Raw genomic sequence first — 143,211 nt, 5'->3', positions numbered from 1 at the left:
CACAACTGAGATATTTTTCTGAATTCTCATTTTCTCCTAATTTTGGGTTTAAAGATACAAATTCAAACTTTTTAAATTCTGCAAGAATGTCTCCATAAACAAATGAGTAGTTCTAGAAGGCCACTCCCAGCAAGGAAAATGCCTGAAAAGAAAGATGTGGATATGTTGAAAGAAGCAAGCCAGTTTGAAAGCTCCTTGGCTTGCTCAAAACACTACTGTGTTTTGCAAGGGTGCCAGTCACTCCCCAAAATATGATGTAATGCCCAGAACATTAAGGCCAATGCCTCTGGAAGAGAAAGTGTCCAAGAAAATGGACTGCATGCCTTGTAATCTTCACATTTAATTCAAATATTCAGAAATCTCCAGCCTGGAGCTGGCATCCCAAAGTTCCACTTACAGCTAATCTTTCTCTGCTAGAGAAAAGACCCTGCCTGTAAACTGCCCTGAGGCTAAGAGTTCTCCTAGATTAGAGGCTTTTCCTCTGATAATTTATTTTTTTGCTTTACCTTTTGAGTCTGAAAATATTTTTCTAGTGGCTGTTATCATTTTCCCTTGTACTTAGATTTTGTAGCTTTAATTTTAAGGGGAACACTTTTAAAATATTCAGCTTGTGATCTCCTTTGTTTTAAAGAAATGGTGCACCTAACAGATCCTTTGTTGAGTTTTTTTTCAATCTGAGACAATGGGTTAAAAGTTTATATTTGCAATGTTGGGTTTATATGGAACATCTTTTTCTGCTAAAGCGACACAGTATCAAACCTTTTGAAAATTTTATTTCTGGTGATTTTTGTTAAGTACATCTCATACCAGAAGCATGTGATCTTCAAGTGTTACATCTAACGCAGTTTTCTATCTTACTTCGAACTGTTTCCCAATTTTTTATTCATTTAAATCTGAAAATTTCTTTTGTTGTTGGTACTGAATTTTTATTTTCTGAAAAGAACAGTGTTTTAAAATTCTACCTCACAAATTTTGGTTTCTACAAGACCTCTTTTCATTTGAAGTTATAGCATGCGTTATAGAAGAACATCTGTACCCTTCCTTGGGTAAAACTATCCTTTCACTGTGCATCTTCTCTCTTAAGTCTTGAGAAACTAATACTTTGTTTTACCAGTGATCCAGTTATTCTCAGTGTCTTCCCATAGAAATACCTTTTTCTAGATTTGTTGGTAATTCACTAGGCAGAATTCCTGAAAACTCTTGGTCTTCATTAGAAATCTGGATTGTAATAATGTTCTGCATTCCTCAAATGTATATCTTCATTTGCTCTCTTAATGTCATTTAATGTCATAGAATGTTCCATCTATGAACTGTGCATATCAATCTTCCTATTCGGCTATTTAGTGAACCTTTTACCTGTGGAAAGAGGCATCTATATGCTTATCTATCATTTTATGCCTCCATTTATAGTATCTTGTTAGAGCTTGACCTTTTCTGAGTGTTTTGTTTAGAAAATCCTTTCTATGTTTCATGTTCTTACCATGGTAGGACTCCAATTCTGCTTGATTTTGTGTTTCAATCCAGTCTCCAGTCCTGGCCAGGCTTGCTATTGGATAACACATTTCAATTTGCTTGTTTTAAGTTTCTGCCTCTCCATTATTTCAATCTTCTTTGTCAAGGTGTATTAACTAGAATTTGCTTTCCAGGATTGTTTTGTTATATATAAAAGTAACCCGGATCTGCAATTCAAGTTTAGTGCATACTCATTGTTATATAGAAGTTTTAAGAATTGCTGGTATGTCTATTAAGAATTGTTTGTTTGAGGATTAACTATTATTTGCTTTTAGGATTTTTGTTGTTAAAAGTTTGTTTGTTTATATTTCGATTTGTATCCCGCCCTTCCCACCGGAGTGGCTCAAGGCGGCTTACAGCATATAAAAACTAACATAGGTTTGGCTTTAAAACATCAATTAGCAGCAGTTTAAAACAGTAAGTTAATAAAACATAAAACATAAAAACCAGCGGTCTGTCAGAATGCACACTACCACCATCCAAAATTCCCAGTGTCGGTTAGTTGTAAGCCAGCCGGAAGAGGACTGTCTTGCAGGCCCTGCGGAACTGCCCAAAGTCCCGCAGGGCCCTCACCTCTTCTGGCAGCTGGTTCTACCAGCAAGGCACCGTTACTGAGAAGGCCCGATCCCTGGTAGATTTCAAACGGGCCTCCTTTGGCCCGGGGATTACAAGCAGGTTTTGAGAACCCGATCTCAGTACTCTCTGGGGAACATGTGGGGAGAGACGGTCCCTAAGGTAGGCAGGTCCTAGGCCATATAGGGCTTTAAAGGTAATGATCAGCACCTTGTACCGGACTCGGTATATTATTGGCAGCCAGTGCAGATCCCGAAGCCCCGGCCGAATGTGCTCCCATCTTGGGAGCCCTAATAACAGCCGGGCAGCGGCATTCTGCACTAACTGCAACTTCCGGGTTCGGCACAAGGGCAGCCCCATGTAGAGGGCATTACAGTAGTCCAACCTCAAGGTGACTGTGGCATGAATCACCGTTGCTAGATCGTTGTGCTCCAGGAAAGGAGCCAACTGCCTCGCCCGCCTAAGATGAAAAAATGCAGACTTGGCAGTGGCTGCTATCTGAGCCTCCATTGTCAGTGAAGGCTCCAATAGTACCCCCAAACTCTTGACCCTGTGCGCCGCTGTCAACGGCGCCCCGTCAAAGACTGGCAGGGGGATTTCCCTTCCCGGGCCACGACGACCCAAGCAAAGGACTTCTGTCTTCGCTGGATTCAGCTTCAGTCCACTCAGCCTAAGCCACCTAGCCACTGCCTGTAACACCCGGTCCAAGTTTTCTGGGGCACAGGCAGGCCATCCGTCCATAAGTAGATAGAGCTGGGTGTCGTCAGCATACTGATGACAGCCCAACCCATACCTTCGGGCAATCTGGGCAAGGGGGCGCATATAGATGTTAAACAACATTGGGGAAAGTACCGCCCCTTGAGGCACTCCGCAATCAAGCGAGTGTCTCTGGGACAGTTTGTCCCCAATCGCCACCCTTTGTTTCCGACCATCAAGGAAAGAGGAAAGCCATTGTAAGGCCAGCCCCTGAATCCCCACGTCAGCAAGGCGGCAAGCCAGCAACCGATGGTCGACCGTATCGAACGCTGCCGATAGGTCTAACAACATCAGCACCGCCGAGCCGCCTTGATCCAGATGCCGTTGAAGGTCATCGACCAGGGCAACCAGCACTGTCTCCATCCCATGGCCTGGGCGGAAACCAGACTGACGGGGATCAAGGACAGAAGCGTCCTCCAGGAAGCCCTGTAGCTGCGACGCCACTGCCCTCTTGATAAGTTTGCCCAGGAAGGGCAAATTCGAGACCGGCCGGTAATGTGCCAATTCGGCCGGGTCTAATGTTTTTTTCAAGAGGGGATGGACCACCGCCTCTTTAAGTGCTGATGGAAAATGCCCTTCCATTAGGGATCTATTTATGATATCCCGTAGAGGATATCTAAGCTCCCTCTGACAGGTCTTAATAAGTCAGGAGGGGCACGGGTCCAGATTACAAGTTGTTGGGCGTGCAGATAAGAGGATCCTGTCAACTTCCTCCAGGCTGAGAGCACCGAAACCGCCCAGAACACGATCCAAAGACAGGCATGGAGCCTCGGGTTCGCTAGCTGTATCTAATATGGCAGGGAAGTCGCAGCGGAGCGACACAATTTTATCCGCAAAAAAATTCGCAAAAGCCTCACAGCCAATCTCCAATTCATTAGAATTTGGTCTGCCTTGTGGCAGCATTGTAAGAGTCCGAATTATGTTAAACAATTGGGCCGGGCGCGAAGTTGCAGACGCAATCTCAGCTGCAAAGTATGTTTTCTTTGCGGCCTTGACTGCCATCTCATAGGACTTCATAAACTCTCTATAAGATGTTCTAGTCGCTTGGTCTCGAGTATGCCGCCATTGCCTCTCTAGTCGTCTGAGTCCCCGTTTAAATTGCCACAACTCCTGCTTATACCAAGGTGTCGGCTTTAAACGAGGGCGCAGAGGACACCTAGGTGCGATCTCATCGATAGCTCTGGAGAGCCTGTCATTCCAGGACTCCACCAGGTCATCTAAGGAATCGCCAGGGATTCCGCAGGGCCATCAGGAACCGTTCCAGGTCCATCAGGCTCCGCGGGCGAGCTAAAATACACTCGCTGCCTAAACGGGCTTGAGGTGGGACATCCACACGAGCCTTGAGGGCATAGTGATCCAACCATGGCACTGCTATAGGAGCAAGATAGTTCACTAAAACTCCCGCCGTGAAGACCAAGTCTAACTTGAGCCCCGCCTGGTGGGTGGGCATTGTAACTATTTGGGAGAGTCCAAGTGTCGCCATGGAAGACATCAGGTCCATTGCCCAATTGGAGGTCGCGTCATCGGCATGAACATTCAGGTCACCCAGGATCAAAAGCCTCGGGTGCTCCAATGCCCAGCCTGCTGTGGCCCCCATCAGGGATGGTAAGGCGCTAGCCGGTGCGTTAGGCGGTCGGTACACCAGCCAGATCGCCAACCCCTCCCCAACGTCCCACGCCAGACCGGCACATTCAATGCCCTTGATCTCCGGGGCTGGGAGAGCCCAGAAGGAGTAAGCCTCTCGTATGAACAATGCCTCGTATGAACCTCGTATAAGCCTCTCGTATGAACCCCTCCCCCCGCCCGCTAGTCTGTGACTGGTGAAAGACCGAGTATCCTGGGGGGGCCATCTGGGAGAGAACTATGGTCTCCCCATCGCACACCCAGGTCTCGGTCATGCATGCCAGGTCCATGTCCTGCTCAAGCAGGAATTCCCGAAGGATGGAGGTCTTATTATTAATGGACCTGGCATTACATAACACCAGTGACAGAACCAAGTAATTTCACCTGGCCCGACTACCTGTCACCATCAGGATGGGACACAGACTGGAGGGTGGTCGAGCACTATCTTGTCTCAGCCTCCTTCCCTTACATTTCCGCCTGTTCCCACATCATACCTTCCCCTCCCCGGGAGTACTGGGATCCCCAGGCCAGTCATCTCTTACTGGTATCCACCAGCCCTTCAACCGACAGAATGTTTAAGCCTATCCCTTCTCAACCCTCCCAACTCCAATCGACCTATCAATAAATTACCCGCCAATATTCTAAGTTATTTAATTTAAATCCCTCCTCAGCATGAATCCTAATTCATTAGCTAACAATAATTAAATTATTAAATCCATTGGCTCCTTAAATATAAAAACCTTCCCCAATCAATATCTCTCTTCTAATTAATTTGCCATAAATAAGATTCTTCAATTAGCTAATCAGTGAACAGTCAATTTAAATAACCAATAAATAATCATCCAGTCCTAATAGTTTGGCAGTTAAGGTCCAGTGGGTGAGAGGGTTAAAAGAGTTTAAACTAAATAAAGTGTTGTTGTTTTTAGGTAGCAATTGTTTCCAAAGTGACGATGACCATAAAGTGCAAGTGATCTTAATATTAAAGTGCGTCAGTGTCCGTAGAGTGCGAATGTCTTAGTCTTGGGCGTTAACCATGTTCCAGGCATGATCTTACTCAGGGGTACAGCGTGCCGTCTGGGCGACCCAGAGCAACCACACAACCCAGGGGACCCAGGAAGGTACCAGCCCCCCCTGTGTCCCCCCCAGCCACGATGCCGTCGCCCCCAGGGACCCAGACGTTGTGCAATAGCCTACTGATATCACAGCCCCCTTCAAATGTTCCTCCGGAGTGGATCTTCCTGATCTATTCCAGCTCTGTCTATTCCTAGTCCACAGCCTCCGATCACAACAATGGAGGGGGGGGTGGAGAAGATAGGGCCGTCGTCCCACCGGCAGCCAAGCTGCCTCAGTACCTCGCCCCGTCCCGCAGCTCGCCAAATGCCGCCGCTGCCACCTCCGGCCTCCCGCCGGCATCCTCCGGCTACCCAACTTCCACCTCACACACTCCACGCCCTCGTTCGGCTCCGCTTTTCCAACTCCTCCAAGCTCCGTTCTCATCTCAGCACTCCGCACTCCACGCCCAGAAAGGTTTCATGGGTTGCTGAGTGCCTGCGCGAGCATGAAGGTGGTCCTTCACTCTTAGGAGAGTCTGGAGGTTATGTTCTAAGGCAGCAGCTTCTCTCTTGTTGAAAACCACTCTCACATCTATGTGAGACCCACAGAACAAATTTTGGATGAGCTGGCACAGAGGAAAATGGGGTTCAGTGGGACTTGAATATCCCACTGATTTCCAATGGTTTAAATTCTCTAATCCAGTTCTCTAATCATTATGGGTCTGATCCCTCACATACATGTATGTTAAAGCTGGCATTGTTCTATTGAGGCCTCAGTTTTGTTTTGTGTGTTTGTTTTTAAAGTTTTTCTTTCCTTTTCGTGACCATTTTCATAATCCAGGGATAACCCCAACTCTGGTAATCTCTTTTTGGAGCTCCCAGTCTTGCGCACAATTTCATGTTTCTTTTTTAAAGATTCATATCTGTTGAAACAAAGTAAAACCTCTAGGTGCTTGCTTTCTATATGGATGTGCACTAGCCTGAATCATGAGAAGTGATGCATAGGTTTATATTGTGGATTTGTGTTCTGGATAATGTATGGTGTATGAAATCTGCCTTTTACATTGGAAGGGTAGAGACCTTGTCAAACTGAAACTCCATGTGAGGAGGAGGAAGTCTCCAGTCTAAAGCAGGTGTGGTAATTTAGCTAATGTGTGTAACCCTGTTTCAACAGGGTTGGGCTCAAATTATGGCAATTTGTGGACAGCCAAGGAAAGCTTTAAAGGGAAAAAAGCACCTATTATTGTTGTTTTGTTTGTTTGTTTCTCCAAGTATGTTTTCCAGGCTCTTCCATATCTACCCAGAGGTTCTGAATTTTGCCTGGTCATGCCTCACTGATGTTGGAAGGAAGGCCTCCCCGAGAACCCCATCCAAACTGAGTTGTGGAGAAAACTAATTTCCAGGGAAATTCCTTTGCCTAGCAAAAGGCTAGTTGCCCCAGCTGATCACAATAGCAGCCCCACTGCCACTTCCAAGTTGTGTTTCCAGAAAAATAATTCCTTTTGACTGCAATAGAAACAGATTTCCCTGTGAAAAGATTGTCATGTATAGAGCACGCAAACCCTCCATGGACTCAAGAAAGAAGACCTTTTGTTAGACTAAGGGAGGAGGAGAACAAGGAATCAGTCAGGAAATGGTTTTTCTATTGTAAATAATGTGGCCAAATGTGGACTGCCCACAACTGGCAATGTTTTCAAGTATGTCTGAATGTGTGTATCTTAATCACCCAGGCTACAACCAGGTGTTTGCCATAAAGGCACATGAGTTGATCCAGTTTATAGCATGTCACTTGCATATGTCCCCTGTTATTTGCTTATGTGTCTTAGAAACTTAGATGAGTTCTTGTATTCTTGCATCATAACTAGTAGTGTTTTATTGATAAAGAAATAAGTTCTCTAGGATCCTTCCAAGATTTATGTTCACAAATTTAGACTGGACATATGTAATTATTCAATGCATATACTATGAATGGATTTCCCTGTTCAAGTGATTGATTATCTCAAAAATGAAATGTATCTCTAGCTTCCTCTTTCCTCTACCTCCTCCTCAAGATCGTCCCAAATTTCAGTGATGGTTAGTCTTTAGTACCAAAACACATAGTCCCCTTTTTCCTGATTGGATTGTTTTTTTTTATATTTTTAACGCATCTATAGCCTATTTTTTGTAGTTGACATTCCTAAGCCCTTCTCCTTTGACCCAACTGTGTCTCAACCCTGGTTGTTTGAAGTCTGATCGGCAGTGCACCATGAAATATGGCACACACCCTCCAAGGACTGGGCGGTGCCAAAGGAAGGGAAATTGATACCAGAGTGCTGCCAAATAGAGGGTAGCCTTAAAATACATGGGGGGGGGGCCCTCTCAAGCTAGCCTGTGTGCCCAGAAAGGCCTCATGATGGAGACCAGGAAAACTCCATATTGGAAAGCTGGGCTGCATAGCCAAGGCATACCTCTGAGTGATCTTCCCCCACACATACATCTTCTCTAAATGGAAAAATACTGGGATGTGCCAGTATGAATGGATAATCCCATCACTGTCTCTCCTCCTCCGGTGACCCATCTTTACTCCATCTCTGTCAATATACTATTTCGTAACCCCATTGTAGTGTCATTTCAGTCTTTCCTGGGAATGTCGAAACCAAATTGTCACCTAGCTGCTCTTCCTGAGTGGTCATACAAACTTAATTTGTTTGATTATGATGATGCTCAGTCTCCTTCAGACTTAAATAAGCTTTCAGAAGACTGAAAGGGGGGGATCCCTGAATAATTAATGAATACCCCTATGATAATGAATGAAAGCTTGCTTCTGCCTTCAAAAAGAGGGTGCCTGATGCAATGTTCGTTAGAAGCACAGAAAGCCTTCAGTGGGTGTGTGAAAAACAGATGTGTATTAGGATAACACAAAGGGACTTCCTTGAGAAGCTTCTTGCTGGAGCTAATAAGAAATGGAGAAGTACAAGAAGAAGAGCAAGGGGGTGGGGAATGTTGAATCAGATAAGCCTGGGGCCTGCCTGCTTGTTTTGGGTGTGAATAAAACTGGCTGTGTGTAGGATGATTTTAACTCAGTCATTTTGGAGGCCCATGCCCAACTGCGTTCTGCTTATGGTGCCATAAAGTAAAAACCTCGCTTCAACCCAGTAAGTCTGTGCGAACCTCGTTATTTCTCTGCTTCAGCTGCAGGTGGTGGGGTGGGTGCTCCAACTCTGAGATAATTTGTGAAGGGGCCCCCGAGATTGTTACTACCTAGGGGCATCCACAGGGTTTAATCCAGCATTATCCCTCCCCAATGGGCAGAACTAGAGGAAAAAGTCGAAGGAAGGAGAAGGAGAAGATGACAGTGGATTTATACCTCACCCTCCAGTCTGAATCTCAGAGTGTTCACCATCTCCTTTACCTTCCCTGCCCCCCACAACAGACATCCTGTGAAGTGGGTGGGGCTGAGAGAGCTCTTACAGCAGCTGCCCTTTCAAGGACAACCTCTGCCAGAGCTATGGCTGACCCAAGGCCATTCCAGCAGGTGCAAGTGGAGGAGTGGGGAATCAAACCCGGTTCTCCCAGATAAGAGTATGCACACTTAACCATTACACCAAACTGGCTTTTGTGCATATGTGTATGCTAAGTGTTGTCAGGTTGCTTCTAACATGGCAACCCTATGGAATGACCTCCAAAACATCCTGTCTAGCAGTATTGTCCTTTCCTGTTTCTCTTGTCTTCTCAGGATGTGACCGAATGAGTGATGCTTACTGGACGTTAAATACCTGGTGATGTTAACATAAGAACATAAGAGAAGCCATGTTGGATCAGGCCAATGGCCCATCCAGTCCAACACTCTGTGTCACACAGTGGCCAAAAAATTTACACACACACACACACACTCTGTGGCTAATAGCCACTGATGGACCTTTGCTCCGTATTTTTATCTAACCCCCTCTTGAAGATGGCTATGCTTGTAGCTGCCACCACCTCCTGTGGCAGTGAATTCCACATGTTAATCACCCTTTGGGTGAAGAAGTACCTCCTTTTATCCATTCTAACCCGACTGCTCAGCAATTTCATTGAATGCCCACGAGTTCTTGTATTGTGAGAAAGGGAGAAAAGTATTTCTTTCTCTACCTTCTCCATCCCATGCATAATCTTGTAAACCTCTACCATGTCACCCTGCAGTCGACGTTTCTCCAAGCTAAAGACCCCCAAGCGTTTTAACCTTTCTTCATAGGGAAAGTGTTCCAAACCTTTAATCATTCTAGTTGCCCTTTTCTGCACTTTTTCCAATGCTATAATATCCTTTTTGAGGTGCGGTGATCAGAATTGCACACAGTATTCCAAATGAGACCGCACCATCAATTTATACAGGGGCATTATGATACTGGCTGATTTGTTTTCAATTCCCTTCCTAATAATTCCCAGCATGGCGTTGGCCTTTTTTATTGCAATCGCACACTGTCTTGACATTTTCAGTGAGTTATCTACCATGACCCCAAGATCTCTCTCTTGGTCAGTTTCTGCCAGTTCACACCCCATCAATTTGCATTTGTAGCTGGGATTCTTGGCCCCAATGTGCATTACTTTGCACTTGGCCACATTGAACCGCATCTGCCACGTTGACGCCCACTCACCCAGCCTCAACAGATCCCTTTGGAGTGCCTCACAATCCTCTCTGGTTCTCACTACCCTGAACAATTTAGTGTCATCTGCAAACTTGGCCACTTCACTGCCTACTCTCAACTCTAAATCATTTATGAACAAGTTAAAGAGCATGGGACCCAGTACTGAGCCCTGCGGCACTCCACTGCTTATCATCCTCCACTGCGAAGACTGCCCATTTATACTCACTCTCTGCTTTGATCCACAAGAGGACCTGCTTTGATCCACAAGAGGACCTGCTTTGATCCACAAGAGGACCTTTGATCCACTCTCCTCTTTGATCCACAAGAGGACCTGTCCTTTTACTCCATGACTCTCAAGCTTACTAAGGAGCCTTTGATGCGGAACTTTATCAAAAGCTTTCTGGAAGTCAAGGTAAACAATATCTATCGGGTCTCCTTTGTCCACATGTTTGTTCACCCCCTCAATGAAATGTAACAGGTTAGTGAAGCAAGATCTTCCCTTACACAACCCATGCTGAGTCTTCCTCAATAACTCGTGTTCATCAATGTGCCTACTCATTCTGTCCTTGATAATGGTTTCTACCAACTTTCCCAGTATTGAAGTCAGACTGACTGGCCTGTAGTTTCCTGGATCTCCTCTGGAACCCTTTTTAAAGATGGGGGTGACATTTGCTACCTTCCAGTCCTCAGGAACGGAGTCAGATTTCAATGAAAGATTACAGATTTTTGTCAGAAGATCCACAAGTTCAACTTTGAGTTCTTTCAGAACTCTTGGATGTATGCCATCTGGACCTGGTGACTTATCAGTTTTTAATTCTTCTGTCAGTTGTAGGACCTCCTCTCTTGTCACCTCAATCTGACTCAGGTCTTTCAACACCCCTTCCAATATAAGTGGTTCTGGAGCAGGCAAACACTTCTCATCTTCCACAGTGAAGATGGAGGCAAAAAATGCATTCAGCTTCTCAGCCATTTCCCTATCCTCCTTCAGTAATCCTTTGACCCCTTGGTCATCCAAGGGCCCCACTGCCTCCCTGGCTGGTTTCCTGCTTCTAATATATTTGAAGAAATTTTTATTGTTGGTCTTTATATTTTTTGCAAAATACTCCTCATAGTCCCTTTTTGCCTGCCTCATCACAGTCTTGCATTTGATTTGCCACTGCCTCCATGCCATAAAAAGGTTTACTCACCTCCATGCCATAAAAAGTTTCACCTGCCCATTTCCACACATTTAACCTATATTAAAGGGACAGGACACCCCACCCCCAATTAGCAATTCTATTCACTCCCATAGGCCATTTTGTGGAAAAATAGGTGGTGGAGCTCATTAGCATAACTCATTAGCATAACCTATTAGCATATGTCACCCCCCAGCATCCAAAAGCAACCAGACACAAAGGAGAGCCCCAGGTGAGCAAGGCCTACTTGGGCTGGCTAGAGATCCAGCCAGCCCAAGCAGGCCTCGCTCACCTGGGGCTCTCCTTGGCCACCTCCCCCCCACCCAGTCAAAAAGCCAGCAAGCTACCCACTGCCCAAACTCACATAAGAAGTGGAGAAAGGGTAGCATGGGCTTCTACAGGGGTAAATCAGGGCTGCTGGGGGCATGGCAAAATTTCTGGTGGCTGGTTGACTGCCTACCCTCCTAATCCAGGGATTGTTATGCAGCTGCACCTACTATTCAATGGACAAGGTAGGGGGGGAAGAGAAGGAGGGGGAACCCTTAGAAAGGTTCAGGAGCTGTGCTCCTGCTGAATTCAAGGCCTTCCCATAGGTGTGTACTTTTCTGACCCCCATAGACAGGGCCGGATCTAGGGGGGGGGGGCAGAGGGGGGCGCTTGCCCCGGGCGCTGACAGAGGGGGGGGGCGCCAAATTGGTATGGAGTCCATTGTATTCTATGGGACCATAACATAGAATGGCCCATAAGGGGGCTCCATTTTTTGATTTTGCCCTCCTCAAAAAACATGTCGATAGAGCAAAATGGTTTGCACCCCATAGTATGATGAAAAGTTTCACTATAAGCCTTGAACAGCAGCAATGAGGACGTATACCTGTAGGTGTTTGCAGAACTGTCTGACATTTAGACAGGAGCATAACAATAAGGCTTTTGTCAGCTGCTCCATTGAATCAGATCTAGTTGCATCTAGAGTTACAAAGAAATGCAAGCCATGATTGGATGGGAGATAAAAAGTATCTTCAGAATCAGGCCAACAGCTTCCTAGTTCTCTTCCGATACCGTGTGAGGTGGCCTCAAGTTTGGTTCCTGTATTTCAAAGAATACTGGGCTTGACCTCCACAAGACCTTCTGCATTTTTAAGAATTGCAGAATGTAGGGAAGTTTTGCCCAGCAGACAGGATGACACAGGAACAATTGAAACAGGAGTTCGGTGCAGCCTTGAAGACAAAGAGAATGTATTCCAGCATCAGCTTTGAGAGCTCTCTTTATCAGATGAAGTGACATGTATGTCCACAATAGTTACAGACATCTGTATTCCAGTGCATGTGCTATACTCTTGACTCTTGAAAACTGGCATAAATATTGCTAGCCTATAAGGTGCCAATGGACTTCCGTTCTGCTTTGCTGCAAGGGGGTAGGAGTGTTAGCGTTTTTTTATAGTTGAATAAAACAAAAAATCTGGTAGCATCCTCTTGTTAGTTCTTACGGTGCTGCTAGATTTTCGTTTTACCTTGCTGCAATAGGCTAACATGGCTAGCCCCCTACAATTGAAATCATTATTAGTTTAGGGTTTGTAGAATCTTTCGGGATCAAGTGCCGTGTTCTACTGAAGAAAGTTTTCCTTCCAGACGTTTCGTTCTCAGCTGTGGAGAACATCCTCAGTGGCGTTGCAGCCAGGCGCTCTGACCATTATTAGTTTAATAATGCACATGTGGATAGTTTTACATTTTAAAAAAATGTGATTTCATTTTTTTTTAAAGCAGGGCCCTTTTTATTTTTAGCAGGAACGCACAGGAGCACAGTTCCAGCTGGCTTGGCATAAGGGGGTGTGGCCTAATATGCAAATGATTCCTGCTGCTTAAAATAATTGCTGAAGCTGCTTTGTTTTAGGTTCAGGTGGGTAGCTGTGTTGGACTGAATCAATAAAGCAAAACTTTGAGTCCAGCAGCACCTTTAAGACCAATGAAGTTTAACTCTGGGTATAAAGTTGAACAAAGCAGGAGTCAAGTTTCACCTTTAAGACCAACCAAGTTTTATTTAGAACGTAAGCTTTCATGTGCTCTCTAAGAACAATTCATCATGAAAGCTTACGTTCTATATAAAACTTGGTTGGTCTTAAAGGTGAAACTTGACTCCTGCTTTGTTCAGCTGCTTCAGACCAACACGGCTGCCCACTTGGATCTATTTGGGTATAAAATTTCGTGTGCTTCATATCTGAAGAAGTCTGTACTCGAAAGCATATACCCAGGGGTCATTTAGTAGAAACAGAGGTGCCGGAGCTCATTAGCACAACTCATTTGCATATGCCACGCACCCCTGACATCACCGGAAGGTGTACTAAATTATATCAGCTCAGCATCTACCTTAAATGCTTCTTGAATTTTAATTGTCATCATAAAACCTTACTCCCAGCATACTTTTAAAATGACTTTCTCCTATGCGGCCACAGTGGCATGATAAAGATTTCCATCTGTCTGCTTTAGATGTTTTGGTTATTTCCCCGTTTTTTGTCGGGAAAAATGTTAGAGATTTTGACAACTCAGAGTTCAGCAAAATTTTCACAGGGGGTTTGAACAATGGAGCCCAGAAGCAAGGTTTTTTTTGGGCGGGGGGTGGTAAGAAAGAAAGGGCGCAATAAAATGTAGAGATTCTGGAGCTCCACTCCTGTGAACTCCTGCCCAAAATGAGGCCTGGATATTTCCAAAGATATCTAGAAATGATTAAAGTTTCAAAATGTGAATGATCAAAGGCAGAATTTTAAAGAGGGGATTCTCTTTGGATTCACACCTAAACCATAACTACATACAGCTTTAAAGCTTAATCCCCGAGCGTACATCCCTCAAAGATGGCAGTTCTATGTTTCTAATACTTAGCTGCTCCATCATATTAAAAGGTATCAAAGCTCCATCCACCAGCAAACTCCCTAAGAACATCTGCAGTGTTCGCAGCCCGCCCGCCTCCTCTTGCATCAGCCCACCTGAGTCTCCCTGGTGGTTTAATTATAATTGTTGTGTATTAGAGTCCCCATATATCAAGGGCTGTGATAGTTCGGCTGTTTTGTCTGGGGCCTCTGCTGAGATGGGACGCTGCCTGTTCAGATTGCTATTAGTAACCAGTTGCTACTAGAAGGTGGCATTATATTGCCTTGGCTGGCTGTCTTGTTGAATTATAGAGCAGATGGAGCTGAATTATAGAGCAGAATGTAAGTTTGCAACCAAATACGGAGTCTTCGGGTAATTGTTCCAAAGATTTCTAACGCTGAGCCGTAGGAGGAGAGAAACCATAGAAGTTACTCATGAGCCAGGCAATTAACTTCCCAGGTGGCTTCATTATAAATGTTATGCAATGCTGCAGGTAAAGAGGTGTTGGTGGCGTCTTTGAAATTGTGTTGGGCGAATCGAACTGCCCTCTCCTGTGCAGAATTAGGTGCCTCCGAGCTGGGGTTGCCAACTTGGAAACTGGTCCCTCAGACTGTCCCTTTAATATAATAAAGAGCCAGTTTGGTGTAGTGGTTAAGTGCACGGACTCTTATCTGGGAGAACCAGGTTTGATTCCCCACTCCTCCACTTGCAGCTGCTGGAATGGCCTTGGGTCAGCCATAGCTCTCTTCTCTGGGAGAACTAGGTTTGATTCCCCACTCCTCCACCTGCACCTGTTGGAATGGCCTTGGGTTAGCCATAGCTCTTGCAGAGTTGTCCTTGGAAAGGCAACTTCTGTAGAGAGCTCTCTCAGCCCCACCCACCTCACAGGGTGTCTGTTGGGAGGGGAAATAAAGGAGATTGTAAGACGCTCTGAGACTCTGATTCAGAGAGAAGAGAGGGGTATAAATCTGTGGTCTTCTTCTTCTAATATCAGTTTGATCTGCAGGAATTATCAGGTGATGTTATTTCGCTCCATGCCATGAAAAGCTTCAATTTCCTTTTTTCTGTATATTTTATATTTCTGTATATTTATTTATGCACTTATTTCATATATGCTCCCACCTTTCTTCCCTGTTGAGGCCCAAAGCGGCTTATATTGTTCTCCTCTGCTCCATTTTATCCTCCCAATGACTCTGGGAGGTAGGCTAGGCTGTGAGTGTATGGCTGGCCCAAGGTCAACCAGCAAGCTTCCATGGCAGAGCAGAGATCTCAGCTTGGGTCTCCCAGAGCCTCCTGTGATGTGCGAACTACTAGGCCTCAGGCAGAGGTCTTTCACATCACCTCCTACCTGGTCCTGTTTTAACTGCAGAAGCCCAGGGTTAAAACCTGGGAGTTTCTGCATCCAAAACAGATGCTCTGTCATTGAGTCACCGCCCCTTGCTTGGAACATAAAAGCAAAATTATATCCAGTGACAAACTGAAGTATATGGTGAAAATCTTATTGGTCTCTAGCAATGCTCCCTCTAAGCTGTGGAGTCTTGTGAGCAAAAATTCTACTTCCTGAGTTACTGGCATGAAAGTTGCGAGCTACTGCATAAATTAGTTTGCTCTGGGGATATCCTTCCTGAGCTAAGATAAAAATGTGTGAGCCAGAGGCTAAAAAACTGTGTACTAGCTCACGCAAACTCAGCTTAAAGGGAATATTGGTCTCTAGATGTGAATCAACTCGAATCTATGGCACCAAGAAGACAAATGTTGCATTGAGAATAATGTTAAAGCAAAACTGTATGCAGTACAAAAGTTAAGTTCAAGTAGAATGCATGAAGCAGCCTTAGCATCTTCAGTTAAAAAGAGCAGGCAGTAGGGGAAGTAAAAGACCTCTACCTGAGACCCTGAAAAGCTGCTGCCAGTCTTAATACACCGTAGTGATCTTCAGGGCGCTTTTTTCCCCCAGAAAAAGCCCAGCAGGAACTCATTTGCATGTTAGGCCACACCCCCTGACACCACCATTGTTTCACACATAATTTTTTTGCAGAAAAAGCCCAACAGGAACTCATTTACATGTTAGGCCACACCTCCTGATGCCAAGTCAGCTGGAACTGCGTTCCTACTCAAAGAAAGCTCTGTTGACCTTGAAGGACCAAGGGTCTGATTCAGTGTAAGCAGGGCCAGCTCTAGGGCCTGAAGCATCCCAGGCAGCCTTGCTGCCCCCCACCCCCCCACTCTCCCTGCTGCCCCTTTGGGGTGGGGCGGGAGGGGAAGGAGGGCGGGAGATGTGGCGGCAAAGGGGGAAGAAGGGAATAGCGATTTGGGGCAGGGAGGGAGGGGAAGGAGGCAGGGAGAAGCGGTGGCAAAGGGAAGAAGTGATTCAGTGCGGGAGGCAACCGGCTAGTTTGCCTGGAAGAGCCACTCCTGAGTGTAAGGCAGCTCCACATGTGTATTCAGACTGGCAGCAATAGGATTGTCAGCTCTGGACTGGAAAATACCTGAAGGGGGTTTGAGTCCTGGGGAGAGATGGGTTTGGGGTGCGGGGGCTTCTACAGGGTGCAATGCCTTAGAGTCCACCTTCCAAAGCAGCCATTTTCTCCAAGGAAACGTATCTGTTGTCTGGAGATAGGGCTGTCAGGTCTGTGTTGGAAAATACCTGGAGACTTTGGGGATGGACCTGGAAAGGGTGAGGTTTGGAAAGGGACCTGCCAGTAGGCAAACTAGGTGATTCCTAGGGTGCCTGCCTTCTTGAGGTACTGAATTAGGCACCCTCATTTGACTTGGTGACCTTATCAGTGCGGGGTGTGTGTGTGCCAGAAGTTAGGCTTGCCCGGGGTGCCAGACAGTCTAGGGCCGGCCCTGGGTACAATGCCAAAGAATCCACTTTTCAAAGCAGCCATTTTCTCCAGGGGAGCTGATCTCCAGGTTCTCTGACAGCGCTTTCTCACATCCCCTACTATCTAATGCTGGGGATTGAGCCTGCCAAGCAGAGGCTCTTCCACTGAGCCACAACCCCTCCCTTGAGAAGGATATATTTGTACCACAACAGCTCCAAGCTTCCTTGTATATGTATTACCAGGGCTTTTTTTGAGCAGGAACACACAGGAACACAGTTCCAGCTGCCTTGGTGTCAAGGGTGTGTGTCCTAATATGCAAATAAGTTCCTGCTGGGCTTTTTCTTTAAAAAAAGGTCTGTGTGAAACAATGGTGATGTCGGGGTGTGTGGCCTAACATGCAAATGAGTTCTTGCTGGGCTTCTCCCGCAGAAAAGCCCTGTGTGAAACAATGGTGACGACAGTGGGTGTGGCCTAATATGCAAATGAGTTCCTGCTGGGCTTTTCCTACCCTGCATATTACACTAGAAGTGCGGGAACAAACTTTGTTCGGCTGCTTCAGACCAACACGGCTACCTAACTGAATCCATATTACACTACAGGAAGTCATGGATTATTGCAGTGTTTAGAACCCCACAATATTTAGAGAGCGTGGAACGGTTGAGCAAGCCTTGAGATGTCTGCCCTAATCCTACTTCCCCTCCTTCCCACTGTGTCCTTTCGATGACCCGTACAGTCCAAATCCTTTCAGACAAGCAATTGCCTGCTGCTTACATGCAGGGGAGAAAAAACCACACTTAGGGAAGGCTTGTTTTCCTGAAGGTGGTGATTTCTAGAACACTCCAGGCTTTCAAAAAATTAATCACAGGCCACTTGGCTGCTTGCGTTTCCTAACGGAGAGGATCCTGCTTAAGTCTGAGGGGAAAAGATTGTTGTCTTGGCACGGGAATGATAAGAAGTTGGCAAGATGGGACTGCTGCTTCTTAGTAGATTAATTTATACTTCGGGGGGGGGGGCATTGGAAAATGCTGCACTGGAGGGAGCACACACCATAATGGAAATTGATTGCTTGCATTGCAGCATTTCCCTCTTCTCAAACGCCGAACGGTTCTCTCACCAGCCTTGTGGACTTCCAATAGGATTAGCATGCCTTCTGAGGTATGACTGTGCCAAAGTGGTACCGTTCCTACGTGGCCCCACACAGAGGATGGAGCTGCTGGAGTCTTGCCAGGCATGGAACAAAAAGCTTCCCCTGATTGATTTGTGTACAGTGAGCCGCTGCTAAAAAAGGCAAACGAAGGTGGCCGGTTTTCCACCAGTCTCCAAAGATGGACTTCAAACAGGGTCTTGCCATGTAGAAACAGGGCTGAACCTAGACTGTCTGGCACCCTAGGCAAGGCTAACTTCTGATGTCCCCCCCCCCAAGATAACATCACCAAGTCACACAGAGGACACCCAATTTAGCAGCCCCAGAAGGCTGGCTCCCTAGACAATCACCTAGTTTGCCTAGTGGGAGGGCAGGCCCTGTGCAGAAATCAGTCAATGTTTCCTGCAGCACAGAGACCCACGCAACTACTTCCTTTGTGCCTGCAGAGGCCAGTGGGAATAGATGGCAACCCACAGTGGCGGGGAAGGAAAGTGCTCTCCAGTCACAGCCAATTTATGATCACCTCAAAGGGGTTTCAAGGCAAGAGACATTCAGAGCCGCCTGCCTCTGGCACAGCAACACTGGACTTCCTCGGTGGTCTCCCATCAAAGTAGCAACACCAGTGATGACCCTGCTTAGCTTCCAAGAGCTGACAAGAGTGGAATAGCCCAGGCCAGGGGTGTGCAAACTGCAGCTTCGGAGTCACATGTGGCTCTTGCACACATATTGTGCGGCTCTTGAAGCCCCCACCACCCTGTTGGCCAACTTGGAAAAGGCATTTCTGTCTTTAAATCACTTCTCAAAGCCCTTCTCTGTGGCCCCGTGGCGCAGAGTGGTAAAGCAGCAGTACTGCAGTACTGTGGTCTGAACTCTCACGACCTGAGTTCTATCCCAGCGAAAGCTGGTTCAGGTAGCCGGCCCAAGGTTGACTCAGCCTTCCATCCTTCCGAGGTCAGTAAAATGAGTACCCAGCTTGCTGGAGGGAAAGTGTAAAAGACTGGGGAAGGCAATGGCAAACCACCCCATAAAAAAGTCTGCCGTGAAAACAACGTCACCCCAGAGTCGGAAACGACTGGTGCTTGCACAGGGGACCTTTCCTTTTCTTTTCAAAGCCATCTGGTGGCTTAGAGGATGCATTTAAAGTTGCTTTCTTTCCACCTCTTCCCTCCCCCATCTATCTATCTTCCTTCTTTCCTGTCTCGCAGCTCTCAAACATCTGCCATTTATTCTATGTGGCTCTTACATTAAGCAAGTTTGGCCACCTCTGGCCTAGGCCATCCAAGCTGGTGTTCACAATCTCAAACCAGCACTAAACTAACCTCCGAACCAAGATGCTAGCCCCTTACCCGATAGAGTTTCTGTGCGTTCAACTGGCCAAGCTGCTAATTCTGTTGACTTATGACAGGACTCATACCTATCTTTTTTTGAAAACATCAACTCTTCCTAGGGCTGCCAAGCCCCTGGTCCAGACAGGGGTTCCCGCACCCGGGAGGTTCCCAACTCGCTGGTGCACATTGGGTTGGCTGAGGCAACCTCCCCCGACATCATCAGTGTGATGACATCACCCAAAGTGGTGTCATTGTGCCAGCGACTTCGCATGGCAACCACTCTAGGCGTTTCCAGGAAAACTCTTATGGTTTTCCTGGATGCTCTAATCATTTGGGAGGGAAAACTCTATGGTATAATAGGTGTGTGCCAGGAGTTAGCCTTGCTTAGGTTGCTATGCAGTCTAGGGCAGGGGTGTCAAACATGCGGCTCAGGGGTTGAATCAAGCCCACGGAGGGCTCCTATCAGGCCCGCGAGCAACTCACTGTTGTCTGCTTTCTTCTCCCTCTCTTGCTTCCTTCTGCTTTGCCAGAATTGCTCAATCGCACAGGAGCTACGTAGCAAAGCTCCTCCCTTGGGAAGGAAGTGGGGGAAGGAGAGCTAACTTTGTCAGGCTCTCTCAGTGCGCAGCAGAACTACTGAGCCAAGACTCTCTTCCTTCTGTTGGCTGAGGCTCAATAAGCCAGTGAGGTGGATTAAACTGAGCGTGTGTGTTTGTCTGTGTTCTTTATAAAGTTTATATCTTCCCTACCCAGCATTACGTTTTATGACACACATGGCCCAGCCCGACAAGGTAAAGATCCAGCCCTCAAAACAAATGAATTTGCAGCCCTAGGCATGGTAGTAAGCCCTGTGAAGGTAGTTGGAGATCTCCCACTGTTACAGCTGAGCTCCCGGCAACAGAGATCAGTTCACCTGGAGAAAATGGCCATTTCAGACGACAACGCTCTTATGGAATTATACCCTCCCCAAACCCCACTGTCTTCAGGCTTCACCCCCAAAATCTTCAGGTGTTTCCCAGCCTGGAGGTGGCAACCCTATTTCTCATCCTTTCTGATGAAGTGGGCTGTGACATTCTTGGAAGCACATCCTGAAATCATGGCTGCCGTTCTTTTTAAGGTGCTCCTGGGTTTTTGTTTCCAAAACATTTCAACAGCTGATCCTTTTATCAGCCCATGAGCTCTACCAGGGGAAAAAAAACCTGGCAACCTTTCTCCTGCCCAAAACAAACCAGAAGAAGGTGGCCTGATGCCTCTAAAGTCAGAGTTGTCTGCCAGCTCGCCCTACCGAAGGACTTCAAGTTACACGGAAGAGTTACTTATCACGCTGGACTCTGAGAAACCTAATCGCATCTGCAGGTGAATCTAGGCCACAGGCTGGAGGGCAGGCCCTTTTATTTTTGCTTCGTCACCTGACTGGATGTGAATGCTCAGGTCACGGCATTGTGTGCCTTGGGATATAGAAGGATGTTGCAGAAAAGCCTGGGAGCTGGTGGGCTTCCTTGAGTCCATCCATCCCATACTTTTTATTTAACTTCCCAGAAGAAGAGGAAGGGGTGGAGTAGAGTTGCCAGTCTGACTCAGGAAATATCTGGGGACTTTGGGGGTGGAGCCAGGAGCAAGGTTGTGACAAGCACGATTGAATTCCGAAGGGAGTTCTTTCCATTACATTTAAAAGGACTGTGCTCCTTTTAATATATGCCTTCCATTCATTGGAAATAATGGAGGATGGAGGCAACTTCTCTTGGGGCTCACAGAATTGGACCGCCTGGTCCAATCTTTTTGAAACTTGGAGAGCTTTTTGAGGAGAGGCATCAGATGCTATGCTGGAAATTTAGTGCCTCTACCTCAAAAAACAGCTCCCCCCGCCCCCCGGAGCCTCAGATACCCACAGATTGATTCTCCATTATACCATATGGGGATCAATCTCCATAGGACATAATGGAATGGCCAGCAGACATTCAATCTGCCCCCCTTTCTGCTAACCCTGAAGCAGGGGTAGGGCCTTTAAACCAAGGAACCCCCTGCCCTCAACTGGGATTGGCAACCCTGAGGGGGGCGGGGCTTTGAGCTCTGTGCTCCCAGTTATTCAAGTGCTGCAGCACTAGTTGGGAAAGAATGTTGTGTTTTGAGCATGTGAGAGTCCAGTATAGATTTGTGCTCTCTGCTCCATCCAAGCTTTGAGTTAGATGATCTTTCTCAGCCTAACCATGTGAAAGACACAGAATGTGAAAAATACAAGGTTGCTGCTTACTCTAAATCAGGGGTGGCCAACGGTAGCTCTCCCGACGTTTTTTGCCTACAACTCCCATCAGCCCCAGCCATTGGCCATGCTGACTGGGGCTGGTGGGAGTTGTAGGCAAAAACATCTGGAGAGCTACTGTCAGCCACCCCTGCTCTAAATCTTTGGGACTGTCAAACAAAAATGTCAGTAAGTATGTGGCCTCGGTTTTACCATCAGTAAAATGGGATAGCTGGGAAGATGGAGATTACAGTTTCTTGCTGTGCTTAGTGCTTAAGTAACTACAACTCAGCAGGGCCTTTTTTGTGAGAAAAATTTTCAGAAGGTAGCCCTGTTGGTCTATAGATTTGAGTCAGAAGCACTGGCTCTCAAAAGCTTATAACCTGAAACTTTTCTTGGTTCCTAATACACTACTGGACTAAAAAAGAAAAGAGTCACCACATTCAGTAGGACCTGCCTTCCAATCTCATAGATCAGGGGTGTCAGACATGTGGCCTGAGGGCCGAATCAGGCCCCGGGGGGCTTCTATCAGGCCCGCAAGCAATTCACTGTCAACTGCTTCCTTCTCTCCCTCTTGCTTCCTTCTGCATCACAGCTTGCTTTGCCAGGCTTGCTCAATCACATGGGAACTACAGAGCAAAGCCTCTATTTTCTCCATTGCTTCACCAGCTCATGAAGCAACTTATGTACAAAAGCTCACAATGCCCAGCCATTTCATGTTTTCCCCTGGGTTTTAGGCTCAAAGCATTGCCCATGAGATTTCTGTAATGAATGTCAATAAACTGAAAGTAGGTTTGCAACTTACACACACACACCTGAACAGCATACTCAAGATTGCTACAGCACAGACATTGCCTCCAGATTTTGATGCAATAATTCAGAAAGAGAATGTTAAATAAACAAAATATTGCAAGAGTGCTAATCTTTTATGCATTAAGATTTTTTTTAAAAAAAGATTGTCTCTTTTATAAAGTTTATATCTCCACTTCCTGGTATTAAATTTTATGACACACATGGCTTGGCCCAACAAGGTTTCATTTATGTCAGATCTGGCCCTCATAACAAATGAGTTCGACATCCATGTTAAAGATATTTCCTAAATGCCATGGGCTTAAGAATATAAGAAGAACCCCTCCGGATCAGACCAGTGATCTATCTAGTCCAGCATCCTTTCTCACACAGTGGCCAACCAGTTCCTCCGGAGGGCCAACAACAGGGCATAGAGGCCAAGGTCTTCTGATGTTGCTTCCTGGCTCTGAGATTCAGAGGTTCAGTATCTCTAAATGTGGAGGTTCCGCTCAATCATCATAAAAGCCAGATTTAGGGGGGAACCAGAGGGGGCACTTGCCCCAGGCGCCACCAGAGAGCGGGGGTGCCAAATTGGGTATGGAGTCAATTCTATTCTATAGATCCATAAGACAGAATGGGCCCATAAAGGGGCATCATTTTTAAATTTTGCCTCCCCCCCCCTCAAAAAACATGTATATCCAGTCCTGGTCATCATGGCTAGTAGCCATTGAAAGAATTTTCTTCCATGAATCTAAATTCTAATCCCCTTTAAAACTGTCTACACCTTAGCCATCAGTACATCCTCTGGCAGCGCATGCCACATCTGAATCACTCTGCATTGCGGCCACTGCTCAGCTTCCACCACGAAAGCCTGTACTGGACTGCAGCCATCAACTATTGACATGTCAAGGAAGCGCGGCTGAACGTAGCATCAGAATGAATGCATGTTGGTTTGACAAAAACCGGACACCCCCGGCCTCTAACAATAAAGCAGTCCGTTTGCAAGTCAGAAAATAGTCAGAATCTAATGGCTCGAGAGACACGTGTCCCTTTGGGTCGTCCAAAGCGGCCTTCATTTGATCCAGAGAACCATCTGTCTCCGGGCTGCAAGAACCCTGTAATGCAGAGGTTCCCAACCCGGTGCTGGTCCATGGCCTGTTAGCAACTGGGTCATGAGTTGTATAATTATTTCATTATATATTACAATGTAAGACGAAGATGATGATACTGGATTTATATCCCGCCTCTGCTCCAAATCTCACAGTCTCAGAGCAGTTTACAATCTCCTTTACCTTCTTCCCCCACAACAGATACCCTGTGAAGTGGGTGGGGCTGAGAGAGCTCTCCCAGAAGCTGCCCTTTCAATGACAACTCTTGCCAGACTGACCCAAGGCCATTGCAGCAGCTGCAAGTGGATGAGTGGGGAATCAAACCTGGTTCTCCCAGATAAGAGTCCACACACTTAACCACTACACACCAAGCTAATAGAAATAAAGTGCATGATTGTATCATCCCAAAACCATCGGCCCCCCCCCCCCCCCATCCACAATTGTCTTCCACAAAACGGGTCCCTGGTGCCAAAAAAGTCGGGGACCACTGCTGTAACGCACTTAAGAGCCGAGCAACCACACGCGACTGTGTAATTGCGATGGCAGCGCCGCCAAGGAAAGATAAAGAGGGCGAGGGGGAAAGCTCCGCACTGACGCTATGGAGAAGCCCCAGCCGCCGGCTCCGAGCCGGGAGTTGGGCGGGGAGAGGAAGCGGAGCGTCAGCAGCCTGCGACCGCCAGAAGGCAGCGGGGAAAGCACGTGGGGGACCGGGCGAGAGCGCTTCTCGGCTTCCTGGATGCAGCTGCAGGCGCGCAGAGAGGTAAGGACACGAGAGCGGGGAGCTTTCGGGGCCAGAGGGGAGGCGCGCGATGCTGCCTTGCATGGAATCAAGTAGGAATCAAGTGGCACCTTTAAGACCAACAAAGTTTTATACAGACGCCTTTGGGCCGTCAGGAGGGTCTCCTCTACCTGGCAGTGGCTCTGCAGGGGCTGGAGACCTTCACATCCTCCAAGTGTGGCCTGGATGCCCCCCGCTATTGCAACTGATCTCCAGGTGGGCCCTGGGGATCCCCTGGAATTACAGCTCATCTCCAGACTACAGAGATCAGTTCCCTTGGAGAAAATGGCTGCTTTGGAGGGTGGACTCTGTGGTCTTACACCCCTCTGAGGTCCCTGCCCTCCCCAGGCTCCATCCCCAACTCTCTGGGAATTTCCCAACCTGGATTTAGAAACCCTACCCCCCCCCCCCTCCCCAATCTCCTGCTGGTGGCTAGGAGGGATCTGGTAACCCACTCTCCAGAGCCAGTTTGGTGTAGTGGTTAAGTGTGCGGACTCTTATCTGGGAGGACTGGGTTTGATTCCCCACTCCTCCACTTGCAGCTGCTGGAATGGAATGGCCTTGGGTTAGCCATAGCTCTCGCAGGAGTTGTCCTTGAAAGGGCAGCTGCTGTGAGAGCTCTCTCAGCCCCACCTACCTCACAGGGTGTCTGTGGTGGGGGGAGAAGATATAGGAGATTGTCAACCGTTCTGAGTCTCTGATTCAGAGAGAAGGATGGGGTATAAAAATGCAGTCGTTTTTTCTTTCTCCTAGGCAACAAAGATCATAGAGTTGAAAGGAACCCCCAGGGTCATTTAGTCCAACCCCCTGCACAATGCAGGAAATCCACAAACTCCTCCTTTTAAATTCACAGTTCCCTTGGACAAAATGGCTGCTTTGAAGAGTGGGCTTTGTACACAACTAAGCCCCCCTCTGAACCCTGCCCTTCCTACACTCCATCTCCCAGACTCCACACAGGCCACTATCTAGGCGTTTTTTTTTTTCTTGAGTGGTGTCAGGGGATGCTAATTTAATTCATGAAGCACAAACAAGAGGAGAGGGGGTTGGGGGACCAGGAGAGGCTGTGTCTGGCCGATCTGGGAGGGAGCACAGCCCCCACCTGGTTACAGCCCTGTTTCCAGGTATTGCCCCACCTTCATGCCTGGTCCTTCTAACTGGTGCTGCCTGGGTTTGAACCTGAAACTTTCTGCATGCCAGACAGATGTTCTCCCACTCTGCTAGAAACTTCCACAAAGACAGTTTCAAGAGGTTACCTGCCCTGACTTGGATGGCCCAGGCCAGCCCAATCTTGTCATATCCCAAAAGTATTTGGATGAAAGACCTGCAAGGAATACCAGGGTCACTCCATAGAGGTAGGCAATGCCAAACCACATCTCTTGCCTTGAAAACCTTACAGGTTGGCCATCAGTCAGCTGTGAGTGGACAGTACTTTCCACCATCACCAAAGTGCCACTGGGCTGTGATCTGGCTGTTCTTCTGCAGACCAGTGAACCTACCCTCTGCAACAAACTTCTGACAGAGGGAGCTTTGATTCTCACAATCTGATACTCCCCAAAGAGAGCCAGTTTGGTGTAGTGGTTAAGAGTGCGGACTCTTCTCTGGGAGAATGGGGTTTGATTCCCCACTCCTCCACTTGCAGCTGCTGGAATGGCCTTGGGTCAGCCATAGCTCTCACAGGAGTTGTCCTTGAAAGGGCAGCTGCTTTAAGAGCTCTCTCAGCCCCACCCACTTCACAGGGTATCTACTGTGGGGGTACAATATATAGGAGATTGGAAACCTCTGATTCAGAGAGAAGGGTGGGGTATAAATCTGCGGTCTTCTTTGTTGGAGAGCCAGTTTGGTGTAGTGGTTAAGTGTACGGACTCTTATCTGGGAGAACCGGGTTTGATTCCCCACTCCTCCACTTGCACCTGCTGGAATGGCCTTGGGTCAGCCATATCTCTGGCAGAGGTTGTCCTTGAAAGGGCAGCTGCTGTGAGAGCCCTCTCAGCCCCACCCACCTCACAGGGTGTCTGTTGTGGGGGAGGAAGGGAAAGGAGATTGTGAGCCGCTCTGAGACTCTTCGGAGTGGAGGGTGGGATATAAATCCAATATCTTCTTCATCATCTTCATCTTGGTCGCTGAGGTGTCACTGGGCTCAAGTCTAGCTCTTGCATGTAATCGAGTGCCCCTTTTGGAAAGAAAAACTGAACAAAGTCATGCAAGGAGTGGACGTGGCTGTTGGGTCACAGTGAATCGCCTTTCTTGGCAAGGGGGTGAGATTGCTTTTCAAAACTTTTAGAATAGCGTCTGTGTTTGTCTATTGCAGCAAAAAAGCAAGCTCCCGTCTAAAGACCCTCTAAACATGAATACCTCTTTATACACCCATTCTTTGAAGGGGCTTATTTTCTAGGGCAGGGGTGGTCAAACTGTGGCTCGGGAGCCACATGTGGCTCTTTCACACATGTGAAACGCTTATAATGTTTAATGTAATTTTATCCATTTGTATAATCAACCCTGAACTATGTTGTTAGCCGCCCTGAGCCTGCTCCGGCGGGGAGGGCGGTATACAAATAAAATTTGTTGTTGTTGTTGTTGTTGTTGTTGTTGTTGATTGTGTGGCTCTTGAAGCCCCCACCAGCCAGTCAGCCAGCTTCGAGAAGGCATTTCTCTCTTTAAATCACTTCTCCAAGCTAAGCCAACCAGCAGCTTGGTGAATACATTTAAAGTTAAAATTGATTTCTTTGCACCTCTCCCTCCCTCCATCTATTTTCCTTCCTGCCTTGTGACCATCAAACATCTGGTGCTTATTCTATGTGGCTCTTATGTTAAGCAAGTTTGGCCACCCCTGCTCTAGAGGGGGGGAAATTCCATTTGGATGCTGAGCAAGGTCAGCCCAGCTTAGTACTGGGATGGGAGACCACCAAGAAAGTCCAGGGCTGCTAAGCAGAAGAAGGTATTGGCAGTCCACCTCTGTTTGTCCATTGCCTGGAACGCCCCATAGCTGGGGTCTCTATAAGTTGAACAAAAGAACATAAGAGAAGCCATGTTGGATCAGGCCAGTGGCCCATCCAGTCCAACACTCTTTGTCACACACTGGCCAAAAAACCCAGGTGCCATCAGGAGGTCCTCTAGTGGGGCCAGGACACTGGAAGCCCTCCCACTGTTGCCCCTCCCAGCACCAAGAATACAGAGCATCACTTGCCCCAGACAGAGAGTTCCATCTATACCTTGTGGCTAATAGCCACTGATGGACCTCTGCTCCATATGTTTATCCCGTCTTGAAGCCGTCTATGCTTGTCCTGTACTTGGTTGCAACATGACGGTGCTTTCTTCTTCTTGTCCACCGTTGCCTGGAGGCCTGCTGCCTTCACAGTGCACTCCAGCGGCAGAAGTCCAGAACTAGTATAAAAGGGTTGCGATCTTGCTGCAAAACAGACTCACCCCCCTGCTTGCCCTTTTGGTTCATCTGTATTTTCCCATCTCCCTCGTCTTTTGTTTTTTTTTAATTCCTATAGCCCTGTAAACAGATAATGGAAGTTAATTAACTTGAAGTGAATGCTCACAATGGTTATTAGCTGCTTGGAAATTAACTGCACTTGGCTCTTAATTGCTTTCTAATAGAACATGTGTCGGACATTTGCGGGAGCTTTCCCCTCCTGTGGCTACTGAAGCAAAGATGGGCTTTCCAGTGTCTAAGAACAGCTTGGATCCTTAGGATCATTTTGGTTTGCAGAGCTGCTGTTTCGGTTCTGGGCTTCAGCTTTGAAATACTGTGAGGATGAGTAATAGAATCATGGATTTGGAAGGGGCCATCCAGCCCAACCCCCTGCTCAATGCAGGATCAGCCTGCAGCATCTCTGACAAGGCTATGTCCAGCCGCTGCCAGTGAAGGGGAGCTCACCAGCTCCCTAGGCAGCTGATTCCACTGCTGAACTACTCTTACTATAAAAAAGTTTTCCCTAATATCTAGCCAGTACCTTCCTACCCTTGAGAGCCAGTTTGGTGTAGTGCTTAAGTGCACAGATTCTTACCTGAGAGAACCAGGTTTGATTCCCCACTCCTCCACTTGGAGCTGCTGGAATGGCCTTGGGTCAGCCTTAGCTCTCACAAGAGTTGTCCTTGAAAGGGCAGCTGCTGTGAGAACTCTCTCAGCCCCACCTACCGCACAGGGTCTCTGTTGTGGGGAAGAAAGATAAAGGAGATTGTGAGCCACTCTGAGATTCAGAGTGAAGGGCAGGATTTAAATCCAATATCATCATCTTCTTAATAATTCAAACCCATTCTTGTGAGTTCTCTTCTGTTGCCAACAGCAACAGGTCCCTGCCCTCCTGTAAGTGATAGTCCTTTAGATACTCAAAGAGAACAGTCCTGTCCCTCCTCAATCTCCTCTTCTACAGACTGAACCTTCCTGAGTCCCTCAGCCTTTCCTCACAGGGCTTGGTCTCCAGGCCCCTGATCATCCTCCTCGCTCTCTGCGCATGTTCCATTCTGTCCACATCCTTTTTGAAGTGAGGCCTTCAGAACTGCAAGCTGTTCCTTTAAGTACAATGCGAAGTGTTTTCTCTTGTGCTGAATGACTAAGCTTTTAGCTTCACAGCAGCCTTGTAGGGGTGTATCTGGCTGAAAGAGGGCAACTGGCTTACTGAGTTCTGTGCCTGAGCAGGGATTTGAACCTTCAATTGCCTGTGTATCAGTCTAACCTTCCAATCAGGGATTGGCAACCTTTTTAAATGAAAGGGCCAAACTAAGTCAAATTTCCGAGCCAGGAATCAACAAGAAGCCAATATTAGAGAGCTCATTCACATCACTGAAAATATTCAGCTTCACATTTCTAATTATCATCTTGTAAATTAATTATCCATAACGTTTCTGCAGCCCAAACACTGGTTGTGGCGGGTATTTTATTAAGGAGCGGTGCGCACAAGATCACTCAATAAGGAATAAATGTGCACAGGAGAACCCTGCACGGTTGTTTTATGGCACTGGCATAAATCTGTGTGTGGTTTGCATTTGGAATTATGTACAACTCTTCACCTCTTATGATTTTCCTTTCAGTAAAACATCTCCAAGAAGCTGTTTAGTTCCATTTAAAAACTTTGCCATTTCATTACTGTACTACTTACTTTAGTACTACACATATGCAGGGCTTTTTTGTAGCAGGAGCTCCTTTGCATATTAGGCCACCCCCTCTGATGTAGCCAATCCTCCAAGAGCTCACAGGGCTCTTCTTACAGGGCCTACTGTAAGCTCTTGGAGGATTGGCTACATCAAGGTTGTGTGGCCTAATATGCAAAGATGTTCCTGCTACAAAAAAAGCCCTGCACATATGTGTGTCTGTGTTATACGCTATCAAGTTGCTTCTAACTTAAAGCGACCCTATGATAAAGCGACAAGATGTCCTGTCGTTACAAGCCTTGCTCAGGTCTTGCAAACAGAGGGCCAAACTTTGAGTCTATCAATCTCAGGTTAGGTTTTCCTCTTTTCCTGCTGTTCCACTTACCCCTACAGTATAGCCCAGCATAAAGATTTCATTTTCTTTTTAAAAGAGCCGCATTTGATTCTAGAGCCGCAGGCTGCAGACCTCATCCACTGCACCAACCTGGCTGTTGATGGAGAAGGTGGGCTTATAAATTCCATCGGGGTGGAATTCTAGCAGGAGCTCCTTTGCATGATAGGCCACACTCCTGATGTAGCCAATCCTCCAAGAGCTTACAAAAAAGAGCCTTGTAAGCTCCAGGAGGATTGGCTACATCAGGGGTGTGTGGCCTAATATGCAAAGGAGCTCCTGCTAGAATTCCACTCCTGAGTTCCATTTTTAGTGAAGGAGGTGAACCTCTAAGTTACAGCCTGTGCAGGGAAAAGTTCCCTTTTGAAACCTGGATTTGATGGAAGAGGAAGAGAGGAGTGGTGCCACATAGGTATTGGCAGCCAGTGGAGATTGGCTTTATACCCCACCTTTCACTTGGAGTTCCAAAGTGGTTTACAATCTCCGTCCCTTCCTCTCCCCACAACAGACACCCTGTGAGGTAGGTGGGGTTGAGAGAGCTCTGAGAGAGCTGCGGCTGACCCAAGGTCACCCAGCAGCTGCATGTAGAGGAGGAGTGGGGAATCAAACCCAGTTCTCCAGATTAGAGTCTGCCGCTCTTAATCATCACACCATCTTTCTGTCTGCTGTGATCTCAGTGTGCTATAATGGTTGGACTAGGATCTGGGAGACCTGGGTTCAAATCCCCACTCTACAATAGAAAATTTCTGGATGACTTGGGATCAGTCCCACACTCTCAGCCCGACCTACCTCACAGGGTTGTTGTGAGGATAAAATGGAGGAGCGAAGACTGTAAGCTGCTTTGGGGGTCCCCATTGGGGATAATTATGGGATATGAATGAAATAAAATAAAAAATCAAGTATTCTAGGAAGGAATCAGGGGGGAAGCAAAAGTCAGGTTCTCAGGTGTATTTCCTTCTTCCTTAGCTGCAGTTAATTGGCCAGCTGGAAGACCATCGCCATGAGTTTTATTGAATATGGAGAAATAATAAAAGAAGGAGACACAGCGATTGTATTCTTGGGCCACGAGTCAATGTTCCCAGTGAAAGTGGAACATGGCAGTAAAACTCAGACCAAATACGGCGTGATCAGACACTCCACCGATCTGATAGGGAAGCGGTATGGCTCAAAGGTGACCTGTAGCAAAGGCGGCTGGGTGTATATTCTTCATCCCACCCCAGAGCTCTGGACTCTGAATCTCCCCCACCGAACTCAAATTCTGTATTCGACTGACATCTCTTTAATCACCATGATGCTGGAGCTGAAGCCGGGATCTGTGGTGTGCGAATCAGGTAAACGTTTTCTCCTTGTGAAGCTTTTGTGACCATAAACAGAAAGATTGTGCTTGTAATATTGCTGTTATCCAGATTGTGGTGTTCATAATGATTGGTTGCTATCATGGGGTAGCCAACTCTGGGTTGGGGAAATTCCTGGAGATTTGGGGGTGGAGCCTGGGGAGGGACCTCAGTGAAGTATTATTGATTTATTTATGAGATTTATAGTTCACCTTTCTCACTTGGACTCCAAGTGGATTACACACAAGTGAGTCAAAGTAGTCAACAGATGAGACATTCAGTAAACAGTGCAATAGGTTGTAGAATGAACTGGAAGACTGAAAACAGAACTGAAGCAAAGCAGAAATATTATATGGCACATTCAGTGATGCAGAATTCCATGGAAGGATCGTATTTTCAACAAGTTATACTCAGTAGCTGGGCTTTTTTTTTTGTAGCAGGAACCAATAACGCCCTCTAAGCTGTGGAGTCTTGTTAGCAAAAATTCTACTTTGTGAGCTACTGACATTAAAGTTGTGAGCTGCTGCATAAATTAGCTTGCTCTGGAGCCATTTTTTCCTGAGCTAAGACAAAAACGTGTGAGCCGGAGGCTAAAAAAACTGTGAGCTAGCTCACACTAACTCAACTTAGAGGGAACACTGGCAGGAACTCCTTTGCATATTAGGCCACACACCCCTGATGTAGCCAATCCTCCTGAAGCTTACAGTAGGCCCTGTAAACTCTTGGAGGATTGGCTACCTCAGGGATGTGTGGCCTAATATACAAAGGAGTTCCTGATACAAAAAAAAGCCCTTCAGTCCAGCATTTGGTTTATAAACAGAGAGCCCAAGACCCTCCCCAACATTGCTTCCCAGCCACTGCTATTCAGCGGCTGAATGTTCCTTTTGGTTACTATGCCTCATAGCCATTGATGGACTACTTCTTTAGGAAAGTATCTAATAGTTTCTTAAAGCCGTTTATGCTTGTGGTTGTTGCTATGTCCACTGAAAGCGAATCCCACAATGTAATGACTTATTAAGTGAAAGAGAATTTTCATTTTGTCCACCTGGAATCTACTGCCCATTAACCTAATTGGGTGACTCTGAGTTTTAGTATTATGGGAGAGGGAGAAAATGTTCTTTCTTTTTTCTCTAACTCATGCATAATTTTATAAACGTCTGTCATGTCTCCCTTTCGTTGTCCTTTTTCTAAACTGTAAAGCACCAAACTCTCCTGCCTTCTCATAGGAAAGGTGTCCCGACACCCTAATCGCCTTTGTTGCCCTTTGTACTTTTTCTGACCCGGCAATGTATTTTTTGATATACAAAAAACTATAACTGCACACAGAATTCCAAATGAGACTGGACCTTAAATATATGTTACAATGTTGACAGTTTTATTTTCAATTTCCTAATAATCCCTGGCATGGAGCTTTTGCATAAATGTGTTGTGGTGGTGGTTTTTTGAACTCGGAGCACAGCCACAGGACCAGCTTAGACTGCCCCCACCCCTGATATGTTCTTCCAGTGTTGTGGTACATAGATGCAAGGGTTTTTTTGAGCAGGAATGCACAGGAATGCAGTTCCAGCTGGCTTGGCATTGGGGTGTGGCCTAATATGCAAATGAGTTCCTGCTGGGCTTTTTCTACAAAAAGCCCTGGGTGAAGCAGTGGTGATGTCAAGGGGTGTGGGCTAATATGCAAACGAGTTCCTGCTGTGCGTCTTGTGGAAACAGTGGTTGGGTCGGGGTGTGTGGCCTAATATGCAAATAAGTTCCAGCTGGGCTTTTTCTACAGATAAGCTCTGTGCGAAACAGTGGTGATGCCAGGGGGTGTTTTCTAATATGCAGATGTGTTTCTGCTGGGCTTTTTGCGGAACCAGTGGTGGTGTAAGGGTTTTGGCCTAATATGCAAATGAGTTCCTGCTGGGCTCTTTCTACAAAAAAGAGCCCTGCAGAGAAGCAGCTCTGGGATGCGTCCTGTAGGAATGAATGCTCCCCTCCCCCTCTGCCGGTAATCTTCATGCCACAATCTCATTTAAACAAGGTGGCTTGCAGCAGGTATTAAATACATAGGCTTGGACACTCAGCTGTCTTTCCACTCCCAGAAGACCGGGAGGTGAATTTTTGCTGATTCCCGCCTCTCACTGTAGCTGTCTCCTTCAATCTCTGTGATTTCCGGGCGGGTCTGTTGACTCTCAGGGGGAATAATTGGGCTAGGGGGCATAGACAACGGAGAGGGGAGGCCTGCAAAGGTATTGCTTATTCAGCTTAGCTCCACTTTGTCAAATCCAAACCCAAAGAAATAAATTGGTTAGAAAAACAGCCCACAGTTCTAGTAAGAAGAATCGGTCGCTGAAAGCTAGGGTTGCCAGCTCTGGGTTGGGAAATACCTGGAGATTTTGGGGGTGGAGCTTGAGGAGGTTCCTTGAGAACCAAAGCTGGCATTTTCTCCAGGGGAATTGATCTCTGTCCCCTAGAGATCAGTTGTAAAAGCGGGAGATCTCCAGTCACCACCTGGAGGTTGGCAGCCCTTCTTGTAGCACTCCCCAAAGGTGTTTGGACTGCTTAGAAGTAGTGGTAGTTTCACAAAGAGGAGCAGCCAGTTTGTAGTGGTTAAGTGTGTGGACTCTTATCTGGGAGAACTTGCAGCTGCTGGAATGGCCTTGGGTCAGCCATAGCTCTTGCAGGAGTTGTCCTTGAAAGGGCAGCTGCTGTGAGAGCCCTCTCAGCCCCACCCACTTCACATGGTGTCTGTTGTGGGGGTGGGGGGAAGATACAAGAGATTGTAAGCCACTCTTGAGTCTCTGATTCAGAGAGAAGGGCAGGGTATAAATCTGCAGTCTTCTTCTTTTCCAAACCTGTGGTATTTGGTCGAATACTTTGTCGAATCCAAACCCAAAGAAATAAATTGGTTAGAAAAACAGCCCACAGTTCTAGTAAGAATTGGTCATTGAAAGCTAGGGTTGCCAGCTCTGAGTTGGGAAATACCTGGAGTGAGCACATATATGGTCAATGGCTGCCTTGCCGGTGGAAGATGATGATATTGGATTTATATTCCGCCCTATATTCTGAATCAGTGTCTCAGAGCAATCACAATCTCCTTTACCTCCCCCCTGCCGCCACAACAGACATCCTGTGAGGTAGGTGGGGCTGAGAGAGCTCTTACAGCAGCTGCCCTTTCAAGCACAACTCCTACGAGAGCTATGGCTGACCCAAGGCCATTCCAGCAGCTGCAGGTGGAGGAGTGGGGAGTCAAGCCCGGTTCTCCCAGATTAGAGTCCGCACACTTAACCACTATACCAAACTGGCTCTCTGGAGAGGTCTGCATGTGCTCATGGACACAGCACCCAAGGAAAAGAGACCTCTTTCCTGTTGCAATGAGATTTTACAGTCTCTGTGTCTCTGCCCACTGACCTGGCAAGGTCAAGGAAGCATTTCCTACTGCTTCTTCCTGGAGATTCGGCTCTGCTAGTCCAGAGTCCTCTAAACCTTTGTCCCCTGCTAGGAGGAAGGGGGAGAGCTGGACTCACCCATTATCTCTCCTGCCAGATCTATTAGCATTGAAATGAAGATGACCTGGAAAGCAATTGCACATTCTTCCCCTTCCCATTCTGTTCTCTGCCCAGAGGGGGAGAAAAACCGCACAGTGGAGGCTTTGCTCATCTCAAACCTCCCAGGAGAAAAACTGCCTTTCTTCACAGGGGCTAAGAAACTTGAGAACTTGAAGGATGCCACCTAAGTGATATGGTCTGATTCCACGTGAGCCCAGCTTCCTACATTCCTGAGTTCATGTTCTCAAGCGAAGCAGCATTGTTTTGATTCCTTTCCTCCCGATCTGTTTTGTGTAAGTCTTGGCAAGCTTCAGGAGCGTGACCGTGTCTTTCTTGGACTGCTCAAGTGCCATCTGTCATCCTGTTTCCTTATTCGTAGATCAGAAGTGTTTTCCTGCATGTGTGTGGGAAAAATTACACTGCTGATAAACAGTTAAGGGGCTGATTTACCCCTGAGGGAGTGCTGATCTTCTGATTTGGCTTGTTATTAAGCATTTAGAGCCAACCTTCCCATCGAAAACTGCATCCCTCAAGGCGGGCTACAGTAATTTGACAATCCCTGGAGAACTGCTTCCAGGGATCCCCAGTGTGGTGCCCCCTAATGCCTTTTCTGGCACCCACCAAGTGTTTTTTAGAAAGTGGGCAGGGCCAATTGGGGGTTTTGCCCAGCAAAGCTTCTTACTGGCCATTGGAGAGTTAATTGTCCATTCAGCTTCTTTAAAATGTTTTGGAAGCAGCTTCCACCACATCACTAGGGTCTTCGTTGTGTGATTGAAAAGCTGCGGCAGCCATTTTGTGGCTGGCTTCGCCTGCTTCAGCAGTCATTTTGTGGTGATTATGCATGGGATGGAGAAAGTAGAGAAAGAAGTACTTTTCTCCCTTTCTCACAATACAGGAACTCGTGGGCATTCGATGAAATTGCTGAGCAGTCGGGTTAAAACGGATTAAAGGAAGTACTTCTTCACCCAAAAGGTGATTAACATGTGGAATTCACTGCCACAGGAGGTGGTGGCGGCTACAAGCATAGCCAGCTTTAAGAGGGGATTGGATAAAAATATGGAGCAGAGGTCCATCAGTGGCTATTAGCCACAGTGTGTGTGTGTGTGTGTGTGTGTGTATATATATATATGTGTGTGTGTGTGTATGTATAGGGTTGCCAATCCCCAGGTGGGGGCAGGGGATCCCCCGGTTTGGAGACCCTCCCCCCACTTCAGGGTCATCAGAAAGTGGGGGCAGGGGAGGGAAATGTCTGCTGGGAACTTTGTTATTCCCTATGGAGATTTATTCCCATAGAAAATCATGGAGAATTGATCTGCGGATATCTGGAGTTCTGGGGGGGCTGCTTTTTTTGGGGGGGGGTCCAATTCTATGAGCCCCAAAAGAAGGTGCCCCTATCCTTCATTATTTCCTGTGGAAGGAAGGAATTGAAAAGGTATGCTGTCCCTTTAAATTTGATGGCCAGAACGCCCTTTGGAGTTCAATTATGCTTGTCACAGCCTTGATCTTGGCTCCACCGCCAAAGTCCCCAGATATTTCTTGAATTGGACTTGGCAACCCTAGTATATGTATGTGTGGGTGGGTGGGTGGATGGATGGATAGATAAAAAAAATTTTGGCCACTGTGTGACAGAGTGTTGGACTGGATGGGCTATTGGCCTGATCCAACATGGCTTCTCTTATGGCCATTTTATGGCTGTGTCCACCATGCTGTGTCAGAATTCCAGATATGCCCACAGGCTCAAAATGGTTAGGGACCCCTGAAGTAGACAAAAGTGAGCTTTATAGTCCAAGCATCTGACTCGGGGTACAGCAGCATAATGTGTGTGAGTTCAAGTTACTACAAGATGCTCATCCTACCACAGTAAAGGTTCCATAGCACAGTTTTTCCAAACCAACAGTTTCATAACTAATAACGCTCTCAAAGAGAACAAGTGTTATTTATATGTTCTAATCTGCCCTGAGCCTGCTTGCAGGGAGGGCGGAATATAAATCACCTAAATGAATAAAGATTCCAGCAAGGAGGGAGTGAAAGTTAACCTCCTGAGGGAGATCCCATGTTCAGCAGAAAGGCGGGTAATGACCAGAGGCAGGGTTTTTTCAGTGATGACACTTGCCTTTGGAATTGCATCCCAAGGCCTATTTGTTGCCTGCCTTACTGGCATTTTGTCATGTGGGATAAATCAATATTGTAAATGAATTATTGTGTTCTTGTGGCAGGGAATCAGGACACTGAATCTGGCCTAATACTGATTTCCTGGAAAATGCCATATCACATTACCAACATAATGGCCAGGACTTCTAATCTCACATTCCTGGGCCTTAATAGTGTTTGCTTTATTTGGGAATGGTTTCACTGGCAGACAAGCTGAACATGTTGCTCCAACTTGGTTTACGTGACTGCTTTTATGTTTTAAATCACTCAGAGGTACATATTGTCAAGCGGAGGCTGTTGGTTTGCTCCGTGAAAAGAACCACATTGGAAATACACACAAGCCCTGTGGGAAGGAACTCATTTGCACATTTTCAGTAGGCTGCAATATAATACGCATAACATTTTTTTCTGTGTACTACATGCCAAGTAGCAGCTGACGGACCTGCTACTATTAGGCTGTGCTGGCAGAAATCATTAACCCCTGAAGTACCAGGCTTTAAGTAAACCCCCCCTTTCCCCCCCCCCAAAAAAAATATTGAGAAGGTAGTAGACATTGTGTGCTTCGAATCTGTGTATCAGCTAAAATTAATCTCTGGCATTGTTAACACAAGGCTTGCTACATCCTTCCTCTGTTCTCCGCCTTCTAAGGGACCGGTACCTTCTGCCAGGTATTAAAGACACTTGGCCGTCTTTTATCTTATTTACAAAATGCATATACTGCCTTTCTGCCAAGGCAGCTTAACCTTTAAAGCAAAACATCATAAAATATAATAAAACTAACGTGTGTATTGAAAGCACATGAAACAGTAATTAAAACGTAGGGCATGAAGGAAGGGTTCTTGAGGTAATGTCGAAAAAAGTAAAACTAATCTTCACTTGCTGGCAAAGGGGACAGATGAATATCTTGGGGGGAAAAGAGTTCCATAGTTCCAGTGCTGCAGCTGAAAAAGCCCTCTCTTGAGATTGGGTTTATATATATATATATATATATATATATATATATATATATATATATATATAAAAATCTTTTGTATTTTCAGTGGCATGCTTCCATTTTTTTTTGTTTCTTCTTCCCAGCATAATGATGGTGCAGTCTGTTATCACCTAGCCACAATATGTGCACAATAAAATCATCTAAGTATGCTGTAGTGTAGATATTTTGGAGAATGCACAGAGAGACCTTAACACCACAGCCTGCCCCCCACGTATACCCTCTTTTATGGTTTTTAAACATCCAGACTACAGACATCAGTTCCACTGGAGAAAATGGCTGCTTCAGAGCTTCTAGGTAGAGATGTAAAATTTCTGACAATTTTGGAGCAGGGAATTCCTCCCCTCCCCCAGGAAATCTTGGGGAAAATTGAACTATATGCAGTACTTACTGTCCTTTCAAAGCTAAATTAATGTTATCATTTTAACAACATAAAATGCACAATTTATAACATAGAATATAAAGGTTAAAAAGGTAAAGGTAGTCCCCTGTGCAAGCACCAGTCGTTTCTGACTCTGGGGTGACGTCACATTGCGACATTTTCACTGCAGACTTTTTATAAGGTGGTTTGCCATTGCCTTCCTCAGTCATTTACCGTCAACAAGCTGGGTACTCATTTTACCAACCTCGGAAGGATGGAAGGCTGAGTCAACCTTGAGCTGGCTACCTGAACCTAGCTTCCTCCAGGATTAAACTCAGGTCGTGAGCAGAGCTTGGACTGCAATACTGCAGCTTTACCACTCTGCACCACAGGGCTCTTCAACATAGGATATACAGTTGCAATATTTGACATACTTATGGAATTTAGTCGTTAGAAATGCTTTAGTTTTCTACATGCAAAATTGCAGATATACCCAATAGTTGATAGGAAACGTCAAGCTGATGCCCCTTGTGCTGCCTTAGAATATGTACCTTAATTTTTAAAATTAATATTGTATTGTTTTCACGCAAAAAAGTTAACACACCAAACAAGTCTCATACAGTGCACCTCCCTCCCTCTTCCCTAATTTATCCTCTGACGCAGAGAAGGAGAGAGGGAAAAAAGGAGGGCAGGAGTATAAGTTAGGAAAGTAATGTGCAACATAAGAACATAAGAGAAGCCATGTTGGATCAGGCCAACGGCCCATCCAGTCCAACACTCTGTGTCACACGGTGGCAAAAAATTTTATGTATACACACACACTGTGGCTAATAGCCACTGATGGACCTGTGCTCCATATTTTTATCTAAACCCCTCTTGAAGGTGGCTATACTTGTGGCCGCCACCACCTCCTGTGGCAGTGAATTCCTTAGAAATCCTTCCTAGGCAGCCCATCCTTATATATAGCTTTCTAGGATACCAAACTAAATCTAATTTGGATTATATCTGCTCCCAGTGGAACCTAGAGCTGAGTCCTCCAGTTAAACTGACCCAATGGCAAACTGCACTAAAAGCCATTAAATAAAGACGTATGACTAAGATTTAGCCATCAAAAAAACTCTCTTGAGAATGTACTGCTTCCCTCTAAACTGAGTTCACATGAGCTAGCTCAGTTTTTTAGCCTCTGTTTCACACATTCTTGTCTTAACTCAGCCTGCTAAGGAAGGATGGCCCTTGAGCACACTCATTTATGCAAATAGCTCACAAAGTAGAATTTTCGCTCACAAGACTTCACAGCTTAGAGGGAACTAAATTTTATCATGTCGGGCTGTGATCACACACTAAATAATGCACTTTCCAAGTGGATTTTTCCAGTTCACACAATAAAAAAAAATACAATTGGAAAGTGTATTGAAAGTGGAAAGTGCATTGTTTAGTGTGTGTGATCACAGCCTTAGTCTCACTGAGAATGATTCCTGTTGGTGCTTCCAAAAGCCTGGTGTTAACCTCATTCACATGTTACAGAATGCTCCAAAATGACACATTTCTGGCAGGGGATTATATCCAGGATCAGTCTCACATCAGATGCTAATTTAGACTTCACGGCTAAATATCTAATCCTAGGATATTTAACAACTCTATGGGCACTCTTGAAATACCACATATTTTGGATCCAAAGGGCAGCTTTATTTGCTAAGCAAATCATTTTACACTTCTGGAAGTGTCAAGTAACTCCCTCTATAGATCTCTTGAGTCAATAATATGCTAGGCCTTTGAACAAAAGTGAGTACCTTAATTTTTGCTACCCGTTTAGAGAGAGCTCAAAGAGCCCCGTGGCGCAGAGTGTTAGAACTTCAGTCCTAAGCTCTGCTTACGACCTGAGTTCAATCCCTGGTAGAAGCTGGGTTTTCAGGTAGCTGGCTGGAGGTTGACTCAGCCTTCCATCCTTCTGAGGTCGGTAAAATGAGTACCCAGCTTGCTGGGGGGAAAGTGTAGATGACTGGGGAAGGCAATGGCAAACCACCCCGTAAAAAGTCTGCTGTGAAAACGTTGTGAAAGCAACTTCACCCCAGAGGCGGAAATGACTGGTGCTTTCACAGGGCCTTTTCCTAGAGAGAATTCAGCTCTCAATGAAACGTTGAAAGTTTTCCTTTGAGGTTTTGGTGGTTTCTGTCCCACCTTCTTTTGGTCTTTTTTTCTCCCTCCAACAAAGTGGGGCTTTAAGCTACTTGTTACTAAGTTGGTGGGTATATGAGATTGATTCAGGTCCAGTACCGCTTGAAAGACCAACAAGGTTTCCAGGCCATAAACTTTCCAGCGTCAAAACTCCCTTTGTCAGATTCAAGTAGGAGGGCTATATTGGCTTGGTTTGAGGGAAAGGTGAAAAGGTCAACCATAGGAGAAGAGTTGGGTCAAAAGGACAATAGAAGGCATGCAATTGCTGAGAAGCAATGAAAGTTCTGCATGTTCCTCTAATAAAGTTTTGGTTTCCTTCCAGGTGGAAAAATGAATCTTGAGTTGCAGAGCTGTATATGTCTACATGGCCTGTCTTGTCTTTTTTGTTGTTGACATTGAGATCCTTCTTGTATAATTCTTCTGTGTATTCTTGCCACCTCTTCCTGATCTCTTCTGCTCTGTTAGGTTCCTACCATTTTTGTCCTTTATCATGGCCATCTTTGCACAAAACGTTCCCTTGATTTCTCCAGTTTTCTTGAAGCGATTTCTTATCCTTCCCATTCTATTATTTTCCTCTATTGCTTTGCATTGTTCCTTCAGGAAGGCCTCCTTATCTCTCCTTGCTGTTCTCTGAAAATCTGCATTCAGTTGGGTGAATTTTTCCTTTTCACCTTTGCCTTTCGCTTTCCTTCTTTCCTCAGCTATTTGTAAAGCCTCATCAGTGTCACGACTCGAGCCTCGGGTAGGAGACGGCTGCTGGCGTCCCGGCAGTCAGCCAGAACTCTTGCAGCCGGCTGAGGTTTTCAGGGAGCAGCACAGGCGTTATCTTAAACAGTCCAATTAGTCACAACCATAAATCAGTCCGAGCCAAGGGATGAGACAGAGAGTGGAAACACAGGAATGCTGAGGGTCGGGTAGCCAGAGAGAGCAAAGCCGAATGAAGTCAAATTACCAAAGCAAGTCCACAGAGCAAAGTCACAGTCCAGAGTTCCGAGGTCCAAGGTTCAAGCCGGGTCAGAAATATGCGGGTTCTCATAGGAGTCAAGAGGGTGCAGAGCGTGGTCACGTCCCAGGAGGATCGTTCGTTGCCAGCACAGTTTGCCAAAGGGCCAGGATTGCAGATATACTGTGCTGGCTTGTTAACCCATTACTATGCCGGGCTTAGATCTCTTCTCCCCCGCATGCGTGCTTCACTCCTTCTGTTTGTAATCTCCTGCCGTCTCCTTTCACGGAGCCGGCTAACAGGTGGTGGAGATTCAGGAGGGGATGAGCTGGGGCCCGGCGTGGCCTGATCAGTTCCAGGTGGCTCCTGCTGCCGGCTTGCCTCCTCAGGACTTACGTCCAGGGCTGATAAAGGCGCCTGCTCTGAGCTAGCAGGTGCTGGGTCAGGGGCAGGCATGACAATCAGACAGCCAGTTTGCTTTCTTGCATTTCTTTTTCTTTGGGATGGTGCTGATTGCTGCCTTTTAGAATGAGGGAAGTGTTTTCAAAAAGAAAATATTTAATGGGAGGTTTTTTCCCAGTACTTCTCAAAATTTCTAATTTTTCCATCAGAAAAATTGAAGGGATAAAAAAATCTCCAGGAATTTTCCAGGCTACAGTTGGCAGCCCAAACATCTAGCCCAAGGTGTCGAACTCATTTGTTAGGAGGGCTGAATCTGACATAAATGAGAGCTTGTCAGGCTGGGCCACGTGTATCGTAAAATGTAATGCCAGGTAGTAAAGATATAAACATTATTAAAGGCACAGACAAACAGAATTAAATATTTTTTTTTTAAAAAAAAAACTCCCTTAAAATAAAATGTGCATGAAACATTAGCACTTGTTGGTCTTAAAGGTGCTTTCTCTGCATCTCTCCCATGGGATTCAGGGAACTGGGCAAAGGAAGCTCTGGCTCTTTCCTTCCTTCCCCAGGGAACCAGGAGGGGGAGGAGCCTCAGCCAATGGACGGAAGAGAGGCTTGGCTCAATAGCTCTGCTGTGCATTTGAGAGAGCCTGGCAAAGCAAGCAAGCCCTCCCCCTCTTCCTCTCCAAGGCAGGAGCCCAGCCAATGAAGAAAATAGAGGTTTTGCTCTGTGGCTCCTGTGTGATTGAGCAAGCCTTGCAAAGCAAGCTGTGATGCAGAAGGAAGCAAGAGAGAGGGAAGAGGAGCTCTCTAGGAGCCTGGTTCCAGCCCTGGGCTGCGTGTTTGACACCCCTGCTCTACCCTGATGAAGAGTTCTGGAGGACTTGAAAACTTCCACCCTTTTTTTGGTGTAATTTCAGAGGGTCTTAATAAAAGGTTTCACGGGGCTCTTACATTTGGATTTCAGTTTGCACCGATGCAGCAACCTCTTTCCCTTCCCTTCCCTTCCCCCCAAAAAGATCCTGCTGCTTTTGAAGCTTGAACCTGCCTTGCACAGGGGACTAAATAGTGTTGTTGGAGCGAGTGGCAGCTCCCAGCCAGTTCGTGTGTGTATTTCGAGAGGCTGAAGGAGGTGGTCGCACTGCTGACCCCGAGAGTACATCTGTCAAATTTGATTATAACAGCGGATTATAGATTAAGGGATGTGGCGCTGTATGTGAATTGTGAAAAGCTTGCGGTACTGGAAAGGGCACAGCAAAGCCGCTAAAAGAGAACAGTTGTTTACTATCCGGGAGAGGATTTTAGTTAGTCACACAAACCTGCAGAATTTGAAAAGGCACTGTTTGGAAGGCAAACCTAGAGTCCGGTTGTGAAAGATGTGGTGGCAGAATATTTTGAAGTGAAAAGGTGGCCTTTTGGAAAGATCCACAGGAAATGGGCAAACCTGTGTGTTCTCCCTTGATCCTTTTTCTAGCATTTTGTTTTTACTTATTTGTAATTCCATTTATAAGAGTGGGTGAGTACTTACCATGTTTTGTAGAAAAATCTGGATTAAGTCACGGTTGGCATTCGTGGGATGTGGCACTGGCTGTTTCTTTGGCATTTACATTTTGTAATGTCCTACTCAGAGAATCACGGAGTTGGAAGGGGCCATACAGGCCACCTAGTCCAACCCCTGCTCAGTGCAGGATCCCTAAAGCAGGGGTGTCAAACATGCGGCCCAGGGGCCAAATCATGCCCCCAGAAGGCTCCTATCAGGCCCCCGAGCAATTGACTGTCATCTGCTTCCTTCTCCCTCTATCTTGCTCCCTTCTGCATCACAACTTGCTTTGCCAAGCTTGCTCAGTTGCACAGGAGCTACAGAGCAAAACCTCTATTTTCTCCATTGGCAGAGGCTCCTCCCTTGGGGAGGAAGGGGAGGAGGCAGAGCTTGCTTTGCCAGGCTCTCTCAATCGCACAGCAGAGCTTCTGAGCTCCTACTCTTGGCTGAAGCTCCTCCCCCTCCTGGTACCCTGGGGAAGGAAGGAAAGAGCCAGAGAGCTTCCTTTGCCCAGTTCCCTGGATCCCATGGGAGAAATACAAAGAAAGCACTTTTAAGACTGAGTGCTAATGTTTGAAGCATGTTTTAAGTTTTTTTTAAAAAATCTTTAATTGCGTTTGTGTCCTTTATAAAGTTTATATCTCTGCTATCTAATCTTAAATAGGAACACACACAGCCCAGCCCAACAACATCTCTTTTATGTCTGATCTGGCCCTCATAACAAATGAGTTTGACACCCCTGGACTGAAGCATCCCTGAGAAGTGTTGGTCCAGCCGCTCCTTGAAGGCTGCCAGTGACGGTTTCATTTCTTCTTCTCTCCCTGTCTTGAGTCTTACTTACAGGGTTCTTTTCAGTGATTTCTACATGAAGCCGGCTCCCATGAATTGAGAGCATAGGCAAATTTCCCCCACCGTCCTGTTACCTCAGCAGTCCTATCAGACCCCTCATAAGGTGATATCAGGGGATCCTTCTGGCCTAAAAAATCAGTGACCAGTCAAACAGGGGAGGCTGAAAGTAGGGTAACTGTTAGAGGAAATTATCTGGGTCTTAGTAAGAACACATGAAGCTGTCTTATAGTGGGTCAAATGCTTAATCTATTTACTAGAGAGCCAGTTTAGTGTTGTGGTTAAGTGTGCAGACTCTTATCTGGGAGAACCAGGTTTGATTCCCCACTCCTCCACTTGCAGCTGCTGGAATTGCCTTGGGTCAGCCATAGCTATTGCAGGAGTTGTCCTTGAAAGAGCAGCTTTTGGGGAGAGCTCTCTCAGCCCCAGCTCACAGGGTGTCTGTTGTGGGGGAGGAAGGTAAAGGAGATTTTGAGCTGCTCTGAGACTCAGAGTGAAAGGCGGGATATAAATCCAATTTCTCTTTCTCCTCCTCCTCCCCCCCCCCATCCATTTCCCCAGTTGGGGACCCAAAGTGACTTGTAGCATTATCTTTGCCTCCATTTTCTCCTCACAATAACCCTGTGAAGTAGGTAAGGGTGAGAGAGTGTGACTGGCCCAAGGTCACCCAGCAAGCTTCCACAACAGAGTAGGGGTTCAAACCCAGGTCTCTCAGATGCTAGTCTGATGCTCTAACCACTGTATCACACTGACTATCAAAGCCAGACTTGTCTGCTCGGATTGGCAGTAGCGATCCAGGGTCTGGTTTTTCCCATCATCTACTCTCTGGTTTTTTAAACTGGGGAAGCTGGGGATTGAACTTGGGAACTTCAGCATGCCAAAAAGATGCTCTACCACTGAGCCACACCCTAAGAGTTAACCAAGAGAATCCAGCAGTGCAGAGAGCTGGAATGCAGTTGAGGTGTTGAAGGAAAACTGCAGAAGCCAGCACAGAGGAGAATATTCCAAGCTGCCAATGATAGAATTAGAAATGGAATTAGAAAGCAAAAGGAAGAAGGGGGTGAAAAAATATTGAAAAATATATGGGAGAGTGAATATGTTCATCAAACTGAACTGGCACGATGCAAATAAATGGAATAGAAATGCTGTGCTAATGAGAGATGGCACTAGAAGGAAAGAAAGAAACGGAAGCAACAAAAGCCGTGGCTTTGGACAGGTATTTTTCAGCTGTGAGAGGTAGTGTATCTCTGAAGCAGGGCAGCGTGGGTGATCCGAGCTGGATGCAGTAGCTCCAGAACCGTCTCTGACCTTTAGACATGGGAATGCAAACTTCATGTACCAAACTTCCTCGCAAAGAGGGAGGAGAAAAAAAATCATCCGCTTCGCTGCGAGGCAGTGGCTTGTTAACAGCGAAGGCTGCTTTTAGGCTTTGAGGCTGTGCCGTTCACAGATGGCATTTGTATGCGTAGCTGACTCTCGAAGCCGCAGTGGAGGCAGCTGAGAATGTGTCTTAATAATAACAGTGTAAAGTAACCTAGATTTCCCCCTCTTGTTCCGCGCAAGGAACACATCCATGATTAATGTGTTCCAGTTAAGCTGTCGAGCGGGTTTACTTTTTAAAGGGATTTTAAAACAAGCCAAGCCACTGGATTTTCTTCTCTCTGTCTCTATCTCCCTCTCTGTCTCTGGCTCCCTCTTTGTCTCTGTCTTTCTTTAAGAAGGGCAACTGGCACACAGTTGCTAGGATGAAAGAACTCTGGTTGGGGCTGGCTTGCGCAAAATTGGCAGCATCTACCCTTTATTTTTGTCTTTAGTGAATACACACGCCCTGGACATATCCAGGGTTATAAACCCACATAGTCCTGTGAACATGGAACGGGGTTGACGCATCACATTGTTTTGCTCAGTTTCTGCAACATGCGTCGCCCTTCGATTCTGCGTTGAATTTGCACGCGTTTTACCGGGATGGATGATGACTCTCATGAGGCCTTGCTGTATGTGATTTCTCAAGAAACGAGGGCCGATGGAAGTTGTTGTTGTTGGTGGACATTTTGGCAGACGGTGGGAGGCTTAGGCCCTTAGGTAAAAGACCTTTCTCGGCCTGCCTCCCTGCAAAAACCATGGCAGTGGGAGGGTAGCTGTCCCCTGTCTGGCCACTAGGGATTAGGGCAGGCATAATGCAAATTTGTGGTCTGCTTCATTTGTGGGCAAATTTGTGGTCTGCTTCATCCTGAACCTCTGGCTGTTTTGGAGAGCTGCAAGCTGGATACCAGCTTTAAGGAGCAAAGAACCGGAGCCCTCAAAAACAGGCGGAGACCCAGATGGCTCCCACTTGGCAGCTGGCTGGCAGGAAGCAAGGAAGATCTCTCTGGATTCTTGCCAGCAGCGGCAGCTGAGTTCCATCTGGGCCGGGCTTGTCTTCCTCTTCCTTGGGCAGCTTGGTATAGCCGGAGGCAGAAGGCCCCTGGGTGCGAGCTGAAGGGCAAGAGCCAAACCCCGATGGCTTGCAGACGGTACCTACCGGTGAACCAGCCACTGACTCCTGAGCTGCTTGAAGCTTATCACGGCTGTTGTTTGGGTTCTGTATATTGTAACCTGCTTTGGGTCCCCTTAAGCAGGCTGTAAATTCCCAGATTTATTATTTATTTATTTATTACTTTAATTTACAAATAAATCAATTGATGGCTTTCAAGCTGTCAGATTATTTTTGCAGCATCAGTCCATTCACTGATTCTGCAGTCTGGTAGGCGAGTTCTCCCAGCAAATTGGAAAGCTCTGCTTGAGACCCAAGACCACCAGGGTTGAAACAGGCCAGCCGAAAGTCCTTCTCCTTGGTCCTGTTAGCCCCCCGCTTGGTTCCAAATTCAAGCTCAGGCCAGTTCCCCTTCTGAGCTAGGCCACAAGGGGTGGGAGAGGCTGGGGGAAGAGGACAGACTGCCCCAAGGTCACCCAGCGAGTTTCCATGGTGGAGTGGGGATTTGATTCAAGTCTGATTCTCTGATGTCTATAGAATGCTGGCTCTTTCTCCATGATCTCCTGATACAATCGCTGTTCCCCGCATGATGCCGAATCTGGGTCCTTTGCCCTCCAAATGCACAGCAATGTACTTTGTGTTGATTAGTTGTAATGACAGATTGAGTTTTCTACGGTTTTGTAATGAACATATACCTCAGTGTTGACAAGGTGAAAGCAGAATGGTCACGGCTTCATCAGTGCCTATTAGCCGGAAGGAATAGATGGAACATTGAGTCTGGGGCAGCGATGCTTTGCATCCTTGGTGCTCGGTGTTGGCGGTGGGGGGGAGTGTGGGAGGGCTTCTGGAGTTATGGCCCCGCTGGTGGACCTCCTGATGGCACCTGGGTTTTGGCCACTATGTGATGGAGTGTTGGGCTGGATGGGCCATTGGCCTGATCCAACATGGCTTCTCTGACTGTGCCAATCACTTAGCAGGAGACTTGTTTATGTAATCCAGAGGTTGCCCTTCTCCCCAGATTGTGCACCTGCCTGCACAGCGAAAGCGTTGTGGAGGTCTTGGGTTGCTGACTGTGATCGCAATCTGTTCTGCATTCATGAAGTAACAGAGCCAGTTTGGTATAGTGGTTAAGTGCATGGACTCCTAACTGGGGGAACCGGGTTTGATTCCCCACTCCTCCACTTGCGCCTGCTGGAGTGGCCTTGGGTTAGCCATAGCTTTCGTAGGAGTTGTCTTTGAAAGGGAAAAAAGCTCTCTCAGCCCCACCTACCTCACAGGGTGTCTGTTGTAAGGGGGGAGGTAGAGGAGATTATGACCGCTCTGAGACTTTTGAGATTCAGAGTATAATGTGGGATATAAATCCAATATCATCATCTTCTTCTTCCCTGCTGTTGCTAGTCTGATGGCCCGTCTTTTTGGAAACAGGCCAAAATCAGACCTAGTTAGTGTCCTTTGAGCCACAGGCCTGTTTGAATCCCAGCTCCTGTATCTGCACCGGATTAGAAACTTGGAATCAGCGTCTGTCTTATGTAACCTGGGTTGAAGCTGGGCTGAGTGAAGAATTCCTGGCTTCAGGGCTGGCTGAATTCCAAAGCCAGGAGGCAACATCTTGCAAAGGCCCCAGCCTCTCTGCCCTGTTGGCCCTCTGGAAGAACTGGTTGGCCCCTGAGTGAGACAGGATGCTAGACTGGATGGACCATTGGTCTGATCCAGCAGGGCTCTTCTTTTGTCAGCATATGCCAAGTTAGGGCAACTGCTGGGCCCAGGGTTTCTGACGGGGGCCACTGCAACAGAGCTCCCCAGCTGCACACTGCTAGGGGGTGGGCACAGTGGCGGTGCTGCCGTACGCACATACCACCCCGTGCTATTAGGCAAAGGATGTACAGTTGGTGTAAAGGCTCACAAATTGGTGGGGGAAGAAAGGACACACGGGCAGGTGGGTGTTCGGGTAGGCTGGAAGGTAGGAATGAGTGGGTGTTCTGGTGGTGGTCAGAGGAAGAGTGGGGGTCCCCAGACGCACCCTGGTTGGGGCTTTCCTAAACCTGGAACAAGAAGAAGAAGAATCATAGAGTTGGAAGGGACCTCTAGGGTCATCTAGTCCAACCCCCTGCACAATGCAGGAAACTCACAAACACCTCCCCCTAAATTCACAGGATCTTCATTGCTGTCAGATGGCCATCTAGCCTGTGTTTAAAAACCTCCAAGGAAGGAGAGCCCACCACCTCCACTGAGGAATCGCTCTAACGGTCAAGAAGAAAAAGACTGTAGATTTATACCCTGCCCTTCTCTCTGAATCAGAGACTCAGAGTGGCTTACAATCTCCTTTACTTGCCTCCCCCATAACAGACACCCTGTGAGCAATGTTCCCTCTAAGCTGTAGAGTCTTGTGAGCAAAAATTCTGCTTTGTGAGCTATTGGCATTAAAGTTGTGAGCTACTGGCATTAAAGTTGTGAGCTACTGCATGAATTAGTGTGCTCTGGGGCCACCCTTCCTTAGCTAAGACAACAAATGTGTGAGCTGGAGGCTAAAAAACTGTGAGCTAGCGCACACTAACTCAGCTTAGAGGGAGCACTGCCTGTGAGGTAGGTGGGGCTGAGAAAGCTCTCACAGCAGCTGCCCTTCCAAAGACAACTCCTGTGAGAGCTATGGCTGACCCAAGGCCTTTCTAGCAGGTGCAAGTGGAGAAGTGGGGAATCAAACACGGTTCTCCCAAGAGTCTGCACACTTAACAACTACACCAAACAGTCCTTCCCCCTGCGCAGGAGCGGATTGGCCATTTAACTTACAGGGAAATTTCCCAGTGGGCCAAGAGCAAACAGAGCCAAACCCCAGGGACTTTGCGCCTGAGCCTCAGGGAGCAATTGGTCCAGCCCGCTCATCAGCAGTGGCAGTTGATGTTGGCTCATGAATTGCCTCCTCTCCATGACTTCCAATTTGGGGGTTGAGGCAGTGGGTGAGCTAATGCCCACTGTCTGCCACACTGAGCGATATGGCCCTGCAGCGCTGGTTGGTAGCACTATGGGGACCACTCAGCTTGGCTTGCTAAAGAACCATTTTCCCTTCCCAGTCAGCCTATTTCTAGCCCCTGTTTTGGCACCCTGAGCACATAAAATCAGTAAGGCCCAAAGTTGAGGGATTGCAAACGAGCGGAATTGTATAAAGCGCTGTGCTACAACTGCATATGGAGCAGAGGTCCATCAGTGGCTATTAGCCACAGCTTATGTTGGAACTCTGTCTGGCTCTGTATTCTTGTGCTTGTGGGGGGGGCATAGTGGAAGGGCTTCTAGCCCCACTGGTGGACCTCTGGCTAGCACTTGGTTTTTTTGGCCACTGTGTGACACGGTGTTGGACTGGATGGGCCATTGGCCTGATCCAACATGGCTTCTCTTATGTGCTTATGCATGCACAGGAAAAATACTGTTAGCTGATAGTTAGCCTCTGGGTATGTGTATGTGTGTCTCAGAGAGAGGCCAACTGTATAACACTCAGACGCTCCCCCATTATCTCCAGAGTCTTGGAGGAATACTAATTCATATGGGGTTGTGCAGTTCAAACGTTTTGTTCTCATAACAACAGGAACATCGGCAAGAACAGCGACAGCACTTGAAGGAAGGGCTGCCTCCAGATGTCTGCTGAGAAGAAAGCATGTTACTGATCTAGGCAGAATTTGCAGGGGAGTCAGATATGCTATCCTGGGGCCAAATCAGGCCCCCGGAGGGCTTATATCAGGCCCCTGGGCAACTGGCGGTTGTCTGCTTCCTTCTCCCTATCTCTTGCTTCCTTCTGCAAAATATCTTGCTCTGCCAGGCTCTCTCAATTGCACAGTAGAGCTACTGGGCCAAGCCTCTCTTCCGTCTATTGGCTGAGGCTCCTCCCCCTCCTGGTCCCCTGTGGAAGGAAGGAAAGAGCCAGAGCTTCCTTTGCCAAGTTCCCTGTATCCCATGGGAGAAATACAAAGAAAGACTGAGTGTTAATATTTTAAAAATGTTTTAAGGTTTTGTTTTTTAAAAAATCTTTGTGTTTGTCTGTGTCCTTTATAAAGTTTATATCTCTGCTACCTAATCATAAATAGGTACACACATGGCCTGGCCCAACCCGACATGGCTTGGCCCGACAAGGTCTCATTTATGTCAGATTCGGCCCTCATGACACCCCTGTTCTACAGGGTATTCTCTGTACAACCATTTTGCACATAGTACTACAGGTGGGAACTCTGTGGCTGGAAGGCTGGTCACAGGTTCTTTCATCACCACATGAATCTTGAGAATTTCAGCTGGTGGTAGAAAGAGTGGTGAAGGCACAGCAAGAGACAACCAGAGGTGGTTTTCTATGGTTGCCAGTCTCCAGGTGGGGCCTGGAAATCTCCTGGAATTTTGATTGAGAAAATGGATTCTCTAGGGAGGGTGGAGTCTATGGCACTATATCCTGCTGAGGCCTTCTACTGCCCAAACCCTGCCCTTCACAGGCTCCACCCCCAAAAATAGGAATTTCCCAACCCAGAGCCAGTTCGGAGTAGTGGTTAAGTGTGCAGACTCTTCCACATACACCTTTCTATGTGATCTTGAGTCAGTCACAGGTTCTCTCAGAGCTGTTCCTCTCGAGCAGTTTCTGTCAGAGCTCTCTCAGTTTCACCTACCTCACAGGGTGTCTGTTGTGAGGAGGGGAAGGGGAAGGAGACTGTAAACTGCTCTGAGACTCCTTTAGGTAGTGAAGGATGGGGCATAAATCCAATATCCTCCTCTTCCTCCTTCAATGACACACACCTGGTGAATTCTAGCAAACTGAAGACTAAAGCACCACAGTATTGGGCAGATTTGCAGAGGGCTAGTTCTGTCAGTGACTTTTTGCCACCATAGCTGTTCAACTTGAATATTAGAGATGGCTAGTTGACTGTTATTGGAAACAGGATGCTAGACTTGAAAGACCAGGCGTTCCCAACATGGTGCCTATAGGCCTTTTGCCCAGGAGGGCTTCTGATCAGCCATTGGAAAGCTGGTTGGGTGTGCAGAGTTTCAAAGAGCTACTTCAGTGACAGCTGCCACTACAACACAAGGATCTTCGCCACGTAACTGAGTTCATTTTAAGAGCCGTCCTGTTAAACAGAGCTTCTGCCTGAAACGTTGAAGAGTTCCCGTTCGAGTTCCACATAAGCTTACTCCCTGACATTTTGTAATTGGTTACACGTCCTGTGGCAGCCATTTTGTAGTTGTGCCTATCACCTGTGTCAGAATCCCAAAGGTGCCCACAGGCTTGAAAAGGTTGGGGGGCACTGCGATAGACCAGAAAGACTCTCTTTGGCAAAAGTTCACCATTTTTTTTTATTTCTTTTTTGAGGCAGGGTTTTGTGTGTGTGGATTTAGCCAGTTGCCTTCTGCTGACAAAGGGGATTGTCCTGTTCCAAAGAACTGCAAGTGCCTGCTATTGGAACAAAAAACCCAGTTCCTAACACTTGATTCTGGACTTGGCATCCACAGAATGTTTGATTAATTCCCAGAGCTAGGCAGCGAGCCAAAGTCTGTCTTAATGGGGGGTTCCTCGAAAGGGAAGAAGAACAGTATCTTCCCTGGTGGTTTAGGAGCAGATTTTCAAAAGGAAGACTATTAAATATGTACAAGAATATCGAGTGGGAAACTAGATCCGTGTGTCAGGCTGTTGCCTTTAGTTTTTCTCTCCGCTCCTGCTGTTTTGACATCCCTTCTGTTTGCTGCTGGGGATGGCTGGGAAGGGAACCAAAGCGGATGTAACGTTAACCCCTCCGGGAAGCAAAACCATGACGCTTTCCAGGATGGTGGAAGTCCCCAGCCGTGCATTTGTGCTTTCTGGGGAGAGACTTTTTAGCGCAGTCTGCTGGTCTCGTGAGCTGCTGGCACCATGCTGCTATTGGCACGGATGGCAGTTGATAGGTAAGAGGGGGCAGTGTGGCAGCAAAATTACAAAGGCCTCATTGTTGCCTCAGCAGAGCAGGGAAGGAGAGGTGAGAATTCAGATGTGTGAATTCAGCATTCCTAGCAGTATCCTCACCCAAAGCTGCCTTATACTGAATCAGACTATTGACCCGTCAAGGTCAGTATTGTCTACTCAGACTGGCAACAGTTCTCCAGAGTCTCACCTAGAGGTCTTTCGCATCACCCACTACCTAATCCTTTAAATGGAGATGCCAGGAATCAAACCTGGGACCTTCTGCACACCAAGCAGAGGCTCTTCCACTGAGCCACAGCCCCTCCTACTGGGAGAACTACGAAGAAATTAGTGAAAATGCTCAGGGGGCATGGAAGTGTTTTTTAGATATGTGGCATGGAGTGCAAAAAACAAATTACGGTAGTTTCAATTTATAGAGAAGCCCTATCCCTGAATACACACTGTTCGACAGGGCTTAGGAAAAGTATCCTTTTTGTTTCGTCGTATTTCAGGCTTCTGAGTAGAGAGAGATCATATTTTTAAAATTTCATTTATATCCTGCCTTTCTCCCCAATGCAGACTCATATAGGTTTACATCATTCTCCTTTCCTCCACGTTACCCTTCCAGCTATTCTGTGAGGTTGGTTAGGCCACAAACGTTTGACAGGACCAAGGTCACCCAGGCCGGCTTGACACTGTAACCGCCACATCACACTGGCCCTGTGTGAAAAACGTTATTTGATGTGAGGAGGGAAAAACCTGAGGGCAGGTGTGTTTTTGTGAAGAATGTTTTTCCTTCTTCAAGCGCAGTGGAGAATTGGAAATTTTTGGAGTGCTAGGGTTGGGGGGAAGCTTCCACCAAGACATTCTCTCTTTTGGAATAAATGGCAGTGCTTTTTAAGACAAGCTTTTACTCACTCAAAATGAATAATTGAACTTTTTTGTGTAAGACTGTGACGTTAGACAGGGCAGCCATAAAGGAACTGGAAAAGATCCTGAAGGGTAAGGATGTGTCTGCTGACCAAGTTTATGACAATTTATTTACACCATAGTATTCCCCATTGCAGCTCCTTGGCGCAGAGTGGTAAAGCTGCAGTACTGCAGTCCTAAGCTCTGCTCATGACCTGAGTTCAATCTTGGCGGAAGCTGGGTTCAGGTAGCCGGCTCAAGGTTGACTCAACCTTCTATTCTTCTGAGGTCGGTAAAATGAGTACCCAGCTTGCTGCGGGGGAACTGTAGATGATGGGGGAAGGCAATGGCAAACCACCCCGTAAAAGGTCTGCTGTGAAAACATTGTGATGTGACGTCACCCCAGAGTTGGAAACTACTTTTACTATTTGCCATTACTGTGAATGGGTGTGAAAGTTGGACAGTTAAACTCTTCTTCCGTTGCCCAACTAAGTCAGGATTGTAGCTCCAACTAGTACTTTGTGGCTCTGTTTATACATAACACAACGTTTTTTGGTTTGTTCCTTCTGTGCTGGTTTGTCATTGAGCTGGATCCTGGGTTTCCAGTTGCTCTAATCTGGGTTGGCTTCCCAGATGGTGGTTCCATCACGTTTCTTGTGCTGTACTTCCCTTTATCTAGGTTGTATGCAGGAGCTATGGTAAGGAGGAAAGAAAAGAAACAGGATTAAACTTGGTGACCTGTATTTGGTGCCCTGCTCTGGATGGCCCAGGCTAGCCTGATCTTGTCAGATCTCAGAAGCTGAGTAGGATCGGCCCCAGTTAGTGCTTGGGTGGGATTTTATTGGCCAGTTTTATTGGCAGGGGTTGACCCAAGAACTGCTGTAAATATTAAGTTTTTGTTCTTTGAAATAAAAATAGGGGCTGAGAGAACATCCTGTTTAATTTACTCAGATTCTTACCCTTAAACTGTTAAGATTTACTAGGATGAATGAGGTACACAGAGAGCTGATGTGGGCAAAAGTCAGTCACCATGGGCACTTCCACACACACTACATAATGAACTTTCTGTCCACTACAACTGGATTTTGCTGTGCGAAATGGCAAAAATCCACTTGCAAACGGTCACAGAAATGGATCGAAACTGCTTTATTTACATGTGTGAAAGCAGTGTTTCTTCTTCCTGCTTCTGTATGGCTTATGGGCCATAATAAAGCCCAACTAGTTGAATGGGAGACCACAAAGGAAACTGCGGTTGCTATGCAGAGGCAGGCAATGGCAGACCACCTCTGCTCATCTTGTACCTTGAAGACCCTATGGCAAAGGTCACCATGGTGCCTGGCGACCTTTTCTGGCACCCGCTAAGTGTTTTTAGAAAGTGGGCGAGGCCAGATGGGGCTTTTGCCCAGAAAGAGATTTGATTGGCTGTGCAGATTTAAAAAAAAAATCACCACAGCACAGGGACCTTTTGTAGCTGGCTCCAACTCCTGAAGCAGCCATTTTGTGGCAGCCATTTTGTATCTGCCCTCACCAACCTGTGTCAGCATCCCAGAAGTGCCTGTAGGCTCAAAATTTGGAGACCCCTCCCCTACAGACTTGCCAGAAGTTGGCTGAATTAACAGTGCTGTACATGCACGCCCATCTGCATTGGAATATCACTAACTGTGGCTAACACACCAGACTGTAGTTTCATATCCTAGTTTGACTTCCCCTCATGCTTTGCTTTCAGACAACCGCACAGATGGTTTCATGTGTCTGGTATAAACAGAGCACGCAAAAGAGCTGTGCAGATGTGTTTATACGTTTTGTTTAATTGTTTTAAATAATATGTTTGTGTGTATTTAAACTCTGTTTGTAATGTCTGAAAAGTGTTTTTCATCTTGTGATGTTCGCCACCTTGGAGACTCTGTACTGGGTGGAAAAGCAGAATAGAAATGTTTTAAATAAATAGCCAGTTTGCAAGAAAGACTGTCCGCTACTTAAAGGTGTTTTAATTGATTAATTGTCTTGCTTTTAATCAGGGCCTGTTGGCGGTACCAGTTTAAATATGGATAAATCAGTTCAAAAAGGAGTTTACTCTTTCCATTTAAACCATGCAGCTCCGGTTTTAGAAACCCCTCAATAATGTTAAACATTTCTATAGTCTTTCAAAGTGTTTCACATGCTTATAATTTTTTTTGAGCCCCCACAACATCTCTGTAAGGTAGGCCCCTCATAATTACCTCCTCCCACAATGCAAGTGAGGCTGAAAGACTGAAGCCAGCCTTATGAACTTCGCAGCAGAAGCAAGATTTGAACAGGGATCCCTAGGACTGTAACCTGTTCCCTTTGCTGTAATGCTCAGCTTTGCAGTTAATGGCCAGGTAAACGTTCCCTGACTGGTACATTGTTTCAAATCCAAAGTTTAGAAATAGGGTAGTTCTGATCTGGATGGCTCAGGCTAGCCCCATCTCATCAGATCTTGAAACTAAGCAGGGTTGGTCTGGTCAGGATTTGGATGGAAAACCAGCAAGGAAGTCCAGGGGTTCCTACACAGAGACTGGTTCCTCCCTAGCAGTTGCTCTGCTTCTGGGCTTCTGCTTTCCCTGGCTCAAGTGATCAGTTCCCCACCAGTTGCTGCACAGGCACATTTTGATCCACAGCTCCCTCCAGTTTCCCTTGCGGCTTCCGGAACTCTAAAAAGCAAGAGCAAGAAGCCGTGAGGGAAATTAGATGGATCAAAATGTGCCTGTGCAGCAACTAGTGGGGCATTGATCATTTGAGCTGGGGAACGCAGAAGTCTGGGGGCAGAGCAACTGCTAGTGAGGAATTGGTCAGAGTCAGGCAATGGCAAACCATTCTGAACATCACTCACTTTGGAAACCCTACCCAGTTGCCTTTCCACCACTGCCAGAATTTAGAAAAACCTAGATGTTAGGTGTGTGTTGTTTCCTTTTCCCGTATGCAGTACAAATTACACAATCTGTGCTTGTTTTTATTTCGTTTTTATTTGTAAAAAACATTTACAGGACCCAGGGCAGCCTACAATGCAAATAATAACAAAATACATAAAAGCACAGGTCAAAATTAATAATTTAAAACTGCTGGTAGGCAGAAGTGAAAATCCAATGCTTTCATGAATAAAACTATCTTCAGCTGCTTTCTAAAGCTCGAGAGTGAGGGGGCTGGGCACACCCGTGGAGGTTGTGCCATAATCATGGGGCTGCCACTGAAAAGGCCCTATCAGCCAGGGTTCTTTAACTGACTGGTCCATTAAGAGGGCCTCTCCTTGCGTTCATTGTTCTTGGGCAGGAACATATGGGAGAAGACAGTGCTTCAGATATCCTAGTTCCCAAGCCACTGTTTTGTTGTCAGCCTGTCTGTAGCAGGGATGAGCTGCAGTAGGCAGAGAGCAAGCATGCTTGTTGACGCTCCCAGGAAGTCGCACGGTTCAGATGTCCACTCTTCCCGTTTCAGATGTTGCCCTTATATATGCCCCCTTTTGTTTTAAGAAGCACTTCTTCTCAAGGACTGCACTCTTCTTCTTTTCAGGTACAGGAAGTGGTTCCCTCTCTCATGCTATAATCCGGACCATCTCTCCAACGGGGCATCTGTACACAGTGGAGTTTCATCAGCAGAGAGCGGAGAAAGCCATTGAGGAGTTCAGAGAGCACCGGGTGGACCACTTGGTGACCGTGAAGAACCAAGATGTCTGCAAAATGGGGTTTGGAGTCTCTGATGTTGCCGATGCAGTGTTTCTGGATATTCCGTCGCCGTGGGAAGCGATTGGGCATGCCAAATCGGCTCTGAAACAGGAAGGTAAGTTTTTTGTTGTGGCTCTTTAGGCAAAATCAGAGAGGCTGTGTTACCAAATAAACCAGTGATGGTGAACCTTTTAGAGACCGAGTGCCCAAACTGCAACCCAAAACCCACTTATTTATCGCAAAGTGCCAATTTAACCTGAACACTGAGGTTTTAGTTTAGAAAAAAAACAACTCATAGTGAAATTAACAAACGGAAAGAACATTTGGTTTGGATAGTATTTGCTTAGGAAACCAACAAAATAGTAACATGTCAGAATGGGAGAATGATGGTGAGAGTGTCATAAGGCAATAAATGGAGGCTGTTCATTGCTCTGTTGCTTGCAGGTCTGGGTTAAACTGAGAACATGCCTTTCCCAGAGGTGTTCCTGTCCACCTAATTTGCTTTTGAACATGTAACATACATTATAAACATCATTCAAGTTTGCCATTAGGAAAAAAGAATACATTAAAATATAGTGTGTTTAGTAGGAACTGGTGGTTAGGGTGTCCAAATCAGATCTGGGAGGTCCTGATTAATATGCGCACTCTGCCCCGGCAGCTTACTGGGAAACCTTGAACCAGTAATATACTCTGAGTTAACCCACCTCATAGGTTCATTGTGAGGATAAAAGAGAAGGGGAGAGTGTGTCAAACCACTTCAGTGTCCTTTTGGGGAGGAAGGCAGGGGATACATGATCTTAGTTCTTAAATTCAGTTGATGAAAGGGGTCAACTGATTTATATGGCTAAATCTGAGTCCAGCAGCACCTTAGAGAACAAGGTTTTTGAGAGTCAAAGCTCCTTTTATCTAACTGAGGGAGCTCTAATGCTGGAAAGCTTGTGCCCCCTCCCCCCAAATCTTGTTGGTCTCTTAAGGTGCTCCTCGGCTTGAATCTAGTTGTTCTACTATAGACCAGCACGGCTACCCTTGGAAACTTCAGGGATAGCCGGAATTGTATTAATGATTTGAAATGTATTAATGATTATCAATGATTTGGTTGAAGGACTAGAGGGATGCTTATTAAATTTGCAGATGATGCTAAATGGGAGGGGCTGCAAACACAGAAGACGACAGAAACAGGATACAGGATGACCTTGACAAGCTGGAAAACTGGGCTAAAATCAATAAAATTAATTTTAACAGGGATAAATGTGAAGTTCTGTGTTTAGGTAGGGAAAAAAATCCAATGCATGGTTATAGGAGGGGGGAGACTTCTTAGCAGTAGTATGTGCGAAAAGGATCTCAGGGTCTTAGTGGATCATATGCTGAATATGAGTCAACAGTGTGATGCGGTGGCTAAAAAGGCAAATACAATTTTGGGCTGTATCAACAGAAGTATAGTGTCCAGATCACGTGATGTGTTGGTATCGCTTTACTCTGCACTGGTAAGACCTCACCTGGAGTATTGTGTTCAGTTTTGGGCACCACATTTTAAGAAGGATATAGACAAACTGGAATGGGTCCAGAGGAGGGCGACGAAGATGGTGAGGGGTCTGGAGACCAAGTCCTATGAGGAAAGGTTGAAGGAGCTGGGGATGTTTGGCCTGGAGAGGCAGTGGCTGAGAGGTGATATGATCACTATCTTCAAGTACTTGAAGGGCTGTCTTCTAAAGGATGGTGTGGAATTGTTTTCTGTGGCCCCAGAAGATAGGACCAGAACCAATGGGTTGAAATTAAATCAAAAGAGTTTCCGGCTCACATTAGGAAGAACTCCGAGGGCCTGATTCAGCCCCTGGGCCTCAGGTTCGACACTCCTGGTCTAGGGTCAGCCTTGCATGCATTTTCCAGTGAATATTGTAACAATCAAGAATACTACAGACTTAGCTGTTTTAGATAAAACAAAGCTGCAGTTAAAAAGAAAATATTGCCAGGTTGTGCATTGGGCAGAAAATATGGAACTTAGGGAAAAGGAAGAAAGAAAAGAAATGTAAAACCTCCTGGTTTCCTCTGCATGCAGTGCTGCTGTTACTTGTACTGGGCTGTTATCTTCTTTGAGTCATGTCATTCTTGTACTAAAATGCTAGGCCTGTTGTTGCTAAGATCCCTTAAGACTTTTTTTAAAAGGCAGGTGGGGGTGGGGAAGGGATGAGAGCTTCAGGTTTGCAGTAAGAGAATGGCAGCAGGAAAACATCTCTCTCCCACAGGTTTTTCCTTTGATGGCCACAGTTGTTGGCATGTGCAGAATATTAAAAAAAAGCTTAGTGAACTTCTGTCAGGCGTATTCTAGCTGAGCTGCAAGTGTGGGGGAAGGCATAGTAACATAACTGGGGGGAGGGGAGAGGAGAATAAGCGCTCCCTGACATTTTGTCAAGAGAGGACGTGTGCGTAGAGAGTTACAGTTTTGAGAAATCTTTCATGCTGATGGCTGAAGCTGGAATGGAACGCTGGCTAAACTGTTACTCAGCTTTAGGGAACGTGGGTTTTGCAAGATAAATGTTTGGGGTCGGCATTGCACCATCAGGAGCAGACTGGCCATTTAACTTACAGGGAAATTTTCCAGGCGGGCCATCAGTAGCCAAGAGAAAGCAAACAGAGCCAAGCCCCCAGTACTTGCCACGCAGGGCTTTTTTTTGTAGCAGGAACTCCTTTGCATATTAGGCCACACACCCCTGATGTAGCCAATTCTCCAAGAGCTTACAGGGCTCTTAGTATAGGGCCTGCTATAAGCTCCAGGAGGATTGGCTACATCAGAGGGGTGTGGCCTAATATGCAAAGGAGTCCCTGCTACACAAAAAAGCCCTGCTTACCAGATGGATGAAATTCCTATAAGAGAATTGGCCATGGCAAGATAGATAGAATTTTTCATCTTCTATGAATCATGAACATAGGATGTTGCCTTATACCAGTCATACCATTAGTCAGTTGTTCATCTTCTGTGAACCTTGGATGGCTCACAGAAAGTTGCCTTATGCTAGCTGTCCCAAAAGTGGTCCCCACAGGCACCATGGTGCCCACCAACACTCTTTTCTGGCTCCTGCTAAGTGTGGGGATTTGATAAGCAACGCTTCTGATTGACTATTGGAGATTTGATTGGCTGTGCAGATTTTTTAAATGTTGCTTTGGCGGCAGCTGCCACCCAAGCACAAGGATCTACTCTGTGTTATTGAAATGTAGCTGTGGCAGCCATTTTGTAGCTGGCTCTACCTCCTGAAGCAGCCATCTTGTGGCAAGCATGTTGTTATTGCACCTTCTGTCCCATGTCAGAATTCCAAATGTGCCCATAGGCTCAAAACGTTTGGGGGCTCTTATCTGATATCAATCAGACCATTGGTCTGTGAAGGTCAGTTTTGTCTGCTCTGAGCAGCAGCTGCTCTCCGGGTGCTCCAACGGGAAGCTTTTCACATCACCTCCTGCCTGACCCTTACGAGAATATCATCATAATCGTCGTCGTCATCATCTGGCGTTGTGTGTAGAATAGTCAGGAGATCCTAAGATTGTCTGGTAGCCAGAATTTCTAGCTCTTTTAGCGTTATGCACCATTATGTGGCAAGTTAGAGAGCCAGTTTGGTGTAGTGGTTAAATGTGTGGACTCTTATCTGGGAGAACCGAGTTTGATTCCCCACTCCTCCACTTGCACCTGCTGGAATTGTCAGACGCAGAGTCAAGAAAAGACAATTGAAGTTCAAGATCTTTATTCCAGCTTCATGGGCATACACACGTGTTGTCGGAACTGACCTCTCTGTCAGTTCCCCCAACTTATAAACCTTTGCCCTGACCATTATAATTTAAGCCAAAGCGCACCAAGCAAAAGCGAGGGTTTTGTGCGGGGTTTTTGCAAAGCTCTCATCATTGCAAGTGCTCGCTATCAGTTCATGGTTCACATCTCCTCCAGCTCTTAGCCTTGGTTACCTAGCTACTAGCCCATTCCCAGACATGCCATCCTCCCTCCAGATAAGCAACAAGTTACGCTTATATCAAAGGCATAGCAAGCACAGCATAGCATTGTATAATTGGATACACATGACAAGAGGAACAAGATGCAGTGACTCTTGACAGGAATGGCCTTGGGTCAGCTATAGCTCTGGCAAAGGTTGTCCTTGAGAGCTCTCTTAACCTCACCCACCTTACAGGGTGTCTGTTGTGGGGGGAGAAGACAAAGGAGATTGTAAGCCTCTCTGAGTCAGAGAGAAGGGCAGGGTATAAATCTGCAGTTTTGAAGACAAGAGACATTTCAGAGGCAAGAAACATTTTGAAGGCAAGAGGTTTGCCTCTGCGTCATGACCCTGGTATTCCTTGGAAGCCACCCTTCCAAATACTAGCTAAGGCTGCCGCTTCTTACCGTCCAAGATCTGACAGGATCTGGCTAGCTTGGGCTATCCAGGTCAGAGCCTCACAACCAGAGAGGGCAGGAATTGAACCCAATGCCTAATGCATGCAAAGCAGCTGTTCCGCCACTGAGCCATGGTCCCTTCCCTGACAAGCGATGATGCAGTGTCGAGATAACTTTAATGCTGCAGGGAGCAAAAGTACAGAATGTCCTACTGGTAGCTTTGTGTGCCATTTCTTTCTTCATGGGGGCAGTGCAAATCACTAATGCACATGGCGCAGCACCCTTCTCTTATTCATATGCTCCATAATGCTCTTGTCGCTTTTCCACACGGTGTTGAATTATTAGGGGCTAAATAATTTAGTAGACCTAGCTGAACATTTCCATGACGAGACGCGTCTGGTGGTTCTCTTGAAAACCACTGTCGGTAGGGTACTTGAGACACCCAGCAGGGACTCTGCAACGTGTTCCGCCAGGAGGGCTGCACTGAAAATACATCTTGGGCTAGAAGGCAGAAGGTTTTACATATTTGATTTGCATAATAGGCAAACTGTCTTCTTTTCTAATCGCACAAGATGCCAGAGTTGCCGTTGGTGAACATTCTGTGTTTGTTTTTCTGAACTGTGAGAAATCTGAATTGGTCCTCGAACCGACTTGACACCTTTACGCCTGGATCCCCACATTCAGAGTTGGTTTCCCCTGTACTGCCCCCCCCATCTCGTGTGAAGGCAGATGGGAAACCCAGATTCGAACCCCTGCTCTATTATGGAAGCTCGCTGGGTGATCTTGGGCCAGTCACAGACTTGCTGCCTAATCTACCTAACAGGGTGGTTGTGAGGATTAAACGGAGAAGAGGAGAATGATGTAAGCTGGTTTGGGTTCCCATTGGGGAGGAAGGCAGAATTTAAATACAGTAAATAAATAAAAGAGATCGTTTGCCAATTAAATACTACAAATGGTATGCCATTGGCTGCCTCTGTGTAGCAGCCCTGGACTTCCTGCGTGGTCTCCCATCCAAGTAATAACCAGAGTCGACTCTCCTTAGCTTCCAAGATCTGATGAGATCATGCTAGCCTGGGCTTGCTTTAATTCCTCCTTGCAAGATACCAGGTTTGTTTAGGGTAACTAGCAGTCTTGCTGTGCATTGCATCCCCAACAGAAAAGATCAGTTGCAAACTTCAGCTTTATGGCTTTGACTTGCAGAGCATATTTTCTCTCTCCCCGCCCCCCCTCCATCTCAAGGGGTCCAACTTTGCATGGCTTAGATGTGCCAGTATAAAATCACTAGACGTTCTGCATTTTGATCTAGGATTCTTGTATGTAGTTCATGGAAGCGAAATATGCTAGGAACATAAATTAGAACTTTGGCGTGCCCACCTGTTCTCTTCTGCCGTTCTCTCTTATGCACACAAACACACTGCTCTTTCCCTTCAGGAACGGGCTGAAATTCTTCTGTCAAAACCAAGAGCCCCTTTTCCTCCACCTAAACTGCAGTAAAAATTCTCACTCAGACAGAGCTGCAGGCAGCTCCAATGGTCCAAAGAAGAATGTTTTTTCAAAGTCACACCCTATTTTTTTTTTTAAATGAGGACCAACCAAAATAAACAGCAAACATCATGCAATCTTGTGTGTGTAGTGCCATCAAGTTGCTCCTATTTTATGACAAGAAATTCAGGTGGGTAGTCGTGTTGGTCTGTAGCAACAGGACAAAGCCTGGCACCTTTAAGACCAGCAAAATTTTATTCCAGGTATAAGCCTTCATGTGCATGCATACGCCTTTAGATACTTCTGTTTCATTGTATCTGAAGAAGCGTGCATGCGGACAAAAGCTTATACCTGGAATAAAACTTTTTTGGTGATAAAGGTGTCACTGGAATCCAACTTTGTCCCTGTGAATTAAAAAGGTAAAGGTAGTCCCCTGTGTAAGCACCAGTCGTTTCCAACTCTGGGGTGACTTTGCATCATGACATTTTCACAGCAGACTTTTGACGAGGTGGTTTGCCATTGTCTTCCCCAGTCATCTACTCTTTGAGACACCCAGCCTGTGAATTAATATCCTCTAAAACACCCTATCATCATCAGCCATTCTCAGGTCTTGTCGATGTCTTTAATGCGGTGTCGTCTACATATCTCAAATTGTTATATTTATGTTTGCGGTAATGGAAAAAATTAATTTAGGGGAACAATTTATAAAAATGACAAGAGCAATATATACAGATCAGCATGCAAAACTGTGTATAAATGCAGACCTTACCAAAGAATTGAAAGTGAGTAAAGGAACAAGGCAAGGATGCCCGCTATCACCATTGTTGTTTATAATGACCCTTGAAATTCTGTTACAACAAATTCAAAAAGATGAAGAAATAGAAGGTCTAAAAATCAGAAGATTCTCTTATAAATACAAAGCTTTTGCAGATGATATAGTGTTCATAATAGAGAATCCGATTCAAGTGTCACCATTGCTGTTAGCTAAGATAAAAGAGTACGGAGAACTAGCAGGATTATACATAAATAAGGAGAAATCGAAATTCCTTTGTAAAAACATGCAACTAAATAAAATAAAAGAACTACAAAAGGTGACGGGTTGTGAAGTCACAACCAAAGTTAGGTACCTTGGAATAGAGATAACAATGAAGAACATTGATTTATTTAAAAACAATTATGAAAAACTGTGGTGTAAGATGGACAAAGATTTGATGAAATGGAATAAGCTCAACTTGTCTTTACTGGGCAGGATAGCTGCAATTAAAATGAATATTTTGCCAAGGATAATGTATTTGTTTCAAACCATCCCGATTGTAAAAGATGCAAAACAATTTAACAAATGGCAAAGGAAAATTTCTGATTTCATTTGGGCCGGAAAGAAACCAAGGATAAAGATGAAGATCTTAACGGATGCCAAAGAGAGAGGAGGTTTCCAACTTCCTGATCTAAGATTGTATCACGATGCAGTTTGTTTGACATGGATAAAAGATTGGATAATGCTGTTAGACAAAAAACCTTTATGGTTAGAAGCTCACGGAAATAGATTCGGCTGGCATGCGTACATGTACTATGGGAAGAATAAAATGGATGGTTTTTTCTCTCACCATTATGTCAGAAATACTTTATTAAGTACTTGGATAAAATACAAGAAATACGGGGACGAGAGAAAACCGCTATGGATAGTGCCAGCAGAAGTAATAAAAATAACAGCTGAATCTGAAGAAAAAAGAGAAATGTCATATAATCAACTGCTTAAGATTCAAGGAGACAAAATTGAATTAAAAACCTCAGAAGAGTTAAATAACAATTATAATTGGTTTCAAATGCAACAAATTAAAAGCTTGATGGAAAATGACATAAAATCAGAGGGAATTAGACGAGAACAAACAGAACTGGAAAGGGTCTTGCTAGGTGACAATGAAAAATTGATATCAAAAGTATATAAGTTATTATTGAAATGGTCTACAGAAGAAGAAGTAGTAAAGTCTCAAATGGTCAAATGGGCAATCAATGTGAACAGAGAAATACAAATGGATGCATGGGAGCACCTTTGGAAGAACTCAATGAAGATATCAACTTGTCAAAGTATCAAAGAGAACTGTTTTAAGATGATGTATAGGTGGTATATGACTCCGAAAAAATTGGCTAAGATAAGTAAGAAAATGTCGGATAGATGTTGGAAATGTAAAAAACATGAAGGTTCTTTCTTCCATATGTGGTGGACATGTGAAAAAGCGAAAGAATTCTGGAAGATGATACAACAAGAAATCTCCAAAATTTTGGGCTACGATTTTAAGAAAATTGCAGAGACGTTTTTACTTGGATTACAATTAGAAAAATTTCCAAAAGAAGATAGGACTCTAATTTGGTACCTGTTATCAGCTGCTAGGACTTTATACGCGCAGCTTTAGAAGCAAGAAAAAATACCAGAGAAATGGGATTGGACCATGAAAGTTTTATCGTGGTGTGAAATGGACAAATTAACTAGAACACTAAGAGACTATGATTTAGAGATATTCAAAAGGGAGTGGAGAAAATTTAAAGGATATATGGAGAAAACTTGGAAAGTAAAGAAACATTGGACAATTTTTTAGTTGTAAGAATATATATATTGAACTTTGAGCAGTTAGAAGTGCCTTTAGTATTGGTTTGAATTTATAACCTCGGGGAAGTTAACATTGGCGGGAGGGGGGATGGAAATGTCATATGGGTTAATGCAAAAAAAAAAATTAAGAAATAGTTAAGTTTTGTAACCATATGCTACCAATAAATTGTTAAAACACTCAAATTGTTATATTCCTTCCACCAGTTTTCACTCCCTTTTCATCTAAATCGAATCCACTTTTCCTTATATGTTCTGCATACAGATTGAAGAGGTAGGGAGATAAAATGCATTCTTGTCTGTCACTTTTGCCAAGTGGAAACTCTGAGAGCCAGTTTGGTGTAGTGGTTAAGTGTGCGGACTCTTATCTGGGAGAACTTCCTGGCAGTTAGAGCGGTTCCTCACTGGAATAGGCTTCCTCAGGAGGTGGTGGGCTCTCCTTCCTTGGAGGTTTTTAATCAGAGGCTAGATGGCCATCTGACAGCAATGCTGATCCTGTGAACTTAGGGGGAGGTATTTGTGAGTTTCCTGCATTGTGCAGGGGGTTGGACTAATGTCCCTGTGGGACCCTTCCAACTCCATGATTCTATGACATCAATTTATATCCTACAAAAATCATTCATATGGTCAGTTGAAAGGCTCTAATAAGGTGCAACTCTTAATTCACTTCTAGATATTGGATTTATATCCCGCCCTCCACTCCGAAGAGTCTCAGAGCGGCTCACAATCTCCTTTACCTTCCTCCCCCACAACAGACACCCTGTGAAGTGGGTGGGGCTGGAGAGGGCTCTCACAGCAGCTGCCCTTTCAAGGACAACCTCTGCCAGAGCTATGGCTGACCCAAGGCCATTCCAGCAGCTGCAAGTGGAGGAGTGGGGAATCAAACCCGGTTCTTCCTAGTGTTGAGCTGGAAACTCTTCTGATTTAATTTCAACCCATTGGTTCTGGTCCTACCTTCTGGAGCAACAGAAAACAATTCCGCACCATCCTGTATATGACAGCCCTTCAAGTCCTTGAAGATGGTGATCATATCACCTCTCAGCCACCTCCTCTCCAGGCTAAACATGCCCAGCTCCTTCAACCTTTCTTCATAGGACTTGGTCTCAATATAGGACTTGGTCTCAGTATAGTTGTTTGGCTTAGTTATTGGTTCACTGTTAATCTTTATCTTTGTTTCTACTTCTTTCTGTGATGCTCTCTGTTGTCCTACCCACCTGGAGGGCGGCAACTCTAAAAGCGAGACAAGAGGGCAAAAAAGATGTAGAGGAGTAATGATATGAAAGCTTCTGTTTGGAATCCTGATCTAGGTGACCTGTAGGCAGGGGTGGAATTCTAGCAGGAGCTTCTTTGCATATTAGGCCACACCTCCCTGGTGTAGCCAATCCTCCAAGAGCTTACAAGGCTCTTTTTTGTAAGCTCTTGGAGGATTGGCTACATAAGGAGTGTGTGACTTAATATGCAAAGGAGCTCCTGCTAGAATTCCATCCCTGCCTGTAGGTGTGTTAAGATTCGGAGCGGTGCTCCTCCTAAAAGACTGAAGGCACCATCTGATCAGTGCTCCACATCATCTCCTTGTTAATCTGTCACCACCCCACCCCTGGGAGATCACATAACAATTATTTGAAAGTGGGTGTTAATTTCTAATTTACACATTCCATAAATCCTTAACAAGACCAGAGAGGGTTTCTCCCCCCCCCCCCGCCCCGTAAGTGATTCAGAAATAGCTGTGCTTCATTATTTGAACAGGCGGAGGGTTAATGGTCTGTTCTGTTGCCACTGGCGTGCCCCAGATTGCTTTGACCTCCCTCTCCCCATTCTTTTTAACAACCTGTCATGTTACCGCAGGGCTTTGAGGTTTGCGGTTGGAGTAGAAAGGCCTGTTTTGTTGCTCTTGGCGGGCAGGAGGGGTATGGACAGCCGTGTGGCTTTGGAGGGCGGCTGGGCTTCCTTGCCGGCCAGGCTGTTTCCTCTGACAGCAGCCACGCTGTCTTGCCCGTGGAAGATCTGCTGCAGTGCAGATCTTGCTTCATCTCCGAAACCTGCACTGACTCCCCGCCCCCCCTCCCCAGCTTCTCTTTTCAGCATCTGCTGATAAATACATTCTGATGCAGAGGTAGCTGTACCCAGCGTCTGACCTTGGGTGGTTGTTGTTGTTTTTGACTGGATATCTTATTAAAGTCCTTTAGGCTGTTTTTTTTCCCCCAAAGAGGAGGAGAGCAAGAGGCTCCCTACGGCTGGGCTCAGCTGTATATATATATAGATATATTTTTAAAGATGGAAATACAAATTGCTTGCTGCCTCGGCTGTAGGGTCTGTTCCATTAGCCTTAGGAGACAACTTCCTGAATTTAATTCGTCTCCCCGACCCCCCCCCCCCCCCCGACCCAAAGTGAACAAAACTGAAAGTTTAGGACACTCTCAGAGGTCGCAATGACCTCTTGATCTGTGGCTGGCAGGAATACATGCTCACAATCACCCCTTGTCTCTCTCCTCTTGCACATGAGGTCCAAAGTAGGGCTTTTTTTGTAGCAGGAACTCCTTTGCATGTTAAGCCACACACCCCTGATGTAGCCAATCCTGCTGGAACTTACAGTAGGCCCTGTGCGAAGAGCCCTGTAAGCTCTTGGAGGATTGGCTCCATCAGGGGTGTGTGTGGCTTAATATGCAAAGGAGTTCCTGCTACAAAAAAAGCCCTGGGTGCAAGTGAATGCTTCCTCTTGAATTGAGATCCAGTTTGCCACAGGGGCAGTTTGTGGGTGCCTGGGATAATATGGCTATCATCAAATGGTGAAGGGGAGGATGTGGCAAGCCATTTTTGGGTTCCCCCTTGGGGAAGAAAGTGGAGGTGTCTAAATGAAGTAGGTAAATAAATAAAGTGGCACAGTTGGAGTTGGGTGAGCCCCATGGCGCAGAGTGGTCAGCTGCAGTACTGCAGTCCAAGCTCTGCTCATGACCCGAGTTCGATCCCAGCAGAAGCTGGGTTCAGGTAGCCGGCTCAAGATTGACTCAGCCGCCTATCCTTCCGAGGTCGGTAAAATGAGTACCCAACTTGCTGGGAGGAAAGCGTAGATGACTGGGGAAGGCAATGGCAAACCGCCCCGTAAAAAGTCTGTCAGGAAAACGTCATGATGTGACGTCACCCCGTGGGCCGGTAATGACTCGGTGCTTGCACATGGGACTACCTTTTTCCTTGCTCCCTGAAAATCAGGATTCTAATGTGGGTTCAAAACCTGTTCCAAATTGCCCAGACATCTGCGTGGCCGCACCACGGCACAGGAGAGTTCAATTCAAGGTTTTGGAAACCAGGAAGTTTTCAGTTGCACCCAGTACACGAAGTGAGAGTGGGGGACAGGTTCACGCTCTTCACAAACAAACCGAGGTTTGTCTTGACATCTTTATGTGATCATAAGTGGCGTTCATGAAGTTGCCATCCTCCTAATGGGAACTAGGGACCTCCTGGAATGACAATGAATTTCCATGCAGCAAAAATCAGTTCCCCTGGAGAAAATGGCTGCTTTGGACGGTGGACTCTATGGTAGGGGTGGCCAACGGTAGCTCTCCAGATGTTTTTTGCCTACAACTCCCATCAGCTCCAGCCAGCATGGCCAATGGCTGGGGCTGATGGGAGTTGTAGGCAAAAAAACATCTGGAGAGCTACCGTTAGCCACCCCTGCTCTATGGCATTATATCCTGTTGAAGTCTCTTCCCTAGCTCCACTCCTAAATCTCTAGGCATTTCCCAATCCAAAGTTGGGAGTCCTAGACAGTCCACTGTGAGATCATGAATTTGTTTTGTGTCCCACCTTTTCTCCAAGGACGTCAGGGGAGTAAAAAGAATCCTGCCTTCTTCCATTTTATCCTCACAATCAAGTTAGGGTGGTTAGGTAGGTTAGGCTGAGAGAACACGACTGGCCCAAGATCACCCTGCAAGCATTGTGGCAGAGTGTAGAGTTGAACCAGGGGCTCCTAGACCGACACTTTAACCACTACTTCAAGCTGGCTGAAGGTCTCTTTCACTCCATGATGCAACAGAGGATTTGTATTGCAAGCACTGTAAACTTTCGGTCCATATGTGTGTTCTGTTACACTTAAGATCTACGTAGCTATTTTGGTCATAGCCCTTCATGTGCATTTACTCTGGTAATCTTTACAGCAGTCCAGTAGAGTAGATCGGCATTATTATCCCCTTTGGAATTCCATTGGCTGCAGGTGGATGACTGGTTGAAGGGCGAGATGCCTTCAGGGAAGGAGAGGGTGCATGATTGAATGTTTCCCTTTAAAAAGAAAAAGACCTCCCTTATCTGGAAAGCTAATATGTCAGGGTTTCTGGCCCAGTCTATACCAGGGGTGGCCAAACTGTGGCTCGGGAGCCACATATGGCTCTTTCACACATATTGTGTGATTCTCAAAGCCCCACCACCCTGTCGGAGAAAGCATTTCTCTCATTAAATAACTTCTCCAAGCCAAGCCAGCCAGCATTTGAAGTTAAAGTTGCTTTCTTTCCACTTCTTGCTCCCGATCTCTCCTTCCTTCCTTCCTTCCTTCCTTCCTTCCTTCCTTCCTTCCTTCCTTCCTTCCTTCCTTCCTTCCTTCCTTCCTTCCTTCCTTCCTTCCTTCCTTCCTTCCTTCCTTCCTTCCTTCCTTCCTTCCTCCCTCCCTCCCTCCCTCCCTCCCTCCCTCCCTCCACATCTTGCTTGCGGCTCTCAAACATCTGATGTTCATTCTATGTGGCTTTTATGCTAAGCGGGTTTGGCCACCTCTGGTCTATACTCTGAAATGCTAGGTTTCTATTGCAGGGAGAGTGGGGGAACACTCCTCTGTTGCTGCAATCTGAATTAGACAGTGGAGAGGAATATTTTGTGTGTTTTTTCTGACTGCGTCTTGCGTTGGTGTCCTCCAGGCAGGGGTGGAATTCTAGCAGGAGCTCCTTTACATATTAGGCCACACACCCCTGATGTAGCCAATCCTCCAAGAGCTTACAAAAAAGAGCCTTGTAAACTCTTGGAGGATTGGCTACATCAGGGGTGTGTGGCCTAATACGCAAAGGAGCTCCTGCTAGAATTCCACCTCTGCCTCCAGGTGACCGAAGATGTTGTTAAGCATGAGAGAGAGGCAACATTAGTTCATGCAGGCTTGGGGTGGCTGTCAGGTAGCAGCCCTGAGTGGATAAGCCATGGACTGTTTTAAAAGAAACCACCTGAGTGCCTCTTTTGGAGCAGATTTCTGGTGTTCAGTTCATCCACGTACTCCCTTTGCGGTTAAAGTCCTCTACAGCAGGGGTCCCCAACTCCTGGGCCGGGGACCAGGACCGGGCCGCAGTCTGTTTGCCACGGGCCGTGCAGCCTCACCACCGCACCCTGTGGTGCGTCCTCCTCCCCCCGTTTTCACCATTTTAAGGCCGGGGAAGGGAAGGAGGCAAGGGCAGCATTGCTTGCCGCTGCTGCGGTTTTCCCACCGATCAGCTGATCGGCTGGGGGGAGTCATCCTGGGAGGTGCTTCACAGTCCCTTCCCCAGCTTTAAAATGGTGAAAATGGGGAGAGGAGGAGGCAGCAAGGCTGCCCAGGGGGGTGGCGAAGGAGGGAGGAGGAGGAGGCAGAGAGGCTGCCCAGGGGGGCAGCAAAGGAGGGAGGAGGAAATGGGGTAGGAGGCGGCAAGGCTGTGCTGGGGGCAGCAAAGGAGGGAAGAGGAAACGGGGTAGGCGGCAGCGAGGCTGTGTGGGGGGCAGCAAAGGAGGGAGGAGGCGCCGTGGGGGGGGGGCGAGGAGAGACTGAATTGGGTGCCTCCACTCTGCCGGCCCTGGGGCCGTGGTTGGTGGGCTGGCCCTGGGGCCGGTTGCTTGGGCCAAATAGGTTGGGGACCACTGCTCTACAGCGCTTGATGCTAGGCAGAAGCCTGCTGTTTATAATTGCATTGGTGAAAGGTTTTAAATTTTCATGGTGGGAGATGAGGAAACGAATGGTAGAGATGACTTCCCCCCCCCCATTTAGGCTTCTTGCATTATGAATCAAGCCTTACCACTGCTCAGAGCAGGAAGCCGTGGGAGTCTTAGCTGGCAAAAGCAACCTGCTTCCCCCTCGGCCTTCTTTGAGGGATAGTACGACTAGGGGGGAAATGAGCACTTTTGTCATTGAGCCCGTGGTTCGTTGCCTTCCTTCTGGGAGACACTTTCCCGCATGAATTTCCCTACTGAGGAACCTCGGTCTGTCTGCCATAGGAATCCTGAACGTAGCATGGCCTTGTAGAAAGTAAAAAGAAGAGTTCCTGCTGGATCGCACCAATAATCTGGACCAGGCCTCAGATTCAGTGGGCGCTCACAGGAGCACAGCTCCTGAACCTTTCTGAGAGTTCTTCCTCCTCCTTCTGAGAGTTTTACCTCTTTGTCCACTGAATAATATTGCAGCTGCATAACAATCCCTGGATGAGCTCCACCACCTATTTTTTTACAGAATGACCCCTGGTCTGGACATCCTGTTTAACACAGCAGCCCCCCAGTTGCTCTGGAAGGCTGACAAACGGGGCAGAGAGGCCAAGGTGTCTCCCCAGTGATTCTTCCTAGTACTGGTATTGACGGGTGGATATGTAGCCACTGATGGACCTCTCCTCCATGAATCTTGTCTAATCCCCCTTCAAAACCATCCATTTTCGACAAGGTCTGAGGGAGCATTTTATAATGGCTAAAATTGCTAATACAATGGTTATTTCTTCTGTGGACAAATATGAACAACAATTTGTACCTACTTGGTTTCTTAGCATCACGTGGCACAATTCCAAAAAAAATCCTCTTTATGCCAAAATGTTATATTTATAATTTAAGCAATAATAAGCTACTTTATATTTTTATTTATTTCTGATATGGGTAAATTGCTGTATGTATACTTACCTGATGTATATCCTTTCTTTTATACTGCGCTTATGTTTTTAGAAGATAGAAGAAGATATTGGATTTATATCCCGCCCTCCACTCCGAAGAGTCTCAGAGCAGCTCACAATCTCCTTTACCTTCCTCCCCCACAACAGACACCCTGTGAGGTGGGTGGGGCTGGAGAGGGCTCTCACACCAGCTGCCCTTTCAAGGACAACCTCTGCCAGAGCTGTGGCTGACCCAAAGCCATGCTAGCAGGTGCAAGTGGAGGAGTGGGGAATCAAACCCGGTTCTCCCAGATAAGAGTCCGCACACTTAACCACTACACCAAACTGGCTACACCAAACTGGCTCTTGTTTTATTAATAAAGTTAAAAAATGGGGGGGGGGTGGAGAAGAAACCATCCATTTTGGTGCACATTACTGTGTATTCTTGCGTGCACTATAGAGACAGCAAAAGACTAGGCGGGGTGGCCAAACTGTGGCTCAGGAGCCACATGTGGCCCTTTCACACATATTGTGTGGCTCTCAAAGTTCTCATCACCCTGTCAGCCAACTTGGAGAGGGCATTTGTCTCTTCAAATTGCTTTGCCAAGCCATTGGAGAATGCATTTAAAGTTGCTTTCTTTCAACCTCCACCTTCTATTTTCCTCGCTCCCTCTTTCTCTCCTGTCTTGCAGCTCTCAAACATCTGATGTTCATGTCTCATGGCTCTTACGTTAAGCAGCTTTGCCCACCCAGACTAGAGCAAGGATCCCCAACATCTTGCCTGTGGGCACCATGGCACCTTCCCCTGGGGTCCACCAGATGTCTTTAAAAAGTGGGCGGGGCTTCCAGTTTGCCACTGGGGATTGGATTGGCTGTGAATTAAAATAACTTTGTTTTGGTGGCCGCTTTCTTCACAGTGCTGGTTTTATTCTCACTGCTCTTTCCCATTGTATGTTTTTAATTACTCCTCTTATCCCCTGTTTCAGCCGAATATAGATTGCATAATCTGCATTCGGCTGAATAAATACCACCCAAAATACTGAAAACCCTAATGCAGAGTAGTGTTGCCTTATTCCTCAGCATCCCTGTAGCAAAAATCCCTTGAGATAGATTGAGACTCTCTTGTGGAACCTATTTTGTTTAAAATATTCCTAAGCTCACCTTAACAGCCCCGTGGCGCAGAGTGGTAAAGCTGCAGTACTGCAGTCCAAGCTCTCTGCTCATGGCCTGAGTTCGATCCCGGCAGAAGCTGGGTTCAGGTAGCCGGCTCAAGGTTGACTCAGCCTTCCAGCCCTCTGAGGTTGGTAAAATGAGTACCCAGATTGCTGGGGGGGAAGTGTAGATGATGAAGGAAGGCAATGGCAAACCACCCCGTAAAAAGTCTTCCAAGAAAACGTCATGATGCGATGTCACCCCAGAGTTAGAAACAACTGTGCTTGCACAGGGGACTGCCTTTACCTTTAAGCTCATCTTTCTCCTGGAGCATCAATGATGGGTAACAACCAACAGTATGCATTGAAATAAATATCAAGTTACCTTTTTAAAAAAAATCACTTCGAAACAGAACAAAAGCAGACAGGTAACTTACTAAACAGACTCTTTTTTTAAACCACAAAGACTCTCAAGGTCTTCCAAAATAACTCCGTTTTGCAGCTTCGGCAGAAGGCTGAGAAGGTGGAATCCCTCTTCCGGGAGGCTGTTCGATAGCTTGACAAGAATATTCGCTTCAGAGGCGTAGCCGTGTAAGACTTTTGGAGCAAGACGTAAACAGGGGGCACCTTAAAGACCAACAAAATTTCATTCCAGATAAAACTTTTGTGGACTCGAGTCCACAAGGCAGTTTGGCACATTGGGTTCTTACGGAATTCTACACGATCGTGCAGGCTGCATGCCATCTGTCTTCCGCGGTAGGTCACAGGCATGCTTTGCTAATCCCTTCCACCACCCCGAGGTTTTCTCACCAGCGGTGAGCCACCTTCTGCTGCAGTGAAGACCCAGAACTCTCTTCACCACCCCACCTCCCCTTCAGAATGAATCTGCTCAACCCTGGAAGCTGACAGAGTGTTGCGGAGAGGTTCTTTAAAGAAAAGAAAAGCCATGAACAACATCAGGCATCTAATATAACCTTTCTTAAATTCAGGGCAGGAAAAGCCCAGCTGCTGTGCCCGAGAATGAATTATGCAAACTTTAATTTGCATAACAGGCAGACTGGAGTCTTGAAACTCATGAATAATTAGGAATAGCTTTGCAGGGTGGCAAGGTATGGAATAAAGTGGGAGAAGACAGGGAAGAGACCGTTTTCCAGAGCCAGGCTGGGGAGGAGGAAAAGGCTCAGCAAGGCTGAAAAGCCTGGTCTTCTGAACTTGGAATATATCTATGCTGTAGACTTAAATTTGGTTTAGCAGTGATTCCCTCTCCTAGGAAACTGCAGTCTTGCAAGCAGCAGCCAGCGTGGGGCTAGAAACAGGGCACTGTTAGCAGCAGCACCAAGATTCTTTAGAGCAGGGGTCTGCAACCATTTTGAGCCCATGGGGCACCTTTGGAATTCTGACATAGCATGGTAGGCGCAGCCACAAAATGGCTGCCGCAGCTTCCCTTCACTCACACAGTGAAGATCCTTGTGCTGTGGTGGCAGCTGCTGTCAAACCAAAGTTTTAAAAATCTGCACAGCCAATCAAATCAGCAGTGGCCAGTCAGAGGCCTTGCTGGACAAAAGCCCCACCTGGCTCTGCCTACTTTCTGTCAGTCAGTTTATTACAATCCAGGATCAGGGCCCACTTTCTAAAAACCCTATGTGGACCCTGGGAGAAGTGTTGAGGGCACCATGGTGCCTATAGGTATCGCATTGGCAACCCCTACTTTAGAGATAGCCATGATAGGCCAGAAGAAAACCAATATGCTTCGGCAATGTACATATACTCTTAGAAAATCAGCCCAGTCCCCTCTTTGTTCTTCCAAATCTTGATTTTCTTCTTCTTCTGAATAATGAGCACTAGAAACTTGATTATTGGTTTTGCTTCATTTATTTATTTATTTAGTTTGATGTAGTGGTTAAGTGCATGAACTCTTATCTGTAAGAACCAGGTTTGATTCCCCACTCCTTCACATGCATTTGCTGATGTGACCTTGAGTGAGTCACAAGTTCTTGCAGAGCTGTTCCTCTCAAGAGCAGTTTCCGTCAGAAATCTCTCAGCTCCACCTACCTCACAGGATGCCTGTTGTGGGGAGGGGAAGGGAAAGGAGATTGTAAGCTGCTCTGAGACTCTTTCAGATAGTGAAGGGCGGGGTAAAAATCCAATTTCCTCCCCCTCCCCCCAATAGAGACCAAAAGCTAGTTTACATCCTTTTTGCTTCATATATAATATTCACTCTATTTATGGTCTCCTTGGACCTCAAGGAAGATTATATAGCATAAGTCAAAACAATCAGCAGGATTTGACATCTAATAAACAACATGGGACAGGGCCCGTGGCTCAGTAGTAGAGCCACTGCTTAGCATGCAGACGGCTCCTGGTTCAATCCTCAGAATCCCAAGTTAAGAGGATGATGTGATGAGAAGACCTCTGCCTGGAGAGCCACTGCTGGTCTGAGTAGACAATACTGTCTTTGATGGACCAAGGGTCTGATTCAGTATGAGGCAGTTTCATGTGTCCATGTGTGGGAAAAGGACAGCAATAAAAGGCTTCAGGGTAGCTGTTGGAAGAAATGATCTGGGTGTCATGATCCCAGGCCTAGTGTGGCCAACAGGCTCCAGGGAAGTCTGTATTAGAGTAGCAACCAGGCCTACATCTCCCAGGATCCCTTCTGTCCCTCTGACTGGGTGGGCAGAAGTTTTGGAGGGAAAACTTCCCTAGAGGGGTGGGACCTGGGAGGAAGGAAATAAAAGGCCAAGCTGGAGAGGGAGGTGTGTTCTCTCTGGAAAGGCTGAGCTGGGAAGAGGCTGCAACAGGAGAGTTCCCTCATCCAGGGAAGGGGTGAGTGAGTTGAAAGTAGAAGGGAACGTGTAGCTAGTCATGCCAGGGCTTTCATAGTCTTTATACCACCGTTACTGTTTTTCACTTTCACTGGGTCCTCACATTTCTTCAGTCACGGATAGAAGGTGTTTTAAGAAGGAAGTGGTGGGTGCTCTGGGACCTCCTAGACTGACCCATACCAGAGTAGTGGCTGCCAGTAGAGGCCCTCCGTGGTCCCCTGCTTGTGACCGTGCCAATAAGAATTCAAGAATCCATCTTCTGCTGGGTCAGACACTTTATTTATTGACTTCATTTATGCCCCACCTTTCTTCTCAGTAGGGGGATTCAAAGCACCTTATATCATTCTCCCTTCCTCCATTTTTATCATAACAACCCTGTGAAGTAGATTAGGCTAACAGCAGGCGACTGGCCCACAGCTTCCATGGCAGAGTGGGGATTTGCACCTGAGTCTCCCAGATCCTACTCTGAAAGTCTTAACCACTATGCCACTGGCTCTCCAAAGCAGCCATTACTGGAAAGGCAGATTCTGTACCCATTAGGTTCTACCACTGACTTGCACAGAATTCTGTGTCCTTTCCTTTTGACCAAGCCACCCTGCTGCGGAAGGAGCAACAAGCTTTCTGCTCTCCGTGGTGGCGCAATGCAAGCAGTTGTCTGTCACCGCAACCTGACGGTAGTGAATCAAGAGCCTTTTTTTTTTTTTCCTGGCTTCCTCTGAGAGCCAAACCCTCCCGTTTTCGTTGTCAGCAAAATGACAGTGTGCCCACGTGTTCCCTGGCTTGAAGGACATTCTGTTCTCCCCCCCCCCCCCTTTTCCCCTGGCAATATTTTTAGCATGCTAGTAAGCAAAGAGTATATGCCAGGGAGGATGCTGTTCTCGGATGTTGTTGCCTCGCCCACACAAATCAAGGGGTGTCCCCCCCGCCCCCAGTCAAGATCCTGGTAATTTTCTGCTGCTGTTGAGATGCTGCCATGGCGCTGGAGCACGCAGGGAGGGGCCCTGACTCAGCGGCTGAGCATCTGCTCAGAATGCAGAGGGTCTCAGGCTCAGTCCTGAGATTGGGTGGGCGATGGCTCAGTGGTAGAGCATCTGCTTGGTAAGCAGAAGATCCCAGGTTCAATCCCTGGCATCTCCAACTAAAAAGGGTCCGGGCGAGAAGGCGTGAAAAACTTCAGCTTGAGACCCTGGAGAGCCGCTGCCAGTCTGAGCAGACAATACTGACTTTGATGGACCGAGGGTCTGATTCAGTATAAGGCAGCTTTGTATGCTCACATCCTCAGCTCTTCCAGTTAAAGAATTTGCAGTAGGTGATGTGAAAGATCTCTGCCCAGAACCCAGAGAGCTGCCAGTCTGAGTAGGCAATACTGACATTGATGGTTTGGTCAGTATAAGATGAGTTTATATGTGTGTTTACAGAGGACTGCACACATGCACACACCCCAAGCAATAGATGAAATCACATAGAATGTTTTGTTTCTGAAACGTAGGGTTGATTTCTTGCTAGGAAAACCAGGGAAAATTTATAGTATTTCCTTTGTGCCAAATCCAGCTAGTGGTCCATTAGCTCTTTATTTTGTCTGCTCTGGCTGGCGGCCACTCTGTAAGGGGGAGAGGGAGAATATCTTACCAACTTCTCTCTGAGATCCTTTTGTCTAGAGGTGCTGGGGATTGAACCTGGGAGCTTCTGCATGCTGAGCAGGTGCTCTGTTGCTGAGCCACAGCCCCCCTACTCAGCAAAGCTGTAAAGGATAAATAAGGTGGTTCACGAAAGGTCTGCTTGGGATGGGAGGGTGAATCTGAGCTCCCCCACCCACCCAAGGACATGTCCATTTAGGCAGGTTGAAATTAAATCAAAAATGTTTTTTGACTAAACATTAAGAAGAACTTTCTGACAGAGCAGTTCCTCAGTGGAACAGGCTTCCTCAGGAGGTGGTGGGCTCTCCTTCTTTGGAAGTTTCTAAGCAGAAGCTTGATGGTCATCTGACACCAATGCCGATTCTGTGAACTTAGGCAGATCATGGAGAGGGAGGGCAGGAAGGGTTGTATCAGTGCTTAGTTCTTGTGACCCTTTCTTACAAGTCGAGGGAAATGCTGATCACTACTTTGGGATCAGGCAGCAATTTTTCTCCAGGCTTGTTTGACCAGGGATCCTGGAGGGTTTTTTCCTTCTCTTCATCTTCTGGGTGTGGAGCAGGGGTCATTGGGGATGTATATTTGTGGGGGAGGGATTTGTGAATTTCCTGCATTGTGTAGGGATTGGACTAGATCAGGGGTCCCCAATCCCCAGGCTGCGGACCAGTAGTGGTCCATGACCTGTTAGCAACAGTGGCCCTTTTAGCTCCAAACTGAGAGCCCATTTGGTGTAGTGTTTAAGTGTGCAGACTCTTATCTGGGAGAACCAGGTTTGATTCCCCACTCCTCCACTTGCAGCTGCTGGAATGGCCTTGGTTCACCCATAACTCTTGTAGGAGTTGTCCTTGAAAGGGCAGCTTCTGGGAGAGCTCTCTCAGCCCCACCCACCTCACAGGGTGTCTGTTGTGGGGGAAGGAGATATAGGAGATTGTTAGCTGCTCTGAGACTCTGATTCAGAAAGAAAAGCGGGGTATAAATCTGTGGCCTTCTCCTCCTGAGAGATTTCACTGTACAGTGAGTCCCCTATCTCACCTCCAAAAACACTAACCTCAACAAAGTGCTCAAAAAGTTCTGCGTTTTTGTTCTTTCCCTCCCTCTCTTTTCCTCCCCAACCCCTCGGTGTTTCACTTTTTCAAAAATCGACCTTAGCCACGCTCTGACCTGAATAAACTCCTGATCCTCTGGCTGCTTAGAGAGAATCCAGCCAAACTTCCCCACCTCCTATGGAGCCGGGAGAGCTGACATCTTTGGTTATGACAACCCCTTTTGCCCCCTGCCTTGAGTGGATGTGGGGTTAGGAGAGTTCCTGCTGCCCCCCCCTTTTGTTCTTCTGCCTTTTCCCCTCCTCCTCCGCCATTTCAGATGAATTATACATGCATGCGTTAATTTTTTGAGACAGCTTCCCTGATCAAAAAAAGCTCGCTCGGCTTCCCCAGTGTGAGCAAGATTAATCTGGGATAATTACTGTATCCACTCTGAGCAGCACACAGCCCTCATTAAACAAATTGCACTGCTGTAGCTTTTTGGGAAAAGCACTTGGAAGGAGCCACCTGGGGTGTGTGGGGGTGGTTTTATTCAGGCAACAATTCTTTTCTCCTGGGGGGGGGGTGGCATTGTTCCTGTGCTAGGCTTCTCTTAGGGGAAATATTTTTGTGGAAATCATATGTTCCAGGGGCCCAAGAAGAACACTTAGCATTTACAGAGCAGGTTTGGGGCTGTCCTCGCAATCAGTACTCCCTCTAAGCTGTGGAGCCTTGTGAGCGAAAATTCTACTTTGTGAGCTACCAGCATTAAAGCCGTGAGCAAGCGATTTGGCTACTGCAGAAATGAGTTTGCTCTGGGGCCATCCTTCCTGAGCTAAGACAAAAATGTGTGAGCTAAAATGGCTAAAAGTCTGTGAGCTAGGTGACACTAACTCAGAGAGAATACTGCTCACAATACCTCTGTAAGGTTAAAAAAGAAAAGGTATAGGTAGTCCCCTGTGCAAGCACCAGTCATTTCCGACTCTGGGGTGACGTCGCATCATGACATTTCACGGCAGACTTTTTACAGGGTAGTTTGCCATTGCCTTCCCCAGTCATCTACACTTTTCCCCCAGCAAGCTGAGTACTCATTTTACCAACCTCGGAAGGATGGAAGGCTGAAACAATCTTGAGCCAGCTACCAAACCCAGCTTCCGCCGGGATCGAGTTCAGGTCATGAGCAGAGCTTGGGCTGCAGTACTGCAGCTTTACCACACTGCACCCACGGGGCTGCTTACCTCTGTAAGGTAGGCCAATACAAATAACTCATCACCTACCGGTCCACTCGGCCAATAGTGGCTTGAGTCCCTGCACTGAAGGAAGGTGATACACATGTAGCTGCCTTCTGCTGAATCAGGCCCTTTACCCATCAAGGTCAGTTTGTCTGCTCAGGCTGGCAGCAGCTCTGTGGGGTCTCACGCTGAGGTGTCTTACATCACCTGTTGCCTGGACCCAAGCAGCTTACAACATTTTTCCCTTCTCCAGTTTGCCCTCCCAGCACACTCCCCAGTGCTTTCTTGAGCACGGGTTAGACTTGAGAGTGTGCGGGACTGGTCCAAGGTTACTCCAGCCAACTTCCATGAGAGAGTGGGGATTGGAATGTTGGTCTCCCAGATCCTTGTCTAACATAAGAGGCACATAGAATAAATATCAGATGTTTGAGAGCCGCAAAACAAAAACATCGAGGGAAGGAAGGAAGGAATATAGGTAGAGGGGAGGAGGGAGAGAGGAGTGGGAAGAAAGCAACTTTTAACTTCAAATGCATTCTCTGAGCCGCCGGCTGGCTTGACTTGGGGAAGTGATTTAAAGAGAGAGATGCCTTCCCCAAGGGTGGTGAGGGCTTCAACAGTATATGTGAAAAGAGCCACATGTGCCTCCCAAGCCGCAGTTTAGCCACCCTTGCACCTTCATAGTAAAAGCTTTTCAGGTCCATAGCCTTGATTTATGCCCAAACAGGTACAAAACCTCAGTGTTTTTGAGAAATTTCTTCTCGAACCAGCCTTGGGCGAGTCTTTCTGTGATGTGTATGCATGTGTTTCACCCACGGTTTTTCTTCACGTTCACAAGGGCATGGTTTTGGCCACCTTGGGACTTTGTTTTTATATAGCCAGACCTCCGTTCTTGCCCCAGTTCACTGTCAGCACAACACTTTCATCACGTTTTAACATTCCAGTATAAAAACCTGTCAAACAAAGGCTCTTAAAAGGCTGACAGCGAACAATAGCAAGTTACTCTCCATGTCTGTCAGCCTCCCTCTCTGAACACAAAGCAATTATTGTGAGGTGACCTTTCACTGAGACCGAGATGCGCGTTTTCCTCCCTGAACACTTAGAATTAAAATGTCTCCAATTTTTTTTAACAGCCTCTGGTTTTCTTTCTTTTTTTTTTAAAGTCTTCCCATTGGTGGCAAAGGTCTGGAATCCATTTTGTGTGAGCTGTGATTTACTAATTGGGTTGCCCTCCGGGTTTTTCTTCTGTGCCTTTTTTAGAAAATGTATTCGTCATGGCAGAAATGCAAACTGTTTGAGGCTGGGAAGAAACCTCTGGTCCAGATCTTCTGTGATCCTGGTTACTGCTGAGTGTACACAGCATCTCTCTCTCTCTTTCTCTCTCCCCCCAGATGTTCAGATTTTAAACAGGGGCTTCGTGCAAAGTATCAGAACAACAGTTGCAGGTGACAGATATTTGTCCTCTTTTTTTAAAAAATGCTTGCAGAAAAAGACATTTTTTTGTTTCAGTCTTTGGAAAGATTGATCAGGAGCGAGGCCACTGTGATTTATATTTTCTGGTTGAGCTAAGGCTCTAAGCTGTGGAGTCTTGTGAGCAAAAATTCCGCTTCGTGAGCTACTGGCATTAACGTCGTGAGCTACTGCATAAATTAGTTTGCTCTGGGGCCATTTTTCCTGAGCTAAGACAAAAACGTATGAGCCGGAGGCTAAAAAACTGTGAGCTAGCTCACACGAACTCAGCTTAGAGGGGAATGCTGCTTGTAACAGGATTAGCAGACATGAAATTAATTATTTGGTGACTGTTGTTTTGAGTGTATCTACAGAGGCTGCAAATTCTTGGAATCCTTGGTATGTCCCAATGGTCCCTATTTATCTTTTTTCCCCTGGCACCGATGATGTATGTATATATGTACGTGCAGTCAAGTCACAAGTAAATTATGGCGACCCCAGCAAAGGGGCTTTCTAGGCAAGTGAGAGGCAGAGGTAGTTTCATGGTAGTTTCACAAGTAGACGGCAGGCAGCAGAGGAGAGGAGAAGCAGCAGCGATCGGGGCTGGGAGGGTGGGAGAGGAAAGGAGGCAGGGAGAAGCGGCGGCAATCGGGCTAGGAGGGAGGGGAAGAGGTGAGGAGAAGCGGCAGCGATTGGGGCTGGGAGGGAGGGGAAGAGGCCAGGAGAAGCGGCGGCGATCGGGGCTTGGAGGGCAGGAAAGGAGGCGGGGAGAAGCAGCAGCAAGGCAGTGAAGGAAGACAGCAGCGATCAGGAAGGGGAGGGGAAGGAATTTGGAGCCCCTGCAGAGCCAGCACCCTAGGCAAGCACCTAGTTTGCCTAGTGGAAGAGCCAGCCCTGCATAGATCTCCCTCTCCATTTTACATGTCCGACAGCACTGTGTGGTTGGTTATGGAGAGAGGGGGAGAGAGAGAGAGACAGAGACTGCCTCCATCAGCAGGTTTCTTGGCTAAGTAGGGATCTAAACCCAAGTTATCCTAATCCTAGGCTTTAACCATGCTGTTGTTTTGCCTTTGGAGGTTATTTGGAGGATACCTTTTCAAAAGTGCAAATTCTAGTAATCAGTTCTAGTGCAAGTTCCTAGCAATTAAATTTCTGTTAGTTGGGGGCATGGATCTACCTTTGCTGTAGTGCACGTGTGTGTATTCCACTTGCACCTGCTGGAATGGCCTTGGGTCAGCCATAGCTCTGGCAGAGGTTGTCCTTGAAAGGGCAGCTGCTGTGAGAGCCCTCTCAGCCCCACCCACCTCACAGGGGGGAGAAGATATAGGAGATTGTAAGCCGCTCTGAGTCTCTGATTCAGAGAGAAGAGCGGGATATAAATCTGCAATTCTTTTCTTCTTCTTCTATGTGCATGCACATAGACAGTAAAATAAAATGTGTTGAACAGCTTATTCTTTTGCATGCTACACCTGCTGAGATTCATTTTGAACTGTGGATTCATGTATTATAGGGCAATTCTGGTTTTTGGAATGTACATTTAACCAGAGCTGAATTAAACCCTATGGGAGCCCCTAGGCAGTTAAAATCTCGGGGGCCCCTTGCAAATTATCTCAGAGTCCAAGCACCTGCCCCACTGCTCACAGCCCCCATTGAAGCCTGCAGGCCCCTTCTCAAAAGCCCCTTTGACAAAGCTGCAGGGGAGAGGCAGAGAGAGGCAAACTTGGCGCCGACACCAGCAGCAGCCGCACCAGGTAAGTCAGGCAAAGAGCATGGGGGCCCATAGGCAGGTGCCTACTTGGCCTAATTGTTAATCCAGCCCTGCATTTAACAACTCCCATAGAGATAGATCAAGATGGGTAGCTGTGCTAGTCTGTAGCAGTTAGAAGTCCAAGTCAGAATTTCCACACGACACTCCGTTCTGCCCAGCTCATGGAATGGCTTAAGCTTGACAATCCTCTTTCCTTGGTTTAAAGAAAGAAAGAAAGAAAATCTTTTGTCTTAATGGAATTTGCCATGAAGCAGGCCTCTCTTTTGTCCCCATTGCTTTCTACTTCCACCAGGCAGGTTGTCTCATTGTCAGTTGCATAAGAGACTTTTGTAGCCTCAACAGCACACTAGAGAGAGGCAGATTTTTTTTTTTTTTTGGGGGGGGGGGGGAATGTGGATCAGACCAGCAAAAATGTTTGGGTCCCCTCCAGTTAACTAACATCATGGCAGTAGTGGACACCATACACATCTTTCGCTACTTTCGCCCCATTTTTGTGCCTGGCAACATCCCTTGTGGGGGACATTTCGGGGCTTTTTTGTAGCAGGAACTCCTCTTTGCATATTAGGCCACATACCCCTGATGTAGCCAATCCTTCAAGAGCTTACAGGATTCTTATTCCAGGGCCTACTGTAAGCTCCAGGAGGATTTGCTACATCAGGGGTGGCCTAATATGCAAAGGAATTCCTGCAAAAAAAAAAAAAAAAGCCCTGGACATTACATCATGAACTTGGCCACATGATCTCTGGATTTCTAGCAGTCAGGCAATGTCCTTTTCTGTTCTTTTTAATGTTAGTTGATCTGATTTGACCGCATGTCTCATTGGAACCCATCTGAACCCTTCATTCCGTTCCCAGCAAAAGACATGACACTGTCACGAACAGAGAGATGGGACACCCCAGATGCCGGTTGGCTCTTTGAAAAGCCATGAGCTGTTTTTCAGCAGTGTGGAAGAGAGAGTTTAATCTTTATCGGCTCAAAGATTTTTGGTGTCTGCGCCGTGGAACGGTTTTGTTAATCAGTTCCCCTTCAGGGGATTTTCCTTTCCCTGTTTCTCTTGTCAAGTTGATGCATTCAGGAGACTTGAGCCTTCTTGGCTCGAAGGATGAGGCCTTCAGAGCTCTCCATCTACGGGCTGAAGATTATTCTGTGTACACATACCATCCCTTTTAAATAAATACTGCCCATTCTTTTTTTTCTCTCTGTTTAATGCAGGCAGTTCAAACACAGAAGCTTGCAGTCAGGCTGCAACCCAGCAAGGTTTTTTTGGTACATGGTAAAGATTCAGCACGTGGTTACTTCAGACATTTTCAATTTAAATTGCACTGCCCAAAAGAATCCTGGGAGTTGTAGTTTTTGGTGAGGTGCTGAGAATTCTCTGCAAGAGATCGCTAGCCCCTTCCTCCAAATTCCAGCTCTCAAGATTCCTCAACAATCACTAAACCCATTTAAATCTGTGGTGAAGATGTGAACATGCCTTAGATTGAATTAGACCTCTAATCTGTCTAGTTCAGGGGTGGCCTAACTTGCTTATACAGCACACTGCAGATGCTATAATATCTCTGCAGTCCATGAGGCACGCCAGCCCCGTTCCATGTTTCCGTTCAGTCCTTGTTGCCCAAAAAACATTATTTTTAGATTTCTTGTAAAAAATGTGCTTCCTTCTCTTGGGACTGTGGGCGCTTGTTTAGGTTTGATAATTGCAACTGAAAGCCCCAGACGCGAAGAAAAGTCAGCTCTGAGGCATCCGTCTGATAAAATTTTGTTTTAGTTTAGTTTATTTATAACCTACTTTGCTCCCCGGTGGAGACTGAAAACAGCTTGCATCATTCTCTTGCCCTCTGTTTTATCTTCACAACAACCCTGTGAGGCAAGTGGACTTCTTTTTATTGCCAAAAATTAATTAATTAATCATTGACAGCTAAAATACTAATAAAAGAAGCAAATTACGATTGTCCCCTGTGCAAGCACCAGTCGTTTCCGACTCTGGAGTGACGTTTCCATTACCTTCCCCAGTCCTACACTTTCCCCCCAGCGAGCTGGGTACTCATTTTACTGACCTCGGAAAGATGGAAGGCTGAGACAACCTGGAGCCGGCTACCTGAACCAGCTTCCGCTGGGATCGAACTTAGGTCGTGAGCAGAGGGCTCCGACTGCAGTACTGCAGCTTTACCACTCTGTGCCACGGGGCTCCCTAACTCTGGGGTGACATCGCATCACAACATTTTCACTGCAGACTTTTTACGGGGTGGTTTGCCATTGCCTTCCCCAGTCATCTACACTTTCCCCCCAGCAAGCTAGGTACTCATTTTACCGACCTCGGAAGGATGGAAGGCTGAGTCAACCTCGAGCCGGCTACCTGAACCCAGCTTCTGCTGGGATCGAACTCAGGTTGTGAGCAGAGCTTAGGACTGCAGTACCGCAGCTTTACCACTCTGCGCCACGGGACTGCAAGTAAATTAAATACCCTACTAAAACAGTTACCGTAAAATTCTATAATTAATTGATTAAAATATGATTCCACACAACAATCCCAGGAACATATATATTTAACAAAAAACAGTATACTGTCCACAGAAGTCTAATGAAATTATTTAGACTTACAGCAGAAATATGGAAATAAATAAGTTATTAAAATAGCAGGTATCCCCCCAGTCACTATCAAAAATGGATTAGATTTAATATAATCAATGTTTAACTTAAATGAATTAGAAATACAATTTATGAAACCTAAAGAGAATAACTATTACTATTGTAAGAATAGATTTTAAATCCTATATGCTATATTATATATTATAAATATTAAAACAATTTGGAGTGGGTGGGTAGGTGGGCTTTAAGGCATGATGGCCCCAAGCTGTACAGGGCTTTCAAGGTCAATTCCAGCACATTGAATTAAGCCCGGAAGCAAACTGGGAGCCTGTGCATTTGGAACAGAACAGATGTAGTTGGAACAAGAAACAGATGAGATTGTGCGTACCTCTGCTCCATCACTGACTGCTCCCAGTTAACACCCTGCTTCTTAATTCCTTTCTGTAGAAGTTAGTGCCTCGTGAATAAGGTACTAACTTCCCCACAATGCTGTTTGTTCACTATTTTTTCTGGGCAAACCTAGCTCTTAATACTAGGCAAACTCTCAATGCTGTTTTGGTATTATAATGTTTTGACGTTCACTGCCTTGGGAACCCTATTTGAGTGGAAAGGCAGCATGGAAATGTTTTAAATAAATAATAAAATATGAATAGAAGAAGATTTATAGCCCACCCTTCTCCCTGGATCAGAGACTCAGAGCGGCTTACAATCTCCCATGTCTTCTTCCCCTACAACAGACACCCTGTGAGATGAGTGGGGCTGAGAGGGCTCTCACAGCAGCTGCCCTTTCAAGGTCAACTTCTAGGAGAGCTATGGCTAACCCAAGGCTATTCCAGCAGGTGCAAGTGGAGGAGTGGGGAATCAAACTCGGTTCTCCCAGATAAGAGTCCGCACACTTAACCACTACACCAAACTGGCTCCCTAATAGTATGTGCAGTGGTGAAGTACATGGATGAAGAATGCAATGTTTCCTGTTTATATTCTGAATATTTGAGGTTCCGTACAGAATTTTTATCTCTTAGAATAGTGCTGTAGAGATGTCCCCATCTGTAATCTCTGTCCTAGTGGTATGTTTGAAGCAGATAAAGACGGTTCTACTTTGTCCTGTTTTGGGAAGTTATCCCTTTGGTGTGCTTATAGGCTTTTATTTCAGGCATTCTTAGCATGTCTTTGTTTTTTATGATGCTCTGTATAATTTTATTGTATGCTGCTCTGGGACCAGTAGCTGAAAAGTGGTTTTAAAAAATCTTGTAAATCACTTGTTGGATTAGTCCCCCCTCCCCCGGTATAAACCTGGCATTAAAACTAAAATGCTCACCGAAATTTACTTTTAAAGAAGCCATCCCTTTGACTGCAGCAAAGCTGATTCACAGACGTTGAATTGCAGCGTAAGCTTTCATTTAAAATAAGCCTCCCATCCCACACGCTTCATGTCCACTTCCCTGAGCCATCCATCAATAAAACCATCTGTGAATGCATAAAAAAAAAATTGCACGATTTATCGTAAAGCCACACCAATAAAACAAAAGGAGAACATACGAACATAAGAGAAGCCATGTTGGATCAGGCCCATGGCCATCCAGTCCAACACTCTGTGTCACACAGTGGCCAAAAAGCCCCAAGTGGCATCAGGCCAGGACACTAGAAGCCCTCCCACTGTGCCCCCCCAAGCACCAAGAATACAGAGCATCACTGCCCCAGACCGAGAGTTCCAATAATACACTGTGGCTAATAGCCACTGATGGACCTGTGCTCCATATGCTTATCCAGTCTCCTCTTGAAGCTGTCTGTGCTTGTAGATACCAACTCACTGCCCACTTTCTCTATGTTTAAGGATGGCTTGCCATTCCAATTTTGTCTGATGAAGTCTGCTTAGAGCATACGAAAGCTTACATTCTGAATAAAACTTAGTTGGTCTTAAAGGTGTACTTGTCGACTGCCTTGTTCTACCACCTCCATGTGTTCATCACCCTTTGGATGAAGGAGGCTGTAGATAAGAATCGAACTTGGGACAAGAGAAACTGAAGATGTTGGGATGGGAGGGCAGGGAGCAGGAGAATCAACAGTCCAGAAGAATAAAAATCTTTTCATTGAGCTTAGGCAGGATTACCGAGGCTACTGGAGTCTCATTTTCTCCCTCTGTCTCTCTTTTTAGGTGGGCGCATCTGTTCCTTTTCCCCTTGCATCGAACAAGTTCAGAGGACCTGCCTGACTCTGGAAGAACACGACTTCACTGAAATTAATACTTTGGAGATCCTGCTCAGAGTCTACAACGTCCGGACAATTAGCTTGCAAATCCCTGACCTTGGTCAAGCAGCCGGGGATAACGTGGTAGCAGACGGGGGCGGAGGCGACCCATCGAACCCAGATGCCTCCCCCGCTAATCTCCAGCAGGGAGCCGTGCAGTTTAAAAGTGGTGTCCCTCCCCGGGAAATGGTGGCTCACACGGGATATTTAACCTTTGCCACCAAAAGCCTGTTTTAGTCACAGACGTAAAAGGAGGCCTCTGCATCCCTCCCTCCCTTCTCCATCACCCCCCCGCCCAGTCCATCCAGCATCCAATCTTTTCCAGCCGGCAGGCAATTCCATATATAGTCAGGCTGAGTAAAGATTATGCTTTGTTTAAATAGAACACACGGGAGCACTAACCAGATCGGCCTTGGCAAGAGGCTGTCACTTTGGAACAGGGCTTGGCTTGCTGTGCGCCGGGAAGATGGATTACCAGCTAATAGCAGTAGGATGGAATTAAAAGATGTGGAAGCCACTGGCCGAGGTGGTCTTTTTTTAATGGAATGCCCAGGGCTTTTTTTTGTAGTAGGAGCTCCTTTGCATATTAAGCCACACACCTCTGATGTAGCCAATCCTCCCGGAGCTTACAGTAGAGCCTGTACTAAGAGCCCTGTAAGCTCTTGGAGGATTGGCTACATCAGAGGGGTGCGGCCTAATATGCAAAGGAGTTCCTGCTACAAAAAAAGCCCCAGTAATGCCAGTGGTTTTCCTTCATTTAATGGAATCCTGTTTTGATTCTTTCCCTCTGAGGGGGTGTGCCAAGGGTTGAGAGCTGGCCGTGTCTGTGTGCATTTCAATCAGGCATTTATTTAATATGTGCCTTTCCAGTGTTGTAAGGAGGCCCGAGGAGTGAACTTTGTTGTAATGAACAAGATTCGAGTCCAGTGGCACCTCAAAGACCAACAAGATTTTGCCTTGACCTGGTTAGCGCAGGCAAGCCTGATCTTGTCAGATCTCAGAAGCTAATCAGGGCTGACCTTGGCAAGTACTGGGATAGGAGACCTCCAAGGAATACCCAGGCTGGGACACAAAGGCAGGCATATCAAACCATCTCTCTGAAAATGCCCAAGCCCCAGTAGGGGTCGCAAGAAGTCATCATGACTTCCAGGCACGCAAGCACATATATGCGTGCACACACACACACACAAATACTTTAAAAACCCCAAAATACAACCAACAGGATTTCCAAAGTATAAGTTTTTGAGAAGCAAATTTCCCTTTGTCAGATATGAGTAGGAATGGCGATCTCTGAGTCCTTTTATCCAGAGCTTTTTTTGTAGCAGGAACTCCTTTACATATTAGGCCACACACCCCTGATGTAGCCAATCCTCCTGGAGCTTGCAGTAGGCCCTGTAAGAAGAGCTCTGTAAGCTCTTGGAGGATTGGCAACATCACGGGGGTGGGGCCTAATATGCAAAGGAGCTCCTGCTACAAAAAAAGCCCTCCTTTTTATCCTAGGCCAAAGATGGGAGGGGGTGTTGTGAAGGATACAAAAATATACTGCATATTATAATCAGCTTCAAGTAGAATAGGGGGAGCTTTGACTTGTGAAAGCCTGTACACACTGGAAATCTTGTGTTTGTTCTCTGTTCCTCTCCCCTTGGACATTTCAAAAGCTTGTACCCTGGAAATCTTGTTAGCTTTTAAGGTGCCACTGGATTCGAATCTTGCTCTTCTATTGCAGACCAATACAGGTATCCAGGGCTTTTTTTTTTTTTGTAGCAGGGACTCCTTTGCATATTAGGCCACACACCTCTGATGTAGCCAGTCCTCGTGGAGCTTACAGTAGACCCTGTAAGAAGAGCCCTATAAGCTCTTAGAGGATTGGCTACATCGTGGGGGTGTGGCCCAATATGCAAAGGAGTTCCTGCTACAAAAAAGAAAGCCCTGCAGGTACCCATCTTCAACTATTATTATAAGGACCAGCCTCAGACGCATTTCTCATGAAATAATTGCTCTGACTCCAAGAAGACTCCGTTGGCTGAGTGATGACTCAGCAGGAAGGCTCTTGAGCGTTCAGGCTGGCCCTGTTTTTATTTCGCTTGGTCACACCAGATTCCCAGGCAGGTTTGGTTTCCCCTGGTTCCTATAATGTTATAAGCAGCAGGCCAAAACTGGCCGCATTCATGCCATCCATCACATGCCTCTGCTCCCTGCTAGGAAAGGCTGGAAGTTTAACCCACTGTGGCTAATCAATAAAATATTTCTCTCGAAGAGATGCGTAGCTTAATAACAGAATGCACCAGATAGCAAACAGCTTCATGTGTCATTCAAGTGATGGCAAACTTCTAAACTCCCTCCTGCAAATGGGATTTAGAGTTCCATTGTATTGCATTCTGGTGTGTGCGGAATTTCTTGTACATGCAGCTATCCCTGTTTGTTTATGGTTGCATATTGGAGTCCCTCCGTTGGAATGAATGGAGGGGCACTTTTGGGGCAAGGAATAACATGCCATTGGGGGGAGGGTGCACGGGGGCAGTTCCTCTTATAGAATCTGCAGCACCTCCACCCAGTCTTCTCTTTCAGAGAGAAAGAGAAGACTGGTTGGGGGTGCTGCAGATATAAATCCAATATCTTCTTCTGCCTCCCCTGCTGGTTACGGCCCTGCTGGATTCAGTCCCCACATCTATAAGCACTTGCTGTATTAAGTCATTGATCTGCAGTTCTCAGAGGAATCCTGTTCAGTTCCATTTATCCTCAGAGGCAAGTGGTTTTGAGCGCTGTGACCTTCAAGTAGCAATTCTCCAGCTACGCAGCCCTGAGTAATCTCATTGAGTTCCAAGCAATTGTTCCAAAATAAATTGAGGTGAAGATTAGAATTTATCGCCTCATGTCTTAAGCAGCCAAACTGAACTCAGTGGAGTGATGTTTTGAGTGAGGCATTTGAGGACTGCAGCTTCAGACACGACGCGACTCGTGGACAGAAGAACTGCAGCTGGGATTTTCTCAGTTTTTAGGGGAAATGGGCAAACAGACTCAAATAGTTGACGGACAGTTTCATTTGTGGCTTTAACTGCAAGACTGTGTGACTGAATGGACCTTTTCCTGTATTTTTCCTGTATTTGTAAAACTAGCAAGGTGGGGAGAAAGCTATGTGAAAACTCCTCTCCTGAACTTCTAGGTATCACAAATAAACCATGTTTTGCATTAAACCGTAGTTTGGTGTGATGAATTCTAGTTAGTCTACAGCTGTAAGAAACAAATCCTAGATTGTCGGTTTCTTTCCTCTCCCTTTCCTCCCAACACATTTTTCATATATTTTTCATACATGGCCAGGCTGAGGGGGCTGAGTAAGCACAGCTAATCCAACTACACTTAACAAACTGGTTTGAAATCTTGGTCTGGTTTCGTTCAATGAGCCCTATGGTACAATTGTAAATATCATTACATGAGGCGCTCAATAAGAATTAAAACCCGCCATCTGGATCCTGGCGAGTGAACCTAGAACCATACTACATATTTTAAATTGTATGAACTGTTGAAATGTTTTAATGATTTTATTGTACTTTGATTTCAACACTCTGTTATTTTAACTGCTGTTAGAAGAAGAAGATGATGATGATATTGGATTTATATCCTGCCCTCCATTCCGAAGAGTCTCAGAGCGGCTCACAATCTCCTTTACCTTCCTCCCCCACAACAGACACCCTGTGAGGTGGGTGGGGCTGGAGAGGGCTCTCGCAGCAGCTGCCCTTTCAAGGACAACTCCTACAAGAGTTATGGCTGACCCAAGGCCATTCCAGCAGGTGCAAGTGGAGGAGTGGGGAATCAAACCCGGTTCTCCCAGATAAGAGTCCACACACTTAACCACTACACCAAACTGGCTCTCAGCCTGTTAGGGGAGGGCGGGATGTAAATGCAATTAAATAAATAGAGTGGTACCCTTGTTGAAGTCAGCAGACATGCAGGGCCGGCCCCAGACTTTCTGGCACCCTAGGCAAGGCTAACTTCTTGGGCCCCCCCCCCCCCACTGATAATGTCACCGAGTCACATGGGGGTTACCCCCAGAAGGCCAGCGCCCTAGACAATCACCTAGTTTCCTAGTGGCAGGGCCGGCCCTGCAGACATGAAAGGGTGTGACTAAATTTGCACTGACCTGGATGGCCCAGGTGAGCCTGATCTTGTTATCTCGAAAGCTAAGCAGGGTCAGCCCCATTCGTAGTTGGATGGGAGACCATGCAGAGGCAGGCAATGGCAGACTTTTTCTCTTCATCTCTTGCCTTGAAAACCCTCTGGACTCTGTAAATTGGCTATGCTTGACGACACTTTATACACATACAACTCATAAGAACGTAAGAGAAGCCATGTTGGATCAGGCCAATGGCCCATCCAGTCCAACACTCTGTATCACACAGTGGCCAAAAATTTATATATACATAATACATATATATATATATCTCTCCACACTGTGGCTAATAGCCACTGATGGACCTCTGCTCCATATTTTTATCTAACCCCCTCTTGAAGCTGGCTATACACCATCAACTCTGTTTAGGATTGCACTGCTAATCTGTTAGACTACCGGTATTCAGACTCCACAACTAACCTGGGTATGAGCAAACCACAGTTTATCATGGCATCTGAATGCAGCTTTAGCATATTTTGTGGAAAGAGCTTGTTTTCTCCCCCCCCCCTCCCAATTATATGAAGGATCATTCACAATTCCTTATCTACTGTTTGCATAAACATGTAGGACGGTCGCACCCCTTTTTGGCTGTAAAGGGCTAGATTTGTCTCCTATTTCACCTCTTCTAAAGCTTACAGAGCCAGCTTGGTGTAGTGGTTAAACATGTGGACTCTTATCTGGGAGAACCAGGTTTGATTCCCCACTATTCCACTTGCAGCTGCTGGAGTGACCTTGGGTCAGCCATAGCTCTGGCAGAGGTTGTCCTTGAAAGGGCCACTTCTGTGAGAGCTCTCTCAGTCCCACCTACCTCACTGGGTGTCTGTTGTGGGGGAGGAAGATAAAGGAGATTGTGGCCGCTCTGAGATTCAGAGTGAAGGGTGGGGTATAAATCCAAAACCATCATCTTCTATATATGTATGTTAAGTCACCATCAACTCAATGAAGACTCCCAGTAAGAGGTTTTCAAGACAAGAAGCACTCTGGGATGGTTTGCCATTGCTTTCCTCTGCAGTCTTTCTTGGCATCTCCCCTCCAATTACCAACCCTGCTTAGCATCTGAGATTGGACTGTACCAGGGGTGTCAATCATGCAGCCCAGGGGCCGAATCAGACCCTCAAGCAACTGACTATCATCTGCATCCTCCCTCGCTCCCTCTTGCTTCCTTCTGCATAACAGCTTGATTTGCAAGGCTTGCTCAATTGCACAGGAGCTATAGAGTAAAACCTCTATTTTCTCCATTGGCTGAGGCTCCTCCCTTCGGGCGGAAGGGGGGGAGACAAAGCTTGCTTTGCCAGACTCTCACAGTCACACAGCAGAGCTACTGAACCAAACCTCTCTTCCTTCTATTGGCAGAGGCTCCTCCTCCTTGTGGTCCCCTGGGAAAGGAAAGGAAGAGCCAGAGCTTTCTTTGCCCAGTTCCCTGGATTCCAATACAAAAAAAGCACCTTTAATACCAACGAGTGCTAATATTTTAAACATGTTTTAATTTTTAAAAAAATCTTTAATTGTGTTTGCCTGTATCCTTTATAAAGTTTATATCTCCACTACCTAATCTTAAATAGGTACACACATGGCCTGGCCCAACCCGACATGGCTCGGCCCGGCAAGGTCTCATTTATGTCAGATCCAGCCCTCATAACAAATGAGTTCGACACCCCATGCTGCCTTCCCTTCCCCTGGCAGCTTAAATTGCAATAAAAAAGCAGGCAACAGCTTTTAAACTCTGCGGCCAGGACTGCTTTACCTGCATAATAAACTTCTGTTAAAGGAACAAAAGAAGCCAGGCAGGTTGCCCATCCCCTCCCCCTTTCTGGCTAGTTGACAATGCAAAGTCCATTCCAGTAATAAAAATGTCTTCCTTGTTCTTTCCTGCGTTTGAGACCGAGCTTGCACTTCGAGATGTCAAATGCTGTAAATATTTCTATGAAATCAATTCTCTCCGGTGTTTCTCCGCAGGACACTTCGCTATCTTATCTTCCCCGAGCTTGGATAAAGCGCAGCCCACGATATACCCCTTCTACCCATTCCTGGGCACAGATGCTTGGAAATGCACACCTGATCTCACCCTTCGCTTGGCAGAAGCAAACACAGCTATGCTTTTAACGGGTTGCAGTCCAAGTGCTTCATCTATCAAAGTTTAACCAAAAGAAAAAGAAAAAAAGACGGTAAAGGCAGGCCGACTGAGCAGATTACTAAGCAGGAAAACAAATTGGTTCAGCTGACACTTGCATAAGGCGTTTGGCAGGCAGCGGTTTTCCTCCTCCTGGGAAGGATGCGAAAGTCTTTCTTTAAAAGTACCCTTTAAGGGAAAGTCGGATGGCAGCCGCTGCATTACGAATAGGGGAGATAATGTGCATGCCGGGGAGGGGGGAAGGGAGCGTGTGCATATGCAAATAGAAGATCTGCTGAATTAAATGTTGGCAGGAGAAGCTGGCTCCGACCTGCAAAGGGTGAGGAAATGCTGAGCGAATGCCACCTGCCTGTCCTTAAGGCACCTTGCACTGAATCTGACACGCTGGGAGAAGTGCTAGAAGAGTTTGGCGCGTGGTGCAAACTGGAACGTGGAATCCGATTCTTCGATCCCATCTGCAGGTGCAGAGGACGATCTTAGCTGACTGAACAAGAGCTTGTGTGTGCAGCGGTCCATATGTTTGTCTGTCCCCAGGCCGGTAAAAATCAGCAGCTCTCCGTTCCTTGATCTTTAGCACAATGGTTGCCAGACATGGAAATAGCTGACAACACAACCAGAAGGATATAGTGACAAATAACTAATTATTATTATTAGTTTATTTATATTCCACCCATTCACCCATGGGGGCTCAGGGCGGAGTACATCAATATAGATAATAGTAAAATCACAATAAATTGCAATAAAATCAGTTACAATAGCGAGTTAGTATAGTAGGATGGTACAGTAGTGTGGCGGCACAGTGTGGTACCGCAGGAGAGGCCAACTGATCTAACAAGTAGATGCCCACCTCCTCAAAAGCCTGGTGGAACAGCTCCGTTTAACGGGCCCTGCGAAAGGCTAACAAGCCAGGTAGGGCCCGGATCTTCATAGGGAGCTGATTCCAACAGGTTGGGGCCAGAACCAAGAAGGTCCTGGGCCCTGTTGGAGGCAATAATGATGCCTCTAGCATTATAAATCAATAATTTATAGCATTAAGCAAAAAGAGACATAAGTCCTTAATCAAGTCCCAAAAGAAAATAATTCATATATTCAAAAGTCCAGATGTGGATGTCTTCTTCATGTTGAAAACTCCTTCAATTAAGATGATATCCTTGAAACAGCGGCGTCACTAGGGCGGGGCCAAGGAGGCCATCGGCCCTCCCCCAGAGCATTCTCATTGGCCCCAGTTTGCAGAAGGCCGGGCTGAGGAGCGAATGTCAAAGGTGCAAACGTAAAGCGTGCTCTTGTCTCTTAACAAACATCGTACCCCTATTTAGGATTTAAGTAGCGTTATGCATTTGCATTCTTTTTTTTTTTAGAACAGTTTTCAATATATATCGTAACCCACCCGCAGTCTTCTGGATACGCTAGGGGGGGATTATTGAATCTAAATGCAATATCATATTTTCAGGGGGGGAAACCCTCCGGAGACGCCGCTAACAACTTTGAACGCTGCTTTCTCTCCCCCCCCCCACTCCCTCCTTGCTCCCGCTCCCTGCTAGGACTCACACCGGCTCTGTGTTGGGGAGCGCCAGCTCCCGCAGGCTGCTGCTGCTGCATGAACAGTGCACGGAGAGAAAGGAAGCGGATCAGCTCCACACCAGTCCCAAAGGCGAAAAGGAAACTGAGGAGGGCCGGAACCAGCAACAAGAAGGGCAGAGGGGGTGACGCAGCCCTCCAAAAGGGGTGATGCCCAATGGGGGGGGGGTGACTTGAATCAGTTACACCCCAGGGTGCAACCCACCCTAGTGATGCCTCTGCCTTGAAACAATTTGGCACACAACCAACTTGGAATTCCCTGTGGACAGGTCATCGATTTCTGCTCCACCTTTTTCCCACTCTTTTTCAACAGGGGATGTTCCACCTATATTAGAAATAATGAATAATAATCACTCAAGCAACATTAGTGGGGACCCATAGTCTCCTCTTTAGTCTTTTACTTGTGGCAAATGCTCAAAAATGGCTCTAAGCGGAAATAGAGCTGAGGTGAGAACACGGATTGGTGTAATGGCTGCTGCTGTGGCAAAGAGATAAACAGATCCCAAAAGCTGGGGAAAGTGGTGATTTACCCTTTGCAGTTCCTAGAAGGGAAGAGACCAGGGTTCCCTGTAAGCTGAGTTAGCGTGAGCTAGCTCACACATTTTTATCCTCCAGCTCACACGTTTTTGTCTTAGCTCAGGAAGGATGACCCCAGAGCACACTAATTTATCCAGTAGCTCGAGAGGGCAGTGGCGTTGCAGCTACAGAGGTTTCTAGATGACGCTTCTGTCCTAGATCCATGCCAGTCTGGTTTCCGGCCAGGCCACGGGACGGAGACGGTTCTGGTCGCCTTAGTAGATGACCTCCAACGGCAACTGGATCGAGGCGGTGTGGCAGTGCTGATGTTATTAGACCTGTCGGCTGCATTTGACACAGTCGACCATCGGCTGCTGATCCACCGCCTCGCCGACATAGGGGTTAGGGGGTTGGCCTTACAATGGCTTTCCTCCTTCCTCATGGGTCGGGGACAAAGGGTGGCAATTGGGGGTGAACGATCCCAGAGGCGCACACTAGACTGTGGGGTGCCCCAGGGAGCAGTTCTCTCCCCGATGTTATTTAACATCTATATGCGCCCTCTTGCCCAGATTGTCCGGAGGTTTGGGCTGGGTTGCCATCAATATGCAGATGACACCCAGCTCTATCTGCTAATGGACGGCCGGCCCGCCTCTGCCCCGGGGAGCCTGGATCAGGCCCTACAGGCTGTTGCAACATGGCTTAGGCTGAGTGGGCTGAAGCTGAACCCAGCGAAGACAGAGGTTCTCTGTGTGGGTCGTGGCGCTCTGGGGAGGGAAATATCTCTCCCGACCTTTGACGGTGCGCCGCTGAAGGCAGCGCAGCGGGTAAAGAGCTTGGGTGTTTACTGGAGCCTTCATTATCAATGGAGGCCCAGATAACAGCCACTGCCAAGTCAGCATTCTTTCATCTGAAGCGGGCGAGGCAGTTGGCCCCTTTCCTAGAGCGCCGGGACCTAGCAACGGTGATCCATGCGACGGTCACCTCAAGATTGGACTACTGTAACGCCCTCTACATGGGGCTGCCTCTGTGCCGGACCCGGAGATTGCAGCTAGTGCAGAACGCGGCGGCCAGGCTGCTGCTTGGCCTCCCAAGATGGGAGCATATACGGCCGGGGCTGCGCGAACTGCACTGGCTGCCGATTGTATACCGGGTCCAGTACAAAGTGCTGGTGATTACCTTTAAAGCCCTATATGGCCGAGGACCGACCTACCTGAGGGACCGTCTCTCCCCGTATGAGCCCCAGAGAGCACTGAGGTCAGTAGGTAAAAACAGATTGACCACCCCTGGGCCAAAAGAAGTTAAACTTCAGACTACCTATGCACGGGCCTTCTCTACCGCGGCCCCTTCCTTGTGGAATCAACTTCCAGAGGAGGTGCGGGCCCTGCGGAACCTTGATCAGTTCCGCAGGGCCTGCAAGACCACCCTTTTCAAACAGGCATTCATGAACGGCTGACCAAGTCCACAGAGAAACATCAAAATGGTCCAGTCTGGAGATCCGCCATCATTCACAAACTGACAGGCATAGCGTCGACTAATAACGGTACTGTCAGATCTAACTTAATGTTTTTAGATTTAGTAACTGTTTTAACTAATGTATTAATCGGTTTGGGGTTAATTTAATGTTTTGTTAAATGTATTGTTGTTTTGCTGTTGTTAGCCGCCCTGAGCCTGCGTGGCGGGGGAGGGCGGGATATAAATAAAATTTTACTTACTTACTTACTTACTAATGCCAGTAGCTCACAAAGTAGAATTTTTCCTCACAAGACTCTGCAACTTAGCGGGAACATTGGAAGAGACATATGGTGAGATATCTTCCAACAAAGAGGCTGCACATTTCCAAAACAGTCATCTGCCATTTAGTTCTGGGGTACCCGTGTGGGGACCTTGGTGTCCCCCTGATGTGTTTGCTGGTACCCAGGGCTCTTTTTTAAAGAAAAAGCCCAGCAGGGTGTGGCATATTAGGCCACACACCCTGACATCAAGCCAGCCGGAACTGCGTTCCTGCTCAAAAAAATGCCCCGCTGGTACCCACTTCTTACCCAAGCCATAATGTTCCATTTATACCTTGTGGCTAGTAGCCACTGGTGGACCTCTGTTCCATGTTGATCCAATCCCCTCTTGAACCTGTCTATCTTTCTCTCGGCTTGGCTTCGCGAACGAAGATTTAAGAAGGGTGCAATAGTCCACGTTTGCTGCAGGCTCGCTGGTGGCTGACAAGACCAATGTGGGACAGGCAGGTCCGGCCACAGCGGCTGCAGGGAAAAGTCTGATTTAGGGTTGGTCCTGTAGCAGTGTGATTCTTCCTCAATCTCCTTTTGTCCTCAAGACCAGCTATGCGTGTGTTCTCAAAGGAAGAGACAGCCTGGTGGATGGTGTGCCTCCATGCTTTGCGATCTGAGGCTAGGTCAGACCACTGGTGATGGTTGATGTGACAGGTGCTAAGGGATTTCTTCAAGGAGTCCTTGTACCTCTTCTTTGGTGCCCCTCTATTTCGATGGCCGGTGGAGAGTTCGCCATACAGGGCAATCTTGGGAAGGCGGTGGTTTTCCATCCTAGAAATATGCCCTGCCCAGCGCAGCTGCGTCTTCAACAGCAGTGCCTCGATGCTGGTAACCTCTGCCCGCTTGAGGACTTCAGTGTTGGTCACAAAGTCACAGACAGTAAATTCCACATGTTAATTACTCTTTGGGTGAAGAAATACTTCCTTTTATCTGTTCTCAACCTACTGCTCATCAATTTCATTGAGTGCCCGCAAGTTCTTGTATTGTAAGAAAGGGAGAAAAGTACTTCTTTCTCTGCCTTCTCTATCCCATGCATAATCTTGTAAACCTCTATCATGTCACCCCTCAGTCAATATTTCTCCAAATTAAAGAGCCCTAACCTCTTTAACCTTTCTTCATAGGGAAAGTGTTTCAACCCATTAATCGTTATAGTTGCCCTTTTCTGCACCTTTTCCAATGCTATAACATCTTTTTTATACTTGGAACCTCTTGCACAAAAAAACCCTTTATCATTATGCTAGTGTGTACAGTTCTGGTCACCGTATGTCAAAAAAGACAGGGCTTTTTTAATAGCAGGAACTCCTTTGCATATTAAGCCGCACCCCTGATGTAGCCAATCCTCCTGGAACTTACAGTAGGCCCTGTACGAAGAGCCCTGTAAGCTCTTGGAGGATTGGCTACATCAGGGAGATGTGGCCTAATATGCAAAGGAGTTCTTCCTACAAAAAAAGCCCTGTCTTTTTTGACATACGGTGACCAGAACTGTACACACTAGCATAATGATAAAGGGGTTTTTTGTGCAGGAGGTTCCAAGTCCCCTTCCTAGCATCTCCAGCAAAAAGGATCAAGTAACAGGTGATGGGAAAAGCTTCTACCAGAGGCTCTGGAGAACCGTTGCTGGTCATAGGGAAGGTGCTCCAGCTCCATAATCCTCTGGGTTGCCCTCTTGGTGATATGGCAGATACACATACTCCTCCACCGCCCAAATGGGTTGCTAAATAAGTAATCGGCTGGATCAGCCCTCTGTTTGGCACACTCAAATCCCCACAAGATTGATGAGGAAAAGTCAACATAGCTTTTCTCTGATGATGTCTGTGTGCAGTTCCACCTTCAAATTGAATCTCTCCCTCCCCCTCTCTCTAATTATCTTGGACTTTTTTCCTAAATGATCTTCTATAAGTTAGTTCCAATTAAGCCTCCAGATTGCCTTTGCATACGTTCCTGTGGGGAAAACACAGCTTCAATCTCATATCCAAGATCATGTTTTTTTCCACCTGTATTGCTTCATGGGAGTCACTCCCCCTGGAAGGAAGATTTAGATTGGAATCGGTCCTGCCAAGCCCATATGCCAAGCAGATTCTAGCAATACCTAAGGAGACAATCTGACAACTACCAAGAGCCAGAAGGAACTGGCTGCAGAAGAATTGCATCGCCAGTTTGGTGTAGTGGTTAAGGATGCTGCCTCTTATCTGGGAGAACCAGGTTTGATTCCCCACTTCTCCACATGCACCAGCACTAGGGGTTCTGGTACCCCAGGCCGAAACCCCACCACGTCCCAGGAACTTCTCATGCATGGCCCAATGACGTCACCAGAGGTGACATCATCGGGCTGCGCACGCTTCGCGCAAACGTTCAGCCCCTTGGCCAGCCAGCTGCACCTGCTGTCCCCACCGCCAGTCAGGTGCAACTGGTCTGGGCAGCTTGGCGGCCCCTTCCCCTCTCTCCCCCACCCAGACTGTGGGTGAGCCGAAGTGTGCTGTGCATGGTCCTCCAAGGCCCCACCCCCAAGGAAGGAAGGCTGCTGCCCAAACTCTCCACCACCATGCCTCTCCCGCTCTCTTGCAAAGCGGTAGAGGGCTGAGCAAGGGACAGGCCAAGCTGCGCATTTGGGTTCGCATCAGTGGGGACGGGGAGGGGGCACTATCCCCAGCGGCAAGGTGGCACCCCAGGTGGCAGCCTACTTTACTGACTCCTACGTGCCGGCCCTGGGTCAGCCATAGCTCTCGTAGGGGTCCTTAAAAGGGCAGCTCCTGTGAGAGCTCTCTCAGCCCCACCCACCTCGCAGGGTGTCTGTTGTGTGGGGGAGTGGAGGTAAAGAAGACTGTGACCACTCTGAGACTCTGATTCAGAGAGAAGGGTGGGGTACAAATCTAAGTTCTTCTTCTTCTTCACGACTTGAGGCTCACCAAGCTGAACACAGCTTGCCAAATGAGTATCAGAGCCTCTGAGGGGCCAACACTCCTCTGCTGCGACATAGGGTTGCCAATCCCAGTTGGGCAAAACCCGAAACCACAGTGTACTGATTAGTAACAACTGAAATAAACCGCTGCGTTGCTTATATATTGCAAATGATTGCTCCACAATTTCTTATATCCTATTCACATATTCTTCACCAAAAATCTTACAAGTGTCCATGAATACAGCACAACTCAAAATACAAATTAATTTCCAATTGCTGTAATGGTACCAAAGTGCACTGTCTGTATCCTTTTGTTGATAGACGTGTACAGTACCAAAAAATGTGCAACTTCTCGCTTGGGTAGCAGTCCGAAATCCAACAGGTGCGGTGACATGAGTCCTGGGTTCAGTCTGTGTTTCATTCACCCTTCTACTGGCCGCTTTTCTTATGTTCTGGAACCCGTGCTTAAGGCAAAAGCTCACATGACACATTATGTCTCTTCAGTTTGCACAAATGGTTCTCCATTTATTGGTACTGTACACGTCTATCAACAAAAGGATACAGACAGTGGACTTTGGTACCATTACAGCAATTGGAGATTACCGTAATTTGTATTTTGAGTCGTGCTGTATTCATGGACATTTGTAAGAATTTTGGTGAAGAATACATGCATAGAATATAAGAAATTGTGCAGCAATTATTTGCAATATATAAGTAACGCAGTGGTTTATTTCAGTTGTTACTAATCCCCAGTTGGGGGCAGGGGATCCCCAGCGGTGGAGACCCTCCCCCTGCTTCAGGATTATCAAAACGCAGGAGGGGGGGAGGGAAATGTCTGCTGGGCACTCCATTATTCCCTACGGAGACCGGTTCCCATAGGATATAATGGAGAATCAATCCATAAATATCTGGGGCTTGGTGAAGTTATTTTTTGATGTAGAGACACCAAATTTACAGCATGGTATTTGGTGTCTCTCCTCAAAGCACCTTCCAAGTTTCAAAAAGATTGGACCATGGGATCCAATTCTATGAGCCTTAAAAGAACGTGCCCCTATCCTCCATTATTTCCAAATAGAGAGAAGGCATTTAAAAGAAATGCGATCCCTTTAAATGTAATGGCCAGAACTCCCTTTGTAGCTGTGCTTGTCAAAACATTGCTCCTGGCTCCACCCCCAAAGTCTCCTGGCTCCACCCCAAAGGTCGCCAGATATTTCTCAAGTTGGACCTGGGAACCCTACTGTGACACCATCCTAGGCAGACAGCAGAAACCCAACAGCGGGTGCTGTAATGACCTGCTTCCCCAATGGGGTTATCAGTAGGATCAACACTACTGATGCGTAGTGTGTGTGTGTAATGCGCCATTGAGTTGTGTTTTCAAGGTGACATTCAGAGGTGGTTTGTCATGCCTTGGTGTAGCGACCCTGGGCTTCCTTGTTGGTCCCCTATCCAAATACTAACCAGGGCTGAAATTGCTTTGTTTTTGAGATCTGATTGGATCCAGCTAACCTGGACTATCTAAATCAGGGTGCTCTACAGAGAGGCCATCTCCAAAGTGCAGTGAAAATGAGTTATTGTTATTATTTATTAGACTTCCTTACTGCTCTCCCTGCAAACGAGCTCAGAGCAATGCACAACCAAATACGTTAAAACATTAAGACTGTCTGAGATCTACACTTGATCTTCTTATACATAAAATACAAAATCATAGACAAACAGCAGCGATGCAAATCAACATTTAACAATGGCATATCAGTACAGAATATCATCCCTGGTAATGGGGAGAGTGGGAAGATTATTAATTGAACGAGAGCTGTTTAAACCCTTGCAGTTAAAATGGTTAAAAACCATTTCTGTCCTCAACCATGTGCTTGGTGGAACGTATCTGCCTTGCAGGCCCTGTAGAACCGTAGCAGGTCTCGTAGAGCCCTGATGTCATTTGGCAGAGAGTTCCATCACGTTGGAACTAGATGTAAGGTTTTGCCCAGAGTCTAGCACGAGATTTCTTGAGTAAATACAAAAGAAGCTTTTAATGAAGAACCAGGTAGCAAATACTTGTAGCAGTTGCACGCAGAACTACTTGTCTTACCAGACTGACAAGAAGTGAAAGATACAGTCCCGATATAGGTTACAGGATAATGGCTTGTCATTTTTCCCGCCTAACTCTCTTCCACTCAAAAGGCTTTGAATTAGTTCCCAGACCCCAGTGTTGCTTTTCTCCAAAGTCACATTCCAGCTTTGCAGACATCTTATGTTGGTACCTATCTTCTGTTACCAGGGAGACAAGATTAGGCCCTTCTACCCTCTACTGTGGCCTCATTCGGTAACAATACTATTCTACATAAATCCCTAAAAGAATATGATGAATATATGTGAAAGTCAGTAATACTGATATTATAATACGTGGATTAATACAGGCAAGAGTACATAAAACAATATAGTCATGGATATATGAATATACTTTGGATAACTGACCACTCATCAGCAATGACAATACTATTATGAAAACTGATAGACTGTTTCTGGACCACACGTTTAAAACAAATCCTTGTCAGGGAATTGTACCTGACACCAGGACCAGTGTGTTAAAAGCAGACACTCATGTCAGATCAGTTGTATTGTTGTGGAAAGTTGACTTATGGTGACCCGGTAGGATTTTCAAGGCAACTCACGCACACACCAAAAAAGCTTGTGTTGCATTGCCTTCTTCAGCTGAGAAACCCTGGACTTTCTTGGTGGTCTCCAATCCAAATATTAACAGGACCAGCCCTGCTTAGCTTGTTATGCTAATGTCGTGTTTCCAGCTCCAGGTTGGGAAATTCCTAGAGATTTGGAAGGGCAGAGTTTGGCGAGGGAGCTCAGCAGAGATGTGACACCATAGTCCCACTTATAAAGCTGCCATTTTCTCCAGGGGAAGTTATCTCTGTTGTCTGGAGATGACTTGTAATTCCTGGTGATCTCCAGGCCCTACCTGAGGGTTGGTAATCTGTCACTAAACCAGCATGAAAAGCAATAATTAGACTATATTATACCAGGCTCAGCTCCTGGGTTTCACAATCAAGGGTGCAGTCCATTTTATTTCCCAGCTTTTATTGCTCTTTCCTTCCTTTCATTTGCTGCCCAAACAGGGCTGTCCTTTGACACACAAGCTTCAACATGCCTGCTAAAGTCTCCCTCAGCAGTTTCTGAGGTGATGCTGTCCAAAAGCCAGCACTTGCAGAGTGAGTGTTGACCAGGTCTCTGTAGCACTGGTCAGCGAACACTGAGGATGCGTGACGGCCATTTTACCTCCGCAGTCGAGCAGGTCTGGACTTGTGAAGTGCCTACGCTGCAGCTGGCCTGTGAAAGCCAGAGTCGCTTGCGCTTCTTCAGAAGAATGGGTCATCAGAATAACACACAGGAATACCAAACATCCTTCAGACTTGAGTAACTGGAACGCTGGTGATATTCTCTCCTCAAATCTGCAGTCTAGTTTTATATTAACTTGAAAATGGGGAACTATCAGCCGTCTCGCCCATCCATGTTCCATGGTGACCAGCTTAAGGCCTGCTTCACACACTCACACTTTGATTTATTTTTCTTCAGCAGTGGTCCCCCCCACACCTTTGCCCACATGGACTGGATTTATGAGAATGAACCACTGACAATAAGGAGCTGGCAGCCCTGTCTTTGGGATAAGGGCAGAATAAAAAGAATGCAGTGGCTCCACGTTAGGCCAGACTAGATGTGATGGTATCCACAGGTCCAACAGGTGGATGACACCATCATTTTAAAGTTATCTGGAAATGCTGCACAGGGTTGGTCCTGACTGGGTGCACACAGTATGGTGGGCTGAGGTGTGCTTGTTCCCCCTGCCCACACATCTTTTCAGGTTCCAAAATGGCCATATTCCCCCATCAAAAAAACACAGCAGTCTTGGCATTTGAAAAGGCCCAAGGAGAACAAGAAAGCCTCAGCCCGCTGTGCTGCAAGACTCTTCACAGGGTTTTAATATCACTTTAAAATGGCATCACCATCCACAGGTCATGCCCAGTTAGGGTTCCAAGTGATAGTTGGAAATCTCCTGCTATGACAACTGATTTTCAGGCAACAAGAAACCAGTCCACCAGGAGAAAATGGCCGCTTTGGAAGGTGAACTCTGTGGCATTATACTCTACTGCAGTCCCTCCCCTCCCCATACCCCACTCTCTTCAGCCTCCATTCCCAACATCGCCAAGTATTTCCCAACCCTAGTGCTGGAACCTCTAGTCCTATGGATACCATCACATCTAGTTGGCCCCCGGTTTAGTCCTCCAGAGGTATGAATTTATGATAGAAAAGCTTTGATGATGTTGGAGATGCTACATGTTCTTCATAGCCCAGCACATGCTCTGTTGCAAAGCATTGTGGGTTATCAGTTGGCTACTGAGAGCTAGCAAATCTGCCCAACTCTGCTGATGTAATTTGGGGAGACAGAGCAACACGCCCACTTCCGCAGCTGCTCCAACAGACTGAATTCAAAGCTGTAGATGTGTAGGAAGCGCTGACCTCCCTCCCTTTCATTTATTTTCTGTAATTCTTCCCCATGCACATCCTTTCCCCATTTCTACCATGTAACAGCATATGATTTATAAGCAGTCCCTAGACTGTCTGGCACCCTAGGCAAAGCTAGGTTCTGACACCCCCCACCCCCACTGATAATGTCATCAAGTCACATGGGGGAGCACCCAATTTGACACCCCCAGAAGGCCAGCGCCCTACAATCACCTAGTTTGCCTAATGGCAGGCAGGCTCTGTTCTTAAGACTTATTGTCTCTGTAATGTACTGGGATCGGCGCAGTAAGAGACCAGAGTCGGAGAGTGATTTCAGCAAGCTTTACTTCAGGAACTCACACACACAGACTGAGCTCTGTTCAAAATTCCCGCTCCTTTATACAATTCTTGCCCCCTTCTGATTGGTCCTTAACTATCTACATGGATTGGCTATTTACAGGGCCCTAAGGGCCTATCAGGGTACAGTATGAGCCTGGATGTTGATTGGCTACTTATGTTTCAATCCTTCCCCTGATTGGGCACGCTTAGGCCTTCTCTGGAACCCTGGTGTGGAGTTCAAGCTCTGGCTTGTTCGGCTTCCCTCCAAAGTAACAGTTCCCTCCAAAAGTAATAGTTCTCCCATTTGAGCCTAGGACACAACAGTCTCATAGGACTGGTGACTAGAAAACCATCTTTGATACCTAGATATGAGTCCAGTAGCACCTCAGAGACAACAGGGTTTGGGGAGTATGAACTTTCAAGCGGCAAAGTGCTCCCTTTGTACCTACATCTACAAAAACTTAGATTTTAACAAATTCAATAAGAACATAAGAGAAGCCATGTTGGATCAGGCCAGTGGCGCATCCAGTCCAACCTTCTGTGTCACTCAGTGGCAAAAACCCAGATGCCAATAACCTTTAAAGCAGGGGTGTTGTTATGAGGACCATTTGTTATGAGGGCCAGATCTGATATAAATGAGACCTTTTGGGGCTGGGCCGTGCCAGGCGTATACCTATTTAAGATTGGGGAGCAGAGATAAAAAAAACTTTATAAAGGACACAGAAAAATACAATTAGATATTTTTTTAAAAAACCAAAAACTTAAAACATTTGAGAGAGCCTCAACATTAAAACATTTGAGAGGACCTACTGTAAGCTTTTGGAGGATTGGCTACATCAGGGGGATGTGGCCTAATATGCAAAAAACATCCTGCTACAAAAAAGCCCTGCGATTTGTGAGAGACAGCACTATGAATTATTATCATTATTGCTGCTGAAATTCAGGTATTATTTGAACCTCAGAGGGCAAAACATAATAAAAGTATGAACCTGACTTTTACAACACAGGGAGGAAGCCAGAAAGAGGTGATTATCTCAGAACTGCCTGAGCTCAATTATCATCACCACCAAGACCCCCACCGAAGAACCATTCAAAGGAGTGGGCAACCAGTGCAATCAAATGCTAATTGAGTATATGACACTAATTACTCCCTTTTTACACCCTTGGCACATGCCACTTAGAGTTGTTAATTTAAAATATGGGTTAAGTTAGCCGCCTTTTCTCCTCGCTGACTTCCCAGCTGCTTGACCGAGACTGTTTCTTCCCTTCCTGTTCTTAGGGCAAGTTCGGAAGCCGCAGAAGAGGACACAAAAAGCACAAAGCGTGCCAGAGGCCAACCAGGCCATCCTATGCAGTCTCGTACCCTTCTAACCCTATGGATGTCACTAGGCTTATGCACATGGTAGAGAGCGTGGACAGAGAGAACCTTTTCTCTCTCTCCCAAAATACCAGACAATGGCTTGGAGAATGCATTTAAAGTTGCTTTCTTTCTACCTCTCTCTCTTCTCTCCCCCATCTATTTTCCTTCCTTCCATCTTGTGTCTCTCAAGCATATGACGTTCGTGCCTTGTGGCTCTCAAAAATCTGATGTTTATTCTACGTGGCTCTTATGAACCTATGAAGCTGCCTTATACTGAATCAGACCCTTGGTCCATCGAAGTCAGTATTTTCTTCTCAGACTGGCAGCGGCTCTCCAGGGTCTCAAGCTGAGGATTTTCACACCTATTTGCCTGGACCCTTTTTGGAGATGCCAGGGATTGAACCTGGGACCTTCTGCTTACCAGGCAGATGCTCTACCCTATGTTAAGCGAGTTTGCCCACTCCTGCTCTAGACTGATCTGGCAGGGTTCTTCTTGTATTCGCATGTTCTTAGGTGTAACTTTTCTTGGGAGGGCACTGCTTTCAGACCAGACACGCACATACCGAAATGATAGGTGGGTGGAGAAACTTGCCTTCCTGGCACTGATTATCTTTTTAAACAGAGCCTTGATTGCTTTTCTGGCCTGCCCATCTCTACCCAAGGAAGGGAGGAAGTCTTTTAATTTAGCAAGCTGATGAATTGATGAAGGCACCAGAAGTGGACAGGCTGTGATTAAGCACTTCCAGGATCTGTAGGACCGTGATGCAATTAGGGATGCGCTATGAATAATTTATCGCATATGGGCAAGGAGATCTCACATTCCTCCATGCTGCAGATGAACCTTGTCAAGTAAAAGAAAGCCAGCTTGATGTGGTGGTTAAGTGTGCAGATTCTTATCTGGGAGAACCGGGTTTGATTCCCCACTCCTCCACTTGCAGCTGCTGGAATGGCCTTGGGTCAGCCATAGCTCTGGCAGAGGTTGTCCTTGAAAGGGCAGCTGCTGCAAGAGCTCTCTCAGCCCCACCCACCTCACAGGGTGTCTGTTGTGGGGGAAGAAGAAGAAGATATTGGATTTATATCCCACCCTCCACTCCGAAGAGTCTCAGAGTGGCTCACAATCTCCTTTCTCTTCCTCCCCCACAACAGACACCCTGTGAGGTGGGTGGGGCTGAGAGGCTCTCACAGCAGCTGCCCTTTCAACGACAACCTCTGCCGGAGCTATGGCTGACCCAAGGCCATGCTACCAGGTGCAAGTGGAGAAGTGGGGAATCAAACCCAGTTCTCCCAGATAAGAGTCCGCACACTTAACCACTACACCAAACTGGGGGAGGAAGATAAAGAAGATTATGTGCTGCTCTGAGATTCAGAGTGGAGGGCAGAATATAAATCCAAAGTCGTCGTCGTCTTCTAAAATAGGGGTTCCAACCTCCAGATGGGACCTGGAGATCTCTTGGAGTTACAGCTGATTTCCAGACGACAGAGATCAGTTCCTTTAGAGAAAACAGCCGCTTTGGAAGGTGGACTGTGTGGCATTATGCCCTGCTGAGGTCCGTCCCACCACCAAATCCCACCCTCCCCAGGCTCCACCCCTAAATCTCTAGGAATTTCACAACCTGGAGTTGGCAACTCTAATAGTAAAGGACTTTTTTTCTCCACTGCCTGGAATCCCTATTGGGAGAAAGGTAGGATAAAGCTTTTAAAAGAAATAAAAGAAATACTCTTGGATAGAGTTGCCAGCTCTGAGTTGAGGGGAAGAAGAAGAAGAAGAAGAGTTTTATACCCCACTTTTCTCTACCCAAAGGAATCTCAGAGCGATTTACAATTGCCTTCCCTTCCTCTCCCCACAACAGACCCCTTGTGAGGGAGGTGGGACGAAAAAGAGTTCATAAGAACATAAGAGAAGCCATGTTGGATCAGGCCAACGGCCCATCAAGTCCAACACTCTGTGTCACACAGTGGCAAAAAATGTTATATACACACACACTGTGGCTAATAGCCACTGATGGACCTGTGCTCCATATTTTTATCTAAACCCCTCTTGAAGGTGGCTATACTTGTGGCCGCCACCACCTCCTGTGGCAGTGAATTCCACATGTTAATCACCCTTTGGGTGAAGAAGTACTTCCTTTTATCCGTCTTAACCTGTCTGCTCAGCAATTTCATCTGCAAGAACTGTGACTGGTCCAAGGTCACCCAGCTGACTTCCTGTAGAGGAGTGGGGGATCAAACCCAGTTCTCCAGATTAGAGCCTGCCACTCTTAACTGCTACACCACACTGGCTTTTTTTTTGGCAGGGGGGCGGGGTGAAGCCTAGGGAGGGATGGAATGCCATAGATTCTGCCCTCTGAAGCTGCCAGGGAACTGATCTCTGCAGTCTGTAATCCTGGAAGAGCTCCAGGCCCCACCTGGAAGTTGGCAAGTACTCTACTGGATGATATGAAGTCATTTTTGAAGGATTTATGTCAGAGTCAAACTGGCATGAGTCCTTTAGCCCTTGCTAAATGCACAAGATAGCAGTAACACAATGTAATGTAAACCAAAAGCAAAGTCACATTGGGCAGAGAGATATACAGGCTGCAGTTTCCATAGAGAGGAACCTTTACTTCACTCCGTGTTGAACAAGCGTTGATTCCGCAACATTCGTGAGAACCAGTGTGATGTAGTAGTCAGAGCACTGGACTAAGATCTAGATACAGGGGTGTCAAATGCAGCCTGGGGCCAAATCAGGCCCCCAGAGGGCTTCTCGCAGGCCACCGAGCAATTGGCTGTCATCTGCTTCCTTCTCCCTCTCTCTTGCTTCCTTCTGCATAACAGTTTGCTTTGCAAGACTTGCTCAATCACACAGGAGCTACAGAGTGAAACCTCTATGCTCTCCATTGACTGAGACTCCTCCCTTGGAGAGAAAGAGGGGATGGCAGATCTTGTTTTTCCAGTCTCTCTCAATCGCACAACAGAACTACTGAGCCAAGCCTCTCTTCCTTGTCCCTCCTGGTTCCCTAAGGAAGGACGGAAGGAAGGAAGGATGGTACAGTCTAGTGTGCTGATGTTCTTGAGATGGTTGAGGAGTTTGTGAGCTGACGGAAAAGCCCCTGGGGGCTAGAAGTGGACTCCAGAAAGTACTTTGCCCACCTCTGCTCTAGATACTCATTTCAAAAATACTACTACTTGCAGAATAGTTCCAATGTAATAAAAGCCGCAAAGAGCCCCGTGACGCAGAGTGTAGTCCAAGCTCTGCTCATGACCTGAGTTGGATCCCAGCAGAAGCTGGGTTCAGGTAGCCAGCTCCAGGTTGACTCAGCCTTCCATCCTTCCGAGGTCGGTAAAATGAGTACCCAGCTTGCTGGGGGGGGGGGGAGTGTAGATGACTGGGAAAGGCAATGGCAAGCCACCCTGCAAAAAATCTGCCATGAAAATGTCATGATGTGATGGGTAACAACTCGGTGCTTGCACAGGGGACGACCTTTACCTTTAATAAAAGCCAGATTAGAAAACCCTGAACTGAATGATCCAGACCAGCCTGTTCTCATCAGATCTCAGAAGCTAAGAAAGGGTCAAGCCAGGTTAGTACTTGGATGGGAGACCACCGAGGAAGTCCAGGGGCTGTGACGCAGAAGCAGGCAATGGCAAACCATCTCTGTTTATCTCTTGCCTTGAAAACCCTATGGGGTTGCTAGAGGTCAGTCGCAACTTGACGTCGCTTTCCAGCAGCAAAATCAAGGAAGTAGGCATCCAAAAAAGACCTTAGGAACAAGCACTTGAAGGTTACAGCTTCAAGGCTGTTATATATCAAGATAAGTACAAAAAGGGCATTTAAGAGTAGAACAATGTGGCTGGGATACACCCTCATTCGCAAGAAGACTGAAGGTCAATTTATTTGCTTTAGATGCAAACACTGCACAAAGGGCTGCAAGCTAATAAAACCGCTCACCTGGATAATGTTACCATAGAAGCAAAGTCCACTTCGGTGCAGGCAACGGATTATAGTAAAGATCTTATCAGCGCCGCAATACAATGACATTATGCCACCTGTTGCATTGCCTTGCACAGACAGGCAGGAAAGGAAATCGAAACGATTCCATGCTGCAAAGCACCGGCCTCACTGGCCCAACCCTTTGTTTGCCTAAGATATTAGTCCCGCTTGCTGTGTTCTGCAGATAACATCTGGGTGCTTATCTCCACTTCTAGATGTCTCTTGCTGTCACTGTAGGCTCTAGGGTTGCCAGCCTCCAGGTGGGAATAAATACATGTTCAAAGTTGTGAGCAGACGCTGACTATTCACGTTGAGGGTTTCCTGGGATGGCTGCTTACAACTTTGAACGTGTCCAAAGGACTTGCTAAGATTACTGCACTAGCGCTTCGTTGTGGTTAAAAGAACTTCATGAAGCTTGTTGCAACTCATGAATTTATTTGGTGATCTGCATGTTGCTTAAATGACTCCTGACTTACATTGATTATTATATGAATTGGTCCTAAATTATTGGGAAATGGTTGGTTAGTATTAGCTATCATTCACGGATCTTTTCTTATTCCTGACCCTTGAGAAAATGGCTGCTTTGAAGGGCGGACTCTATGGCATTGTACCACACTGAGGCCCCTCCCCTCCTCAAACCCCACCCTCTCTCAGATCCACTCCCAAAGTCTCCAGGTATTTTCTGACACAGACCTGGCAAGCAGCCCTACTAAAGACTGATTTCCCATTTTTAACTGAATATCAGAATAACTGTATTCAGGGGAAGGGCTTAGCACAAAGGTGGCATGTCTGCTTTGCATACAGGTAGCCTCAGCATCTGTAGCTGTATCAGGTACTAGATAATGTGAAAGGCCTCTATCAGTCCGGTGTAGTGGTTAAGTGTGCGGACTTTTATCTGGGAGAACCAGGTTTGCTTCCCCACTCCTCCACACGCAGCTGCTGGAATGGTCTTGGGTCAGCCACAGTTCTCACAAGAGTTGTCCTTGAAAGGGCAGCTGCTGTGAGAGCCCTCTCAGCCCCACTCACCTCACAGGATGTCTGTTGGTGGGGAGGAATATAAAGGAGATTGTAAGCTGCTCTGAGACTCTGATTTAGAGAGAAGGGTGGGGTATAAATCTACTTCTACTAGAGACTCTGGAGATATGCTGCCAGTCAGCATAGACGATATTGACCCTGATAGTCCAAGGGGCTGATTCAGTGGCAAGCAGCTTCCCACGTCTGTATGAGAGAATTAAAGTTGTACCACCCCACCCACATCATTGACTTTGTGACACACAGGACAAAGTTTGAGTCTAGTGGCACCTTAAGGCAAAAGTGGACTCAAACTTTGTTCTGCTGCTTCAGACCAACACAGCTACCCACCTGAATTTATGACACACAGTGATTTCACAGAGAAGTGAGGGAAGCAATAAGCATTATCTAGTGCCAGCCCTAAATCAAGTAATACAAGCATATGGCATTCCATTATACTGTCAGACCTTTGGTCCTCTCTGACTGGTAGCAGCTCTTCAGGGTCTTAAGCAGAAAAAGGAGGAGGAGGTTGGATTTATACCCCACTCTTCACTACCCAAAGGAGTCTCAGAGCGGCTTACAATCTCCTTTCCCTTCCCCTCCCCACAACAGACACCCTGTAAGGCAAGTGGGGCTGAGGGAGCTCTGACAGAAACTGCTCCTGAGAGGAACAGCTCTGTGAGAACTTGTGACTGACTGGAAGCCACATCAGCAGGAATGGGGAATCAAACCTGGTTCTCCCAGATAAGACTCCGCGCACTTAACCACTACACCAAACTGGCTCTCTTTCATAATATCATACTTTTCATAATATTATACCTGAGATTCTTTACCAGAAGATGCCTGATATATCTCACTCTTATGCTTTACCACTGAGTATGGCTGCCAACCCAAACTTGGGAAATTTCTGTTGATTTGGGGCAGTGTCTGGGGATAGTAGAGTTCGGGTAGGTGAGGGATCTCAGCAGGGGTGTGGTGCCATACAGCCCACTCTCCAAAGCAGCCATTTTCTCCACACGCAGCTGCTGGAATGGACTTTGGTCAGCCATAGTTCTCACAAGAGGGGAAGTGATCTCTGAAGTCTGAAGATCGATTCCAATTGCAGGAGAACTCAAAGCCCAACCTGAAATTTGTCAACCCTACCACTGAGTCATGACCCTTGCCCTAAGGGCCAGACTAGATAAGACAGCATCCAGGGATGACCGCCATTTTGTAAGAGTGAATGGGTGGGTAGATTCTTGTCAGTATCCCCACAGCATCATTAGGGGCTTCTTGTCTTCTCTTCATGCCTAGGTTTACCAATCTCTAGGTGGGGTCTGGAGATCTCCCAGAATTACAAATGATCTTCAGACAATAGAGATCACTTTCCCTGGAGAAGGAGAAGAAGAAGACTGCAGATTTACACCCTGCCCTTCTCTCTGAATCAGAGTCTCAGAGCGGCTTACAATCTCCTTTGTCTTCTTCCCCCAACAACAAACACCCCGTGAGGTGAGTGGGGCTGAGAGAGCTTTCACAGAAGCTGCCCTTTCAAGGACAAACTCTGCCAGAGCTATGGCTGACCCAAGGCCATTCCAGCAGCTGCAAGTGGAGGAGTGGGGAATCAAACCCGGTTCTCCCCCAGATAAGACTCCAACTCCGCACACTTAACCAGTACAAAAATGGCACTCTATGGCATTGTATCATGTTGAGGGCACTCCCCTTCCCTTCCCTCCCCAAGCCCAGCCCTCTCCTGGCTCTACCCCCCAAATCTCTGGGTATTTCCCAATCTAGAGCTGGCAACTCTACTCGTGCTATTTTTATGACCTAAAACAATGCCAGTAGGGGCATGTTGGCAAATAAGTGCCGCCTCAGTTATCTTGACCCAAATTTACCACTTTTGCCATATGACAGATACAGATTTTGATTGGGGGCAGGGTGTTGTACTATTGATGCTTCTAAGTAGGGGGTGGGAGAGCCATGTTGCTATGTCATTGATGTCTTCTTGTAGCCCTGAAATGAAGAAGGAATAATTGAAATCTGAGCATTTTGGGTACCATGACCTGTGATCTTTCCAGCTATCTGGAAAACAAAATTAAAGCTGGAAGAATGGATTTGTTACAGTTCCCAAGAAGCTAATTGTCATGCTTGTCAGTCACATTAATAAGAATGCAACCTTTTCTTTAGGGCCTTTGTAAGTTGTGATAAATTTCCATTGTGGTCCTGGGCTGAACAGTGATAGAAGTTTGAGGGGGGAAAGGCTGTGATCAGAATCTCAAAAGAGATGGCTTGTAAATCTCAAGTCTAATTGGGATAATAAATTAGCTAAATTTGAATGATGCTATTTTCATGGTGCAGGCAAGTCAGGTTGTGACAGATTTAGTATTCTCCAGGAGCCAATAAAATAGAACAGAGAAATTAAGCCTCTCCTGGGTAACTCAGCATTTCTGCACAAGGATATTTGAGTCCTGTTAGCTTAACCAGCCCAAATGCTAGTCCCTTATCCCAGGGGTGCCAAACATGCAGCCCGAGGGCTGGATCAGGCCCCAGAGAGCTCCTATCAGGCCCACAAACAACTCACTATCACCTACTTCTTTCTCCCTCTCTTTCTTCCTTCTGCACTACAGCTTGTTTTGCCAGACTTGCTCAATCACACAGGAGCTATAGAGCAAAGCCTCTATTTTTTCCATTGGCTGAAGCAACTTGTGTACACATGAAGCAACTTGTGTACAAAAGACTTCAATGCCCAGCCATTTCATATTTTCCCCTGGGTCTTAGGCTCAAAGCATTGACCACGAGATTTCTGTAACGAATGCCAATAAATCAAAAGTTGGTTTGCAACTTACAGATCCACATCTGAACAACACCTAAGCAGCATACTCAGGATTGCTACAGCACAGACACTGCCTCCAGATTTTGATGCAATAATTCCGAGCAAGAGGTGTCAGTTATCAGAAACTGTTAAATAAACAAAATATTGCAAGAGTGCTAATCTTTTAAGCATATTTTATTTTAAATTTTTTAAAAAATTAATTGTGTTTGTCTGTTCTTTATAAAGTTTATTTCTCCGCTACCTGGAATTACATTTTATGACACACATGGTCTCATTTATGTCTGATCCAGCCCTCATAACAATTGAGTTCAACACTCCTGCCTTATCCATCCTCATTCCATTAAATGGGACATATAAACAGGAAGGAGGATCAGCAGGGTAGGTTGTGGATGCGTAGAGTAGATCAGCCACCAGGTAGGGTGGGAGTTCCCAGAATTACAACTTATAGCCAAACCACTAAGTTCAGTTCTGCTGGAGAAAATGGTTGCTTCAGGAGGTGGCATCACACCCTTCCTGAGCTCCTTCACCTCCCCAAACCTCTCCTTCTCCAAGCCCTACCCCCAAATCTCCAGGAATTTCTGAAGACAGAGTTGGGAACCCTCACCGTCAGTAAGGGAGTCATGAACAAAACAGAAAGGACTTCACCTGATGATGGAAGACCATGATAAAAGGGAATAGATAAATTTCCCTGGAGTCATGTCATGCTGTCCAAAAACCACAAGAAAAAATAGTAGTGTGAAGGCATGGCATAGCAAACTGTGGGAGACTGGGGGAAGATAATGAGGGGGAGCACTGCTGATGATGGCATGATCTCACTTCTGTGGAAAGCCCCAAAGTGACATCATGCCCCTCTAGGAATTACCTGCAACTCTATGGTAAAAACCATAGAGTTTCCAGTGATTCTTAAAGAAGACTGACATCAGCACTTGGTTTTTCCTAGAACTTGTTGTCACACTATCACCACATAGTGATTATTGGGATTATTTTTAACCCATCACCATGGAAACCAGGGATGAGGGATTCCCCACCACTAGAGGGGGGTTGGCAGCCCTTCTCTCTCTCTCTGGTATTTTTGTGTGTCTGTGTTTGCACTGGGAAGTCATGTTGACCTCTGGTGACTATTGGGGGCCTGGAGGATATTCAGAGAGGTGGCTGAATGAAGCCTGCCCCTGCCTGCCAACTAAGTATTTCAAGGAAGTCTCCCATCCACATACTAACCACAGTTGACCTGGCTTAGCTTCCGATAGATCAGGCTTGCCTGTGCTATCCAGGTCAGGGTTGTGCAGACCTGTGCAGACCTACTTTCCATTCATACACTCAATCACACAGGATACACTCATACTCTCAGTACACTCAAGGGCAGTGTACTGCTGTCATCAGCCAAAGAAAACAGAGACTGCTAGAGAGATCCATCCTCCAACGCGGCCATTTTTCTCCACAGGAACTGGTCTCCATAGTCCAGAGATAAACAGTGATTCTGGGGATCTCCAGACCTCACCTGGAGGTTGGCAACCACAGTTAACAGAAAGGGGGGTTGCTTCTTTCTCGCTAAATAAAAACATGTATTGTATGCTATTGTCATCAGGCAGAAGTGGGAAGCCCCGCTATTCTGTTTTAATACATGCTCCATTTTCTGCCATTAACAGTTCTGTCAGCCACGCAGACATGTCCCTTTCCGCCATTTTGCCCTGCAGGGAGTCCAAAGTACACAACCAGATAATTCAAGTTTCTGCCATCCTTCTGCAAACGGATTCCCTGAGGATGAGTATTTTTGTAGAACAACTCACAGACCCATTTCCCTGCTGTTTTCCTGCGATCTGTAAGCAAGTTGCCTCAGGGATCCCATTTATAGGTGGAGAGTTTTCTGCCTCAATCCTTCAGCTGAACTGCTGTATAATTAAGGTTACTATGGCAACCAGGTGATCAAAGTGACAAAAGGCAGACATCTTTCACCCACCACAGCTTACAAACTACATGCATCTCCAGGTATTATTTAAGGCTCTCTGATCTCCAGTATTAAGAAATAAGTGGCGTTTCATTTAATGACAGGGCTGTTTGGGATCTGTACCACAAAAAACAATATAAATAAACCACCATTATGAAAACACACAAAAGGTCACAATTTAAAAATTCTGATGAAGACTGACATCTGGTTTATCTTTTGTAATTCTGGGAGAGCCTCAGGCCCCACACCGAGGCTGTGCAAGAAACATACTGTAGGCAGGGGCGGAATTCTAGCAGGAGCTCCTTTGCATATTAGGCCACACACCCCTGATGTAGCCAATCCTCCAAGGGCTTACAAGGCTCTTTTTTGAAAGCTCTTAGAGGACTGGCTACATTAGGAGTATGTAGCTTAATATGCGAAGGAGCTCCTGCTAGAATTCTATCCTTGATTGTAGGTATCATAACCCCAAATAACGATTGCTACTACTTTCAAAAATAGGAATTATAAATGGTATTTAAATTCGAAAATAGAACAATCAGTTTCCAATCTCTTTCACAAATACCAGGACACCCCCAAACAAGTATCAAAGTCTCTAATTCACATGGAATAAAGTTCAAACCCAGTTTTTCAAGACAGTCTCTATTCCTGGGGTGTCAAACTCATTTGTTATGAAGGCCAAATCTGACATCAATGAGACCTGGTCAGGCTGGGCCATGTGTGCCATCAAATGCAATGCCAGGTAGCAGAGATATAAACTTTATAAAGGACAGACAAACACAATTAAAGATTTTTTTAAAAAAAATTAAAATAAAACATGCTTAAAACTTTAGCACTTATTGGTCTTAATGGTGCTTTATTAGTATCTCTCCCATGGGATCCAGGGAACTGGGCAAAGGAAGCTCTGGCTCTTTCCTTCCTTCCCCAGTGGACCAGGAGTTGGAGGATCCTCAGCCAATAGAAGGAATTGAGCCAATAGAGGCTTGGCTCAGTAGGTCTGCTGTGCGACTGAGCAAGCCTGGCAGAGCAAGCTGTGATGCAGAAGGAAGCAAAAGAGAGGGAGAAGGAAGCAGACAAAAGCCAGCTGCTCGGGGGGCTGATGGGAGCCCTCTGGGGGCCTGATTTGGCCCCTGGGGTGCATGTTTGACATCTCTGCTCTAGTCAATTTGTAACAGGGAATAAGGTTCAAACCAATCTCTAATCCAATTGAAAAAATGTCTCTAATCAATTAGGAGAAAGGTTCAAACACAATGCCTCAGAATACTGTAGAGATGGTGGATAACTTTAAACCACAATGAATGACTCCATCTTTTAATTCATTTTCTTATACTTTTCGGGAAAAGCTGCAGAAGTCCCAAACAAGGAGCCAGCTAAGAACTTGTTTCGTATAGTACTTCTTCCTAGCAGGACATCCAGTCATACAGCCTAGAAGTCATTCAACGATTTGTCACAAAAAACCATCTGGCACTCACCAACTCTAGTTTAATTAAAAAAACACACACACATCAACATTGTGTGAACTGCAACAGCACTTCTAGGGAAAACAGAACTGTGTAACTCTAGGAATCACTTGAAACTCTTTGGAACAACTCTATCTGAAAACCACACAGTTCCTTGCAATTCCTAGAGCTATCCAACATCACTTCTGGAGAAAGCAGGACATTGTAGCTCACACAATGCCATGACCTACTCGTGTCTCCCCTCCTGAAGCTATTGCCAGTTACCTGGCACTACCTGACAACCAGGGGTGGAATTCTAGCAGGAGCTCCTTTGCATATTAGGCCGCACACCCCTGATGTAGCCAATCCACCAAGAGCTTACAAAAAAGAGCCTTGTAAGCTCTTGGAGGATTGGTTACATCAGGGTGTGTGGCCTAATATGCAAAAGAGCTCCCTGAGCAACTGGCTCTTGTCTGCTTCCTTCTCCCTGTCTCTTGCTTCCTTCTGCATCACAGCTTGCTCTGCCAGGCTTGCTCAGTCGCACAGCAGACCTACTGAGCCAAGCCTCTATTGGCTCAATGTTTGTTTCATTGTTTTCATTTTATTTATGGTTATGAATTGAGTTGTTTCAAAACCCATAGCCTCACTGTGTCCTAGTTTTCTATGCTAAGGGACTGTTTGTCTGAAGGACATGCAATGCAACCATGTGATCTCCACTCAGTCTGAAATGGGTCAGCCCACACAAAGACATACATCCTCCAAAGAAACTAGATCTGTGTTTGGACTATACCATTTCACACTGTATAAGGGGCTTTTTGGTTGATCTTGGCCTAGTTGCTTTCTCTCATCTTCTTGCCTGGTCAGGTAAATGGGAAGATGAAAGGGGGTAGGTAAACACCATTACGCTATCTTCGGGGAAGGGGAAAGAATGTGTGCGATAAATTAACAGGACCCAAAGTACAGCTGGGAGCCGAGGTCACTTTCAAGAGGGAGATTATACTCTGAAGTGATGGACACATATCAAGCTATCTAGGGCCTGTAAAACAGAGCTGTTCCACCAGGCTTTTGGATGAGGCAGCGGGCATCTACTTGTTAGATCGGTTGGCCTCCCCTGCGATACCACACTGCAGTACCACACTACTGTACTATCCTACTATATCCTGCTGTACTACTATATTACTAACTAGTTATTGTAATTGATTTATTGTGATTTTATTATTATCTATATTGATGTACTCTGTCTTGAGCCCCCATGGGGGAATGGGCAGAATATAAATAAACTAATAATAATAATAATAATAATAATAATAATAATCTTATTCAGACTACTGGTTTCCCAAGGTCAGTCTTCTACTCTGATTGGCAGCAATGTCCAGGGTCTCAGGAAGAGATCTTTGCCTCATCTACTACTTGATCATTTTAACTTAAGATGCTAGGGGTTGAACCTGGGACCCTTTGCATGCAAAGCAGATGCTCAACCACTGAACCACAGTCCCAAACCTGGTACAGACAAGCAACTTTTACCTGTGCAAGGCCAGACATGAAATACCATGAATCTCCTGGACTTCTCAACAGCTTTAGTACAGTCAACCGTGGTGCTTTTCTGGACTGGCTGCTCCCACAGTTTCATTCGCATGTGGCTGCCAAGTCATGTTGAGAGATTGTTAGTCCAAAGTGGGCAATCATAGAGTTGGAAGGGACCTCCACGGTCATCTAGTCCAACGCCCTCCACAATGCAGGAAATTCACAAATACCCCACCCCAATGACTCCTGCTTCATGCCCAGAAGATGGCAAAGAACCCCTCAGGTTCCCTGGCCTGGAGAAAAATCTCTTCCTGACCCCAAAGTAATGATCAGCATTTCCCTGGGTGTGTAAGAAAGATTGAATTGTACAATGCAGGGTTAACAACTGGCCAGTTTCTCACTGGCATGAGTCATGACCAAATTTTCCTCCATCTGACTGGCTGCTAGATGAGGGTTTTATTTATTTATTCCCCATCATTGCGGGAAAAGGTTTAAGTTATTTATTATTTATTGTGTCCCTCATGACACAAATGACTTTGGGTGAGATCAGCGTGTCCTCTCTGATCTCATCCAAAGTCATGCAAGTCTTTCCGATCATGAGAGACACAAACCTTCAACCCTGCTGCTGCCTTGGCATTTCCCAGCCATCCCCCTTGGCTTAGTTTTTCTCTCATAATAACTATACGGTGAGTGGATTTCAGCTAGGGCTGCCAAATTCCCTTTGTAAAACCATAGAGTTTCTGGTGATTTCTAGAGCTATCACCATCACTTTCAATTTTCCCCTGGATGTGATATCATCAGATCACAATACCACCTTCATGTTCCCGGCCTTTGGGAGATTTGTGCCTTCCAAGAGCTGTTGTGGTCCTGCGAGCTTGCATCTTGTCAGTATACTACATCGATGTAAACTCCTTCGCAAAGCATTTGTATGCTGTGGGGCAGAATACCCTGAGGCTCCCTAACTATGGATATTTGATTCCTGATCCTGAGTGGTAAAATGAATAAGCCTTGACCTCCAATAATCTGCTTCTGAGCTAGGGAGGGTCTAGAGATCTCTTGGGATTCCAACTGATCACCAGACTACTGTGGCAGATTTCTGTGGAGAAAATGGCTGTCTTTCTGTGGAGAAAATGGACTCTATAGCATTATATTCTGATAAAGTCCCCAAACCCTACCCTCTCCAGGATCCACCCCCAAATCTCCAGAAGTGCCCTAACCCTGAATAGGCAACCCTATAATCTGAACTAATTTCAAGTAGTGGCAAAGACTGATCCCTGGCTTTCTAGATCCCATACTAATTATCAATAAGCAATACAAGATGCTGAAGATGTACACAAGATGCTGAAGACAAGCTATTATTGATGTGATTGATTCTTTCTCCCTTCCTTTCTTCATCTCCCATTTAATATAATAATTTAATGACAGATGGTGAAATACATGTCTGAACTTGCTGACTGCATGAATTTTCAGGACAAAAAATGTATTTGGTATTTCTGCTTCATTAAATTTTAACTGGAGAAAATTAAGTCTGGGCACACAGTGAATAAACATAAGTCAAAGACCTCCACATTCACATTGAGCTGATAGATAGCCTCATCTGAACCTGGAATCAGACAGAATAGCTCTACATTTCCCCTGGCAGCCACAGTGAAACACCTTCCACAAAATCTTAATTTTACCATATAGTTAAAATGATGTGTCGGAGACTGAGGTGGTTCTCCCCCTTTACCCATATGACAATTTTGTGAGGTAGGTTGGAACAAAAAAAATAGTGAAAAGCCCAAGTCTCCCAGGAAGCTTCATGGGTGAGCTGGATTTGAACCCAGAATTCTACAATCTGAATCCAACATTCTAACCACCACACCACCTGGGACCTAAGAACATAAGAGAAGCTATGTTGGATAAGGCTAATGGCCCATCCAGTCCAACACTCTGTGTCACACAGTGGCCAAAAAACGAGGCGCCAGCAGGAGGTCCATCAGTGGCGCCAGGACACTAGAAGCCCTCCCTCTGTTGCTCTCCCAAGCACCAAGAATACAGAGCATCACTGCCCCCAGACAGAGAGTTCCAACAATACACTGTGGCTAATAGCCACTGATGGATCCCTTCTCCATATGTTGATCCAATCCCCTCTTGAAGCTGTCTATGCTTGTAGCTGCCACCACTTCCTGTGGCAGTGAATTCCATGTGTTAATCACCCTTTGGGTGAAGAAGTACTTCCTTTTATCCGTTCTAACCCGACTGCTCAGAAATGTCATTGACTTCCCATGAGTTTTCATATTGTAAGAAAGGGAGAAAAGGACTTCTTTCTCTACCTTCTCTATCCCATGCATAATTTTGTGAACCTCTATCATGTCACCCCTTGGTCTCCAAGCTAAAAAGCCCTAAGCGCTTTAACCTTTCTTCATAGGGGAAGTGTCCCAACCCTTTAATCATTCTAGTTGCCCTTTTCTGGACTTTTTCCAATGCTATAATATCTTTTTTGAGGTGTGGTGACCAGAATTGTACACTGTACTAACCTATTGAGCTATTGTGGAATGTGTGGTCTGATCCCTTTGGAGACACAGAAAGGAGTAAGAGTGAGCAGCTTTGATCCAGGCAACCAATGTTGCCAACCTCCAGGTGGTGCCTGGAGATCTCCTGGAATTACTTTCTCATAGAAAGAAGGGGCTATAAATGTATATATATTATAGTGGTCCCCATGTGATACCTGCAGGCACCATGATACCCACCAATGGGTTTCCTCATGCCAATTTGTTTCTTCCCCAAAGCAAAGAAGTGGCTCAGCTGCAGTAGAAGAAGCTGTTTGGATCTAGAACAGAGCTGCTGGTAAGGTGAATGACTTGATTTGCTTTTCTAAAACTGCTGGGAGCATTACCTAGGGTTGCTGTGGGAGGTAACTGTGGAGTGCTTGGAGCCTGCTGGAGAGGGGTTTCTGATTGCTCTTGTGTGTCTTTTGTGTAGCTGTTGCTGAGTGAGGAGAGCTTGTTTGCCTGGCGGTAATTGCTGGCCTCACCCTCTGCTGTTGCTCTGGCTGTTGAGTCAGAGGTGGGTGGGGGCTTGAGCCTTTAATTTGCAATCCTCATCCTTGGCAGAGGCGCGAGCTCTTGGCCTGTGGCTCTTAGCCTGGGGGTCTGGCCTAGGGGTTCTGTAGAAAGGTGGGTGGTTACTCAAAAGTAGTTTCAAGTGGCAGTTGGTAGTGAGATTAAAAGAGAAGTGAAGATAAAGAAATTTTTGAAATGGATTGCAGCAGTATGGCTGGTGAGGGAGCAGAGGCAGTGACGTGTAAAGACTGTGGGATGTTTGTATTTCTACCTGAGAGTAGCATGAATTACACTTGCAGCAAGTGTAAGTTAGTGGCCCTGCTGGAGGAAAAGATACAGGGACTGGAGGCACGATTGTCCACACTGCAGTGTATAAAGGAAGATGAGGATTTCCTTGACAAAATGCATGAGGCGCTCTTGAAAGGACAAGAGGAGGGAGAGGAAACGGTATCTCAGCAATTAGAAGAGGACCCAACACAGGAGGAGGGTTCCTGGAAAAATGTAACCCGAAAGAGAAAGAAAATCAGGAGGTGTTCTGAGCCCCTGCTGCTCAGCAATAGGTTCCAGGATCTCCCCACAGTACCTGATTCTGAGCCATTGGAACAAGGGCTACTTCCCCAGCCTCCACCAAGCTTGAAGAAAGTTTCTCAGGATCCTGTGGATAAGAAGCCTGGAGCGTCTGCTCCCCAATATAGAAGAGGAAGGTGGTGGTGATTGGAGACTCCTTGTTCAGAGGGTTGAAGCCCAAAGTGTGCCGACTGGACTTTTCATCCTGAAAGGTCTGCTATCTGCCAGGTGCACGCATCCAGCACATGACAGAAAGGATTGGAAGGCTTATCAAGCCCACAGATTACTATCCTTTGTGCTGATCCACGTGGGAACAAACGATACTGCCCGTCATAGCCCTGAACATATTAGAAAGGACTATGTGGCTCTTGGTCAGAAGGTGGGCGTACAGGTTGTGTTCTTGTCAGTGCTTCCTGTTGAAGGCCGTGGCTTAGGACGAGAAAGAAGAATACTTCAAATAAACGACTGGCTACAGCGAAGGTGTCGTCAGGAAAGATTCAGATTTCTGAACCATGGTTTACGCTTTCGAGATGGTGGTCTTCTATCGGGAGATGGTTTGCACCTTACAGTAGGGAAAAGGGTGTTTGGTAACAGCCTTGCTAACCTAATAAGGAGGGTTTTAAACTAAATTGTATGGGGGAGCGAGACAATAATTCAAAGCCTCGTATGATGCCAGAAACTGGGGCTAAGAACATTAAAGATTTGCAAAGAGTGGTGCATACACTAAGTAATGTTATCTTGCAGGCTTGTACAGAAACCAAACCCTTGGGATGCATAAAACGTGGATTCCGATGTCTCTACACTAATGCACAGAGTATGGGAAACAAACAGGAGGAAGTGGAAGTCCTAATAAAGGAAGAAGACTATGACATAATAGGCCTTACTGAAACTTGGTGGGATGACACTCACAACTGGAATATTAGGATTCAGGGGTACAACTTATTTAAAAGGGGCAGGCAAATGAGAAAGACGGAGGCGTAGCAGTATATGTGAAGGAGGTATATATTTGTGAGGAAATATGTGAATCTGAGCATGGCAGCTCAGTTGAGAGTCTCTGGGTAAAAATAAAAGGAGTAAGAAATAACAGTAATACTATTGTGGGGGTCTGCTATAGACCATCAAGTCAGTCAGAGGACTTGGATGAGATACTACTACAGCAGAATGCAAAGTTCTCCAAGAGAAGGGATACAGTGATCATGGGAGATTTCAATTACCCAGACATCTGTTGGAAGTCCAACTCTGCTAAAAATGAAAAGTCAAATAGATTCCTGACTTGTCTTGCTGACAACTTCCTTTTCCAGAAAGTGAAGACGGAAACAAGGGGATCTGCTATCTTGGATCTGATTCTCACCAACAAGGAAGAATTGATTGAAGAAGTAGAAATAGTGGGCACACTGGACAGTAGTGACCATGTGATTTTGGAATTTACAGTCTTAGGAAAGGGAAAAGCTATACGTAGTCTGACTTATAGGCTGGACTTCAGAAAGACAAACGTTGATAAACTTAGAACTATGCTGGGTAAAACCCCATGGTCAGAAATACTTAGGAGGAAGGGGGTTCAGGAGGGGTGGGAGTTTCTTAAAAGCGAATACTGAAAGCGCAATCACAGATGATTCCTCTGAGAAGAAAAAATGGAAAAAAGCCTAAAGAAGTCAAAGTGGCTCCATAAACAGCTCTCTAAAGACTTGAGAAATAAAAAAGACTCCTTTAGGAATTGGAAGGAGGGCCTTATAACCAAGGATGAATATAAACAAATCACCAGTGCTTGTAGAGAAAAAGTTAGGAAAGCTAAAGCTCAGTATGAGCTTAGGCTGGCCAAAGATGCTAAAAACAACAAAAAAGGGTTCTTTTCTTATGTTCAGAGTAAGAAAAAGAGCAAGGACACGGTAGGCCCATTGTGAGGGCAAGAAAGTGAAATTGTAGCAGGTAATGAAGAGAGGGCGGAACTGCTCAATTCCTACTTTTCCTCAGTCTTCTCTTCTGAGGGAAATGGTGCTCAACATGGCAAAAATAGAGCATATAAGGAGGGTATGAAGTTCCAACCTAGGATCAGCATAGGGGTAGTACATAAACATCAGGTTTCTTTAAATGAAACTAAGTCCTCAGGGCCAGATGAATTGCATCCAAGAGTTCTAAAAGAGCTTGCGGATGTAATTTCTGAGCCTCTAGCTATTATTTTTGAGAATTCTTGGAGAACAGGAGAGGTGCCGGAAGACTGGAGGCAGGCGAATGTTGTCCCCATCTTCAAGAAGGGAAAAAAAGACGATCCGGGTAACTACTGACCCGTCAGCTTGACGTCTATACCTGGAAAAGTTTTAGAACAAATCATCAAACAGTCGGTCCTGGAACATTTAGAAAGAATGGATGTGATTACTAAGAGCCAGAATGGGTTTCTCAAGTACAAGTCATGTCAGACTAACCTGATCTCTTTTTTTGAGAAAGTGACTACCTTGCTGGATCAGGGGAATGCTGTAGACATCGTTTATCTTGATTTCAGTAAGACTTTTGATAAAGTTCTGCATACTATCCTTCTTGACAAGTTGGTAAAATGTGGTTTGGATCCTGTTACCATTAGGTGGATCTGTAACTGGTTGACAGATCGCACCCAAAGAGTGCTTGTGAATGGTTCCTCATCCTCTTGGAGAGGAGTGGAGTGCCTCAAGGATCTGTCCTGCGACCTGTTTTGTTCAACATCTTTATCAATGATTTGGATGAAGGAATAGAGGGAATAATTATTAAATTTGCAGATTATACTAAATTGGGAGGAGCTGCAAACACAGAAGAAGACAGAAACAGGATACAGGATGACCTTGACAGGCTGGAAAACTGAGCTAAAATCAATAAAATGAATTTTAAGTAAAATAAAGTAAATTTATTTTTATATCCCGCCCTCCCCCGCCAAAGGCAGGCTCAGGGCGGCAGGGATAAATGTAAAGTTAACAGGGATAAATGTAAAGTTCTGCATTTAGGTAGGAAAAATCCAATGCATGGTTATAGGATGGGGGAGACTTGTCTTAGCAGTAGTATGTGCGAAAAGGATCTAGGGGTCTTAGTGGATCATATGCTGAACATGAGTCAACAGTGTGATGCGGTGGCTAAAAAGGCAAATGCGATTTTGGGCTGTATCAACAGAAGTATAGTGTCCAGATCATGTGATGTGATGGTATCGCTTTACTCTGCTCTGGTAAGACCTCACCTGGAGTATTGTGTTTAGTTTTGGGCACCACATTTTAAGAAGGATATAGACAAGCTGGAACGGGTCCAGAGGAGGGTGACCAAGATAGTGAGGGGTCTGGAGACCAAGTCCTATGAGGAAAGGTTGAAGGAGCTGGGGATGTTTAGCCTGGAGAGGAGGCGGCTGAGAGGTTATATGATCACCATCTTCAAGTACTTGAAGGGCTGTCATCTAGAGGTTGGTGTGGAATTGTTTTCTGTAGCCCCGGGAGGTAGGACCAGAACCAATGGGTTGAAATTAAATCAAAAGAGTTTCCAGCTCAACATTAGGAAGAACTTCCTGACCGTTAGAGCGATTCCTCAGTGGAACAGGCTTCCTCGGGAGGTGGTGGGTTCTCCTTCCTTGGAGGCTTTTAAACAGAGGCTAGATGGCCATCTGACAGCAATGAAGATCCTGTGAATTTAGGGGGAAGTGTTTATGAGTTTCCTGCATTGTGCAGGGGATTGGACTAGATGACCCTAGAGGTCCCTTCCAACTCTATGATTCTGTGATCTCTTCTCCATATCAAATAACCAGCTGTGGCTTTCCTCCAATTAATTGGACCAAATAGAGTTGCCAGCCCCCCACCCCCAGTCACTGGTAGGGGATGGGAGAAGGGTTGCCAAGTTGCGAAACTCCTGGAGATATGCAGATTGGGCCTGGGGGAGTACAGGGACCTCAGTGGGGTACAATGCCAGAGGGTCCGCTCTTCAAAGCAGCCATTTTCTCTGAGGGACTGATCTCTAAAGTATGGTGATAAGCTGTAATTCCAGGGGATTCCCAGGTCCCACCTGGAGGCTGGCATTTCTAGGAGCCGGAGGTATCACTTCTGTATCTGTAAAGAGCACAAATTTGAAAACAGCTGCCTCCACTGTAGAAAAACATTCAGCTTGCAGCCCTCAGCACTCCAAGGCAGCCATTTTGTAATTATCCCCAGTAACCTGTGGCAGCCATTTTGTAGTGCCACCAACTTCCCATTCTCAAAATTTCTCAAGTGCGCACAAGCTCAATGATACCGAAGGCCTTGGTTTGTTGTATTTGCTATTGTCACATACCATTTTATCTGTAAGCTATTTTTTAACTGCAGCTCTGGACTACATTGATCTTACTTCTATATTTTAGGCCAGGATTGTTTCCCTGGTCAGCAGCCAGTTCTCAGCAGGATTGGATTTTGAACTGTGCCTCATGCTGCCTTCACATAGTGTGACTCCTGCACTCTCATTTCTACATTACTATATCAGCATAAGATCCTTTTCACCACTGATTCAGTAATGTTGGGATAATGAAAACTGGACCATTGGCAAGGTGGTGAGACATGTGAAACCACCTAGGGTTGTGATCCTGATGGGAACCACATGGAATCATGACATGGTTACTTCACAAATCCAAATATTACTCAGTTGGGAGGTTCACTTGGAAGGAACTCTGTTCTCCATTCTGCTCATGCCATTCCCATGAGAGTCATAACTATCAACCATGGTGCTTTTCTTTTTATTTACTCACTCCATTTTTACCTCATTTTCCTGTCAGCACTGGCAACCAAGGCAGTTTATAAATACAGAAAAGAAAGAAAGAAAGAAAGAAAGAAAGAAAGAAAGAAAGAAAGAAAGAAAGAAAGAAAGAAAGAAAGAAAGAAAGAAAGAAATTTCATCTTCAATGGGTTGCTCGAGGTATGCAGGTGGCAGTGGAGGGGGAATTAAACAGACACAAGGCCTCTTTCCTGCAGATCTCCAGATAGTGGCTGGAGATCTGCAGGAATTACAGCTGATCTCCAGGTTGCAGAAGTCAATTACTCTGGAGAAAACAGCTGTTTTGCAGGGTGGACTCTATGTCATTATACCCACCTGAGGTTACTCCCTTCATCTTCTCATGTCTCTCCCCACCCCCGCACCCCGCCAAATCTCCATGCATTTCCCAAGCCAAAAATAGCCCTGGTGTAGGGTTACCAACCTCCAAGTGGTGGCTGGAGATCTCCTAAGATTTAAGTGATCTCCAAGTGACAGAGAAAATGGCCACTTTGGAAGGTGGATTCTATGGCATTATAGGCCATTGAAGTCCCTTACCTTCCCAAACCCCTCCTCCTCAGGCTTCACCCTCAAAATCTCCAGGTATTTCCCAACCCAGAGCTGGCGACCTTTCCCTGGTGGTGCTGTTAGAGCCTTCTCTCCCTCCAAATTAGTCCAAAGCTGAATCCAACTGCTGATATATCCTGGTGAGCCCTGATTTGAGTTAGATCCAGCAATTAAGCACTGGGAAGGAAAAGGGCTTCTCCCCCCCCCTTATTGTGCTAATCCTGCACCCATTAAATCTGCTCATTCCCATTAGATGCAGCAGACCTGAGTTTTCATGGAACGCCAAACCAGCTCCAGATGGTACCCGCAGCTGCAACCTGAATGCCCTGTAATTTGTCATTTCTAGTGGCTCAACAATGCATCTCACGGCCTGGGTATCATATTGCTAGCAGATGGTTCCAAGGAAGATTTGCATTCCCAGGGGTATGTCAAAATTGTGTTGTGTCGCATGACGTCTCTGGGCAGTCGGATGGGTTTCCTGACTCCAGCTGGCATGAGGTATCTATTCCCCCCAGAGGCCCCCCGGATCAATAACCGTTGTCATTTCTGTCCAGGCTAATAGGATGCAAATGTGGTTTGCGTCTAATCCTCTTAAATCCAGTCCCTGTTCTTATTTCATAACATTAGGAGGGAACTCCAGAATGTTATTATCTCTTTTGCCGCATTCCTGAATGGAGCCTTTTAAAAGAAATGTTCCCAATTACAACATCCAACCTCAGATGACCTCCTCTGGCAATTAAAATTTTATGCAAAGAGTGGGGGAGGAAGTCAATCTTGGGAGTTTGGTGGAGAATTTTAGAGATAAATTGTTAAGATAAGTGGCACTTATTTTCCAAGGAAACGGGAAGGCGTAAATTTTCCAAGGAAAATATGAGAGACAGGATGCTGGACTAGATGGACCATTGGTTTGATCCAGCAGGGCTCTTCTTGTGTTCTTAAATTAAAATGGCTGGGAGTCAGGAGCTCATGGCAGAAGAAAGTGAAAGAAGCCAGAAAATTTAGAGGGGAACCTGTCAATATAACTTGGCAAGGAGGGAGAGGCTTGTTGGTAGTGGTTCTTTTTTGGTCCTTCCCAGGGGTGGAATTCTAGCAGGAGCTCCTTTGCATATTAGGCCACACACCCCTGATGTAGCCAATCCTCCAAGAGCCCGGCAAAAACTCATTTTGTAGAAAAAGCCCGGCAGGAACTCATTTGCATATTAGGCCACACACCCCGACACCAAGCAGCCTGAACAGTGTTTCTGTGCGTTCTGACTTTTAAAAAAGCCCTTGTCACTGGTATCTAGAAGCAAGCAGAGCCAAAGCCCAGCCAGCGCTTCAAGGACTTGGTTTGGTTTAAACTCCTCATCAGCAAGGGCAATTGGTCTCAGTTCACCAGTTGTGTTTTCCTCCTGCCAGTTTCCAGGAGGAAGCAACAGGGGAGCTAATAAGCCACTGAGCTGAGGTGACCCCTGCCGCAACACTAGCCTGTAACACCACAGCAGCTTCTCAGCTGGGCTCACTGTAGAGCCATTTTCAATTCCCCATCAGCTCCTGATGTTTATAGTATGCAAAGTGAGAGTCTCCTATCTGAAAGCCACTGCCACCAGAGTAGAGAACAACGACCTTGATAAGCTGGTCATTTGATTCAGTATTGGGCAGCTTTGTGTATTCACACAAGGAGATGGCACAGGGATGAAGTCCTGGGTTGCAGCTCCATGTTCGTACTGTATACATCCAAGACTCACTGGAAAAGACAATAATGCTAGGAAAAGCTGAAGGCAGCAGGAAAAGAGGAAGACCACCCATGAGATGGATGACCTTTCATAAAGGAAAGTGGCTTGCTGCTACATGAATGAGGCTCTTGGTCACATGCTCCCTCCTGCCTCCACCTTAAGAACATAAGAAGACCCCTGCTGGATCTGAGCAGTGGTCCACCCAGTCCAGCATCCTGTCTCATGCAGTGGCCAACCAGTAGCAGAAGAGTCCAGTAGCACCTTAAAGACTAAAAAAAAAAATGTGGTAGGGTAGGAGCTTTTGTGAGTCACTGCTCACTTCTGAAGAAGCGAATAACTGAAGTGTTATCTGAAGAAATTAGCAGTATCTCATGAAAGATCACACCCTTCCACAAATGTTGTTAGTCTTGGACTTTTGCTCTTTGCTACAGATCCAGGTTGAAGAAGAAGATGATGATATTGGATTTATACCCCATCCTATACTCTGAATCTCAAAGTCTCAAAGCAGCTTACAATCTCCTTTACCTCCCCCCACCCCCAACAGACACCCTGTGAGGTAGGTGGGGCTGAGTGAGCTCTCACAGAAGCTGTCCTTTCAAGGACAACTCCTATGAGAGCTATGGCTGACCCAAGGCCATTCCAGCAGCTGCAAGTAGAGGAGTGGGGAATCAAATCAGGTTCTCCCAGATAAGAGTCAGCACACCTAACCACTGCACCAAACTGGCTCTCTGGGAAATTTCTGGAGATTTGTGGGTGGAGCCAGGGAAGGGCAGGGACCTCAGTGGGGTGGAATGACACAGAGCCCGCCCTCTAAAGCATCCATTTTTGCCAGGGAACTCATCTCTGTAGTCTAGAGATGAGCTGTAATTCTGAGGAATCCTAAATCCCACCTGAGGCTGGCATCCAGACTATGAGGTAATTTTTAAATGTTCCTCCACACAAAATGTTTCCTGCGTGTAGTAAAGTGGTGTCTCTCTGTAGAGGAAAGTTTTAGTGTCTCTCTGTGGAGGAAAGTTTTAGCTGAGTATAGGCAGGGAGCTTTTTATGTAAGGGAGCCATTTTAAAAACACGCCTGCAGTCTGCAGTTGTACAGAAAGTCTGCCATCTTGGTGGAACACCACAGCCTCATTCTGTATAATGCGTAGACCAGCTCTTAGCAACAGATTCCACTGAGCAATTTGAAGGGGGAAATAATGCTTCCTGTCAACTGCTTTATCCGATGACAATAAATATCGCAAGAATCTTAAAAGCATCAATGGGAGACCGCCATTAACGGCAGAAAGAATAATGCAGGAGGGAAGATGTATGGGATGGCAGACACAGGGATATAACCACCCGTTAATTATCTCAGTCATTGAAACTCTGATGGATTTAAGAAGAAAGAAGGATGAGCCAATGGGAAAAAAAGACTGGTAAAAGGGAGTACATGCTCTGTTTGGAAGGAGGAAAAGAGAAAACAGGAATCCTGGGGTTGATCCCATAGTTCTGTTCTGCCAGAAGTCACTTTGGTGTACTGGTTAAGAGTGGCAGATTCCAATCTGGAGAACTGGGTTTGATTTCCCCATTCCACCACAGGAAGCCAGCTGGGTGACTGAGTCAGTCACAGTTCTCCCAGAGCTCTCTCAGTCCCACCTACCTCACAGGGTGTCTCTTGTGGGGAGAGGAAGGGAAGGAGATTGTAAGCAGCTCTGAGACTCCAAGTGAAGGGTGGGCTATAAATCCAATTCTTTATCTTCATCCTTTTTTGAGGAGGACTTCCATTTGGCAGAAGGCTCCTTCTCCCCTGATGCATGAGCTTTATTTTTATCTGTTGTTCTGAACACACAAAGCACCCTTATACTGGGTCAGACTCAGGGGTGGAATTCTAGCAGGAGCTCCTTTGTATATTAGGCCATACCCACCTGATGTAGCCAATCCTCCAAGACCTTACAAGGCTTTTTTTTTTGTAAACTCTTGGAGGATTGGCTACATCAGGTGGGTGTGGCCTAATATACAAAGGAGCTTCTGCTAGAATGCCACCCCCTGGTCAGACTGCTGTTAGGTCAAGGATAACTGCTCTGACTAGGGATGCCAGCTGCAACAGGCAACTTGCTGGGAGGAATGGGGTGGGGAGGGCAAGGACATCACTGCTGGGCTGGTCTTTGCCATCGCATCTGGCTCTAATCATGGAAGCATGAGGGCAACATTCACCCAAAACACTGTAGTTAAACCATAGAATTTGGGATGAATCCTAGAGTGTTGCCCTGATGCCATGACATCACTGCCAGTCTTGAGTCAGAAGTCATGTTGCAAACGAGAAGTGATGTTGTACACTGGAATGATGCCAGTCCACCCTCCATTTTTCCCCATTTTTTCCTTTGTCTGCCTGTGAAGTGCCAACAACAAACAGGTGGGAATTACCATGATGTTTGGCTTGGCTCCCCCAACTCTGACAGGCAGTGGCTTTCCGGAAGCTCAGCTCACCTGATTCTTTTATCCAGAGATGCTAAGGACTGAACATGGGGCCTTCTGCTTGCAAAATGGATCCTCCGCCACTGCGTATAGCAACAGCCAGTAAAATGAAGCTCTTTGCACATGTAAACTACTATTAAGTTGCAGCTAGGTCTTTTTTTTTTAGCAGGAACGCAGTTCCAGTTGGCTTGGTGCCGGGGAGGGGCGCTAATATGCAAATTAGTTCCTGCTGTGCTTTTTCTACAAAAAGGCCCTGTGTGAAACAATGGTGATGTCAGGGGGTGTGGCCTGATATGCAAATGAGTTCCAGCTAGGCTTTTCTACAAAAAAGCCCAGTGTGAAACAATGGTGATGCCAGGGGGTGTAGCCCAATATGTAAATGAGCTCCTGCTGGGCTTTTTCTACCAAAAAAAGCCCTGGTTGCAACTGACTTCTGGCAATCCCAGCAAGGGGCTTTCTCTGCAGAGACTTCCTTGGTGGCCTCTCTTCCTACTCATCCCACTTAGCTTCCAAGGTCTGACCAACTGGGCCACCTTCTGCCACCTTCCCTCCCTCTTACACTGTGTCAGATCCTAGCTCTATTAAGCTCAGTTTTCTCTGCTCTTAGTGGCAGCTGCTCTCCAGGTTCTCTAGCAGAGGCTTTTCACATCACCTGCTCCATAATCCTTCAACTGGAGATGGCAAGGATTGAACTTGGGACCTTCTTCATGCAAAGTGAATGCTCTTCTACTCAGCTAGTATCAAATGATATTGATCATTTTAGGGTTGTTGTTTTACTGTATTAGAAGCCACTCAGAACATGCCTGTAGGGAAGCACCATATCAATTCCCAGGGCTTTTTTTTTGTAGCAGGAGCTCCTGTGCAGGGGTGGAATTCTAGCAGGAGCTCCTTTGCATATTAGGCCACACACCCCGGATGTAGCCAATCCTCCAAGGACTTCGAAAAAAGAGCTTTGTAAGCTCTTGGAGGATTGGCTACATCCGGGGTGTGTGGCCTAATATGCAAAGGAGCTCCTGCTAGAATTCCACCCCTGCGGCTACTCTAAATTCTTTGTGGCTGCTTGCTTTCCCTTGAGTTCAGTTCTTCCATACTAGAGACTGAAGAAGAGCTGCATCACAGCATGACTCAGGCTTCTCCATTTGACCAGCTTTGTTTCCTTTCCTCCTGACTCGAGTGGGAAGTATTGATTCAGAAGCTGATTCATGCTGTCTTGATATGTCAGCGAGGAAAGATGGGATCGGATTGTGTCTGTGGTTTTTGATTTGGGGATGGGGGAAGAGGTTTGTTCTGAGTTGTTGGCAGGGCTTTTTTTTTGTAGCAGGAACTCCTTTGCATATTAGGCCACACCTCCCCAATGTAGCCAATCCTCCAAGAGCTTACAGGGCTCTTAGTACAGGGCCTACTGTAAGCTCCAGGAGGACTGGCTACATCAGGGGTGTGTGGCCTAATATGCAAAGGAGTTCCTGCTACAAAAAAAGCCCTGGTTGTTGGGTGTTATGTGCCATCAAGTCACTTCCAACTGATGGCAAACCTCTGAGGTGATTTCTTCCAGAACCTACTGCTGTTAACAGCCTTGCTCAATCTTGCAAACTGAGGGCCGTGGCTTCCTTGATCGAGTCCATCCATCTCATGTTGGGTCTTCCTCTTTCCCTGCTGCCTTCAACTCTTCCTGGCATTATTGCCTTTTTCAGTTAATCTTGTCTTTTCATAATGTGACCAAAGTATGATAGCCTCAGTTTAATCATTTTAGCCTCCAGGCTTGTCTTTTTGGCAGCCCACAGTACCCGTAAAACTCTCCTCCAGCACCGCATTTCAAAAGAATCTGCCATCTTCCTGTCAGCTTTCTTCATTGTGCAGGTTTCACACCCATGCAGGGCCAACCCAGCCACTAGGCAAACTAGGCAATTGCCAAGGGCGCCGGCCTTCTGGGGGCACCAGATTGGGCACCCCATGTGACCTAGTGACATCATCAGTGCGGGGTGTGTGTGCCAGAAGTTAGCCTAGCCTTGAGTGCCAGACAGTCTAGGGCTGGCTCTGCACCCATACATAGACTAATAAGGAATACTATGGAATGAACTATTCTGATCTTGGTCACCAGTGACATGTCCTTACATTTAGAATGTTTTCTAGCTCCTTCATGGCTGTCTTTCCCAGTCTCAATCTCCTTCTGATTTCTTGGTTGTGGTGTCCTTTTGGGTTGATGATGGAGCCAAGCAGGGCTTTTTTTTTTTAGCAGGAGCAGTTTTGGCTGGCTTGGCACCAGGGGGTGTGGCCTGATATACAAATGAGTTCCTGCTGGGCTTCTCCTACAAAAAAAAAACCCTGTGTGAAACATAGGTAATACGCAAACGAGTTCCTGCTGGCCTTTTCCCACAAAAAAAAGTCCTGGAGCCAAGGAATAGAAAATCTTTAACAATTTCATCATCATCAGCTTTAAAGTTATATAATTCCCCAGTTGTCATTACTTTTGTCTTCTGGAGGTTTCAGGAGAGGTGGGTGTGATGTAAATTAGCATTCAGTTCAATATGTGCTTCATAGGAAGCGAATCTTATCTGGTCTAGACAGAAGCGAATTTCATTTTATTCAGTGGAGCTTACTTCCAGAATGGTCTCCTTAGGACAGCAGTCATAAAGTGAAAGAAAGCCATTTTAAGTTTAATGCATGCCTTTTAATTCATCCCCAGTTGAAAATCCACTGTCCAACATTCAGCTACTTGGCTCAGATTTTCAAGAGTCATTTCCAAGTTGCTAGCCCTTAGAGGAGCAGAAAGATCCTTGGCAAGTTGAAGGCAGTTGCCACAATTCACTGGCCTGGGGTTGAATTGTGTTTCCCACTAGCAGAAATTGGCGTGCTTTTTGATGATTAAATGTTGTCATTTCCACCCCTTCTACCGCAGATCCCCAATTAATTTCCAAGCTGTTCCTGGTGTACTCTGATGCACGCTCCTGCCGTGGCAGATTTTGTGGATCACAGCAGTATTCAGTGGCATCGGGGAGTCTGGAAAGTTCTGTTCCAAAAGCACCACACTGCTCACGCTAAAGGGAGCCATTCCAGCATCCCCAGAGGTATACCCAGGGCTTTTTTTTGTAGAAAAAGCCCAGGAGCTCATTTGCATATTAGGCCACACCCCCTGATGGCACCATTGTCTCACACAGGGCTTTTTTGTAGAAAAAGCCCAGCAGGAACTTATTTGCATATTAAGCCACACCCCCTAATGCCAAGGCAGCCAGAACTGTGCTCTGGTGTGTTCCTGCTCAAAAAAAGCCCTGTGCATCTGGTAAAAGGGTTTTAAATAATAAACAAGGGAAACTAAGCTCCATGCACCTAACTGGACATTTAGGGAATTAAACACTGGGAGTTCCATGCAAATAAGCTTTCCATTAACCCCATCCATCCCCTTGTTGACCTTTCCCTCCAAAACCTTCCACCCACTGCAGCAATGTCTGCAGAAGAGGGTCAGGAACTTCTGCCCCAGCAGTGACACAAACCAGATGGCTCCTCAGGCAAGAAGACACCTTCTGGTTGTTCTCTGACTGATCTGCACGCCCTTCCTGCCCTCTGGCATCTCATTACACTCCACTCTGTCAAAACACCAACACAATTAAAATGTGTACACAGGAAGAAAGGCCAGTGGGGGGAAACAAGATGCAACAGATAACTCTTCACCCACTGGCAGAAAACAACAACAGGAAAGGACAGATGGCTCTCCCTGGGGTGGGCCTTCCAAAGCTTTGGGGTCATGACTGAGAAGACCCTTTCTCAGATTGCCACTGAAGAGAAGAAAAGAGATTGGATTTATACACCACCCTTCACCTGGAGTCTCAGAGTGGCTGGAAAGAAAGCAACTTTAACTTTAAAAGCATTCCCCAAACCGCTGGCTTGGCTTTGGAGAATAGAATCATAGAACAGAATCATAGAGTTGGAAGGGACCTCTAAGGTCATCTAGTCCAACCCCCTGCACAATGCAGGAAACTCACAAACACCTCCCCCTAAATTCACAGGATCTTCATTGCTGTCAGATGGCCATCTAGCCTCTGTTTAAAAACCTCCAAGGAAGGAGAACCCACCACCTCCCGAGGGAGTCTGTTCCACTGAGGAATCGCTCTAACGGTCAAAAAGTTCTTCCTAATGTTGAGCTGGAAACCCTTTCGATTTAATTTCAACCCATTGGTTCTGGTCCTACCTTCTGGGGCCACAGAGAACAATTCCACACCATCCTCTATAGGACAGCCCTTCAAGTACTTGAAGATGGTGATCATATCAACTCTCAGCCGACTCCTCTCCAGGCTAAACATCCCCAGCTCCTTCAGCCTTTCCTCATAGGACCTGGTCTCCAGACCCCTCAGCATCTTTGTCGCCCTCCTCTGGACCCATTCCAGCTTGTCTATATCCTTCTTAAAATGTGGTGCCCAAAACTGAACACAATACTCCAGGTGAGGTCTTACCAGAGCAGAGCAAAGCGATACCATCACATCACGTGATCTGGACACTATACTTCCGTTGATACAGCCCAAAATTGCATTTGCCTTTTTAGCCACCGCATCACACTGTTGACTCATGTTCAGCATATGGTCCATGAAGAAAGAGAAGTGATTTAAAGAGATCAATGTCTTCTCCAAGCTAGCTGACAGGACGATGGGGGCTTCAAGAGCCACACAATATGTGTGAAAGAGCCACGTATGGCTCCCGAGCCACAGTTTGGCCAATGCTGCTCTAGCCTCAGATGGTGAGGCACCCAATCAGGGGTCTCCCCTGATGACCACAGTGGTCAGGTAGACTCATATGGGAGTAGACAGTCCTTAAGGAATAGATCCAGAGGAGTTAGCCCTGCTAGTCTGTTGCTGCAAACTAGTAAAGAGTCCAGTAGCACCTTTTAGACTAACACATTTTATTGTAGCCTAAGCTTTCAAGAAACACAGCTCTCTTCGTCAGGTGCATTCTTTAAGGAATGTGGTCCCAAGCCATATAAGGCTTTAAAGGTAAGTGGGAAAAAGCTAGAGTGATGTGTTCTTTACAACTCACCAATGTTCCCTCTAAGCTGCAGAGTCTTGCGAGCAAAAATCCTACTGTCTTTGTGAGCTACTGGCATTAAAGTTGTGAGCTACTGCATAAATTATTGTGCTCTGGGGCCATTTTTCCCTGAGCTAAGACAAAAAATGTGTGAGCCGGAGGCTAAAAATCTGTGAGCTACCTCACACTAACTCAGCTTAGAGGGAACACTGCAACACACCACAGTCAATGTTCTGGCCACAGCATCCTGTAGCAACTGTAGCTTCTGGACAGTCTCCAAGGGCAGCTCCACATGAACCGCATTGCAACAATCTAATCTAGATGTTAGCAGGTCATGCATCGCAGCAGCAAGGTCTTTTTGGACCAGGAAAGGCTGCAGCTGGCTCACCAGCCCAAGAGGCTGAAAAGCACGCCTGCTCACTGCTAACACCTGCTTTTCCAACAGGACAAAGTCCAGAGCACCCTCAAGCTATAAACCTGCTCCTGTAGGGAGAGTGATCGAGCCATTGGCCTGATCCAACATGGCTTCTCTTATGTTCTTATAAAGGAGGTGGTGGCAGCTACAAGCATAGACAGCTTCAAGTGGGGACTGGATCAACATATGGAGCAGAGGTCCATCAGCGGCTATTAGCCACAGCTTATCGTTGGAGCTCTCTGTCTAGGGCAGTGATGCTCTGTATTCTGGTGCTTGGGGGGGGGCACAGTGGAAGGACTTCTGGTGTCCTGACCCCACTAGTGGACCTCCTGATGGCATCTGTTGTTGTTTTTCTTGGCCACTGTGTGACACAGCGTGTTGAACTGGATGGGCCATTGGTCTGGGCTTTTTCTACAAAAAAAAAAAAGCGCCCTGCTAAGAATGTACTGTGCAGTGGGGTATATTCTACATGTTTTGGAGCTCTCTTGTGTCCTTGAGCAAGAACGCTGTGCATTATTTTGGTTTAAAGCTGGGGAGGGGTGGGGGTGGGGATACAGTTAAGCACATTTATTTCAGCGTGAAAGATTTAAGGACATGCTTAACTCGCTCACCAAAATTAACTAGGCTGAAAGGCACAACTCTGCATCACAGCCAGGGATTTTACATCGCCCCTCGCCTTGTTCGTCGCTGCTACCGAGTTATATCTATGGAAAATGCTAAATGCTATTTCAGAAAAAGGGCAAAAAATGCCAAGCATGAGGGAACAGCCTGTCCAGAGTGGAAAGTCTAATACTCATGGGAAAAACATGCAAGGCTCTTGCCGGGCATATCCACCCTTGCTTTGAGTTTTAAAGGGGACGAGCCTTTCCCTTGTAATTCTTGAAAGCGTGCCATTTCCCATACTGAAGGATTCAGCGTATCCTTGCTGGGGAGCCTGTGTACATCTGCCAAGCACAGGAGGTGCCGGAACTGCAGAGCTTCAATCCAGCTGATGCACATTTAAAGATACCCTTAAGAAGCATCACAGCTCAGCAGCTGCCCATCTGTTCGGGGACTGTTTTGTCAGAGGATGATATTTAGCCATCCTTAGTTAATTCGTTCATTCAACATATTTTTGTTCGATGCCCGGCCCACACGGTTCTCCCTGTGCTGGCTGGGTGCTGGAAATGGACCAATGAAAAAGCTGAGCCAGTTTGGTGTAGTGGTTAATTGTGCTGACTCTTATCTGGGAGAACCAGGTTTGGTTACCCACTCTTCCACTTGCACCTGCTGGAATGGCCTTGGGTCAGCCATAGCTCTTGTAGGAATTGTCCTTGAAAGGGCAGCTGCTGTAAGAGTCCTCTCAGCCCCATCCATCTCACAGGGTATCTGTTGTGGGGGAAGAAGATATAGGAGATTGTAAGCCACTCTGAGTCTCTGATACAGAGATAAGGGCGGGATATAAATCTGCAATCTTCTTCCTTTTGTTGTTATCAGTTCCCATTTCCCCATTGAATCTTGAGGACTTTTCAGAAAGAACTTATTACAGATGATTGTTGGAGTCAATTCACCTACTCCCAGGGGTGGAATTCTAACAGGAGCTCCTTTGCGTATTAGGCCACACACCCCTGATGTAGCCAATCTTCCAAGAGCTTACAAAAAAAAGCCTTGTAAACTCTTGGAGAATTGGCTACATCAGGGGTGTGTGGCCCAATATGCAAAGGAGCTCCTGCTAGAATTCCACCCTTGCGGCTACTCCCAATTCTTTGTGGCTGCTGTTTTTATAATAACTGATTGGTAGCACTAGCACATTTTTAGGGCAAAATAGTAAAGAGTCCAGTAACACCTTTAAGACTAACAAATTTTATTGTAGCATGAGCTTTTGAGAATAACAACTCTTAGTCAAATGCATGCATCTGACAAAGAGAGTTGTGTTTCTCAAAAGCTTATGCTACAATAAAATTTGTTAGTCTTTAAAGGTGGCACTGGACTCTTTACCAGGACTTTTTTGGTAGAAAAAGCCCAGCAGGAACTCATTTGCATATTAGGCCACACCCTGTGATGTCACCATTGTTTCCCACAGGGCTTTTTTGTAGAAATCATGTGCAATCTGTGTACATACCTTATTTTTCTTGATACGTGCATTCAGTAATTCTCACATTGCGTTTAATGCGCTTTGTAGTTCAATGTGTATAAAGAAGCAAGAGTTCAGTAGCCCCTTAAAGACTAACACAATTTGTGGCAAAGGATGAACTTTTGCGAGTCACTGCTCACTTCTTCGGATACTGCTAGCTCAGTGTGTGATTTAAACCCTGCATTTCCCCTGCTGGCTCAGACCAAAGAGCCTAGTCCAACACCCCATTTCCCACAACAGCCAACTAGATGCCCCCAAAGGTCTACAAGCACAGCGCACAGGCGTAAGCCCCTTCTGTTGCTGCTCCCCAGGGAACCCATATGCGGAGGTATACCGCTTCTGAACATGGAAGGTTGATCATCTGAACATCATGGTTGATAATGGGTTAATGAACCCTTGAATCTGTTGATTCTCCTTCTGAAGCCACCTATTTGTTATGAGGGCCAGATCTGACATCAATGAGACCTTGATGGGCTGGGCCATGTCAGGCCAGGCCATGTGTATACCTATTTAAGATTAAGTAGCAGAGATATAAACTTAAAAATCTTAAAACATGCTTCAAACGTTAGCATTTGTTGGACTTAAAGGTGCTTTCTTTTTATCCAGGGAACTAGGCAAAGGAAGCTCTGGCTCTTTCCTTCCTTCCCCAGGGGACTGGGGGGAGGAGGAGCCTCAACCAATAGAAGGAAGAGAGGCTTGGCTCAGTAGTTCTGCTGTGTGATTGAGAAAGCCTGGAAAAACAAGCTCTGCCTTCCCCCCCTTCCCCCCCAAGAGAGGAGCCTCAGGCAATGGAGAAAATAGAGGCTTTGCTCTGTTGCTCCTGTGCGATTGAGCAAGCCTTGCAAAGCAAGCTGTGATACAGAAGGAAGCAAGAGATAGGGAGAAAGAAGCAGATGACAGCCTTTTGCTTGGGGGCCTGATAGGAGCCCTCCGGGGGCCTGACTCGGCCCTTGGGCTGTGAGTTTGACACCCCTGACCTAGACTTTTGGCCACACTTACCTAGATGGCTCTGGTTTCTTCAGCCTCATCAGATCTTAGAAGCTAAGCAGGGTCAGCCCTCGAAACTATTTGGAAGGGAGACCACTAAAGAAGTGCAGGGTTGCTGTACAGAGCTAGGCAATGGCAAACTCCCTCTGTCTATTGCCTTGGGGGGAAAAACCCTGCTGGATTGCCATTAGTTGTCTTAGACTCTATGGCACTTTCCGCCACACTAGTGGCCTTTGCCACATCCTGTGGCAGTGAATTGGGTCATTTTTTTTCCTGTCTTGGGGCTCTGCTGAACCTTCTTAGAATGCAAGCATTCTTCATGGAAGTAAAGGTAAAGGTGTGTGCAAGCACCAGTTGTTTTCGACTCTGGGGTGACATTGCTTTCACAATGTTTTCACAGCAGACTTTTTATGGGGTGGTTTGCCATTTCCTTCCCCAGTCATCTACACTTCACCCCCAGCAAGCTGGGTACTCATTTTACCAACCTCAGAACCATGGAAGGCTGAGTCAACCTGGAGCCGGCTACCTAAACCAGCTTCTGCTGGGATCGAACAGGTTGTGAGCAGAGGGCTCCGACTGAAGTACTGCAGCTTTACCACTCTGTGCCACGGGGCTCTTCCATGGAAGTTTAGGGAGGCCTAGATCTCCACTCACAAGCCTCTGTGTGATTTGAGGCTGCTGCTACTTTTATGATCCCCCCCCCAAAAAAAGTGTCTCCAATCAATACACAAAACACTTTACAGAGATAAGGGAGATCAAACCCCGTACAGAAGCATCCAGTATAAATGAGAAAGATTCAAAACAGGATGCAGAAGGACATGAGGGGGGGAAATTGTCAATTTAAGCCTCCGCCCATTTGCATTTTTATATGGCAATCTTTTTGAATTTGTTTTTGAAGGCATCGCGCACTCTGAGTTCCTGTGGACAATCATTCTGAGTGAATAAATCCACCCAACCAGGGATTTGATTTCGACTGCGAGGAAGCAAGCTAACAGAAAGACCTGTTGGAATCCAAATAAAAAATCAATCTAATAAATGGCCGCTCCTCTACTGCAGCATGTTTCCCCTCCCTAGAAACTGATTCATTGTCACGTACTGTACCTCTCTCCTGCAGGGCCAGAAGATTTACTGTTTCATTTCTCCTATTTTCTTCCTCACTCATCTGTGGGGGGGAAATAATATGAATCATCTATAGAGCCCTGTTCCTCCACTGCGGTGCTATTACCGTCATCGTAACAAATCAATAGCAAAGAGCCCTGACAAGAAAGGTACAAAGAAATGGAGGGAAGAGAAGTTCTAGCAAGGAAGGTGGTTGGAACCGTTGCCAAACCCCTGTCCCAACCCCTCA

At 46.3% G+C, this 143,211-nt stretch overlaps 1 protein-coding gene across 1 annotated transcript; it reads left to right on the top strand.

Moving 5' to 3' along the window:
• Window positions 1–24,182: 24,182 nt before the first annotated feature.
• TRMT61A (tRNA methyltransferase 61A) lies at window positions 24,183–88,818 on the top strand. The gene is made up of 4 exons (XM_060262750.1): window positions 24,183–24,347; window positions 30,820–31,184; window positions 56,936–57,202; window positions 88,208–88,818. The coding sequence occupies exons 2-4, from the start codon at window positions 30,854–30,856 to the stop codon at window positions 88,534–88,536; spliced, it is 927 nt and encodes a 308-aa protein (XP_060118733.1). The 5' UTR covers window positions 24,183–24,347; window positions 30,820–30,853; the 3' UTR covers window positions 88,537–88,818.
• Window positions 88,819–143,211: the final 54,393 nt, after the last annotated feature.

This window comes from Heteronotia binoei, chromosome 21 (genome assembly GCF_032191835.1).
Source record: "Heteronotia binoei isolate CCM8104 ecotype False Entrance Well chromosome 21, APGP_CSIRO_Hbin_v1, whole genome shotgun sequence".
Taxonomy (NCBI): Eukaryota; Metazoa; Chordata; class Lepidosauria; order Squamata; family Gekkonidae; genus Heteronotia; species Heteronotia binoei.
Note: the sequence above shows the minus strand (reverse complement) of the source record. Positions and strands in the feature narration are given on the sequence as shown.

Bases quoted from the DNA above. Each gene is read 5' to 3' on its own strand.
- TRMT61A (XM_060262750.1), top strand. From the start codon at position 30,854: ATGAGTTTTATTGAATATGGAGAAATAATAAAAGAAGGAGACACAGCG. The intron at 31,185-56,935 runs GTAAACGTTTTC...TCTTCTTTTCAG, and splicing joins ATCTGTGGTGTGCGAATCAG to GTACAGGAAGTGGTTCCCTC. The intron at 57,203-88,207 runs GTAAGTTTTTTG...CTCTCTTTTTAG, and splicing joins ATCGGCTCTGAAACAGGAAG to GTGGGCGCATCTGTTCCTTT.